The sequence below is a fragment of the Falco rusticolus genome, chromosome 9, assembly GCF_015220075.1.
Source record: "Falco rusticolus isolate bFalRus1 chromosome 9, bFalRus1.pri, whole genome shotgun sequence".
In the NCBI taxonomy this organism is placed as follows: Eukaryota; Metazoa; Chordata; class Aves; order Falconiformes; family Falconidae; genus Falco; species Falco rusticolus.
In genome coordinates this window covers 16258267-16390111 of record NC_051195.1, presented here as the reverse complement: position 1 = coordinate 16390111, position 131845 = coordinate 16258267, and the positions used below count along the sequence as shown (strand labels likewise).

Here is a 131845-nt window from a genome sequence, read left to right as displayed (position 1 = left end):
TAATACCACAGAGCTAATAGAAACAGCTATATTATCATCCTAATGTCATTATACATATATAATACACACACGCACATACACACAAACAGTGTGTGTAATTATAACAACATTATTTTGTTCACACAGCCTGAAAAATGTGATTAGATGGTGGCTCTGAAATGGCAATATTCAATCAGGTATGACTTGTATATTGGCTCAGAGCACAGTCGTCTACTTATGTAAAATTATGCCTTGTTATGTGCGGTGGTAGCGTGGACAGCTGCAAAAGAAAGAGGGAGCTGAGGCCACAGAGATCATTTCATCTCGAGTCAGAAGGGCTGAATTGTCATTTCAAAGCTGAAACACCGTCACTGTCCAGCGAGCTATCCCCAGCTATCCTTTCTTGCCTATATCACTTCAGAAAACTTGCTAAAAATAGCTGCCACCTCACAAAATCCTAAATAAAATCTCTCAACTGGAAATGATCCTAAATGCAACCAAACTATTTCCTTTTTAATCATGAAGCTTGGAAGGGGGTGTCACCTGGTAAGGCTTTAGATGGGCTTCAGTTTCCAAACGGTGTACAGGAAACACACACGCCAGCCCTTTCACAACCAGCTCCTGTCAAATAATTTACCTCAACTGTTTTTAGTGAAAATATACGTATGTGTATATATCCCTGCGTGATGGGGATAGCTGGAGCTGGAAATATCATCGTAAGAATGCCAGCCCATATTTACCCAAGTCAGTGGTCAAAGCAAGTTGCTATTCTCGGTGTGCCAGATTTAAATCGGTTTAAGTAAACAAGCTGACCTCTTTCCACTTAGCAGGTCTTAGCTATCATGGCATGCCTTTTTCCTGAGAAAAGTCTTTTTTTTAATTATTTTTTTTCTTTTTTTTTTTTTTCATAAATTTGGTGGGCCCCAGAGGAGAATAAGCAGCCATCTCGGAAGGAGCTGCCTAGGAGCAAGCTAGGGAGGGCAAGGCAGGTTTCCCAGCCAAACTCAGAATTTGCCTTTTTCAGCCCTGCCCTCATTTGAAAGCAGGGGACTTCACCTCCTCGTTGATTTTGAATGCCCTGCCCACGTCTAAGTGCTTATGGCAACTCTTGCTCTCCTGTTTTGGGATGGAGTTTTTCCATTTTCCCCGGTTTGGTTGGTGCAAGGACATTTGACCACTCAGCTATCGAGATCTTTTTTAACACCACTAGGATGAGGCAGTGACACAGAGAAAGGGCTCCTGAAGTTCCCCAAGTACCTGCAGGGCAGCTGGAGGATGCGGGGCTGGTGTGCCCACCACCATGACCTCGCTCTTCCCTTTGCATGTGGATTTTTTGCTCTGTAGGTTCTAGCAGCCACTTCTACACATTTATTCCCATGTCTTCATCCTTTATCTCAGTTACAAACCCAACAAAACAGATGAGTCAATCATCTAGCACAGTTTAACCTTTGGCTAAGCTGTCTCCAAGCCATTCCTACCTAAGCACGTACTGGAGGCAGCTCAGTGAATAATCTGCTGGGGATGGCCCCACGACTTGCCTCCTCCCCAGTATTGCCTGAAAAAGACTTTTGGCATCTGGTGTCAAGGGGCAGTAGAGGGGAAAGGAAGCAAAATAGCTCCTGGTATCTCAGCTCTATGGCCTGACAGCTGTTTCTTGCCTTGTAGGACAACCAGCTCAATAAGCAAGTGGGTCACTGCGGTCCCCAGCGCTGGCGTCAGAGGGATGGCCATTCCTGCACCTCCTGCTGAACTGACCTTACAGTTGGACTGAAATAACTGCCAACTATAAACACAAGACTTGTCTGGTAAACACTGGAAAGGACGCAGAAATCATTCCTTCTCCTCTCAATTCAGGTACACACACACGTCAAACTAAAATACTGGAAGGGAAAAAGGATTGATCTGCAAGTCCAGCTCTGCCAAACACATGGGGTTATCCAGCCGCTGTTTCCAGGGAGCGCGGATATCTGCTATACCAGAGAGCCTTTCTTCTCCTCTTTTCCAGCTCCTCCTTTTCTTGCCCAAGTGAGTGTTGGACACATTTCCAGAGTACAAGAATCTCTGAGGTCTAACCACCATGGATGCAAGCCTCTGGGGATGATAGAGTTGGTGTGTTTTGTTTTTTTTTTTTTTTAAATCCTCTTGAGAAACAGATGCTTTGGCTCATCTTCATTATACCTAGCCTGATTTATTTTAATTGCTCTGGGTATCCGGAATACTATGATTGCATAATCTCATGCACATGCCTTTAAAAGGAAGCTTTGGCTGCAGCGCCGGGAAGGCAACGTTAAATACGGAAAAAGTACTATGCAAAGTCTCATTTATTTTGGAAATCACTGGAAAGAGTTCTACTGAAAATTCACAGCAAAGCATATGCCACATTTGAATAATGATATTGAGAGGTGCTTTACCTAGCTTTGCAATAAAAAGGGCTCTGAAAATTGCAAGCCTTTAAAAATATCTCACTCCTGACTCCTGAATTTTGGTGAAATCAGAGGACAGTTAGATCCACGATGGCCACCCTAGGGTTGGCTGCCAAGGGTGAGGCAAGAGCGGGCTGCCTGGCACTGAGGAACTGGGGGGGATAGCTTCCACCCCGTACAAAAATAACCAGAAAACAGTAACCTAAGAGAAAACTCGTTCTGAGCAGAGTCATGGGAACTGCAGGCTCTGGACAGCGAGAAAGGAGGCGGCCTGCTGAGATCTGCCCTTCCTGGGTCTGGAAATACAGAGCTTCATCTCAATAAAACAAAGCAGGAATAACAGGACTGCAGAGAAATACCTGAATGTCATCCACTTGTCTTATCTGATGCAGTGCACAAGATGCCAAAAATTGTCTGCTTGGGAAAAAAGGTCTGCAGAAACCTTCTTCCAGTTAAGAAAAAAATGTCATTTAAGGTACTTTATAACTAGGCCTAGAATAAGGATTTATTTTGAAGTCACGTCAATATTACTTAGATGCTGCTTTTCTGGAGAGAGATTCATGTCTTACCAAAAGTTTATTCTTTCTCTGTATTTTTTTAGTTTATCTCACTGAACAAATTAATACCTGCCATAAATACTGTCCCTGAAGCCAGCGGGGTACTCTGGGAAAGAGTTTGACCAAGAACTCATAAAAAAACCCCCCAAACCTTGCCCTTACCTTTGGCTTATTGATATGCTTTCCCATCTTCTAAGGAAAGGAAAAGCCATGAGTTTTATAGGTTACCTACACTATATTAATTTTTTAAAAACAGGCAACTGAGATTTTGTTTTGCAGGAAACATGTTTGATTTATCCTCATCAGCCTTAGTGTCCATATACAGAAATGTGTGTGTGCGTACCCCGTGCCTCTGGATGCGCAACTGCTAGCACGGGGGATGATTAACCCAACGTGGGCCTTGCACGGTGCTGGGATAAGCCAGCCCAATAAACTTCACAGGTGAAGGAGGAGACCCATAATCATATCTTCTGATCTTGAAGAGGAACCATGAGCACTTTTCACTTGCTTTCGCTTGGTTTCATTTACCCGCGACCGAACCGACCGGATTCACTTAGGTTTGGCAACACCTATTTGCCGTGCCAGACCCCTGGAGCGCAGTCAGCACTACCCTGCCCAGCTGCGGTGCTTTGGGACTGGGTCGTATGAGGGGCTGTGAACAGGCAGCGATGTCACAATTTACAGGCTACACCTTTAAATGCCTGCAAATTTACTTCAGGTTCGCAGATGATAATGAGATTCACGTTTGGGAGAAGGAGCCCACAGAGACTATCAGGAATATTAATGTTATCACAGAAGTTTATTAGTGCCTGCATGTTGAGAAGCGGGTAAAGAAACCCTTTGGGTTTTGTTGCGCTATCAGCAATTATCACACAAGAAGATTTCTGTTCCTGGTCCTCCCTCTGATAGGGTTTGGGAAAAAAGGCTCCAAGACTGATCCTGGGAAGTGTTTGGGTTGTTAAGCAGTGCAGATGTTTTCTCCATTGCCTTCTGCAAACCTCCATTTCTCAAACAAGAGCTGAGGGCTTTCCCTGTCCGTACTTCTCCCAAGCGTTGCCATTTCTAGCTCAGTGAACCCATGTGCCTCATGCTTGCAAAATTCCTACGTGCATCTGCCATCGCACAGAATTAAAATAACCCTTCAGATGTAGGTCTGCGCGTCTGTTTTGTTCACGTCTTTCAAGCCAAGCTACAGCCCTTTGCTTCACTCTCCTCTTCCTCCCTGTGTTCCCGTCTGCTGGTGGAGAGGCACCACCAGTGTCGGGGTTACAGTGGGAGCGATGTGGTGCTGTCATTTATTCAGACACTGGGAAGTTAGCAATTGGTTTCATGAGGAACAAGCCATCCCAGTGTGAGCACAGATTCTGGAAACCTGTCCCTGACGTGCCAGAAACCTTTCCCGTCCCTCTCCTCTTTCTCTTTTAATGGGGTAAGTGCTATAAAACCTTGTGCCTCTTATCTAGGCTGGGATCTAGCACCACGATCAGTCTTTCTGAAAGGTTTGCATTCTTTTAAGCTCTTTATACATTAAAGAAAGGAAAAAAATAATAAAAAAAGGAAGAAGCACACAGTCTGGTTGACTGATTGGAGAGGAACTTCTCAGCACAATTCAGGGCTGCTGCTTGAGAGGGTGGTGGTGGCACCGCAGAAATCAATGGGCTGGTGGCAGGAGTGCTCGGGAAGAGGGATGAGTGCAGGAGGAGATCCATTTCTCCTGAAAGCTTTGTTAAGGCTCCTCCATCCAGGAGGTATGGCTAAAGACAAACAAGTCTTCTCTGCTGGGTTCCAGAGGAGTTGCAGCACGTGCATGAGGTTTCAGCCGTATTTATGTTTTGAAACAAAATACAGAACAGGCACTTGCTCCGATAGCCGCCTGCACTGGGATCAGGCCCTGCAGGCACCAGCCGCACACTCGGCAGGCGTGCCCTACTGCTGCTTTTCCAGAGGCAGAGCCAAAAAGCGCTGGCTCCTTCCTACCAGGCAGTGCAAGCCAGGCACCACTGGCCCCTGGCCGGGGGTTTTACCTAAACGCTGCTGAAGCACCCTCAGCCAGACAATGCCTTTGCTGATGGATGTGGTACCCCATTAGCATCCCCCTGGCACAGACGTACCAACAAACCTTCTGAATGACAGAGGAGCCCTTAAACTGGTCTTGGTTAAACTCCTGCTGCTCGGTCTGCTATGAGAAGCGGGGCATTTGCTGATGGAGGAGCTCCTGGCTGTTACATTTAATTAAGAATTCTGCTGAAAGTTCTGCTTAAAATCACAAAGCTTGCTGCTTAGAAAAGCGTAGGTGATTCCCCCAGAGGCCTGGCCAGCATTCCTGCTCCTATTGTACAACATTATTGATTAATCAAAACTAATGCTCACAGCTGTTGCCTGATGGATAATGTCTTTGGTGTTTGCCTGCATATAATTATTTACTACTTTATTGATGTTATTTATTTCTTCATTAAGTATTGTTGGCTGTTTAATTACGTGAAACACAACTGCAAGTGTCGCTGCTAAAAGCCATGGGAAGGGCTGCCCAGAGCTGAAATCTTTCAACCATAAACTCTAAAAATAAATCTAAAGATAAAAATATTTTAGCCAGCATTTTGAGTGAAGACCATCAAACCACAAATGCGTTACATGTCATCTGGAGGCTGATCCCGGAGCGCCACGTTCAGATAGATTTGCAATGCTGATTTGACTGTGCAAGGCAAAAGACTTTTGCAGACTTGTATGTTTTATTAGATCTCCAAAACACATAAGAAAGGTCCCTATCTTATTCTTGGTAGCTGAATGTTTGAAATAAATCAAAGGGAAACTCTGATTTCCCAAAGCTTACAGTCAGGAGCACCTCACCAAGCTCCTTTCAAAATCCAATTCTTGTGCTGAGACCCGAGGACCTCCCAGGGCAGATGCAACCCCTGTCCAACACCCCAGTGACAAACTGGGGAGTCTCTCCAGGAGCTCCTTCCAGGCTCTCTCCCCGCTGCCCCTCAGCTCTCTGCGAGTGACACAGACCCAAGGGCCCCTCGCGCTCCCTGCCCCAGCACCCCGCTGCCCTTGCCCTCCTCAGAAGCACCATGCACAGCTGCTGCAGCAGCAGGTCTATGCCTGACCTCATTGAATTAAGGAGCTGACATCTAATCCTTGATCCACGTGGGATGAGAAAGGGTGTGCTCAGCTTGCTTAGATTGTGATGTAAGACCAACCTTAACAGAACTGCTTTTCCTTGCCAAGACTAAGCTGTGGGGGTTTGGGGGCAAAATCAACATCTTAAATTCTATCTGGAAACCAAGAGGCAGTAAGGAGAAACTAGATTTAAGACACGTGGCTCTCAGCAATCTCTAGGTACTTAACATTAAAAAAACCCAGTCAGGTACGTGACTACAAATATGGTATTAAGGAACTTGGAAGGATCTTCTCGGTCTGCAAAAAAAAACCCCAGAGGATGCACAAACCCTCCCGTAGCTCACAAATCATTAATGCACCTATAACAGATCAGAAATAGCCTCTGTATCTCCTTACTCATAAAATAAAAATTCCTTCTCTGACATCCTTTCCAAACAGCCCTCATCAGGCCCTTTCCCCAGGGTGGGAGAACAAATAGCTCTGGCAGTCCTTGCTTGGCCATCAGTGCATTTGTTATTCGGTAGCTACTAGCCCGAATGTTTCTACACAGCTCCCTATAGATCTCTTGCTTACTTCTGAGCTAGTGCATTAATATGAGTGAGGCCTTAGCTACTGCTTTATGAAAAGTACATAAGATGACCGGTTGCCAAACCTCTAACTTCCCTATGGCCTCTCTCCTCAGGCAGCAGCCTCTGGTTTTTCTTCAGGAGCCCAGAGAAGGACCAGACTGATGCCTGGTGCCATTGGGTCATCTACATCCCTTCCAATGCATCCCAAACCCAGAGCATGAGCAGTAATTGACTGTGGGGCCCAAGTTCTGCCCACGCTCTCAATACACAGCGTACGCTCGCCTGTTTTTTAACTAAGACGTGTTGGGGAAAACCTGAGAGAAATAGTAAACAGAGAGGGAGAATTAAAAAAAAAAAAAAAAAAAAGATAATGGATCTAGGGAATTTGGTCTCTGTTTCCCTCTTTGTTTCCTCCTGAACCTCCACATTTTCATGCATTTCCCCTGTCTACAGCCAGTTCTTCCTCTGCCTGTTTTTTGAAATGTCACAATCTTTCCTGTATCCCTTGTGCCCACATTGTGAGGGTACCATGGGCACCTTTCCAGTAGGGATGTGCAGAGTGATGGGGAGCACAGCTAGGATTTTCAAAGGAAGCTAAGGAAATCTTTATGGAGAACTTGGTGAGAATTTAGCACTTGGCACTCTTCTGCTCTTTTGAAAGTCCCACCCTACAGGAACCATCTAAACAAATGTATGCCCCAATGCTGATAAATCCATTTGGAAAGGTATCAAAGGAAAGTTTGCTGGGTTTGGAGACCTTTGAAGAAAGGGAAATATCCTGCCAACCTGACGCTGAGATCTATCTTGTTCCACCATGTGGTCCGAATCATCGGTTCTCCATGGCTCCCCTTCCTCCTCGGGGCGTGGAGGGCAGCGCTGCCTCGCTGAAGAAAGGAATTTGGGGGCCAAGAGGACAGCATAATTTGAGGAAAATTCAAATGAAAAATTACTTAACAATGGAAGTTGTTACTGTGTCTAAAAATATCTCAGTGAGTCAGATTACTGAAAACGGCAAAGCTATGGAGCAAAACCATAGCCTCTTCTCAGCAGTCAGCTGGCTTCATTCACTAGCCTGGCATCTCCTTCCCCTTATGTTTTTAATATCATAAGAGTGGTGGTGTGTTTTTTTCAAAGTCTACAATAAGTTAATGTTTAATGGATTGCCCTGTACAGTTCTTGGTGTTTACATGTTCTCCAACTAACCAAATTTGTAGAGCAAATTAAAAGTCTGTAAGACCAGGACAAGTGAATTACAGATATTTGTTGCTCAGAAACTATTGCCTCATTCAGTCCCACATGCACCCGGCATAAACGGTTTCAATTATGTTTCCACCTTCCCCAGCAATATTAACTTCTCTTGCCGTTGCTGGCCAGGGCTACCTCTCCTTGGTCTGCAGCCGTTACGGCTTTGTGCACATACGCTCCCTGTGAATGTGCAGCCTTGCGCAGTGCCGCAGTCCCGGTGTTTGCAGGGTAACCTATTAAACCAGGCTGGCTCAGGACCAGGGGTGCTAGAGAAGCACTGGAGAAGGAAAGGTGGAGACTACAGTGTTGTTGATGCCTTTTTCGTACAATGAGATGGGTAGGTGTGTCCCCTTTGTTCCGCTGACATAAGTATAAATAGCCAGCCAGAGTTTTCCACTCCCTGATGGGTAAGTTGCTGCTGAGTGAGCCATTCCCAGCACCACGCCACAGGGGACTCGCCTGGTTTCTCCAGTTTTCACGCATGGGTGACTTTGCCATCCGTCTAAAGGTCCCAAGATCCCTCCCTCCTTCAGACCCAGCCGAGGCGGGACCCTGAGCTCTGCCCCTGTGCCTGTCCTGGGACCATCGCCCAGGCTGCTGTGAGCAAAGCCACCAAATTCCTCAAACACCCGCCGCCCCCCCCCCAGTGACACCGATGGGAGAGCAGGGCAGCCTGCAGGCACCGCCCTCCCCATGTACACTCCGAATCTGGGCATTACCCACCCTGGTGTTTTGGGTTTGTTTTCCAGACGCCCCGAGGAGTCTCTGGCAATGTGACCCGAGGCAGCCGATGTCCCAGGAGGGGCTGGGGGCACGTGGCAGTGCTGAGCCCACTGTGCCTCTGTGGGGAGCCCATCCCGCCCTGCATGGGGCAGCGGCCGTAGTAACTTGGCACAGCGGGATCTAAGGAGAAAAAAAAAATAATTGTTAGGCTTGAAACCAACAGAAAAAGGAAACAAGGTTCTCTTGTGTCATCAGTGCCAAAATTCCCACCGGTGCTGGTGGGACCAGGATCGGGTCCAGACTGTACCCCTGTGCTTTCCCAGGCTTACGAGGATTTACAGTTCTGGAATTTCAGGCAATGGTTTATTTCTGGCTGACCTGTTTGGCTTGAGCTGTTACATGTTTTCGGCTGTCGGGCTTATTTTTAATCTAGTGTATTAGTACCCAAACTTAACCAAGAACAAAACGTTAACCAACGCGAGAAGTCGTTCCTATCCCTCCATCAGCTGAACAGTTTGGATCCCCCAAACCCATCACAATCCCTCGCAGCATCTGGCTGCTCTCGGACCATCGGAGTGTTCTTTGCGCCGGGAATACCCCAGGAATACCCCAAGGGGAGGGAAGGGGCACAGGCGGCAGCATGTGGGCACAATGCGCCCCGTCCCGCACAGTGCCCCTGGGCAGAGCTAACAACCAGCATCCCTGGCACCGGGGCAGCCAGGCGGGAACCGTGGGGTGTTTCAGTCCAAGGAACTTCTCACACACGCACATTTGGGTTGGTTTTTTGTCATTTGATGTCAATGGCGGGCTGTGGTATTCCTCAACATTATTTTTTGTTTTTTTCCTCCCTGCTATTCGAAGAACGAGATTTTATCTTCCCTTCCCACCCCCCTCCCTTCACCCCATCCTGTGTCACTAAAACCTGCCTTTCGGGTCAGCGTGCTGCTAAGAGATTAATTTTACACTGCAAGAAACACTGAGCAGAGCATTTCAACTTCGACATACAAGACATCCGTTATAATATTGCAGTTTTTCTAAATTAAATATTAGGAAAAATTAAACCCAATTGTGGTTCGTATTCCCATGGAAAATATTTCTGTTCAAAACAGTCCCTCCATGCTAAATGACTTAAATAACTGAAAACACAATAAATATGCAGCAAGTTAAAAACCCAGATTATTCAGGTTTTAAGGCTTATAACTAAAAGTGGTTTAACGTTTCATGCCTAATAATAGATTACTCCTATCACATTTCTAACCTTTATTTCTACCAGCTTTGAAGTCCAGCCATATAAAGGCTGTTTGTAGAACCACACGAAAGTTAAAGCAAATATTACTCAGAGTGATTCATACGAACAAGAATTTGCAATGAAGGCAGAGGGTTTTTTGTGTCTGTATCAAAGGAAATGAAATGTTTGCAATATTTTCCAGTTGATAAATGCATTAAAACATTTTAGTTGTGTAGTATGAACATTGCTGACATAAACAGACTTTGACCTGAAACAGATTGTATTAAGCTCTGTGGGGGAGGCAGCATTAAAAGAAATAAAAATAATAAAAAAAAGAAATTCCTAGATTTCAAAATCTGCCACAAGGTCACTGCAGTCCTTAATTAGCTGAATACATTAAGAGAAGGTTAGAATGCAGATTCTGTAAAGAGAGCAAATGTATGTTTAATCCTCTGTTCTTTGCTTACAGATTACCCTTTCGGAACAAGTAACCTTATTTTCTTTTTAAATATCTATTTACCTTTTTGAGCTTTGCATAGCAAAGCAGGGTTTTCTTTTTTTTTTTTTCTTTTTTTTTTTCCTTCTCACTGTTGCAAAAGAAATTAATTTGTTGCTAGTTGCTATGCATTGGCAGGATTTCTGCATAAAGAATGTAAACCATCTATCTTTGTATTCAAGATATAGTTAATCTGGCAGTTAAAATACTTTGGAAACATTTTGATGACTTATCTGGAAAAGTAGCTTTGCATTTTCAAAGAAAACTCAGAACTGTATTGCAAGGGGAAGATAAAAGATATATGAAGTGTTTGTTCCAAGCGATACTATTCATTTAAAGATCAGAATGTAACCCCACCCAAGCAATTATTGTGGAAAAACAAGACAAAAATCCTTATACAGCTTTCTGACACAGTCTTTATTTGGGAAACAAAATAACTATATTACAGTTATAGTCTAATGGATTGCAAGCTGTTTTATTAGAGTCAGCTGAATCCTGTTTAGCATAAAAAAGAACTCTGTTTGCTATCAAGAACACATTTACATTAATATGACTTTGACAAAGTAAAATAAAATCGCATTAAGATGATGTAAGTAGATAAGACAATGAAATCTCTGTGAGATAGTTTTGGCACACCAATTAGAGTCAAGTCCCTACAGGAAAGAAACATATTTTTACACCAACTATCCATGTGTTTTTAAGCCGTAGAGTGGCCAAAATTAATTCCATGCTTCAAATATTTCCAGCAAGGGAAAAAGAGAAAGTTTATTATTATTATTATTTTTATTTTTCCCTTGAAAGGTAAAATTTCTGATAAACTACATTTTTATTTGCAATAATACAAACAAGTTTTGTTCTCCACACTAGCCTGTAATCATCCTGATTATTGCAAGGGACTTTCCAATATAGAGCAGCTGAAAACAAGGTTTTAGATTACATGGTAATTTAGGAATGCATGAAAAGCCAAGCAGTCACCATAATAGAGCACTGCATAAACTTCATGGCTTTTACAGCAAAACATAACATATGTTTTGTGATTCATTCAAATGATTTTTCAATTTTTCTGGTCAAAAAATATGTCGAGCTCTAGTATTTGTCCTATATTTAGGGAACTTTGCTCTCGAAAAACGACGACGACACCGCCGCCCCAACTTCGATGTCTCTCTTTTTAGTTTGGTCATTAAAAGAACAGCGGTGATGGATGGTGATAATGCTGCGGATTTTATGAGTAATCAGGCCTTGGCAGCCACAATATTTCTTTTGTAGTGAAACTTTAATACTCCTTTGGCCGTGTGTAGAGTTTTTCAGCTTTCGGAACTACGTTACACAAGCTACTCACTCAGCATTTACAGGGCAGTTACTACCCCAAGGTTAGCACTGGCCTTTAGCACCTGACAGGGTGAATTTCTCCCCCCCCCCTCAGATGGGTGACAGCCCCTCTGTGTTCGGGGCAGTGCTACAGCTCAGGGGAGCACGGGGGGAAGGCGGCAGGCAGGGGGCAGAGGAATTTTTTGGCCGCATGTGACCAAGCGCTCAGGGCGCCCCTGCTCTCCCCTGCCCCTTTCACGTGTTTTTAGTGAATTTGCTGCAACAAACACCAGGTGTCTCCACTTAGCTGGGCTACAGCTTCAAAAAGGGGCCTGCTACCAAAAAAAGGGGAAAAAAATAATATTAGGGTTGTTCTTCCCATTGCTTCTGATCTGCCTGTTGTAAGGCTGTGTGTGAGGAAGGGGTATGTGTACACATAGATAATCTCGTCGTGGGGTTGTATTTTATTTTGTCACTTGATATGCCTCTGTCAGGCGAGGCAGGACTTTCCAGAGTTTGAAATAATCCAAATTCAATCACTTTAAAGCTGCTACAATATGCAAGTCCTGGCAGCCGTTTTAAATTAATGGAACATCAGATGTGCTCTGATCCTCTCAATTTCCTTGGGCAAGGGAAATTCTGCTGTGGTGGTAGCAGGAGGGGAAATATAGGGCTATCAGTAAAATAAATGTCAGCTTTTGTCTGCTGATAAAAAAATGCATAAAGCAAAAAGGCACAATATTTATTGCCCTGTAATTAAAATATATTTCTGTATGCAGTAAGGATTATCTTAGCGGTTTGGACAAGCCAACGCTGTGCAGTCTGATCCACACGAAGGGACATTAAATTAAACCAAAATACAAAATTGCTTTTTATTTGGCATTTTACAAATACAGCTAAATATTACATTTGCGTGTAGATATTTATTTTTTTTTGTGCCTGCTGGCGCATTTATAAATAAAATTATTAGAATGCCTACTTTGAAAGCCCAATTCCAGGACATGGAAGAGGCTTTGGCAAGAACCGGTGGGGGATGGGGGTGGGGGTGGGGAGCGGAAATAAAAATCTCCATAGCAAGATGCCAGCCCATGCAAATGCACTTGGTTTGGGGTTTACTTAGAAACTGTAAACATTCATCAGGTTTGTCAAAAATTTGCAGACTTGAGAACCTTTTGATCAAACCTGGGCTGTGTTTTCTCAAAACTTGCACTGGAATATGGTTTTCAAGATGCAATTCAGTAGCTTTGCGTTTGAAATACAAACAAGCCCCAAAATTCAAATCAAGGCTGAATCTTTGCACAAGCTTTTATGGTGCATGGTTTTTGCTGATTGTAGGCTTACCACCCAGGGCTATGTCCTGGCTACAAGAGCCCACGTTTCATAAAGTCTTTTTCCTGAAACAAAAATACAATACAAGCTGTCAGAGTTAAATTAAAGGGTAAGGTATTTCTTTAATTCTGATTTTTCAGTTATTTGCTTTATATGAGGAGAGCCTGGCTTCTGCACTAACTGGGACTCACATTGCCAGACAGTATGTTTTAAGTTATTTTTAAAAATGCTGGGGTTTGAAGGCTCTTAAATCCTTTGATGTAAATGAAAATAAAATCATAGTCTGGAACCTAACAGAGACTTTTAATCTTGATCTTAAAAGCATGAATCATACTACAGCATAGGGTAAAACCACTTTCTGTCCTCCGCACTCACCTTCTCTACGCATACTGCTATTTGATATTTACCGGTGGCAATTAACGATCTCAGGTAGTCCCAGTGCCTCATGCCAAACTCTGTACACAGTTACGGCCTCACAGTCCACAGCTGAGATTTCTACAGCGTTGCTGTTTTTCTCATTTAAATATGGTATTTCAAGCAAGCCTGATGAAAACAAAGCAAAGCAGAACCAAAGTCTCAAATTCCAGGTGCGTAACGTTATGGCAACAAAACTTGAACTGATTACTGCGTCAAAGTAGGGAAACTAGTGGCTAGTAGGGGTATTGAAAGAAAATTACAAAAAACCTTCTCCCATAGCCACCCTGGAAAGCCCAGCCATCATTTACTGCCAGAGCTGAGGCAGAGCCCGAGCCCAGCCCCATCCCAGGGGGAAGCCTGGCTCACTGGCTACTGCCCTGGGTCTCAAAAGTGCTGTCAGTGCACTGATGCCAGGTTTCAAATCCTGGATGGACAATGACCAGCTGAAATACATTTTTTATCAGGTTTTCATACTGTAAAATTCTGACTTGATGCTAAAAGGAGACCATCCCCTCCCAAATCTGCTGGCAGAGGTGTTCCTTCCCTTTGCCTGCCTGGAGCAGGGGTTAGCAGCTGCCAGGATGCTCCCTCAGGATGGGCACTCAGCAGGGGCAGCAGGTACCAAAACCTGTTGCCTCTTTCAGTGGTCCCCAAATGAAGGTAATAGTGAAGTCTACTGAGGATGCTTTCCTCAGACAAAAGTGCTCCCCCAAGATCCTCTGCCAAGCCAACTGCCTGGCAGCTGCAAGGGTGCAGCGTGGCTGATGGCAGCCAGATACGTTGGGTCCTTCATCCCGGTGGTCATCCCGAGAGCTGCTGGGAAGCTGTACGCAGCCTGTGAGTGCCCCTGTCTGTGAGCAGACACACGCTGTGGTGGGTAGGAGTACTGGGCCCTTGAGGTGTGCCATGGATGTTGTCAGATGGCTTTTATCCTCCAGGATCCTGGCCATGGTTTTTGTCCCAGAGGAAGAGGCTGTGATCAGCAAGAAATGAATTCCAGTATTTGCTTACAAGTCAGGCAGTCTCCTCCCAGTGAGCCTGAGGACGACTCAGGCTGCTCCCCACAGTTACACCCACCACCAAACCATGACAGAAGAAACCATCAACGTGGAAGTTCGTCTTACCTATATGAACTGGGCATTGAATCCCCGTATCTGAACCCTTCTGGTTTTAAATCTCTCCATTACTTCCACTGGAGTTTTAAGGCAAAGAATTTCAAGATTTTTCCCTAAAGAAAAAACACCAAATTAATATAACAGCATGGTGGAGTTTCCATTTACTGCACACAACAGTCAAGATACTCAGACTTACGGCTCCCACTGCAATTGTAATTCAGTTTCCTTGCTCATACATAATGTTTTTTATCTACTCTGAATGGGGTTATCTTTAGTTCCTTAACAAGCCCATATAATTCAGCTGTCACCGTTTCCATAAGAACAATACCTTGGAATTTCCTGCCTTTAATTTGGACTAACTCCTGTCTATAGCTTCACATTAATGATGTTTCCAATGTGTGGGGGGAACTATGAAATCAATCATTACATACACGTTACATATATATTTATAACGTTCAAGTACGATTAGTAGAGGTAATGTCTCAGAGTAATGTAAGGTTCTCATCTTGATAAATCCAACCGCCCCAGCTGGGCTGCCTCCTCTCTCCTTCAGGCTTTGTGGCTGGGCTGTTTGCTGTGAAGGAAATTCTCCTGCCCAAGCAGGCAGAGACAACAGATGCAAACCTGTCTCAAGTCCTTTCCCTACCTTTTTTGCCATGAGGACTTTTCCTGCTTCTTGGCCACAGGAAGATGGTGGTTCTCAGGGCAGAAACGCCTCCTGGCACATGCAGCAGCATCCTACCCGCTGCAGAAGTGCATTAGGGGAGCTCACCCCGGTGCCCCATTGCACTGAGCTGTGCCCAGTCCCCCAGGGGAGATGGCTGTTGCTGTCTCTGTTTTGTAAGGAAATGAGGCAGGACGTTTAGCAGTTGAGAACTGAGCCTTCCCAATTAGCCATCCAGCAGCGGACTGGCAGATGGCTGTTTCTATTTTTGCCTCCCTTACTCCAGGCCCATTCATTCAGTGTGCTCCTTTTAATTACACAGAACCACGTGCCCAAAACCTTGTCCACTTTTTTCCTGAGTGTTCAGTTAGTCTACAGGAGATGTTGCTTTTCCCTAAAATGCCACTTTAGAGTTTCACTTTTTTTTTTTTTTTTTCCCCAGCATTGAAGAAGACCTCCAGTTTGACTGTGCTCATATTTGGCAGTTCCACCGAGCTTCAGAAGACTGACAGCTCTTCAAGGAAGAGCAAATATTACCTCTCCCTTGCCCCACAGTCCTCCCCTACATACCTGCAAACCAAGCTGGCAAGAAGGGGCACCAGGACACACCGAAAGGCAAGAAAGATTCAGCACAGGGCAATTTGTATCAGCATTAATTCAAACAAGGCAGCATCACATAAAGACCTGATAAACCTCCCTTTCTATGTCTCCTCCCTTACAAGCACAAGCCCTCAATTCAGTATATGGTGGAGCCAAAATATATGCATAGGCTAGAGCTGCCCAAGAGTGACGTGCCGTTTCATCCCTCTTCCCCAACTCCATGTCCTCTTCTCATCCTGAAATTTTTCTAAAACCTTAACTGTCTTTTCAAACCAAGGATGTCCAAATTTGCAGAACAAAGAGACCTGGGGATGAAAAATGAGATGGACTAAAGGCTGGGGTGGGTGACCTCCGGCATAGCTCTGGGGGGACCAGACTGCAAGCCACCCTCTGTAGAAAATCAAAAGTGAAAAGATCCTGGCTGAGGGGCTCAGGGCTACCTGATCAGGCCCAGCATCATGCACACGGTTTTAACATCGCTTGCTGTTTCTGCAAGGATCCCAACCTGGAACCCACCATTGTTGTGCTGCTTATAGGGAATGGCTCTCACCCATCCACCTCCTGGTCACTTCTGATCAATGGCCCCATGGAAAAATGGCATCAGTAATGAATAAGCAGCAAAAAATGTGCTCTGTCTTTCCAGCGCTGGCTATAATGAAGGCCATCAGGTAGTGCAAATTATTACACCTTAGACATGTTGATTTTTGCTAGCTGGGAATCTGGCCCAGGTTTCACCTGGTTCATGAGGGAAGTAAACCACGTAGTATCACAGCTGAGTCGACAATGCAGGTAGACCACAATTTCCACAAAATCTGGCTGGAGGGAGGGGAAGGCTATTTGTTTTCACCAGATGGCACAACCACAGTTTACCAAGTGTGGAAAAAGTATCCAGCCACAGAGAGGGTGCTGCTGGCTTGGCTGGGGCTCTGGCACCCAATCTCTGCACCAACCCAGGCTTTCTAAAGAGTCTGCAAGAAGATGCAAAGGCCCATCCAACGCTGAGCCGGTGGTGCCAGTGACACAGCAGATGCTCATGTTTCTAAGAATACTGGAGAGTGCTGGAAGCTGCTCTGCACATGCACGTGCAGCCACAGCTATCATTAGGGTTTTGCTGCTTTGGCACCTCTTCCTAATTTGCTCAATTCCTATTTATACCATTTTGTTTTTGTTTTGAGCCTTTATCAGATGCTGACATGTTTTGCACAGAGCCAAACTTTGGAAGGAGGCTTTGAAAAGAAGTAATCTAAGAGGGGCTTAAAAAAGTCAGAGCACTGAGAAGGGCCATCCCCAAGTGAGGGGTGGCCACTGTAACTGTGAAAGGGCAACTAGGCCAGTTTTCCCCAGGGCTAGGCCAGTGCTCTCCCACCTGGGGGAGGCAGGTTCCTGAGGGTCTGTGGAATGTACTGGAGAGTCTGTGAAGGCTAATGATGAAAGAACTGACCTTGTTGATGGCAGCTTTCCACACCTGGCTCAGAACCTCCATTGGAAAATGGAAGTAGAGATCTGCAAATCAAAAGAAGTTGAAAACCACAGTGTAATGTCCCAGCTCTGTCTCTGGGGTAGCCGGTAATTGTGTCCAATTGATGACTACTTCTGAAATAAACTGCTTAGTTATTGTGATCGTACTGCAAAGCACAGGCAGAGGGTGGGGGGTAACACTTCCTCTCCTTTGCCTCCACCTGTGATCCAGTGACAGGCTTGTCATGGCTTGGCTGGAGGACATACGGAGCTCCTGAGAAACAGCTCCCAGGGAAAAGCCATACATGCTGTGTCAAGAGTAGCACTGATCGACAGTTTCGGTGGTTAAAGCTCCGAAAGCTCAAATACAAGTAGCAGATGAGAAGAACACAGCTGTTGATGTTGACGTGTTGCTGGCCTTATGCAGTGATGATAAACAGCTGGAAATGCACGTGATGCACTGGGGAATAGGGATGGAGTGAAGAATTTCAGGCTCACTGGAACATCACAAATGAAAAGGCAATCAACTGAGGACACTGAATTCTTCTTTTGCAAATCATTTGTAGATCTTTTACTGCTTCATACTGCAATGGGCTTCAGTCCCCTGGCTTTGGGAAGACAGGCATGGCAAGGCCATAGGCTGCCAGGCTGGCCAGGTCCACACAGGCATCCTCAAAACCTTCCAATACAGCAAAAATATTTAAGGTGGATGAATATCTTCAGGCAGAAGAAGAGAAAAGAGAAACCCTGTTTCTCTGTTTGTGGATGACTCAGGAGAAGATGTGGAATAGGTTCACACCAGAAAATTTCTCTTCTTGGGGAAACTTTCCTTCTTTTTCTGCCCACCGCCCCCCTCCCCGAATTGCTGCACCATTAGCAAGTCCTCTGTGCCGAGCAGTCCCAGGCTTCAGAGCACGCTGCTCCCTACACGTCTCCAAGGCCAGGCACGGTACTGACAGCTGTAGGGCTTCTTGTCAAGCCATTCCCCAGGGGGATCAGCTGCTGAAGCATCAAAAGCCTTGTCCAGAGCTACCTTAAAACTGGGGAGCTTATCTCTGTATTTCAATGATGTCTGGTGTTGTACTCTGCCACAAGCTTTAATTGTTGCTGTTCTGAAGCAAGCCTTTGTTCAACACAACTCCTACTTCACAGTGACATCAGCCCAGACTGTGTAAAAAAAGCCCAGCCTGGAGTACTCAGGCGTGTGATGACGTATAAATAGCATTGACAGAACAATATTATAGACTCTGTTGGTACAGCTGAGATAAAAATAGCAAGTTGCTGATTCATATACGATATCGGCTAGAGGGATGGCATGAGGTTCAGCTACAATAAACCTTCTTGGCTAAAAAGCATATTACTTCATCATGAATCAGCTGCTCAGATCTTTCCTCCTTTTCAGAAAAGCACCTGTCTCTTTCTGCTTTGGTCCTCCATTACCGAACACTTAAAATATAGTGCCTGATTTTATTTCTGCTTCCCTTATGTTGAAATACATTGCAGTCAGAGAGCTCTCGAAGGCTTTATATACACATAGGAAAAGCAGAACCATTCCTAAAACTGCTTGCCAAGTGCTTGGTAACAGCAAGGTTTATGTTATATTGTTCACAGCTCTGTCTGTACTTTGCCTGCCTCTAGAAAAACAAACAAGGGACCAGTATTTCAATAAACCTGGAAATAAGGAACCATACTTCCAACATCTCTGAATCTGTACTGACTAGGTGATTTTATGGCTTTCAATAAGATAAATGCAAAGTCAAGTACACATCCACGTGCAATGTGCTTTTCAAATGGACAAAATGCAACCTCACACATGAAGCCTAGAAATACAACAATTAAAGGGAATAAAGAAACCAAGAGATGGGTGACTTGCTCCTTGACAGCAACCATTTCTGCTGTGCCCACAATTTATGCTTTTGTTTGATTTAACTTTTTATCTGAGACATAATATCAGCCACGTTGATGCTTCACAGGAAGACCCTGGAGGAAACTACATAAACTACAGTACAAAACCCCAGTGCTAGAACTGCAGATCCAGGGGCAGCTGCTGTTGGGGAGCAGAGTCCCACAGTGCAGACTGTCTGCGTCCAGAGCATGCGGCACGGTAACAAAAAAACGCCTGGTGTAGGATGCTGACTGACCACAGCCACAGATAAACAGGCAACTCCAGGAATCCCTCTTTTATGACAATTCTCACCCACAACGTGGCCACTGTATTTTTAGACACAATTGAAACAGGCCTAAAATGCTTAATTTTCAGTTTTTAAACACTACAGCCATATGGCAAAAAGGAGCACAGATTATTAATAAATGGTAACGTGAGCAGGAAGATGAGGAGGTTTCTCTCCCTTCATGCTGGGCAAGCTCCTCTTGCCCTACAGTACTGTAATCAGTACAACACCGCTCAGTGCGCTGACATGAGCCAACGAGTAGAGCCAGGACACTCACACTTCTTCACCTCCTGCACCACTGCTTCTCCCCCTCAACGCCTTCTGTTGTGTGTGCATTCCCTTGTGGTCACTGCATAATGATGACAACATCTCTAGAAGTGTGCAAGAAGACATGTCACCCTCTATTCATGAGCACCTTCCTGCTGGATCTCTGAATACAGTGGGTGACAGAAATGGGCTCTAATAAATGCAATTGCTTTGCAATTTATTGCTTACGATTCCACTTACTAGTAACCTATTGTTTCTGTGTGCCAGCAACTTAAGTCCACACTCGGTTCCTCAACAGCACGATCTTACACTGTGATCATCAACCACGCCAGCATCAACTACATGGACATAGGAGCCCCATTAGAGCAGCTTGCTTTGAACAAGTAGAGTGTTTCATCTACTGACTGCATCTTGGTTTGCATCAAAGCTGAGTTACTTGTTTAGTACCATTAAAATGAGCAAGGCTTATACAATTACAGAACTTTATATTAATTTTTAAAACTTGCAGATGTTGCAATCTGTACATATGGGAATGGTGCCAAATCTTATGATGACAGAAAAAAAGTTATGTTGGCTGGATAGAAATGTCTCACTCTACTACTATCAAGGCATTATGTGTATCTTGTTTTGCACACATCTTCTAGTTAGCAGCTTTACATTTCTGGTAGTGAGTTAATCAGGTAATATTTTTATGAACACCAAACCAATAAAATAGCGTGGGGACAATGACAAGAAAAAGCCATTATTTGCTTTTGATGTATTTTTATACTCAACAAATCCTTCTTGCTATGTCCAGAAAAGACCTTTATGCCATATGAGTGTCAGAAAGACACGCCAGCAGAGATCCTACATACCTGCCACTTGTGTCAGCATCCTCCTCTGGGGCAAGTGGTGCTGGGAAGAGTGTCTTTTGGGATGCCACTGTGTTGCTGTGCAGCACCTCAGGGAATTTGCAGCTGTAGTGTTATTTTGGCTGAGGTTGCAGGTCAGTCAGCATGCTGAGGTGCTTTGCAGAGAGCATTTAAGTGACGCTCTATGATCTACATAAGCAACATATGTTTTACATTATCAGCTCCTTTGTATTCCAGTTGCATGTCAGTACTGGTAGAACCTACGGATGCTAGGACCGGCTTCAGCTTTGAAGCTCAGGACAATAACAAAATAACCTGCTATTTGTTTATGTTAGTAATAAAATCTACCAGCAACTATGATTTGATCGTGGCCTTAACAAGAAGGCTAGCCAAAGGAAACCTTCTCAATAAAAAGGAGATGAAGGAAGTGGATGGGTTGTCTGTGGGTTTTCTAAATCTAGTCCAAGAAGCTGATGGTTATACTTAAAGTCTTAAATTATTTTGGACCCCAGCTTTCCAAAAGATTGCTTGGGGGACAAAGGGAAATTGTAGCATTTGCCTTTTCCTAAGAAAAAGTTTTTTGAGAGATGGAGCAGAGCCAAACACTACAATCCCTATTTTCCTGAATCCATCAGAAGCAGCCAAGGAGCAAAGGTAGATGCGCTGCCCCAGCATGGCAGGCTGTCCTAATCACTGTCTTCCCTGGGCATCCCCCCCTGCTTCTCCTCCTGCCCTGCCTCTATTCCTTCTGCCGCACAGTCAGCCATATGGACTATCCTGTGCCTTGGGGTCTGGTGGAATGGGAGCCCTTGTATTGCACTACGAAGCCACCTGGGGGACTGCAGCTGCATTATGCATAATTACCAGATAGTTTATTGAATTTTTATATATATATATATATATATATATATATATAAAACCTAGCAATGCCACTACAACTATAAGCATGCTAACAGGTTAAGTGCACCTTTTGTTTGTAATTGGTTCTTATGCATTAGTGTTACATTTCTGAGGCAGGAAAAAGCTGGTTTATAGAGCACACCTAAGCAGGCAATTTCAGCTTTTGGCATTTCTTCCCCAATACCTCCTCCACTGGCAAATGTGTGAATGTAATGTTGGTTTACCACAGCCTGGCTTGATGGATTTTACAACAGGGCATTCTGGTAACACCATAGACTTACATATGAGTAAGACTTCTAAGACAGTGGCACAATTTATTCCCCCTTCCCGCTTAATGGATTCTTTCTGATCATTTTCACAGCACTGTGCAAGGTTTTTTTTTTTTTTCCTGCTGCACAAAAGGGGAAAGCTCCTAACGTGTTCCTGAAATGCCTTGTGAAGTTAATGTGACTTATTCTCCATCATCAAGCAAATGATACTGGAATGAATGAAAGTCAATATTTTTTCTCAAAGTTTTCTAATATTCAGTTCTCATATGGCATAAGGGAGTAAACTCTCAATTACACAAAGGCAAATACAGAGAAATCTGTCAAAGTCAATAGAGTTATTCTGGACACCTGAGTAATTTGTCCCTTGGTATGATTCATTCTCCAAAATCCACTTTGAATGTCCATAATAACTGTTTGCTATTCACTTACATTTTTAGCTCTGTTATAATTCTAATTTTTTCCATGTTTCACAAATAGCTGGAGTCAGTTTCTTTCAGACGATGCTATTTCCCCAACTTGGCTTCCCTATGAATAACCTCCATCATCACTATGCTACTTTTGCTTGAATGTTTCATTTTTAACAATAAACATCTATCCCAGATGCCTTATTTTCAGCTTCATTAAATGTTTTACTAGTTCATCTCGAGTCATGTCAATATTTACCTTGGACACGGTTCTGTATCCTTTCTAATACCAGAATTCTCCAGACAAGCATATTGTTCCTGGCTTGACTTCTCCAAGTCACAACCTAAAACTTTTTTTGACATACTAAATAAGATGCAAATTCACCCAAATATTTGCTTTGCTGCGTGCTGCCAGCTATGCCTATTCCAAACATCTCTGAACTGATTCACTTCAATTTCTGTGGACACACAGGCCCCAAACCTGAACCCAGTTACACAGAGGTCATTTCAAAGTCATCTGGTAACAGCAATTTGCAGAAGAGAAAGCAGAAATCAGGTATCAACCTTTCTGGAATAGTAGCCCAACAGACCATTTCTACTGACCCTTTTGCATGCTGGAGAAAGCGTGTCAGGAAACCCAGCGGGGCTACCAGCCCCAGGACCTTTGTGTTGGTCCTCATGGCACAAATCCAGATGTTTTTCAGAGAGATGGGACCCATGTTTTTTCACTCCAGCTCTCTCCCTTGCTCCTGACCAGCAGGGCCAACTTGTGCTGAGCCGGGCACAGCACAAAGGCCATCGTGTTGCTTCTTGTGCTCACCTGTGTCCTGAGCAGGTCAGAAGGCGGCTTGTGAAATAGCCAGCAGCAGCAGGATGCTCACCAGACAGAAGGGCAGCAGCAGCGTAGAAGTTCTCCAGTAATACCAATAACATAGGTAATGGTAGTAACTAAGAAAGAAGAGAGGTGGTCTTGAGGGTTGTATTGGAGCAATACAGAGCCTAGGAGGACACAAAGGTGAGTGGAACAGGTTCTGTCCCTTCGGCAGCTGCGAAAGAGCAACGCCTGGCTTTGGCAAGAGCTTGGCTACAACCGCTGTACGGCAATGACAAGTTGTGTAAAGGCAAGCAGCCGTGGGCACGGGGAGGAGCAGCGCGGCTGTCAGGGCGATGGTGTTTTAGGTGCGGGAATGGACAGCCAGCCTGTTGGCGTGGGACCCCAGTGGGAGGGATACCCGGAGCAGCTCAGTGTGCTCATCCCCAAGCGGTCCCAAGCTGTCGCCCACCGAGCCATCCACGTCCAGCCTGCCCCTTGCTGCTGTAAGCGTACTTCCTTGAGAAAAGTTGTTCTAAGTATGTACAAGGCAATGGGGAACAAAAATTTGAGAAGTGGAATTTTCTTGACAATTTTCTCGATTTTTACACTGAGTTTACTTCAGGTCCTTTTTCAAAGCAGTAGCACAAAAAAGGTAGCGTGAGGTTTGATATATTTATATTTTATATTCATGCACTGTACTGGAATATAACATTTTGAATTTTATATTGGATATAAAAAAGCAAAGGTGTCAAGCTGGGAAAGTGCTTTGGAAATAACAAAGGACTTCATGTTGAATTGTTTGAGGTCATTTTATCTGTTGCTCCTGACAGTATTTAAATACCAGCTTTTCACTTTGAAGTGTCTTTGGCTGTCACTCACTGAAATCAGTGGTGGACACCAGCGGGGCAGCTGGGCATGCACCACAAGGGCATCCATTAGGAAAGAAGCACTCAGATTTTTGGAGATCTCCAAAGTGAATATTATACCTGTGTCATCAACCCACGTTTCTCAGGAGGTGTCAACATGGCCTAGAGAAGCAGTGAGCCACATTCTTGTGAGAGGAGAGACAGTTTCACATCATGGCAACTTCCCTGAGCAAGATGCTCCTGGGAGCAGGTCAAGGAGGTGGCTCCAGGTCTCAGCCCAGGTGTGCAACAGTTTTAAACAGAAATCCAGGGTATGAAGCTGAGTCCACAGTGCAACAATTTCAGCGACTGCCATGCATGCAGATCCACGGGGCTAGTTTTGAAATACCTTGCTTGGGTGCTTTAGCAATAGCAGCACAAGTACATTATTCGTATCGGCAGCCCACATGCCTTTGCTAACATCCCAGCAAGAGTACCTCTGCACGGCGTAATGAAGCCAGTGTTTCTGTGCACCCTAGGCCACATTGCAGCTTAAAGACTGAGCTTACAGATGGTGTAAGACCCTGTGCTTTGATCCAAAAGGGCTGGACTGTGCCAAGAGGACAACTGAGGTTTTATTTTGTTTATGAAAGAACTTGCTCACCTCTAAAGCTGAGGCGGTCATTTGCCTTGTTTGGTCTAAGCCAGAATCAGAACGAGAGATGAGTTTGAACCCGGGGTATTCAAATTCCCTCCTCTGCCCGGCGTCTGCCCGCTCCAGCGAAAACAAGCAGCTTGGCACGGGAGGGGAGATGAGACGGGGTGAGGGACCACTGCCTCCCGCAGACACATGCAGCCAGAAGATAAAAGGGAATGGGTGAATACGAGACAAAATGCAAGTTTCATGTAAATGATCGCTTTCAGAGGCCTAATAAATGATTCTGTGCAATGCAACGTCAGAGATTTTTCTCTGCCATTTTTGTTTTGCATGTGTATTTAGGAGCTTTTTCCCCTTGAAGGATAATGTTCACGTTTTAAAATTTATATTAATCTGTCACTACATTAATCTGCCACTCTGTGAAAGGGCTTCTTTTTTTATTAAAGTGTCTTTTTTCCTTTTTAATGTGTTGCTGTATCAGAATGGGATAGGCTAGGATTTAGGATAAGGCCTTTCAACAGTGGTACTGCACAGGATGGGATGACATGTAGGAAAGCTGCTTTTTATATAGCATGATTTCTTGTGACCCAAACAACTGATCAGAGTTTTAGAGGTTTTGCATTTACCCTGGCTGGGGACCAGCATGGCTCTTCACTGCCAATCTCTCTGCTCCCGAGGGCAGTCGTCATTTCCAGAGCAAAGGAGGACTCAACCAGAGACAGAGGCGTCGCTGACAGATCCCCACCACTTCTTTCAGGCAAGAGTACTGCCCCAAAAGCTCTCAGGGTAGGTGTGTTTGACTTTTATTTTTTGTCTGGGTTTTTTTGGTCTGCCCCGCACCCCCCCCCCCCCCCCCCGCATCAGGTCAGGGGTGCTACTTGAAAGAAATTAGGAAATGCTTCCTTCAGAGCAAGGGTCTTTGACAGCCTCTGCTGGGTACCATCAGATGTCCTGTGCTCCCCTGCTCTCCATCCCACCTTCCAGTTAGAGATTACCCTGGGCTGCAAGCTGCACCTTACTCACCCTCACCTCCTTGTCTGATGTGGTTGTGAAAATCCCCCTGCGAGGTTCAGCCTGTGTGTTGGCTGAGGCATAGCAATCAGCCTCGTCCTTCCACCTCCGCTTGGAATATGGACAGTGAGGGGGCAATACAGGAAGGCACTGCAAAAAAACCCCAGATTGCAGAGGATGCCCGTCAAATCCTCACATTTCTTGTTGCTGCTGTCCTACATAGCCATCTGGGCTAACTGCTTGCCCAGGGTCTCACTCAAGTCTGTACATTTGGGCCCCTGTGGCCACAGTGGGCACCTTTCTCTCACTCTGTGCTGTCTTGATGCTTCTTATTCTGAGCTTGCTCTACCTCGTGACCTAACTAAAAATGGCACCAGATCACAGTGCTGTGATCAATCACTGTGTTCACTTCCTTTCATTCACTCTTTGCCTGTGTACCTTCAATTATTTTTCCCCTCAATTGTTTTTTTTCTTCCCATCAAAATACCTGGAAGCATTCCAATGACTTTTTCCTGCTGCTAAATATGAGCATTTTATTTGCTAATGTCCGCTTGAATTTGATCTTGAGCAGCATGGTGGCTTTATACATAATATTTTGCACAAGGGCCATGATTTCAGTGCCAGCTGCAGAACAGAGACATGCTAGTCCCACCTGTCTGAGTTCTGTTTTCTCCTCAGCTCTGGGAATTTCCATTTCACTCATCTTCATTCCCACCAGCCATCCTGCGTTTGGCCATGTGATTGCTTTCTTCCTGGAACAGAGGGGACAGTCATTCAGCTGCAGGTCGTACCTGGATTATCTTTAATCACTAGGCAGCATCGCCCATAGCCATCTCATTTCTTCTTTCAGAATAAGGGAAAAAACTCTCCATGAAAAGACAGAGGGTGTGAGGGTGCTTCTGAATTAGTCACTGAAAAAAGGTCCAAGGCTTAATTCTTATTATCAGACTCTCAGTGGAAACACAGGGTGAGACCAGTAAAATCAGTGGAGCCAGAATGGTATAGCTGAGATCCAGATCAAGATAGAGGTTTTGGAATATGCTGCTCTGAGGGATATTTTTTTTATTACAGACATCTCATCTCCTGCTTTATGAGTTATTTTGAAGGTTTACTGTATCCAAGAAAGTAGAGCAGGAGTTCAGATTATGAACTTTGATTGCTCATGGTTTATTCAATATTTTTAATAAAGTTTGAAAAGGTTCCCTTCCATCAAAGAATGTCCTCTTTGATTAATCAATTTAATGTGATATTTTCTCCATGGAGAATACAAAGCAGTATACCCCTTTGCCAGTTGTTTACAGGCAGCTTTGCTGCACACAATAGAACAATTATTTTCAAAGTAAGAGAGCTGTGATCAGAAATGTTCATAAACCACTTAATAGCGTAGCATCTTTTTCTTCCTTTAAAAACCACACAATAAAGACATATCAAGACATTTTTAATATAATCTGCATACTTCCCAAATAACGTACTCAGAGAAACAGAGTAATCTTAAATGGCTGCCTTCACATTTACATCTGTAACAGCTGCAGTAGCAGCTCTGTCGGGCTTGGTTTTATTCAGTGTTGCAGGATCAACATAAAATCTAGGCTGAAAATTAAAGGGAGTACATGCCCCTCTGACAGTCAAGAGAATGATTTTGGTCCAAGAGTATTTCTGGCCACAAGTCCCTTTCAAAAGCAGCTTTGTCATTTTTGCCTGGCCAAGTCCCAGTAAGAGCTATTATGATTTGTTACATTTTCTATAGAACCAGGAGGCCATTTATTAGCCTCATGGTATTGTATTGAGCTTCAATTATGTAATAGTCATTATTCTACTGAATATCCAAAGCTTTGTAAGAAAGTTTTAGCTCTGGAAAGAAATGTACAAGGTTCTCAGATGATTTTGAGGAAGATCAAACTCCCCCTTTTTTGCTAGTTGAAAGAGGAAAGGTCCCTTCTTGATATAAATCATGAATAATTTGAACAGACTTTTTTCTAAAGAAAAATTCCTTTTTCTTTGAAAGCCATTGATAGCTTGGGATTCAAGCAGAAAAGAATAAAAGGAGAAATAATAGTTTCTTCCTAGAAGAGAACGTTGATAGGTATGCTTCCAAATTAGCCAGATTTTAATTTAATTATAACCAAGGAGTGTGTGTGCATGTGTGATTTGCCTGCTTATGAGTGAGGAATGAGGCGCTCTCCCGTACGTATGTGGAAGAGGAGGGGGGAGGTCCTCAGCGGGTGTAAGCCTCGCTAAGGCCCCCCGATGCTGCTTTTGCTGTTGACCCAAGTCGGCTCAGCATGCGCCCCGCAGCCTTGTCTGCTTGTTTAGCTGCCTTTCACGGTTCAGCAATGCAAACGCTTGATACCTAACCAAATCCCAGTGGCCTTTCTTTTCCAACTGGTAAGAGTCATCTGCATCTCCCTGACTTGTCAACAAATTAACTACCATAAAATAACTGGTTAACTAGTTACCTGACATCCATAAAACAACCGTTACCTGACTGCCATAAAATAATAATAAGTAGATACCTGACATCATCCTCTTTCTGTCATCCCTTGGTATTTGCTTACAAAAAACAACCTGGAAACATAGATTTCAAAAGCACAGACATCAAAATAAAAATTGATCTGCTCCAAGTGATTCTGCCCTTCACAAGCCATTTTACATGATTGAAGGCTTCAGCTTCCAGTTCTCAGAGGCTTCTCCAGTTCTCAGTCACGTGTGAATTTCCCCTGCGCTGTCAGCAGCTGGACATGATGGTTCCTGTAACCACCAGCCACCAGGTAAGAGTCAGTCCAGCTGCTGCTTCTGATAATTTTTTTTAAACTAATAACAAATACACCACACACACAACGCACATACAACATACAAATGCAACAGCTGCTCTGCCTTAGAGTAACAAACCCAATTACTCCTAGGTATTCTTAGGAAATGGGAAAGCAATGTTCCCAAGGCTGACAGATTTCTGAAATTATCTTTCTTTCATGTATGCTCAGTTTAACTGGTATTTTAGTGAAATAACTCTAGCTTTATGCCAGCTGAAGAGAAAGTAGAAAGTAAATCAACAAGCTTTTTTTCGGACAGACTTCAGTATCTCAAAAAATTCACAACCAATGGAAATTTGCTGCAAGGCTGCACCCCTGTTACAAAAAGAACCAATTCAAACACCGCTACTACAACTCGGTGTGACTACAGCTGTTGCACAGCAAGCATATGTATGCTTGCATGTGTGTTTTGCCCTCTGTGAGGGCAAGCAAGAATAAAGCAAGTGATAATACATTGTGACCACCACCATGTCGTCCCCGTTATTTGTGCAGTATAAATGAGTTAGAGATGGATCAGGTGCGTTTGCATCTCATTCGCTAATTCCACTCAGAGCTGCATTTTGACATCTTTTTTCACAATAACAGGAAAGAAGCTGGATACTCAGTTTATCTGTAAAGATGTGAATGGAAGTAAAATGCATTTGCAAGTTACACATTTATTGGATCAAGTGAAATAAGGCATCAAGCCAGAATCTCATCTTGTTTGCCACTATGTAAACGATGAGTAAGTCGGCTAGGGTCAACAGAGCAGCAGCAGAGTCACATGAGTCACAGCACACTGCTCTTCGGAAAGATTGCTCCATGGCTAAATATACTATTACAGTCACTTCAAGAAAAGCTCTGCATAGAGTTCTAATAAATGCTGGCAGTGATGCTGAGCTCTGAGCAGTCATAAAGCCAAAAGGATGAACAGGAATTAACAAGTGGCCTTAAAAACCTATTGAAGAGAATGGAAGTATTGTCCGCACCAGAACTGAAGAATCAGAACTTTGGTCATGAAAATCATGTCCTATTTATTCCGCCACCCACATTTAGCCACCTTTCAAATGGGTCTGGGGGAAAAAGAAGCAGAATAGAAAACAGAATTTTCTTCCGGCTCAAAGTGCAGAAAATACCGCTAAACTCAACAGACTAAGCTTGTGCAAGTTACTGCTCAACCATGTGACAACAGGGAGTTTGTTTCACTATAATTTTAACCAGGCTTGTCCCAGTAAATGATGCCTTGCTCCTCCCAGGGGAATGCCTTAAACGAACCTGCTGTTGTCAGTGAACAGGAACAGCCACGTCGACAGAAGCCAATCCAACACCCCAGCCTCGTGATCCAGCACAAAGGTAATTCCAATAAATACCCTTTACATCTCCATCTGATACACACAGTGCTGAATCTGGAAAAGTGAGAGCTCAATAAACCATAAAAGAGATGCCCTTCGGTCTTTTCTTTTTTCAGCGGGCTCATAATTTAGTGCTATTACAACAATAGTTTTAGGTAACTACAATTGCTTATCAAATGTAGGTTTGCATTCTCTATCAACAAAGTACTGAATTAGAAGAGATTTCATAATTCCTTATGAATTGCTCTCCTACCTAGTCTTTCCACTGGAAGCCTGATTAAATGAGTATTATTTCTTCTTAAGTGGTTTTACAGGTCGTTTATCTTAGATTTATGAGTATCAACCTACTTTAGAAGGTATTAGATAGCTTTAACGTTTGACACGTATTCTCTAAATCATTTACAGTGCTCTCCATTTGCACTAGACGATCAGTAATCTTCTCAATATTAGGTTTTATTGACAATGCACCATATAGAGTCCTTATTATATGGTAATGATTTAAGATAGGTGCAAGATTGGAAACTAATAAATCCAAAAGCTCATTTTTGATTGTTGACACAGAGCTGAGGAATAATGTGCATCCATCTAAATCACTCTGTTTCTTAATAACGTCACACACATACATGTTTAACCTGTTAGGAGCAGAGTGCAGAGATGTGCAAGCAGATGCCAATTCCTGCTTTGAGCCTGACGGACTCGCACTTAAAGCTGTATTTACACAGAGAAGACCATCAGTGGGTACGAGACTCCCCCATTGCATGGGAGCGCCTGCACCCACCTTGCACCGTGCAGTGGGTGCAGGTGATGGTGCAGCGGGGGCTCAGCCCAGGTCTCCTGGTTCCAGAGCGCTCATTCATGCCTCGCTCCAGCTGGCTCATCGCAGGCTGCCACTGCTGTCCAAGTCTGACAGCCTCAAGCAGCCCAAGCACGCCTCTGTTATACTTGAGTCACGCCAAGGTAAATACGCCTATTGAGATCAAGAAGCATTTTGCCTGAGCAGGGAGTTACTAAGACTGAGATTAAGGGCTTAAAAATCAGCCCCATAATTTATATTTGGGAGACGGTATCAAAAGCTGTCCTATATTACAAAGACGTACCTTCATGTAGCCCTACACAATAATAATTTCACAGAAATATTGGCATTGATAGTAATTGAATTCAGTTGAATAATTGATTCAACTACTTCAATAGAAGATCAGCCCCCATATCTGTATTACTCACAGAAAATTGGAGTAGAAGAAAAAAAAATTAAAGTGAGAGTCTTTGGTAGCAAATGAACATCTCTCCACTTTCTACAGAATTAAAGTCTCATCTGCAACCCTGTAATCCAAAGGCATGTCTTTGAAATGCAGTCAAGAGATCTGTATCAGTCCTGCTTTTATAGTACGTCATCGGAAATGGTTTCTGGGGCATCGGAGCTGCATGAACCGGCAATTTGTTAAGTTGAAATGTGACATTTCAACAAAAGGCTGGGATGATCTCAGAGTAAAACCAACACAAAATCTGAATCCTGCTTTTATCCCAACAGCCACATGGTAAGAAAACTCCTGTGAAAAACTGGTGTTAGCAGCAAAATTGTCCTGTGACAATTACACATGACTGTAATTTTGAACAGCAGGGAAGTAGAGTAAAGAGGTGGCTTTCCCTCACCTTGCTCATTCAGAAAAACAACCCCAAAATCCTTACTCAGGCTAGAGGCTTGGCAGGCTCCCTCAGCTGTCTACAAATGATTTAATAGCAGAGGAACTGGTGCTACTAAACACTGAGAACTCCAAACTCCAATCAAAATAAAACACCTCATTCAAAGCAACACAGTGAGCATCACTGTTACTTTGTCTTACTTCAGTAAGACCAGGCGCAGATTTGCTGGGGGAAGGGAGGAGGAAACAAAAAAAAGGAATTCTCCCAAGTGAGGACTCCCCAGCACCGTACACACACTTCTGTCCTTGGCAGGAGGGAGCGCCTGCAGCCCCCCACCTGATAATGCATTAGCAGGCGATTTACTAATGTGCTGTGAAATAGCAGAAATATCACAAGTTCTGTTTTTATTATTAGTGGAGCTAACTGCATCCTGCAATGCAGTATCTGTGTTTCTGTAAACTTGTTTCATTCACTCAGTTCCTAAATCAGCAAAATTTAGCAATCTTCAGCATGGCTTTGTGATGAGTGAATTTTCTTTTACTACTGTGAAGAAGGCAGGAGGTCAAGAAGGCTTGGGAAAGTTTGTTAGTATGATCTGTAATATGAATTTGGCAGAAGAGAAATTGAGAACATTTCTTTGGAAAACAATCAAAGGGCAAAGTTTTCCTGTTGGAGCTGCATGGTAATTCATGATTTATATGCTCCAAAGAAACTTGCTACTCTGACGATTAGGATAGCAAAATAGTCACTGTTTGCCTGGCAGACCAAAGATGGTCATTTTTCCTCCTTTTGTCAGTATCTTTCTGTGCAGGCAGGGCCACGCGTGTGCCCCTCGACACGCAAAGATTGAATGCTACATCTCTGCTCAGGAAGATTATAATCTAAATTAGATATGGCAAGAAATTAAATGACAACAAAGAACAGGGCAGATGGCAGAAATTTAGGCTCAGTCTTGCAGAGGATGACACACGCTTTCTTTTACCTGGATTTCAGCTGCTCCTGGTGTACATGAAAAGTCAGTGTCTTCATGGTTAATCACTTGCATCACCTCAACACACAGAAGCGACCAACAAAACTGAGGATCTTGAGACCTTCTGAGGTGAGAAATCTTGAGCGTCCTGTATCCGTTCCAGCTGGGGTTAATCAGCAACGCAAAATTAAAGCGTGGAACTTATTGCCATTGAATAGTGTGGTGGCCTGGAGTACAGCCGAGTTCAAAAAAGAGAAGATGTTCTTTAATGCCAACCCCCAGCTGGGTCTGGGCACGTACTTTGGCTCCACAAGTTTCTAAAGCACTTATCAATGGAAGGGTACGCCTTCGTGTGGCAGATCTGTCAGGGTGCCCTGTTCCTGTACTCTTCCCTAAGCATCTCCCATAGCCAATGCCAAAAGAAGGACCCTGGGACACCTGGATCCTGCTCTGTCCAGACATGACATTTCTTACATTGTAAGCAATGCAATCACAAAAACAGACTGTTTAGACAAGAAAATTGTCTTGGCTAGAGTTTAAAATATGTAAGATTCAAATTTTAAGAAAACTTTGTATAAGACATCTTCAGAAAGGGCTAAAAAGAGCTAAATGAAAACTTTGGACTATTAATATACACCAGCCTCAGTGGAGGGAGGCAAAATCCTGAGGCTGCCTTTGCTGTTACTGGAGGAACTGGCTCACCTAGAAGGTGCTTCAGAGCACCCTGCAGAGGCTCCCACCATGAATCACCATCTACATCGGCATCCTGAACTGATACAGCTCCAGGTGCCTTTTTCCAGGAACGAAGAAGTACCATACTCATTTTAGGTGAATAACTTTTATGGACCATTCTTCCTCGTAGCCTCTTCTGCCAGGTCTCCCCTTTTGCTCCCCCTACCCCACATGGCTGCGGTAACACCTTTTCCTTTTTTGTTCTTTGAATCTGCTGCATAAACATGAAAAAATATATATACAACCACCAGCAGGCCTAGGCAACACTGTGAGATCAGAATTCTGCACGAACACAAACCTCACGTTTAATGCAGTCTTTGTTGCCTCAGTGACGGCACAAGCTCTAAAGCAGCCTACTGTGGAAAAAGTCAGGTTGTTTTTATCCTGGAAATATTTTACATTCTGTTCTTCTGCAGTATTACTAATTCCAAACTCTGTTTAATGCTCTGCCTCTGAATGGGACTCTCAATTACATGAGTCACTGCAACTATCCTTTGATTTTTTTTTATTTTTTTTTTCTTTTTTTTTTTTCTTTTTTTTTTTTTTGTCACGTACGTGTAATCTGAATCCCCAACTGCTGGAGCCTGAAGCTTGCTCTGCACACTCGCAGTGTCACAACAAAATGGCCTGAAATGCTACATTCAGTTTTGAGTTGCTCGTGGCAAGCAACGCTGCCCACATGCTCTGTCACTGCTCTCCCTTCCTTGTGAACCGTGGTGGAGAAGTGGAGGTGATTTCATCTGGCACAGCCCCTCCCCAGACTGCCAGCGTACAGGAGGACGATGTGGCTGCACACTGAGGCAGGTATAACACCATCCTAGGGAGGGGAAAGAGGATGAATTTTCCACTTGCCTACAGTACCTCTTGCTGCTGGTTGACATGCCGTACTGGCTGGTGCTAAGAGTACAAACATCCTTTTCACACCCCAGTAAATCTACAGGTGTTAGTGATGATTCTTTACCAGCCTTGCTACATACGTAACGTGCGTTAAAGTTCACCTGTCACGTCCACGCTGTACCATAAATAGGTGCAAGCTGCAGATGAGGGGGTACAGCTCACGTTAGCATCCACTCTTCTGAGCAGCTCTCTTCTACACACTTCTGGGTTAGCCCAGGATCAAACCTACACTCTGGAGGCTTTTCAAGTAAGTAAAGTATACACATCTGGATTAATGTGTTTTGGTGGTCAGCTGAATCATGTGCTTAAGAACCTGATTTCAATGGACCAATGCTGACTGCACACATTTGTGGTCAGGTTGGCAGTGCAGGTTATTGAAGAAAACGTCTTCTTCTCACTTGTGAAAAGCTGAATTTGAAGCCTACGCACAGTGGCTTTTCTGGGAAAGCAAATTTTCTAGGAATGCCAGTTACAATTTTAGGAAGGAAACAATGTGGTAATTTTCAAATTCAAATCAGGTTTTGGCGCAGCAGAAGAGAAGCAAGGCTTGAGATGAAAAGGTCATGGCAAAACACTATGGAACAGGTAAAAAACTGTCTTCCCTTTTTGTCTTCCTTCCCATCTTTCTCAAGCCAGCTTCTTACTAGAAAAGCTGCTTTCCATCTCTTCTAAACTCCCATCACTTTGTCAGTATAATGCAGGAGAGCAGTGCCTGAAAATAGAGCTTTTATTTTACTAGAGGATAATTACTAGTTGTTCACTGTCTCATTATAAAATCCTAGTGAAGACCAGAGAATTTTAACATGAAGACGCTAAAAAGCATTGAAAACATACCTTATATAGGAAAACCTATACTGTTTCATCTGTCCTCTGTCCCCTGAAAACCCACCACTTCTCTGGCAGACAAGGTGGAACATAACACCTCTTTCCTTCCTTTCTGCAAGATCTGTCTGACTGAAGTTGAAAGCTCTGTAGGGTAGGAACCCATTAGGAACTACATTAAGTATGTGTACAGTAAAGAACTATGTTGCATCAACAGCGTTGCAACAACAACAACAAAAAATATCAAAGATTGTTATACCAAAGCCTCAACTGTAGGTCCCAGGAATGACAGTATAATTATTTTTAGAGATGACTATAGCAGTAACTCAACAAGACACAAGAGACCTGAGAAACAGCAAGCCTGATTTAAACCAATGGAAAAGCCAGGAACGCAGAATGGAGACTGTTCTTAATGCACCATATTGCATCTGAACATTTTGTTCCTACCCATCTATCCAAAGCATGACGTTTTGCATTTCATATTAACATTCTGAAGACATTAAAGGATTCTTCAATTTGATGTTCATATGCTGTGTCAGAACACGCACTCTGACTGCTTAGAGAGATGTTATGTCTACCTTTTACTCATCTTCCCTTCTTCAGCCTCCTAACCATCCTCCCTCCCACTCCCAAAAAAATCCCTGGGGCTATTTTTATTGGTAGCATTACTTTGTTCAGCAGGATGATAGTTACAAATTTGGTTTGTGGGATTTGAACTTCACTTTGTATTTCTGCAATACCTCAGCTGGTATGCATATGTACTAAAGGCTGAATGCTAACAAATCATTGCAGTAATACTTGATGTTCATATACAATTTCTCATCTTCAAAGCACTTTAAAATTTCCCAGAGGTTCTACAAAATCTGGGAGAGGGAGGAAGAGATATGGGCAAAACCCTTTGTTTTGCATTGGTCTTAACATAAATCATAGTTAGTCCCTTTCTGCTTAGCGCTGTAGCTAGAATGTTGTAGTCTTCAGATTTAAGCCTGAAGTGCTAAACAATGCTAAATTGCCAAGAACACATTTTCACTAGAAAATATTTCAAATACTCTTTTTTGTTTGTTTGTTTGTTTCCTACGGACAGCTCTCTTTTGAAATTCTGTTCTCACCTTTGAGTTCAAAACCAGGGAAATGGGTGACATTAGCATAATGTACTGGGAGATGAATTTATGTATCAAAATAAAGAACATTTTGATTTCATAAAGTTTTGATAACAAAAAATCATATTTCAAAGCAATAAAACAACAAAGGACATAACCAGGAATCTTAACAATTTAAAAAGATCAAAATATTTTCAAAAGATTTTTTTAAAGGTGAAACAAATAATTCTTCATTAATTCCTTCAGTGTTCAAAGCAGAACAGTTAGCTTTTAGCTGAAAGGAAGCTCTCACTTATTTGCTGGCCACCACTGGGAAAAACAATCTAGAAAACTTGGAAGTGAATCATTACAGAGCTTACTTCTCCTGATCATGTACCAGGAGAAGAATTTTTCTCAACGCAGCAGACCAAGTAAAATACTCTACCCGCTTAAATTTCAAACCACTGCTTTACCAGAGCTCCGTACCCACATCTGCCGTGCACTCTGAAGAGCACACCCAGGCTATGGGTGCCCTGATGCAGCTGCTGGACATTGTCTTTAGCTGCGGGAACGCTCCTCGCTGACGTGCAGGCAATGCCCGTGGTCACTTGTGGCTGCACGCTCAGGTCCCCGCACCAGCTGGGAGCACACCCCTGCAAGCCAGGCAGCACCAGGCAAGACCTTTTAGGAACTGTTTGAAGCTATTTTCTTTTTTACTGGGCTGAGTCTGGCTTGCAGTCTTTTTCATTATCACCATAAAAAATGGGGATGAAATGAAACAAACCCTAACTTTTTACTTAGTCGGAAACAAATATGAAAGTGTAATGAATAAAACAGTCTATTTCTCCTATATTCCACTAAACATGTAATCCAACCCAGACTTTACGCTTGACAGCATGACTTGTATTTAATGTGCTTTCTAGGGCAGAGTTCTGTAACACAACAATTAATACCGGCTCGATTTTGAAACATAGATGTTAAACCGGTTCTTCTGAGGTCATTCGTTTGGTTAGATTCCTTTTGAGTTCAAAACTTTTCTATAATGTCTGACAAAATATGGAAACTTTCTCAGATAAAAGGTTACATGCATTCCAGAAAAATCTCCCCTGAAATCTAAAGGAACTCTTCTTGGGAACACAAACTCTTCACTTATGCAATTTTAATATGGTGGAAATGAAGAAGTGTAAGATATTAAATTTGTTTTAAAGCTTAGGAAGCAATTTAAAATGAAATAACATACATATTATCAATGAATAACTGCAGTGAAAAGTGTGTAATTACATGTTAATTAAATTCTCTCCTTATTATAGCTGCAGCGCCTAAAAATTATGTTTTCTCTTTATGTATTCTCCTTCTAGCAAAATTCCCTGAAAAGAAGCATAGGTGTAAAGCAGAAACTGTTAAATATTTCACAACTGGAAAAAGGAGAGAATGAAACTACAGTGAGGTTTTTTTTTTTAATTAGTATTTCTATTCAGATATAAACTGCACTTCAACATGTTTTAATTACATATCCTTCTGTTTATAATCTTCTACTTAAGCCTGAACTAAATAACAACACTGGCAGAACACAGTAAATTTGAGGAACTGGGATGAACTATTTCTAGGTAAATGTTAGCAGAACTATATTCCTTTATACAAAAATAATTACATTCAGGCAGGGAGCCAGCCCTCTGTGCACGCCATCCCCTACTGTCCAATTTCTCTAAAATTCAATGTCACCTTTCTTATCTGGCTATTTAGGAGGTTTTAATTTTCTGTTCTGAAGGTACAAGCTTCTTCTTGCCTTTGCAGCTTTTCATTTATGTCTGCCTGTAAAGAAAATCAGAAGAAAAAAGTGGTTATGATGCAGCTATCTTAGGCTGCACATTGTCTTTGTGGTTTTGACACACTGTAGTGCAGCAAGACAGACATTATCCTATACACCTTCCTGTTTTGCAGACATAACGGTGTTTCAGCCTGTACTTACATGATAACACTTTATCATATTACTGTGCACAACTCCGATGTATGGTATGTCTGCCGTGAACAGGAAGTGATCTGGGACAGCCATTTCTCATGTAACCTTGCCTTGGGAGATAGGCTAATTTGCCTGTATTCTCAGACAGCCTTTACCAATAAACACCAAATCAGAAAAATTGCTTTGGGATTTGGTTGTTGCCACTGTTTTCCTTTGCTGCAGATGTTTGTTCTCGCGTGTAATACATTTTACTGAAACATGGATGGAATTAGAAAGCATTACTGAAAATGAACAATAAAAAGACATATTTCTGTGATGTTGCTTGTCTGTCTTAATTACAAACACAATTCTGGAAATCCAGACTGCTGTAGACATTGAGTGTTTAATTTACAATGTAACATTTGTGGAGAAGGTGCAAGCGTTGTGACATATTCTGGTGAAATACTTGGCAATCATAATGCATAGCAATCTTTAATTCTATAGCATTTGGAAATGTAGGATCACTGGAAAAAATCCCACAAATACTGGAGTTTTATGGGGAATTTATGTCTATTTCTCCACATCAGCATTCATCACTGCAAAAATGCATGAGAAATGGAAGGACTACAATGACAGTCTTTCCAAGAGTTACAAAGTTTTGTTCCAAGAACTAGAACAGGCTCAAAGGTGTTTACAGACTCTACATAAACAGTTCCAAAACTTAAAGTTACATTCTTAATGGATTTCATGTAATTTTGATAAAGTGAATGGATTTGGCCCAGAAAAGCTCTCAGTAACTTGTCATTCTAGGAACTTTTTGACATGCCAGTCCTAGAAATCCCTGCTAGTGTTATACTGTAACCTATCAATGGATAACCACAGCTAGAGTGTTTTCACAGTTCTGAGTAGCTCAGATTAGCATCAAAAAGCTGGAATTTCTATCTCATCTTTGCAGCTCTGGAGATGGCATTCACCATATTCAATCCATCCTCACATATCAACAAATATGTCCCTATCCCTTTAGATTATAGGTATACTTAGTTGCTTTGCTGCAGAACACTGATCCTCCAGGATAATCCTCTCCCAGACACCCCAGCTGCCCTTTCTTCTCAGTTTTTACATCCCTCTGTCTCTGATTCTACCTTCAGTGAAAATCAGCTGCCACCATACTTCACGATGGCTCCTGTTGTGATCACTGAGTGTCAGCACTGTGATACCAGGCTAAGTTATTTTCTAGTCTCAAGTAGAGGAACAGCTGCCTTATGCTCCCTGGAGACAAAATGCAGATTGTGAAATCACAGTTCACACATAAAAACAAAATGGTATGAGTCTGACCATGTGTCAGGTAAAAATCTAACGATAAGATTCCTTTGGAGGTCAAGAAACAGAAATTGGGTGGAAAAGATACATCGATGTAAGACTTTTAAAAACTAAAAGGAAATTATTTTCTGTGTATATAACCAGAGTTGCAAAAGAAGAAACAAAATGGGGAGGGATTTCTCTCATCCGTGCAGTTTTTGTAAAGAAAAAAAGCTCTTAGTGCTGATGCAAACGAAACCAAGGTCACGCGAAAAGCAGGCATTCCATTTTTTCAGCGGGTAGGGACAGGAATTAAGACAACATAGGCCAGGCTCCCTCCTGTTTCTAAAGACATGTTGAAATGGAATATGAAAACAAATAGGTAGATCTAATGATGGCATCGTTATTCTAATTTATATTTCCCATTCATGCATAATCCACGTAAAGCAATTTACCAATATCACACTGTTTTCACGTAACAGTAGATATTTAACAAACTGCTGCTCGGTCAACAACGTCCAGTGTGCTGTATCTAAAGTTTAAAGTGGTAATGCCACCTGGTTTTTGCAAACAACACCGAATTCCACTAGTTCCTTGGTGGAACCGAGTTCTAGCTGGTTTGCTTTCAGTAATTTCACATGCTTGAGGGAGCAGTTTACAAAATAACAATGATCTACTCTGCTGGCTTTCCACATGTTTCAATTTACAGACCTCCCTGTAGAGAAGCAGATCGCCCTACAAGAAATTTAAGTCCACTGACAATACCTTCCTTCCATTTCATGAAGCCCACAGAACCACATACTGAAAGCTGATCTGTACCATTAAGGCAGCTTTTGTCCAGTTTTGCACCTAGCAAATGAAGTCTAGAATTGGCATAAAAGTGTTATTTCTTACAAAGATTGAAGGATGTGTAATGCAGATGCATCTAACAATTTATATTAAGCACACAGTGCATATGCTCCATCACAGCAGCTGATCCCGAACCCCTGAAAAGGAATTTTATCACTGACATCACTGAGAGCAGGATTTGGCCCATGTTTGTTAACACATAGTAATGCTGAAGATATATGTTGTTATATTACTGAATATTTTTTATCATATCACATGTAAGCTGACTAAACTAGGAGTTATTTATAGAGGCTAATTCACATTTTTACAGCATATGGATGTGCTTTTTGCCAGCTTTAGCATGAATACAGTTTATATTCATTAAGGCTGAGCTAGCTAAGTAACCATACACAGAATTAGTAAATCTCTTTCTAGCAATAGTACCTCAAGGTTGCCAATAATTCCATTTGGGATTTCACCCACTGCAGACTTCTGATCTTCAGCAGTGACACCAGCCACAGCATCTGCCTCGGAGGACTCTGCCTCTGGACAGGGCTCTTCCAGGTAACCCTCTTGGTCAGACCCCTAGCAGCAACCGACCACAAGAAACATGTGAGTTAGAACATCCTCCCGCTCTCTACAAGACCAAGCAGCACCAGCCCAAAGACATGCAGCAATGCATGAAGCCTGCTTTTGAGAACTCTCGCTGTGACAGAGACTGTCAGCGTCTCTCACTGCCCAGGCCAGGCAGATCCTGAGGTTATAAAGTTGCATGGGGTGAGAGCCCAGAGGTGCTGACTCAAAGAAATGTCCTCTGCTGACTGATTAATGCATTAAAAGCAATTTCATACAATCTTAGAAGAGAACGTATGCTATATTTTTGAGAATAAATGTCATTAGTGGCTGGGCTCCAATGGGAATAAACGAGTAGGAGGCTCATAGAAAAAGAGCTTTAAAAAAACCCAAGAAAAAGAACAAATTCTATACCTTAGATTCTGCCTCTGCAGCTGTTGGTGATATTATGAATGATGAATAGATATCCGAAGGTATGCCTTCTTCCAGCAGAGCAGGGAAGGGGGGAACTGCAGGTTGGGCAAGTTCAATCACATACTGTCAGTATTTAAAAAAAAAATAAATAAAAGGAAAGAAAAAGCAAGTAATTCAGGTTTAATTATTGTTCAGAGGTTTATTGCAGATTTTTTAAAATAGAAATGAAATGGCTGGCAAACAACAAAAAACAATACCTTTTTTGTTACTATCCAGGTGCTCAGAACTGGAAAGCATACTGAAAATTATTATAGATCAGCTTTAATTTCTAGCTGCATCTCAAGGGGGCCTCTTTATAATACTTGGAAAGAACAGATGATTTTCATAATTTCATAACACTACAGCTTCTTACTCATGTGGATAATTAAGTTTAGCAAACACAGTGCTTAGGTAACATGCAGTCTTCCCAATGCAAATTTGTCACTTCTGAACAGGGATCTTGGTTGCATTTTCGAATTAGAGGGCCCAGCTGACCACTAGATATTCTATCAAAGGAGTCACGTGGGGTAAAGTTGCAGTGACACTGCATCGAATAAGGCTGTAAGAAAAATATTTTAATATGTGACTATAATTTAAGAGTCTCTAATGGCCCAAGTTTTGCTGCTTCATCAATTTGCTCCTCTTTCTCTTTCCTGTGAACATGGGAACCTCAGTGCTATTCTGCTGGCGTGTGAACTGTGGCTCCAGGAATGCTCTGACAAGGAAATGGCTTTCCCCACCCGGAGCAGCTGGATGCAGCACTTAATCCATGCTCAGGCTCTCACAAGTGATGCAGAAGACAGCCCTGTGTCCTCTAAAGGGACAAGTTTTTGTGTCTTTTTTTTAAAAAAAAATGGATGACAACATACGTGCCAAACAGGGGGACAAAAGGCGTTTTTGGACATGCAAGGAACAGGGTATAATACTAAAATGGTATGTTTGGGGCCGCTGCGATGGGAAGTGCCCGCTGAGAATACCAGGCAGATGTTCCAGTTCTGAGTCAGCTATTATAAACATGATTTTGCTTGGATGGTGTAAGTCAACTGCATTAATTCACATCAGCGTAATTGCAGCTCCTATAAATTAATTTCCTCATACCTTTGAAATCATAGCTAGCTTGATATTTGGTTTATTTAGTTACTTGCTACAGTTAAACATGCTGAAAATATTAAAGGTTCCATACTTTTGCAAAAGTGATCGCAAAAATTGAAAATGAACAGGGAAACAGAGCCATTGTACTATATTGCATTAAAAAAAAAATCTCTTTTGTAGTCCCAGAAGCTTTTCAGAAGCTATATTTGGACTTTGTCATTATCTTCAAGATTTCCTGTCATGTGTGAGCTCTCTAGAAAAGGTAGGCAGTATTAACCCATGTTTATAAGAACCCAAAAGGCTGACAGAAAGATTTCCAGAATGTCAGGAGAAATCCAGATTTTATAGATACAGATTTCCTGTATCACTTGTGGCTCAAATTTTACAGTACTACTGCACTAAAGCCTACAGACTCACAAAAGGAATAATCAGAAAGTTTAGGTTTTGCATCAAAATGAAAAAGCCTTAAGCTGAGCTAAATGTTATTCTTTCTAATACAAAAAGAAGCTTTGTTTTCCAATTCTATTTTTTTAAGCAAGAGCTCTTTTGATTTAGCAAATATTTCCATTTTCTGTGATTTCTTACTTGATATTTTCTTATTTTAAAATTAGCTGAATTGGATGCGAATTCACAATTACTTTCTGCTTCCTTAAAATAACATCTTTTGGTTAGTTGGTTAGCTATTCACTCAAAACATTTTCTTTGTTTAGATTAAATCATTATTCCATTTATTCCCTCCAGTCCAAATTAAAAAAATATGAAGTAATGTAAAAAATCTAGACCAGGTTTTTAAAAATCAATTCCTGGGTGATCAAATACATTTTTGTGTAGCATGGATAAGGTTTTCAGAGGTTTTGTTTTAGAATAATATTTTTACTTCACTGCGTACTTTTAAAGAGAGCCATTCTTTACTCATCTGTTCCATGTCTAATAATAACCCTTGGATCATTAAAAAATAACGAAATTACAGCAGAACTAGTCTCTTTAATGAGCCATAATAGTCTCAACATTCAGCCAAAAGTTTTTTTTTTTAAAAGACTGTGAAACTTCTGTGTAGAATATGAAGTATTTTGTTTAGTAATAATAAGTTTATGAGCAGTACCACAGTTTACAGCCAAAATATAGTGACCTAAAAATGCCATTCTGCATTGCTCCTTCCTATACATTGTGTCCTTAACAAGTCAGGGGAAAATTAGAACGAATGAATTGTGGCGAGAGCCTGAAGCCAACAAATGTATTTAAATGAATCCTTCTGATGCAATACTTTCCTTTAAAAAATACAATTAAGTCTTTGTATTTCCTTTGAACAAAACCTCATGTTTAATAGCACCAATGGCTCTGTAGTAAAATCTATTTAAAAACAGAGGAGACACAGTAAGTTTTATACAGTTACAGTGGCTTTAAAAAATGTTGCTAGTTTCTGAAGTCTCAGTAAATTTATGGTGAATTACTTCCACTGACCTACATTAAAAAATTCATCCTGCTTTTTTAATTCCTGAAGATTTGTCATTATGTGAGCGTTATTCACTATGACAAAGATGTATTACTCAAAATGTCCTCTTGAATCAATATAACTATCGAAATGTGAGAAACAGTTTGGCAAGATGATAATGCCTTAAAATTAATTGGCAATATTTTCCTGCACATTGCGGTCCAATGGGTCCAAGAGAATTCAAACATAAAGAAATCGTAAGGCAGTTGCACAAATGTAGATGGCATATCAGTGTCAGCTGCAGATAAAAGGATGCTCCAAAAGAGACTGGAGGGAGCAGAAGTTAAATACAATATTCTTATTAATTCCTAGGTGTGGTGGGGTGCCCAAAGGCCTCTTGAATCTGGACAGGTTAGAGCAGGCTAAAGGCTGCTCTAGCACCCAGCAGAAGTTAATGTGGTAAATATCCTTCAGTGTCACCTTTCTTTGCCACCCAGGTTGCACCAAGCCTCGGTGCAGTCACAGCTGAGGGCTGTAGCTGGTGTTCAAACATCATTCTCAACGTACAGCCCCACATCACGATCTTTCTCTAGAATTCTTTCTAGTAAAAGCGTGCATAAAGAGAGCTAAGTACAAAAAGTGTCATGTTGTTCTGTACGTAAACCCACATACTTCTTGCTGAGAGCTAGCAAATTACCTTTTTACAAATGTAGGCAGAGCAAAGACAATAAAATAGTATACAGGAAAATTTCTAAAACAGAATAATGGCAGGAAAGAAGATTGGTAAAGCATTCTAATAAATGAGTTCCACAGATGTGGTACTTATTATACAATTAGCTTTGCATAACTTACCAATATACCATTACATTTTCTCCCAGATGTTATCTGTTACTTAAATTCATTTTGCTTAAGTTACTATTATTGCAGGTTTTATCCACACTGTATTTTATTATTTAAGTTTCTGTGGCATAAAACAAGCCCTGGCTGATAGCATTACTTTTAATAATATATGTAAGAGGTTTTAGTATTATACAAATGGCTGCTGGGTATATCTTAATAGTCATAGCACAGAACGTCTGCTCTCAAAATATTATGTAGATTAAACCCAGCTATTTACTTACACCCTAATTCAAGTTATTGGAAAGATTTGCAGTATTTATGTATGTGGTATGAAGGGAAACAATCTATTCTGGGAATAAATATCAGAGTTTGTAAATTAGCAAAGCTAAGGTCAAGGTCAGTTTGGATTTACTAACATACTTGCTGAAAACTAGAATTTGTAGTTTATGCTTACTTATTTCATAAATGAGAAAAGAGACTGAGGGGGTGGTGCACGTGCCTCTTTGATACAAGGCTTTTGTATCACAGAAACATTTTAAAACCACCTTTTAGCTTAATATTGTCTGAAATTCCATACTCCTCTCCACAAAGTCCTAGCATAAATTCTCTGTGGCTAATCTTAGCAAACATAGGAAAATAATTATTTATAAGGATTGGAAATAATACCCCACATTCTGGATGGACCAATTCTAAAGCCTTGTAACATCATTCAAAGCCTTTCAATGGATATGGATTTGATTTTATATGAATGACAGATGCATTTTAAAAAAAAGTGTTCTTTGTGTTGTTCTCTATATTTGTATCTTCTGTTGGGTTTTTAATTGCATGCCACAGGACCTTATGCTACCAGAGACCTGCAAAGACTTCTTTCTCATATATATGTGAGATTTGCTATGAAACAAAATATTTAATACAGAATTTACATTAGTTTGCCATTCATGCTAAGCATGCCCAGCTGCACACCTACAAATGTGCTGAATTTCAGTTGCTGGAATAAAAGGCATTTACAAGATATGGTTTGTTAGCTGCCTGTATTTCATGTGGTTGAATTGGAATGAATAACTAATGGACAGAGATGCACTGTCTCATGCTAACTCAAACTAGCCTGCCCTTTTTTTTTCCCCCTCTGCTTTTTAACCTGCCAACATATGCAAACACAACAAATCCACCCTACCTGCCTTCTGAGGCATCACCCACCAGCATTCCCAGCTGCTGATAGCTCTACAAATATGTTTGCCATCCTATTTTGCAGCAGTGTTACACACAAGGTCTGAAGGACTGGAGGATATGATGAAGCACTCAAAAACTTAATCCAGATATATGATCTGTGCAGCGTGACTAAGATGGCAGAGCTTCCTTCTGACGCCTTCACTGTGCACATTTGTATTAATATTTAAAGTAGAATTAAGATCAATGAGGGACTAAACTTGGCCTCTGAAGTATGTTCCCCAGTTGCTAATGATGCACATGGAAATTCTGTGTGCATGTTCCCGGGCAGGAGTTTTCAAACCACTGTTTCTTAAATGAGACAAAAGTTCAGTAAGTCAAAGGTACACTTTATGCTCTTTTTCCTCATTTCAGAATTCAAGTTAATATGTTTTAAAGAGAGTTTTCCATGTTTCTGAGCTGAGATGTGAATCAACTTGGTTGACAATACGTCAGTAATTAATCTAGTCTGAAATAGCCATCTGAAGCAATTTGGTGCCTACATTGACAAAACAGGATCTACTCCTCCCCCCAGGAAGCTGTAAATCAGTCAGTGACATCTGGCCTCAAGGACATCAGAGTCATCTGAAATGTGGTAATTTATATTAATGAACATCAATATTAATTTTTAAATAAAAAGAATTTGCTACTGCCATTATGTTTACATATGGAATATTATTTATAGATCGTGTTCCTCCTTTCCTACATTTTGCCCATAAATTACTGTAAGGAAACACTGTCACAGTTATAAATATTTTTCCTTGGAGTTAAAGCTTTTACATATCCTCTTACTGTTTTCAGTAACTATATGAGGGCAACAACCAGGATTTTCTTGCTACTCCAGGAACTGCTGCCAATTTTAATGCTCGACTGAGTAGAAAAGGGTGCTTCTAAAAAAACAACCAAAGCCTTCCTCTCTAGAGATATCTTAATGCAGAGTGCCTTTAATACCTAGATTCTGTAAGAATATCCTAACATACCAGAAAAAAAATAATACTGATTTTACTGGGCTACAGTCATCTACTTCTGCTTTTATCAAGCTTCCAATTATTACTGCCAATTCACAGATTATTTAGAAAGACAAAATAAGAGACATCCAAAAAACAAAATCCCCAGTTGGCTTTCATGCTGAGGACACATCGCTAAATGATTCACCTTGGAATGGTCACTCTAAATTCACATTGTGTTTAGCATTGCCAAATCCCCTAGAGTTATGGGATTACAAGAGAATCTCAGCTTTCATTTAAAAATAAAGTTAGTGTCTAGCTCTTATGGTTGCAGAGGAAAGATTGAAAACATAAATCTTGAAAGCTCAAAAACTAGACTGCAAGCAAAATGAACCAATCAACAGTTATTTTTAAGCAGCTCTCATGATTTTTTGGGATCTGTCTCACTATTTTAAATGCTTGAGGTTAACAAAACCCTTTTAAACCAATGCATACAGATTTTGAGGAGGGGTGAAGGATTCTTTTTTAGCAGCTGAAAGTACAACCCTTGCCTGTCAGGACTCTGAAGTGCCACCCCCCCGCATTCCGCTTCAAGGGCACCCGTCAAACAAGCAAAGAGCAGGCAGCTCCTATTCTGGCTGTACAGTTATACTCAACAGGGATCCAAATCCATTAAAAAAAACCCCCAAAACACAAGAACCTTTCCCACAGTGACCACCTACCTGCATCTACAAGTACTTAAAAAAAGTAAGGCTTTTATTTAGTTAGTGATGTGATCACATTAGAAAACCGTAAAATTAGGTTCTATTGAACCCAGTGCTCAACAGGCAGCCCAATATTTTGGTGGCATTCACCTTACTATGCCAGAGCATCACATTTCCTTGTTGCACATCTCTCTTTCTAAATCATTTAATTAGGAAAGATCTGACGTGAATGCTGAAAACATGATGATAAAAATGTGAAAGCATACTCAGCCAAGTGCATTTTGGTACCTCTTTCTGGGAGGAGGCTTCATACATTTTCTAAAGACTCACTCATGTCCTCAGAAAATCAGTTTGCATGAGAGCATGTGCCTTTGGCAACGAAATGGCCTATAAGAATTAAATTGCTTAGAGGGATGGTATTCATCACACCTGCTTTAGGGGCTTAGTCAACCCCCAAAACCCCTCCTTGCAGTAAGTGCAAAGACAACTGCATCTCCTGAGAGACTGTCAGGACGAATAAGATAAACTAAGAACCTAACAATGTTGCTTAATAATATGCTTAATATACCTGCCCTGGACCACAGCGAGCAGAGCCTATTACCTCTTCCATTGACTATACAGGGAAGCTAGGAAAGCTGGGTTCCTCACTCAGGCTGCCTGGTTTGCCTGGTGCTGGGAAATATGAAATATTCCCTTTTTTATTCAAAGGACCACTGTAGAAACTCAGCGGGCACCACACGTTTCTCCTGCAGCCCTGAGCATGTACGGTAAAAGTCAGACAGCTGTTGGCACTATCCCGGGCTGTTTTTTCCAGGTGTTGCATCTGAGATGCAGCAACGTCTCACCAACTATCACTGTTCCACAGGGCTTTAGGTCAGCCCTAAGAGTGCCAACAAAATGCTAATGTAGACATGCTTATCCCCAGCATGTATGTTTATCTCTGGCATGTCTCAGGCTGTGTACACATCAGCCAGTGCAGGCACGTGCCCAGGGAGCTGTGTTTTACCCTACCAGATTTCTCTCAGTTCAGCAAGCACAGTCTTCAGGCTTTTTCTAAACATGAATACCATGTACATGCAAGAAAGGCACCAAGAAGATTCCCCCCAAAAGCTGGAAAACATTATAAGAAACTTTGGAAACAAAAAGGGTTCAAGAAGTGATTGGGAGCTTCTGCTGAGACACTCTGACAGCAGAAGAATAATGTTTTGCTGTTGATATAGTAATGTGTAACCACTGCCTCAAGTTGGACAGAGGTCCCTCCTCCTGCCTTTGTCTATTGGCACTCTTGAACAGCATTCCCTTCCCTTTTTACACATTTCCTCTGAAATCAACGTTTTTTCCATGCAGGACTGGCCACGGGAAAGCCCCTCACACAACTGCCCCATGCTCTGTACATTCCCACACCACCAAACGACAAAGGAACAAGCTCTTTCTAAACTCTTCTCAGTCATCAGGTGCATTAGATGTGAATAGGCTTGTCTATATTGATTCACCTCTAGCTGATGTTACAGAAAAAATCTGCTCTAACATTTAAAAGGTTGCATTAAAAAAAAACAAAAAACAAACCACTAAAGAATATTGATTCTGAGCTAAGAGGAAAAAAAAATTGCTCACACAATTTAAAAACTACAATATAGATTTTTTTTGGAATATGCTACATTAGAAAACTTTTCAGGATATACGGTCACATAAAAATGGGAAACTTGTGTTCTTTGTTATTAGACCTAAAACATAAAGTCTTTGCTTGAGTGTATAAGTTTCTGTTAAAACAACAATTTGTCCCGTGGACTGTAAATTCAATTACTGTTTTTATTGGAATCACATTTTGCTTTGGAAACAATCATGCAGAAAAACAACCAATAACAGACATCTTAAAAACATCTCAAAACAGGCATGGCTCTGAGAATAAATCAGTTATGGTAATTCTTCCACTGTGAACTGCAATGTTTTTAAAATCCATTTCCATATTTTTAATTAACACCTAGTTAAAAAAAAATATCTTACTGTAGGTCATTTTAATCACAAATTGGGAAAACAAATTTATTTTATCAGAAAATTGACTCAACACTGTTTTAGGGACTTATTTTTCATGTTTTTATCATCAAAATTAAGTTATTAACATACATTTCTCAATTTTGGAATGCAGAAGTAAACCAATTTTTCTCTCAAATTTCAGAGTTACAGTTTTCAGTCACCACTCCATGTAAAACTAGTCTGCTTTAACACCAGAATATTTGATCAGTACACCCAAAACCCCACATCAAAGCTATCAGTACTTCTTTACAACTGCATTTCTATATAACTTGAATCTACAATATTCTAACCATCGCCTGTTAGTCAAAAGAAACCATCACTTCCTTATGTGACACTTGAATTTCATTCCCCATTGTAAACAGGCTCTCCTTATTACAGTACATGCTCATAAATCTGTTTATACTGGATCTCAGCTTGAATGCTGGGGTTATTTTAACTCTATCTTATAATACTGTCATTCACATCAAATAAAAATGCAGTTGTGGATAGGGGCAGGGTTAGCCTGGTGAACGCAAGAGTTAAAGCTTTGTTTCAGCATAGCTTGGCTTGGTGGGTGATTTGAAATCTAGTAAGTTTCCTCTTGGTCAAGTGCCAAAGCCAACCACACCTTGGATGATGTGAGGTTGTTTTTGAGAAGGTAACATCTTAAAGATTGTCTCCTCCCACTCTGACTTGGAAGGTTTCTGAGAAGAGTCATTTCCATTTCTGTTGGGGCATGAAATGGTTTCTGGAGAAAAAGCACATGAATCTCACTCTGCTTTGACTTGTTAGGAAGCTCATGACAAATCATATAATCCAATGTGGATATTTCAAAATTTATTTTAAAAAAGCATGAGAAGAAACAAGCGCTTCTACTGAATAATTTCTCCCCAGATTAAAAAAACAACACCCAACCAACAAATCAACACTCACTTAACTCCTTATCCCTTATAAACTCTTAAGTTAACTTCATCTTTTAGAATATTACCACACACACAAGCAACAAAACCAATAAAAATCTGCCATTTTTTCAAAGAAGGCTTCCACAATCACACAGAATTTTAACACTAGTCAGAATCCAGAGCAAATGTTTCAAACTTTGAAGCGAAAATCTTCAGTCGGCTACAGAATAAGTGAATACGAAGGGTACTGGGTTGGATTGTACACTACTGGCTTTCCTCTCCTCCCCTTGTGTTTTGTCTTTTTAAGAAACAGTTCTACAAAAGTAGGCAAAGACAATGTGATCATAAAGTTTGCACAGTTTGCCTGATGAGATAAAGACAATGTGTCAGCTTTTGATGGAAAAAAACTAAAGCAATGATGTCAAGGGTTTTATCTATTTATTCCTTTTAGCAGCACCTTTTCCCTGGCAGCTTTCCTAAAGAGCAACATCATAAGTACCTAGAGGGAGCAAATGCCAAACAGCAGCACCTTCTCTTAAGAATGCACAGCTATACCCAGAAACATGACATTCCCTGCTCTGAAGCTGCTGTCTTTCGCTCTAACCCTCAGAAGAAAACACCTATCAGGAATATCAAATGTGTCTGGATTGCCAGGCAGATAAGTTGAGGAGAGGGTAGAAAAATCACTAATGGCTGGAAAGCTCAGCTGGCAATGGAAAGAAAGGCAGAGTGGAATTAAATTGGTCCTGTGGAAAGAGAGACTTGTTCAGCAGCTCGGGGAAAAGCGTGGGTCAATGTGCAGAGAAAGAGAGCAGGAGCGATGGGAAGTAGCTAAGAACAGAGTCTGATGTCTCACGTGCAGAGGAGAAGCAGTGAGGCTGAACAGATCCGTCTTCACTACGCCGGTAGCAGAACGCAGTGCTGAACTGTACGCTTAATTATTCTCATCTCAAGCTCCCCTTTGGCCCCAACTGCCAAGCACACCAGACTGCATGAAGCAGCTGAAAGTCTAGCGTGGCTCCAGCAGTATCTCTTGTCACCAAACCAAGATTTTAACTGCCTTTTCCAATAGATTCATAATCCAAAGATCATGTCAAAGATGGCACTCTAAAGACTTCTGGAGCTGGGCCCTATTCACTTCCTTATCTACGTCAGACTTTCCCTCTGATAATCCCCTTCTCCATGCAGGCAAAATATCATGTACCCTGGTCCTCCTGTCATATAAGTCTTTATTTTGATTTTAGCGTTTGGCAGAATGTGAAGCAACTGTCACCACTGCCACTGGGTTTGTGTTTTTGCATTGGCCAGAAATATTCACACAGTCTTTCTCCAGCCGACACAATCCATATATATACACACACCAATCTATACCTATGTAACTGTGAATTGCTGTTTAAGCCTAGAAGGACTAACAAATCCAAAACAAAAAAATGGCTTTTAAAGAAGGAATCAATACCAAGAGCTGAAAAGAGAAAAGACCCTACTAGAGACCCTAAAGAGAAAAGACCTTACCAAACACAATAGGCAATTTTTCAGTACAGTCCCTTTGCACACCCTACCTTCACATTTATAGGATTTACCAGTTTAAGTGTTCGTTGCAGGTGTTCTTTATATCATGTATGCACCCTAATAAATCATACTGGATGCACAGCTCCATGTAGAAGAAACAGAGTTGATAGGAGATACCTTTGAAAAACTTGGCCCCAAAACCAGAGGCAGGTTATTTCTCCATGACAACAAGTAGTTTAACAGATATATTTGTCTCTCAGTGGTAAATTAGTCTCAAAGCATCCTCCATCAGAGAAAGATCTTAAGGCGCTCTTATAATATAAGTCATTGGCAATGTGAGCACTTTAACTGCATTTTTTTACAGCCCCAAAATTATTAAAATGCTGAACTTTAAATAATTATATTTCAACCAGTGTTTTACTAGTTCTCTCCCTACCTTCTCTGATTTTAATTTTCTCACTTGTCAGCATGTCTTGGCAGTGAGAACAAGAAAGACCTCAAACCTTTGCTGATTGCTTTCCACACAATCTGATTTCTATAAATTAGAAGTTGCTGATGGGGAAGCAGACAGCAGTACCCTTTGATCAAGATACACATCTTGATCTCTTTTATCATTTTTTTTTTAAAAACAATAATATTACAACAAAAAGAAATCATCATACAAGCTTTTCGATCAAAGTGTGTCACTGTCTGCTTCCCAGTCAACATACTGCCAGTAAATTGGCAAGGTGCCCAGAAAGAGCAGGCAGCAGCTGGTGGGTTTGATTACCATCTGTATATCCACTAATGTATAAAATATTATGTCTCCATCTAGTGGGCAACGGCATTTGACAGGAAATTGGAAAACTGGTTGGAGTCTACTTCCGTGGATGGCAGAAGGAGCTGCACTAAACTCCCCGGCAGCAGAATTCAGCTCTAAAGCTGTATTACATTGGAAAGCCGTCTAAACCAAGAAAGGCTTGGAAGCCCCACTGGTGGTTCCATCCCTGTGCTGGCATTTGCCCTTGAAATCATGTTTTCTCCAGAAGCCTTCATAGAATATCTGTTTCTCTGCTCTCCCAACAAACCAGCACCCTAGAAGTCTTAATGGCCAAAATTTGAAAATGCAGAAGAGATAACAGGGAAAGAAAGGTGAGAGCAAGGATGTCATTAATGTCCAGAGCATCTGAGCTCCTGAAACAAACAGTAAGGAGATGAATATGCCAGGAAAATGTCTTGCTTTAAGAAGAATTAAACTACAGCATATTAAAGAATTATGTGCTCCCCGACCCCGACTACTTGATGACAGGACATGCAAAATACTACATTAACTTTCTCATGCGGCTTCAGATAATAGCCTTGACTGAACAGCAACAGGGGTAACATGAGATAACCAAATCTGTTTCTCAGGAAAGTGTCATGGAAACAGTCCTTGGGACATGGATTTTAGAATCCATGTGGCCACCCAAAGAAGAAACTGAGGCACAAGCCAGTGCCGTGGCAGGTCTCTCACGACAGACACAGGCCTAGAACAAACAGTTAATAAAAGACGAATGCTATCACACTTGTTATACCACCTTCTTTTTCATCGATTACCATCCTTTTTGACAACAACTCCGCTAGCAATGTACTGACTGGACATATTTTATGCACAGCCATCTAGTGTGAAAACTGCATCCTAATGAAGAACTATCAGTACAGCAAAATGAAATAAAAAACAACAACAAGATCATACTATTGATTTTTTTCCATCCACATATGGACTAGACCTAAATTCCCTTAGCTTAAGAAATCTGTTGAGATAATTCTCAACATAGCATGCTTACATTTCATTTAATGACTTCTCTGGATGCACGATAGGTCCTAAAATAGCTCTTTTTGTCTGAATATCTTTTAATAAAGTTGTTTAAGATGCACTTTGATTTGACACACTTAAACTGGTTACAGTAAAGCATTTTCTACTTTTATCATATACTCCATTGCATTAGAAGTAAGTTTATTACTCTATAAATAATTCATTCAAAGGAATTTCAGTTTAACAGCACCTAATAGACACAATCACTTAAGATAGCACACTGGCAAATTTCAGCTTTAAATCAGAAGTCAATCTGTCTTCATATAAAAAAAAAATCAACTTATCAGAAGAAAGCATCATTTTTAAGACACTCAGGCATGAGTGCCTAAAAATGAAGTCAATACACGCCAACAACTTCTGTGCTAATTTATTATATTGCTTGTTTGTACAGGAAAGGGATGAGATTTGTTTCAATCTAATCTAATTCCCTTAATTTCAACAGAAACTACAAGAATTAGAAATGAATGTTTTTCCCCCAACAATTTGCTGTGCTAGAAGCTTTATTTCTCAGGTCAGCACTCTCCATTTTTTGATTGCTCAATGGGAGTGCCACAAGGGCTAAAAAAAGAAGGCTCTGAAACTTTAGGAAATAGAAACTGCTGACTACCTGGTGAAGGGATAATGATTTATAATATATGAATAGGGGCAATAATTGGAGAGCAGGCTGTACTCAAAAAAGCCTTAATTCACAGATCTGACATCAGAAAGTCATAATCCATCGATCTAGCATCAGAATGATGGATTATGACTTTTTAAGAACATGTAGACATGTCAGCTTCACGAGCATTCCGGGAATCGTAGTCAAATTGTTTTACTGAGGTCATTTGAACAATTTCAGCTTTTTCCAATAAAGCTGATGCACTAATATTTTGACATGTAAAAGTTCTGTTGGATCTATTTTTTTTCTTTCAAAACCTAAATATCCTCCAACCAAATATCGCAGGTTGCCATAACTTGTGATTCGAGAATATATTTTTTAAATGACTTCAAGTCTGTGTCATTTTTTTACAGAGATTACAACAATTTTAAATCCTAGTTGATTTTTATGTCAAAAAAGTTCTGTATTCAAATTTCGATGCAAAAAACCCCAAGGTGCAAAGTGGGGAATTAATTACCCTGTTTTCTTTCAGGAAGCACTGAAATATACTATGCACATTTCCCCCTGGACTACTGCAAAAATATCTAATTTTTGACCTCTAGCTCTTTCCTTTTTTCAACTCTGATTAGGTTTTAAACTGTTACTGCCAAATAAAGTTATATATGAATTTAGATGGAATCATTTATGAACAGAAATAATAATCTTGCAATGTGTGAATACCTAGGGGTTGAAATATGTTTTTTTATACAGAAGATTTTGACATACTAACTCCAAAAGACATCTAGCCTTTTCAGTGAAACACTTGGAACTTCACTTTCCTCATAAAAACAAACATGGGCTAAGGTTATTGAATGAAAAATTCAGAAATGTTCCAGAGATCCTTTCACTGAGCATCACATACTTATTTATACGTAACCACAATTTCATTCCTAAGAGTCTATTACAAAATTTTCCAGTAGCATTTCCCCATTACAAATAAATGAAAACACCTATAAATTAACAACTGCTACATTAAGACTAATTCAATGGCTTAGATGGGTAAGAGTTCTTAAAAAAATGCTTTTTGCTCCAGGCAAGTGTTGAGAAAAAAAAGAAAATCCCACATTAGATATAAAATATAACTAAATATTTTCAATGTATACACATATTAAAACCATAAAAAAACTGTGACTAAAACCTCTTCCAAAGGTATAAAAACTTTAAGTGTACAAGTAACAAGGGCTAAAGGGCAAAAGAAACAAACTAAACGCCAGCTTTGCATATCTCTGTTTTTCCCGCAAACTCCTTTGTATTTTGCCTAGATAGTGGAGTTTCTCATCTAAAAGGCTGAGTTTCTCCTTCTCCGGTCTTTCTCACTCTATTTCCCTTCTTACTTGTAAAATGTTTTAAAGAGAGCTTATTAATAAAGTAGTTACTTATGTGAAGCTTTTTTTTTTTTTAAAAAAAAAAACAACCAATTTTTGTGTATGTACATAACTAAAGCCACTATGGAAAGGAGAAGTCAAAGGGCTCATTCACAATGGTTGAAATAGCTTATTTCCTTAAAAACCATGTACATCCAGCAAAGGCATCCTGGGTCCAGCCTCAGCCCAGGTTTCAAAACAATGAACCAAAGGAAGAAAAAAGTTGTGGAACAGTACCCTTTAAGGCCTCAGTAGTTCAGAGAACAAAAGGGAAAAATAATGCACTTTTTACAACAGTAGACAGAAGCAAATTACTTCATTTTGTCAACTAAATATGAAGTGGCTAATAAAAATCATGGCCATGTTGCACACACTCCTTCCTCTAAACACACCTAATTTTCTTAGAGGTCTCACATAAAGGGATCACACCACTGAAAAGCATCTGCATCTTTCGAAAAGCCTTAAACACCACCACCACACAACTGATCAAAAGAGAAAGTACCTCATTTGATTAACTTTACTGGGGAATTAACTTTGGCAGGCTGTAATTACTCATCTGGAAGGCAGTCATGAGGACACCATGGCCAACAGCTTTCTGCTTGTGATTTATACGCTTGAGGTAATGACAAGTGGTCAGGATATCAGTTTTGCAGCTTCCTTCAAAGAGCCTGCTGTGCAGTGCCCTAGCAGCATCAAACTAGGATCACTACTACTTCAGCATCAAACCATCTTCTATCTGAATTTTCCTTGGATCCTTTCCGACCTAGTATTTACCCAACTCAACTCAATCAAACTTATGACATCAAATGAGACCAAGTAGGGTGGCTACAACCTTTCTGACCTTTCCAGACTGAAGAACGAATACAGCCCTTAGGACTGCACGCAGGGGAAGACAGGAGCCTGGTAAAATTGGTATCTCCTGATTCCTCCTCTTCTTTGGACTTAGGCTTTAGTCCTACCTCTTTTCCTGTTATGAAACTGGTTGTATCCGTTCCTTGTCTCCACTGACACCACTAATTCATTTCATATATATTACGAAGCAGCAGTCAGATGTTAACTTTCTGTCTTTAATGATGTGTGCTTGAACCAATGACCTTGAAGTGAAAGGCTCTGTAGATCTTTAGCATTCCCTCGATACTCCAGGCCCCTTTATTCATCTAGTTTATAAGCAAAACCTGTGTGCAAAAGGAACGCTTACTCACAATTACTATTATGATCGTTCTGCTGTGGCAATACATTGCACTGAAAAAATATGAATGATAAAATGCATGGGTTAGTGAAGTTTAAATCAAGCAAATGTTTAATATTAAGCCATTTCATCTTTTTCCAAAGTTCGGCAAATTTATTACAAAGCATTGGAATTGCACTTCAAGCCCTAAGGCTTGCAGTGTTGGAGCCTGCCTGATTAATGTAATTAAAGAATGGCATAGCTCAAAATTTATTAAAAATTAAATATATGTGGCCTTATTGTTTACTTCCAGCTGACAGCATGATTTCTAGCTAAAAATTTGCGCTGCTTAATACCTAACAAGTAGTTAAAGCACATCCCCTTCCTCCTGCTGTCCATGTGATTAAAAGAGCAGAGGTTAGACATGGCAATAAAAAAAAAAAAATAATTGGGGAATTCTATTTTTGGTCACAGTGGTGCTTAGTTCTCCCTCCTCATTTTTACAATAAGCAGGTGCTGCTGAAGAGGTGGAAAGTCTCACGGCAGGAGGGCATCAACCTGAAGAAGGGTAGGAAAAGGTACCCTGGGACAGTCTTCCTCCCTTCCACAGTCATTAAGTATCTTGTATTGCATTTTTCCATCTAAGTCAAGACCCAGCTTGCAGGAGGAGCCAAGCTATATGAATTAGGCTACTAGATACACATAGCTTGTGAGGCCTGATCCAGAGTAATGTTCAATGGGTACAAAGCTGGCAAGTTTATGTGGTGTAAAAATACTCTCACACAGTGCTTTTGAGACACTTGCAAGTGCATGGCCAGCAAATGCTGGCTGGCTAGCGTACTGAGGGATCCCGGAGGTCCAAGAGGCAGGTTTTATGGGACAGAAACCTGAATTTCTTCACTGTGAAGCCACAGTAAAAAAGCTTACTTATTCTGCAAATGTTGCCTGCATATCTCCATTTTCTCCTGCAACAATTCTGCAATTTCCTTCAGCCAGTGTACTGATGAGCAGCCCCTCCCAGTACATGAGGAGGAAAGTGAATGAAAAAATTAAAACAAGTTGGCAAATGTACCTATATATACATATTTCATGTTAGCACAGTTATGCTTTAGAAATTATGGCAACAGCGATAGAATTCTGCTGCTGTGATCATGGATAATCAAAGCAAGTGAAAAAAAAGTCAGTGCTGAAATATTTTCAAAGGTATGAAAGTCTTTACTGTCGTGTAATTTAAATTTACTTGCCATTACTTGAAATTTCCTTTCGGCTGCGTGATTAGAATTTAAATGCTCCCAAACAATATTAACAAATATAATTCCTGTTATATTGTAGAAATACCACAGCAACCTTCCCTTAATGTTGAAAACTAACTAGGCTCCTTAATTTATTACAGAAAATACAAAGCAAAATTAGTTAAAATGTTTTGAATATGAAGTCTTACTTGTGAATGAGCCACAAGATGAACTAATACAGCACTTTCTACTCCATTTATATGTACACACACATCACAAAGTTATAGCAGTATTCTATACAACTGTAAGTATGGGATGTTTTCATTTTTGCAAGAATATATTTGAATTTAATAGTTTTCAGTTTGAGGCTCCATTTTGCTACCATTAAACACTATGGTAATGTAGTGTCTATTTGAGATAAAATCATAGTAGATCCCCTGAAATTACTTGGGTACAGTAGATGGAGATACCTGAATTGGATTGTAAATCCTAATGGCACACTCAAAATTTATACCTGACAGCAGTAAATGAAGAAGAGACATTAAAAGCTTTTTCATGGGTTATGCCATGATGAATTTGTCCAAAAGTCCCCACCTCAACAATTTCTTTAATTTTAGAATTTGAGATATCATTGATGAGTAGAAATTACTGTTCCCTGCAGATGGAGTTCAATAGAATATTAGTGTCACATTGAAGTTTTTATGCAGCCCAAGTAAACTGGGTGTTAACAAGGAACTAGTTGACAGAGTCAATCTGACCACCAGGTAAAAATGAAGCTGCAGCACCCTGCTGCACCAATGCTGTTTATTGTAGCATTGGGCAAGTTTAGTGTACTTTTAACAAGAACCTTTATTTATTCCCCCTGCCATACCGAACTTACTGGACTTGACACACAGAATCCTCTAAGTGGCACAAATCTATAAAAATGGCCTTTATACAACTGAATTCCAGAGTAGGGTTTAGTTTGTTAACATTCATGCTACCTTTTCTTTGCTCTTCATCCATTCCTCCCCAACTGATTTGGAAGGAAAAGGCAAAATAAAAATAAAACAATAAAATTCTATATTTCTGTATAGGTTGGAGTTATTGATGCCTATCTGATTGAGCAGTTAATTTTGCTTCTAAAAGTGGTAGTACATTAACAGATAAGTGTTAAGGAAGAAAACAGGTTGTCTCTTTAATTGCATTCACTACAAAGTGGAACAAGAACAATTCATGTTATAGTCTGCAAAGTGGTAAATGTATTAAAATGGTAATCAAGCACTGAAAAACTTTAGTGTCTAATTCCCAATTCCTAGAGCAACCCACAGTCCCTTGTTTAATATACCATGTCCTGTTGGCCATTTAACGCACTGTCTTCAAACTTCCCTGTTTCCTAAAGAAGCTCCCTTACTGCAGACTTCTACATTTTATTCTAATGCATATGGTTTGCTGCTTATTAGTTTGTGTAATGTTCCCACTACTATGAAAGAAAAAAAATCCACAAGTTCTCATTTTATCTTGTGCTTGTCAGATATTAAGATTCTCCTAGTCTGTCAGACTTCTAAGCTTGTCTAATGTCTGTCATTTGTATCCAAAATTAATAAAGTCTATCCATGCTGTATGATTTTTCAGTTGCTCTGATTCTGATTATACACAATAATTTGTAATTTAAATTCACAAAAAATGTGGCAGTGTAGCAATGTGTTTGCAATGTCAGTTTTTAAAGGCTTGGCCTTTATGACTCTGATACCAAAGCCCTGTTCTTTCCGCTCATTATAAAGTTCCAGTAATGCTTGGACTGACCAATTACTTCTGGTAATTTGATTATGTACCCTCTTTCTTTTATTATTTACCCATTTAACTGAGGATTGATCAGAACAAAGAGAGACAATTAAATATGCTGCAATAAAATCAGTATGAATAACAAGAGTAGGAACTGAAGTTAAACCAGCAGTAGTTAGGAAACATGGAGATAAGACTGAAATCCTGTCTTTAACTTCTCCTATTGTGTTTTGCTGTGCCATGGTTGCAAAGAAAAGGATATTATTTTTACATTCAGTAATTCAGAGAGCTATATTTCCAAGTGCAGCAAGGAAGAAGGGACAAAAGATAAAATCTCTGTCATGTCAAAATGAGCAATGTTTGGTTCCTTGCTTCCATCTTGACAATTTCTTGATTTCTCAAACAAAATGTGATTGCTAAACAGAAATGAATGGTTCAGTACTGAGTTACATACCAGCATGCATGCACTATCAATAGACTCAAGGGGTCATTCTCAAAATGGACAGAAATGTAATGACATTTTTAGAAATCCCACCGGAGGGCACCACAATGCATCACTGGTATGACTTAAAAAAAAAAAAAAAAAAAAAAAGCAAAAAAAAAGCCTCTAACCCTCACTTTCTTTTAATCTAGGCCTGCAGGGACAACAGTAATGCTCAAAATTGAAAATAGTCCCCTGCAACAAGCCTAAGTAAGGGTAAAACCTTGAAATACTTCATTTGAAATACGATCATTACCAGTAATTTAACATTTCTCCAAATGTAAATCTTCAACTACATCCTAACTGCTGAAGAATACAAAAAGCTGGCAAAGTATCTTCCTTAGAACAAAAGAAAATCATTAAGAGTCCTAAATGTATAACAGACAGAGATGAAAATGATAAATGGGTGTCATGAATACAAAATGAATGCTAAGAAAAACTCTGAGAGAATGTTAGGCAGATATTCGAAGTAGAATAAGCTCTAAGGAACATCCCTATCACTCCTCTGTTTTATTAAACAAGAGTACTACACGTTGTCAATGGTTGCAATGTATTGCAAAGCTATTCACAACACACATTCAGTGAATCTGAAGATACATACCTGAATTCCAGCCTGGTAGTGCCTGAAACTTGCCCACAGCCTTGAGCAGTCCAAAATTCCCCCTGCACTCGGCACGGCACTGGCGAGGCCGCCCCTGGAACGCTGTGTCCAGCTGTGGCCCCGCACGGCCAGAGGGACGCAGAGGGGCTGGAGCGTGTCCAGAGCCGGGCAGGGGCTGGGGAAGGGGCTGGGGCACCCGTGGGATGGGGGGCGGCTGGGGGGGCTCAGCCTGGAGAGGAGGGGGCTCAGCAGGGCCCTTATCGCTCCCTGCAGCTGCCTGACAGGGGCTGTAGGCAGGGGGGGTCGGGCTCTGCTCCCAGGAAACAAGGGACAGGACAAGAGGAAACAACCTCAAGTTACGCCAGGGGAGGTTTAGATTGGATATTAGGAAAAACTTTACTGCAAGCACGGTCAAGCATTGGAACAGGCTGCCCAGGGAGGTGGTGGAATCACCATCTCTGGAGGTGTTTAAAAAATGCATAGATGTGGTGCCTAGGGATGTGGTTTAGCGATGGACTTGGCAATGCTGGGTTAATGGTTGGACCTGATGATCTTAAAGATCTTTTCCAACCTAAATGATTCTATGAATCTATGAAAATTCAAGACTTCTCAAGCACGGGATGTTTTCGCAACTCTGAGACCATATTTGGACGGCCTTGCTATAAATGAAGCACACAACATTCATCTTTATCACTTAGAATCTATGCCATTTCCTTAGACTGTATTCACAAGCCAAATCTGATTTGCACAGTCAAACTACAGAACAACTGCACAGAAGACGTTGTTCCTTGTGTAGCATTATCTAAGTAGAACAGAGACAACAAAACTTTTACCAAGCATGTGAATTCTAACACTAAGAAAACAGTAATACATGTAGTAGCATGTAATGCATGTAAAATGTTCTGTCCTGTGAGAGCAGTAACAGCATTTTCTGCATTTTGCAATATTGTTGGATTCTTGTAGAACCAACCAAAAAGATCAGAAGGACCACTCATCATAAAAATTGGAGAGCACAATGTTAATGTGTTTCAGCTGAAAACATCTATGTTTGGGTTTTATCCTGGACACAGCACCATTTGCAATGTGACTCTGCAGAATGTATGCAGGCTCTGGCATAGGCTTTGCAGTCTGTGGCAAAGGCAAAATTTGAGGGTAGAATCAGCCAGGGGAGGGAGGGGCAAATAAAGTTCATACAAATAATCACCACCTTAGCATCTCAAGGTCAGCCAAAGATTCTGCCAATTCTTACAAGGAAGAAAAAGCAAACACTATGTATAAACAACTAAGTATTCCTCCTCAGCTGTTTTAAGCTGGTCAAGAGGGGACTCAGGATGACTTCACTACCAAATCTTCAACAGTGCAATGGCAAGCCAACCCATAAAACACTTCAGATAATAGTCTTAATCATAAAACTCCAAAAGACTCCAGCTGCTGTCTTTGCAAGCTCACCCTGAGGAGATACAGTACAATCCAGCTATTACATTCCTCTTCTGAGCATCAGAAGTGGAAATACATAATAAAGTCTTAGCTTCTATCAGCAACGCAGTGGATTTGAGGGAGACTCACAAAGTGTGAGGTTAGTTACGGCTGGTGAAAGTTACGGATAGGAACCTATTTCCCAAAACAGAAGAACAGGAGATAGTGAACCTGAGTGTACTAGAGCTGGTGGAAGCTGGCCGTCAGTGCACACTGAAACAGGGATTGGAAGAACAAAATTTTCCCCTCTGCTCTGTCACTAGCATCCTGTAAATGACTCCTGCTTCAGGATTAAATGGTGAAAGAAACAGTATAGGAACTTGTCATGGCCCCGTTCCCTCCTATCTGCATAGCTGCACATGGGCTATCTCAGCTTACCACAGGGAAAGGAGGGCACGGAGAGTGCACTAAGCCCAAGTATATGGCTCTTCTGGTATCATTTGGGAGCTTCTTCCCATATTTCTGGTGCCTCATAATATCATTGCAGTATACTCAGACTCTCATGAAAGAATCAAACATTATGCTTTGGATAAAGTCCATCCCTTTGCCAAATGTTTTCCCCATTTAAGCCCTAATAAAACCATTCTGAGTTATTACACTGAACCTAAACGGTATCAAAGTCTTCTAAAAGTCTAGCAAGCGACAAAGAACAAATAATACAAATGTTGAAGAAAACAATTGTTTTGTTAATGCTCTATTTACATAGGCATTTTATCCATCTGTATATTTAGTAAGCAAGGCAAATTAATGCAAAGTATTGCCATTTCCTAAATGGGGAAAAAACCCACCCAGTAAAATTAAAAGAAGGCTCCCCCCAGTCTGCCTTTCTCTGCTCCATTCCAGATAGACACGCACACCTCCCCCGTAGCCAGGAACCATGAAGTAACTGGAGAGGATTCTTCACAGACAGATGTAATTTATAACAAAGACAGGAAAAGGCAACCCTAACTCAGAGCTTGCTGCCCTTCCTATAAAGTTCACCTCCTTACCAAGAAAAAGCAGAGAATAATTTGTTTGCTTTCTGTACTCAACTCCTTTTTCTTTTATTGTGAAAAGTTTCCATTGTCCTTTTATGTTTTGATTATTGAGTAAGTTTAAAGACTTGCCAAATAGCCCTAGATTGTTAACAGACCACCACTATTTAATTTTGAATGCTTTAACAAAATAAAGGCACAGTTCACATTAATATTCTATGCCCTCATTTTATTTATTATCTTTTCTTTGAAATTTAAACAATTTTCCTAGCTAAGGTTTATTAAACGTAAGCCTAAGTAGCAATATAAGTTACCTCACATACCAACCAGAGATCCTATAAAACTCAGGTTTCTAATTAGTAACACCACATTTTGCTGAGCTTAGCATATTTATAGGAAATCAAAATAACGTTTTATGAATTAAATATCCAAATACATCAGATTCAATGTTCAGTAAAAACACTTTATGTTGTATCTTATGACAAGTCATAAAATTCAAGGTGAAATTAGAAAACATACACTCTTACTGGTGCATTTTTAGAAGAGACTTTAAAGGATTGCAAAACTTGTCTGTTATTTAGACTTTGGATACATTTGTCCGTACAACACCAACAAAAAGGATGAAAAATTATAAAAAAATATATTGATTTATAAATCATCACAGTAAAAATGTGCCATGCTGTTTATTTATATGAATAAGGTCAACATGTTATTCATAACATAAGGTCACAAGATGTATGAATTTGATACATAAATATTTACCCATGGGGATACATTCCCATGAAATATCACATCACTTGTCCATTCCACAGATAGTTTTATGAATATAATCTAATCTTCATGATGATGAGAAGCTGCAGATAAGGTAGGGAGTACAAAAACATTTGTATACTGTAGTGTAAGTTCATGGATTTCTGCCTGCCAATTAAAAAAAATGATGCTGGAAATATTTGAAATAGAGCAATTGTTCTGGCAAACCACTCTTCACTAAGTCACACCAGACCAGCAACTGGCAGACAATTTAAAAAAAAAAAAAAAAAAAAAAAAGCAGCTGAATTTGAACTAGCAAAATATAAATGAAACACAGTACCTTCTTTAATAACTCCTCAATCCATGCTATGTTAATGGAAGAATTTAACACTGAAAATAGTATTGTTGTGCAGCAGACATAATGCATTAGGTTCATTGAAGTAAAATGTGTCATTTTTTTGGGCAGATTCCTTACAAATGTTATTCTTTGACTTACCTACCTACAAAATTAGGATGGACTTTGCACAAATTACTTTCTGCCAACATGCCAGCAGCAGCCTACCTGGTTCTCACCAGCTTATATACAAAGCTCATTCAACACAGTTTGCCAGATTGGCTGACCTAGCAACCTATATTCCTGGCTCTCTAACAGCATGCCTTATGGACAGCTGAGGGCACACTGCAGACCCCAGGATCACGTGGACCTTGCTCTGGCAGAGCCAGCTACACTGTATGGCACCAGGATGGAGCTTGGGCTCTGAAACAGTCTTCAACAGCACTGCTTTGGTGTGAGGGAGTTTAAAGAGAGATGCAAGAATAGCAATTCTGTTAAAAGTGTTTATTTTTTGTTTTAAACTGGAATTAAATCAAACTGCAAAAATCTCAGAATCATCTATGAAACAAAATTACCAATCTTTGCTCAGCTCCAATTATTTTGTTTTATGCTGGTCAAGTAAAACAAGAACTCCCATAGGGCATCAACAAGAGTACATTATTCAGGAATACTAAAAAAAATAAAACAAAATTCATACCCTAATAGTCTACCTTTGGGTACTTTGGTAAGCCATTTTAAAATTTCCCCAAGTCAATACATTTCTGCCAATCTTATTGTCTTCCATGATAATTTACATATTGATTGATAAATACTTTTAAACATGTACTATAGTTTTCTGATATAGCATTGAGTCATCTGGATCTTACAATATACCAATGAACAGCAGAAACATGCTGTCATTAATATGCTGTCTGCCCTTTCAGTCAAAGCCTACAATTCCTAGTTGACCTGCATTCCAGCAAGTAAATAAGCCATCACTGCTGTTATCAGAACTATGTATGTTTACGTACATACACACACACAGAGAAATCAAGCCACTTTCTAAATGAATAATTAAAATCTCAGAGAACACATCTGTGTATATATTAATTCCTGCAGAGTTCCAGAAATGTTTTACTGCTAATAATTCAATTTTTTTCCTCTGTCTCTTATTTAACACCATACAGTCAGAAAATGTGATGCTTTGTCTACTGTACAACTGAAATAAAAAGTTATCAGCTTCATTTTTTTTTCCTCTAGTGTCTTTAGCTTTTCATCTTCTAGACTGCTGTGAGCAATGCAACCCCAGTCACTTCTCAGTTTAACTCTGTGTATGTGAATAGGTCCATTGAAATAAAAGTTCCCAAGTGCTTAAAAGGAGGCACTTGTTTAAATGCTGGCTGGGTCAGAACCATAGCATTCAGCATACGGAAGGCATAGCCTATGTCAGCTATTTGGCATTTTTCCTGCCTGAATGTTTACTTTCATGACTTCATGCATGTTACTGAATTAAAAAGCAGGTTTGTTTTATATTTGATGTTTCCTAAGAAAATAATTTAAAACCCATCTTGTCAGTCATTCTCTAAAGCAAGATTTGTAAAAGTACCCAGCACCAGCTTACAAATTCTACTCTCTGAAGCTCTCACTGGCTTTCAGGACATCACAATTCAGCTACCAAAACTCAGGAATGTTAAAATTGCTGTAGAAGACCACCAGCATGCGGCTGACAAGAAAACCTAACTGTTAAAAGGTCAGTGTATCTCCACTACTGGCAACTGAGTATACCAAAGACAATCTTAGAAAAACAAGGATGGTTTCTGCTGTGCAAGGTGTGCTTAAAATATTTCAAGTAACACTGCATACAATTCCAACAGACTCCACTATTCATTCAGATTAATCACAAGTCCTTCAGGATCTCTCTGGTTATAGCCAAAGCAAGATTCAAGATCAAAGGTCTGAATATCAGTGATTTTTGTCACAAAACCCACTGGCTCTCCAGCTTCTTACCTCAGTAATCTGGTCTTGGGTACTACACAGTTCTGTAACGGACATCAAAAATTTCCCCTCAGACATCAAAAGACCAAGTACCAGTTTGCTAGTTTAAAACATTCATAATTGTAAAATACTGAAGCTGTAGTTTTGATATTCATAGCAGTAAAGGCTTGAGGAACATGTTTTGAAGAAAAAAAATAAATAAGGACGTGGAAATTAAAGAAAAATGGGATACAACATAACATCAGTTTATCAAAGATACACGATGGCAGACTATTTTCATAGTTTATTTAATAAGATAACTAATTTTCTAGACAAATGTGAGAGACATGATCAGTTCATGACAGGGCAGGAATATCATATGGATGGGACTGAATAACCTTGAAAACTATTCACTCTTGTATTCAATGACAAATTATGAGGTGACATTGTAGGGACATAATTTTTTTAAAACCTACTGTGCACTAGGAGTACCTCAGCTGGAAAATACAGTAATAAAGGAGAACCAGAATAGCAGACCTAGGATGAGACAGGCACATGATACAGGTATAAAATGTGATTCTAGGACCTATCGTGTAGGCTGTTCCCAGTAGATAAAAAAAGGCACTATTGATATTGTACAAGGCCTTGCTTTTATCTCAGCAACAATTTTATGTCAGTTTGGTCACTTAGGTTCAAACAAAACTGATTTAAAGTGGAACAATTATAGAAAAAGGCCAACAGGATGACTAGAGGCTGGTACGTATGTAAGAACGCATGTATCGAAAGCCTACCTTAAAAGCAAAGATTAGAGAAGGCTGGCTTTTCTACTTTAGCTAAATGAAGGCTGACAATAAGATTGCTGCCTCATTATACACTAGAAAAATAAACACCGGGGATGGAACAAGAACTGAAGGTCAATACGGGCACAAATTGGCACAAGGACAAATGCACGTAAGCTTGTCATGAATACGCTTAGACTGAAAATCAGAAGTTTTATGACCATTACAGAAACCAGGCACCAGGGCAGCTTTCTAACTGGAAGAGCAAAGACAAAAAAGTTAACTTTTTGAGACAGACTTTGACAAGTTTCTGAAGAGGATTTTATGTTTTTCTATGAGAAAGTGACTCTATAGCTGACAAGTGAAGACGTCCCTTCTAGTCCTGTGTCCTATGTTCCTTCCAAGCAGACTTGATGTCTTTGCCATGGTGATATTTACAAAACAACGCTACAGAAAATCAACTCCGTGGTTTTCAAGCATTACAAATATCTGAAACCTCCAAGCTTTGAAAAGCATGCACTCCATTAGCTGGGGAATGAATCTCTCTAGTGTGAACTGATATGCTTATGGAAATGTTCTGGTTTCATAAATCTTTAAGTGCAGTTCTCAAGAAATCATTGAGCAAATTTGTTTAAACAATGATTGACTAACCAATCTAAATATGCAACACCTAATGAGGATTACATATCAAAGTCCCAGACTTTGGGTCTTTTGCCATCAGAAAAAAAGGCTTTATTAGCTTTCAAATAGTATATTCTTCCTATCCACCCTCTTAAATTCAAACACAGAAGGGATTTTGTTCAAACTTTCAAAAAAAACCCAACCCACAACTACATAAAGACCAGACATAGTCCAAAAGCTTAATGTTTCAGAAAGTAAGGAGTAAATGGAAAGCAGGCATTAATGGAAACTGTTTTGGAACTCTAAGTACAGAGGATGATATCTAGTGACTGCTATAATACTGAATCTGCACTGCCATTAAACTTAATCTTCGATATTTTTATTGCAACCTGACCCACTATGACATCTCTAAAGAAAATTACATTGTACACTACTATTTCAAGAAGTCAAACTTAGCTAGTCATCTGGGCCATAAAATAGCAGATTACTCCATCAGGCTGGCTAAAGCAACTAGGAATAAAACTAGATTTACCAACCACATTATTTTTATTAGGAAATGTTTCAAAGCAGACATAATCCCAAAAGACCTTAGCCTCATTCCATCCAAAAATACACAACAGAGAGCAGCAAAAACATGAACTGCAGTATAAGGGTACAATTTGTAAATGTGAGCAAAAAATACTAGATATGCTGTAATATATCATCCTATCAAAGAAAAATAAATTAACTGAACACAGAAATAGAAAAGAATAAAAACTTCTACACAATTTTTGTATGAACAATTTAAACCTTTGTTACAAGATCTGACGTGTCAATACAAATTGCTCCATTGATTCCCTGCACATCAAGATACAGTCTGTACTCCTTTTGGTTTCTTTGAAATTGCAGGCTAATATAGGTATACTAAATGACAGCTAGAGAGTAAAACCTCCAGAATGGGCAAAAGGATAAAACAGTATCTTTAACAATATTCCTGAAGAACTCTGGTATGTTAGCACTACAAGCATTTTATTTTGGATCATAGCCACAGAACAGCTGAAGCACTGCTTCTTCTGTAATCATTCTAAATGTGGGGGACGGCTCATAATAGTAACAGAAAAAAAGCAACAAATCTATTTGGCAATCTTAACACTTCTCAGTAATTCCTTGTACCGTCATGTTTTCTAACAGGTATTCATGCATACATAATGTATAGGTCTTTGTAGATCTGGAATCAAGGAGAAGCAAGGGATTTGATAGCTGGAAAGGCAAGCTTTAAATTTTAAATACTGCCAATGTAGGTTAGATGCGTGATGTGTGTTTTACCATCTAACCAAGCATTCCCATCTTTCAGTTTTAACCTTTTTTTTTTCTAGGCAATCTGATCACCTCAGGCAGTTTGGTTTAAAGGCTTCAGCCAATGTAAAAATATATTTAAATTAGCCTGGCACTTGTTACCTTTTTTTTTTTAAGACTATAATACTGTCTGCATTTTACAAAGGTGGTTCTATTATGCTAACTGCATCAAATGCAGAATATTAATCAGACTGTGAAGCTCCACTAATTATATGCCACATTTAGATAACTTAAATTTTGTTAAGTGGCATAGCCACAGATATTGTATGCATAATCTGAGTTTTGAGTCATTTCCCTTTTCTTGTCTGATTTTATTCTACACAGGAAATGACAGGGTCATTTGGAAATAACTGCAGTGAAAGATCAAAAAGGAAACCTGATTGAGAACACTGTGTAATTGCCTGTGCTAGAGAAAAAATAAAATCCAATGAGTTTACAATCCATCGCTACAAGATTTCTCTGGAGAACACATACTGCGGTTTCTCTTAAAGGATATCCATTACAACACTAAGTACTGCTTTTATTTGTTGTAGCTCCATCTCTTTGAAAGAAGAGGTCTTCTCGTTAGGCTATTGGTCTTTTATTCAGTAGGTAATACTTTCAGCACATGTGGAGCACAAATTTACTCACTGAACTAAAGCAAGCTATTTCAGCTGAAGCAAGTAATTTCACTGACTTGTCTCAAAGTCTTCATTTGCAAAAAGAGATAATATTGTAATTAAGCTCTTGGAGCATCATAGTTCTTGTTATTTGGGTAAATCTGGCCATTACAATTTACAGTCTCCCATTCCAAAAGAACACACTTTTATTGCTGGAGCTAAAAGAAAACTTTTAGACATTAGCAGTGCTCAGCTTAGAGTAAGGATCATATCCAGCTGTGGGCTGTGGTGTGTCTATATGTTTGGGGGTCTTTGGTTTGGTTTTGGTTTTGTTTTTTTGGTGTTTTTTTTGGCAAGACATTGATCTAAATAGCAGGACAGCAGTCAGCCTTTCAGCATAGATTTATCATCTACTTTCAGCACGCAGATATCTCAGTCCATCTCCTGCCCCCTTCTGTCCCCTAAGCAGGTGCACTGCAGAGCACATGACTCCAGGCATGCTCCTGCCATACTCATACACACCAAACCCCATCAGCCCTACTAACTTGTCAGGGTTTGAGCTGCGCATCTAAGGGACTGCAAAAATAGAAAATAATGTTCTCCTTTATGGATAAGCATTTCTAAATACAACAAAGTTGTAGCAAAAGAACTTGAAGTCTGGGTTGGGTTCACCTCTCATCACATTTTAACACACAAAGCAAGTGCAAACAATGCCATAAATTTGTACGTGTAGCTTCAGTACCTTAAATTGTTACTTACTGAAGACCAGTGTGTCACCCTATCAAAATAAACTCTGCAGGAATGTAAGTATTGATTTTCTTGGGGATTGCAGTTTGGTTGGACAAATAAAAGACTCTCTGCCATGGAACTCAGAGTACAAAATAGATGGGTTAAACTGAACTGGCGCATAGGTAAGAAATGGCCATAAAAGAGTTATGGCTAAAAATTGTCATGAAGGTTTTTGTGACAGTTATAATTGTAGATTACACTTGTTCCTTTGATGGATCATCACTGAAGTAATTCATAGAAACACATTTCTGTCATTCCCTAGTGGAGGTGGTACCTTCAGCAGAAGCAGCAGTCCCCAGCAGGCAGACTGTGCACAACTACTCTTCTGTGGCTGGGACAGTGTACACTGATCTCAGCCACCCAGAAATGGGTTTTAAAAAACCACAAAGATATTACTTTTAAGCTAGTCTACAATTGATAAGATACATTACCCAAATTTACACAAGAAATTACTTAATCAAAGCCTCATTAAAAATAATTTTACCAATTAGAAAGTGCTAACCAGCCGCTGATCTGATTAGCTAATATAAAAAAACAACCCTAACACAGTAACACTGAAATCCTGCTCTACTTATGTAATGACAGTTCTATCACTGATTTCATTATAGTTGGAATTTCAACCCACCTAACAAATGATGAGAATAATTCCCAAATATTTGCATCCATGACAAGAAAAGTCCTTCTTTTTTAAAATATGGCAACAGCCATATAGCAAATAAAAGCAACACAGAAAGAAATTATCCCACATCATTTACAGAGTCAAACCACCAGCTTAAAGTGTAAAGAAAATCTTCCAGAGCATTAATTTTAACTTCACTAAAATATAAGTGCCATCAAAAAATTCTACTACCATGCCTCTCTGAGCAACCAGTTGTCTCCTAATATATATTATCAATGTAAATTCTTTCCCATGTTTTGTATCATATATCCTCAAAACACACAGTCAGGCTAAAGGAAGGTTTATTTGATGAATTCAATCTGTCCATTTGATTAAAGGCCACATCCTGCATCAATGCATTCTCCTATGTATTTCTGCACATATAAGTTAGAATACATGGCAAAGTTTACAGTCAAGCCAGTTCACTATTATTAACAGAATGCTTTCAAAATGCTGAATTTCTAGCTAGCTTGTTTCTTTACAGTCAGTATACTTAACTGTTGGTGGCAACAGTAGAAAAAAACCTCTACATACACATGCATACATAAATATCAGGACTGTGGTCAGTCTAGGCTTGGTGCACAACCTTTTCTGATTTTGATTGCTGATTTTAAAGTAGTCAGGCTCATGCATTGCTAATTCAAGTTACATGCATCAACTTATAAATACATACACAAAAGTATTCCCAATTTAACACAACTAACATCTTAACCAAGCAATACATTTACACTTTTTTGAAATCCAAAATTAGTTTTGAATATAAGGATCAAAACATCTAACTTGTATTCTTTAATCAGCCATTTTACATTAGTAATGCAGTAATGTTGACATGAAGTTGCTTTGAGCAATATAAAACATATGCCATGGTGCATTCATTAAATAACTCTACATAATGAGTTCCATCTCTATAAATGACTTACCTCGTTACTTATCACCAGTTTTTCTCTAGGACTGTGGAAGAGGTATTCATATAGTTTATGGTGTCTAAATAAGCTGGAAAACAAGAGAACATAGTACTATTACAGCTGTAAGTCTTTGGAAAGGTAACAATATTAAAAATTCTGTTAAAGAGTTGCTCTGCAGCATAGTAATATTCCAAATTTTAAAAAGAGACCATTGTTTAACTTTAGCTACAAAGTGCAGAATATTTAATTTACAGGATTAACTATCAGATGGCCATAGAAAATACAGTATGATACTTAAAAATACAACCACTTTGTCCTTATGAAATTGAACTCTGAGAAGACAAAGTTCTACTCTGAAAAAAGCAATTCCTGAAACACTTATCACCAGGATACTTATGCCTTTAGTATCAGCAATCATGGACAAGAAGGAAACAAAGCCAAATCAGCGTTCATATTCTGGGATGGGCTACCAGTCCAGGGAGCGAGTTTGATCTTGGAACATCAAAATAATGGAGAATGGAAGCATTTATTCTCTCACGGTCATGTTACAAAATCAGCATAGTATTCCCTCAAAAAAACCCTAAAAAATTAGATTGACACATGGGAATTTTGTGTATTACAGAAAAAGTAACTTTAAGTAGACTTTCTCAATGGCCTAAAATATTTATCTTCCTTAAAATATATACAGCTTTCCTTTTCACATGTTTTAAATATTTTTCTTCCTTCTTTTTCCTAATAATGAATGATATGGCATTTGTTTAATCAGAGGTTTGGTTTGTCACAGTCCATCTGTAATAATTACTTACTCTCTTAAAATCGCAGTAGAGAACTGGCTTCTGTCATGTCATTTTGACATAGGATTTAAGAATGTGATTTCACAGCAACTCCAGGTTGAAGAATGACTCCAAGAGTTTATCACACTCATGCCTGATATAGCCACAAAAGATAAGAGTAATATTTGCAGGCAGCATTTCTAACTGGTTCCTGTGCTTTCTGGCTAAGGACAGGAAACAGGTTCTCAAGCGAACCATCAACTGGGACAGCAATGCCTCTCGGCTTGGCACTTGGCAAGGCCACACCTGGAATATTGAGGCCTGCTGTGAGAAGGGCTTTGGACTAGATGGCTTCCAGAAGTCCCCCTTCCAACCTCAGTTTTCCCACAGGTCTGTGAAGGTAACCACGACACCCAACATATGCAATTATCTAGCTAATGCTAAAGACCCTGCTGCTAGCTGGTGGATACCATGCTAATGCTATGAAAGCGTGTTTACAATGCCAGTGCCTGGCCACACAGCCCAGCACGGGCTGCTCTTCGACACCTGGTGCTCTTCGAGGCTCTCAGAGAGCCAGTCCCCAAGGTGCCGCCCTGGCTGGCTCTCCCACAGCCCTGGGGCTCCAGCCTCAGCAGCCTCGCATCCCAGCAGAAGGGCTCCACCTGCAAAGCGAGAGGCGGCTACAGTGGGACACAGGTCTCCGGGAGGTAGCAGAGAAGCTGGCTGTGGGAGTCAATGCTCGGTACCACCGTACTTTAGCTGACCATCCTTCCCTGAATCACCACTGGTACCTACACGCAGCCACAGGTTCCACAAAATACTACAGACCAGAGACAATTTGCTATAATTTTAGCAGTGCTGAAGTGCTGACTAACATACAGTAGTGGTTCTTCCAGCCCATAAAAGCAGCTCAGAATTAGGAGAATAAATCGGTGGCACGGCCTGCCTCTCTTGCAGGACAATGGTACATCTCCCAGCAGTTAGCCAAATGCATCTGTGAAACTTTCAAATACATTTTTACCCAAATGGGCGCTGACGTCTTTGAACATATGTACAGATGCATTTTCTAATTTGGTGAGAAGTATTATGGCAGCCTCATTGAACATTTGGCTCTTTAAGTGCCGCATAAAAGTTTTATTCTACAGTTACATTTAATTCAGTCATTCAATTACCATTAGTTAAAAAACATATTTGTTTACCAACTTGCATAAGAAATTTGGCTACCATAAACTACAAGTTCCCTTCCCCCAAACCCAAAGCACATAGGCAATTGATTAAGTTGTTACAATATTTGCCATTTCATTTGCAGTACATTTTTATTGCAGTTCTTCATCAAAGAATTCCTGCCGTATTTCAGTGGAGATACAGGAATTATGTTTAAGCAGACCTCAGGACTTAATTTGGAAATGACTCCCACCAATTTTTGAAAATATATATCCCCTCACATACACACCTTTTATTTGGTAAAATTCTAACAGGGATTTTTTGAAAAAAGATAAAAAATATTTTATGAACATCACAGATCCACAAGAAATAGCATATATATCTTTCACACTGCACTGTCAGAACTTAACATTTCAAACTTTTTTCTTTCATTTATTCCAGTTCCTTGGAAATAAACCAGATTTACCGCACCTGAAAAAGAGTTCTTCCCCTGCCCCTCTAAATATGTTATGATATTCTTTATGGACTATGTTACAGGTATAGATAATTTATAATATTCCCCAAAATATAAGTAATTACTTTTGATATTTCTGATTTTTGTTTATTTTTTTTTAATCAGAACTCTGTCCAACCTGGCGCCCTTAATCCTGTATCAAAGAAAAAATTCCTCCTTTTAATGGTCTTTAAATCCAACCATTTAAATCATACATCAGTATTTATTTTGAAACAGCAGTGTAGTTTTCTTCCTTCTATCAGGCATTATATAAAATGCTTTTTTGTTTGCATCTGTTGTTAGACAAAAAATTCCATACCAATGTTTTTAGCAATTACACAAAAATTATGTTACTTACGAAAGTAAGATTGTTAAGAATAGATCCTCTTATGATGTCATATGAGAATCTGAAGGTGATTAACAATGACATATTTCCCTAGCTCCACTGCTTCCTAAAAGAAAATGTCAAGAGCTATGTTGATGTGTGTTTGCCCAAGGAGATAAGATAAAAAGATGATAACTGTCACCTTCCACCAAACCTGAAGGTGTCATTATAGTTGCTGCACAGTTTGTGTCAACGTGGTTAAGCATTTGTCCGCATTTCCATTATAAATCCCATGGGTTTATAGCTCATCTGTAAAAATGTGATCTGAACTAAAACATGTCATACTATCTTGAGTAGAAAAAAAAGCTATAGGCCTATCATTTAAAATTAAACAAAAGAAGTGAAGAACAAGAAAAAATGTTGAAGTAATACATTAATTTGAATTGTAATAAAACTCAGTCAACCTATTTCTGAGTTCATGAAGTTCAAAATACACTGACATAAGTGTGCTGATTCAGTTCTTGCTTAGAAAAAAAATATTCAAATTACTGAAATAATGGACTGTATAAACTGGATGCATATGACACATTTCAGTGTATGTGTGTATATCCATGATGTTGCAACAATACAGACTTGTAATAAATTGAGCAATTTGAACATACAGTCAGACATTTGGTTACCAAAATACCATTCTTCTGCAAAAGTCTTGTGGCTTGATTGTATTCCCTCACAGTTAATACCTCAGTGGTAGCAGAATGGAGCACCTAATCTCTTGGATGAAATTCTCGTGACTGTGAAGGAATTACTTCACGGACAAGATACTTCTCAACGGGTAATTTATACAAGAGCTATAGACGTGCTACGTGAAAAGAACATTTGTTCCAAATAAATATACAAAAGGCACAGACAGGAAGGGAGAAGTAAAAGAAGTGGAGTGAGACATCTTAAATGCCAAGTTTCCTTTTAGTTTAGGGCTAATACTTGGCAGGACATTGATTTGCCTTGACTAGAGAAATTTGAGATTTAAAGACATGTTCTTATTTCATATGGGAAGAACCTGATTTTTTTTATATTTTCCATGAAAAAGAAACAAAAGAAAAAAATCAGAGAGCAGAGATATCTCTTGTCAAAGAGATAAACTTTATAGCCCAATTGTAAGAGAGATCACCTGTGATGGGTTAAATCCCCAGTCTGAATCTGAGTACCCTAAACTGGAAGGCTATCAGCAATCCTAGTATTTTTGTCTGTCTTCAAGAGGAAATACTTTTCTGCATCCAGGAAAACACTCTAAAAACACCTCTTTGATGCGTTAAACTTTTCCTAGCAAAAGACTTAAAGCAGTTCTGGGGAGAAAGACTTGAAAGTGTTGGTTGACAAGAAGCTCAGCATGACCTGGCAATGTGCACTTGCAGCCCAGAAAGCCAACCATACCCTGGGCTGCATCAAAAGAAGCGTGGCCAGCAGGCTGGGGGAGGCAATTCTCCCCCTCTACTCCATTCTAGTGAGACCACACCCAGAGTCCTGCGTCCAGCTCTGTGGCCTCCAACACAAGAAGGACATGGACCCTTTTGGAGTAAGTCCAGAGGAGGGCCACAAAAATGATCAGAGGGCTGGAGCACCTCTCCTATGAAGACAGGCTGAGAGAGTTGAGGTTGTTCAGCCTGGAGAAGAGAAGGCTCTGGGGACACCTTATTGCACCATACCAGTACTTAAAGGGGGCTTCTAAGAAAGACAGGGACAGACTTTTTAGTAGGGCCTGTAGCAACAGGACAAGGGGTAATGGTTTTAAAGCAAAAGAGGGTAGATTTAGACTAGATATTAGAAAGAAACTTTTTATTGTGAGGGTGGTGAGACACTGCAACAGGTTGCCCAGAGAAGTGACAGATACCCTGTTCCTGGAAGAGTTCAAGGCCAGGTTGGATGGGGCTTAGAGCAACCTGGTCTAGGGGAAGGTCCCTGCACATGGCAGGGAGCTTGGAGCTAGGTGATCCTTAATGTCCCTTCCAATCTAAACCATTCTATGATTCTAATAGAACAGTCAGAAAATTCCCAACAATTCTGTGTATGGATCAGTCATGACCTTACTTACTTCTTATGCCTATCTACCACAAAATCTCTCCATTTAACCACCATTCAGGTCAGAAAACAAGCTGAAGGGCCACAGATGTAGTACAGTGTCTGAGCATACATTGCAGTAGTACCTTCTCCATTTTCCATCTCCTTGCCCCTGACATTCATGGGTGACATAACAGCTTGAGAACTATTCTGTCCATCATGTATTGGAAACAACGGTATACGAGTACAGCCACTGTCTTAACTACAGCATTTCAGTGGAGAAAGGTTTGTATACATTATAGTTAAGGCTTTACCTGGAGAGGTGTGATTGGGTGCTATCAGACCCTTAATTTTTTTCTTAGATAAATAATTTAATTATTGCTCTTTTTATCTCTTTCTGTGTCTCTGTTTAAAAGCTGAGAGCTGTCATGAAACCTTTTCATTTCTGATATGGAACTTTTGATAACTTTGAAATGCATAATTTTGTGACTCATGCCTGACCATAGCCTTAATTCTGTAAAGTGCGTAACTAAACCAACCTAAAAAGTCCACTACAGCTGTCAAGACCAGACAAATATTTAAAGTTATAGGCAAGACCTAGGAATTTTTTTAGGTAGAATCTAAAAGTAGAATGTTTTAAAAGCAAACCAAGAATATTCTCTATACACCACTCTCCCTTTTTTGTTTTTATCACCCAAAACAAAACTCAGAAGGAAGTTTTATCAAAATGTAAGATTATGCTGAAAACTTCCAGGCTATTACTTTCCTGGGCTTTGACATCTGAGGCCAGATCTTTACTGCTACTCGCAAATTCTCTCTTCTTTTTGATGTTTTAAAGTAAGGACATACCCAGTTAGACAATTTTAGCTTATTTTATCAGCCAATTTCCCATCATGTTAAATTATTCAAATAAGAAATAACAGATCCGGTAGAAATAAATACCTGTCAGTCAAGTAATCAATGACTGCTTTGGCTTGCTCAATGCTGAAGAAATTCAAGTCACCACTTCTTTCTGAATCAGTTTTTCCTATTCCAGCCATTGCTCTTCCAAGTTCTTTTAAATTCTCTCCTAAGGTCACACGTTTGTCTGCAAAGTAATCCCAAAGAACAAAAAATACTTATAAATGTGACAGTGTGAGGTGGTGGGGTTTTTTGGCCCATTTTAATTATAAGACTTCTTGAAGTTTAAGAAGTGAGGGGCCATGTAGAAACTTAGAAAGTGACAGCAGCCTAACATTTTTGTCTGTTGCCATTGTTCTTATCAATAAGATGTGCATTAAAATTCCATCACAAAAGCACTGATCCACCTTCACAACATAAGGATCACAATAATGGGTGTTTCAGATACTACAGCTTGGCCTCTTATGCAGAGATAAGTACAGGCAGAATACTATGTAAATTTGAGATGTTTATCTTCAAAATAAATTTATTGTCGTTTATGTAATGTACAAAAACGTGCTTCTGACCATGCCGCTTGCAACATAAACCATTAATACATGAACAGATAATAAAAAGGATAACCATTTAAGTGCTTACAGTCATAATTGGTTAAACATTAATATGCACAATATTCTGCCTGTATCATCAAACTTGGAGACATTTATGCACCCCTCCACCCCCCTATCCCCCTGCCAAAATTAGATAATTTTTACATTTTTATCCTGGAAATCAAAAACAAATGCCAAAACAAATTTGAAATAAAATTTAAATTATTTTTGTTAACTGTCTTGTCAAAGAGGAAAATCTGAAATATACCAGTGTCTGCTGAACCTTTAAAAAGAAAGGATTCATCTTTCTGACTTGCATACAGTGTGCGCCACCACTAGAACCATGGTGATGTTAAATAAAAAAGTTTTGAACACAGTTTACTTGTTCTTTCTAAGTCTAAAAAATTTAGAGTAGAAAATGGGGAAATATCCACCACTGGTGAAATAGATTTATTTTCCTTATTGTTTTAATTCTCTACTGATCCACTCCTTGGTTCTTAGTACAGAAAACAAATTAAAAGACTTACAAGATTCTGGTCTTTATAGTTTTGCCCTTTAGTAGTACAGCAATCATAACCCTAAAAAATTCACCTCGGTTTTCAGTATCAGAGGCAGCACAATATAAATAACCATAATGGAAGAAACAAGAAAGAAATATAGAGAACGTGGAGGAAATAGAAGCCATGGGAAATGAGAAACAGTAATAGAATCAGAAATATCACAGTTAGTAGGGAAGCGAAGCCACATAACAAGTTCATAATAAGTCACAACAGCCAGGCCCAGGTTTGCCACCAGCTAATCCAAATTTTCTCTTTCCTCTGCACATCTGATTGTCAGCCCATACAGCCTTTCTCAGGAAGGCTCTCGCAGTACTTCTGTGAAGTAAGGAGCACTTTACCCTCAATGTATAGAAGATGAATCAAATAATGTAATTAATTCATTCTGGCTTCCGAGCAACCAAAGTCTTCAGATTCCAAACCTCATTTTTTTTTTCTCACTACTTTACCAGCCTTAAATGAGTTTACAATACCCTCCCTTCTCTAAATCCATTCCTCTCGCTCCATGCTACTCTTGCCTTTATGGTTAAACCAGTTTAACTCTCCAGGCTGCTTGGGTCCGGTGTAGGGAAGGGAAAGCAAATGGTCATTAATATAGAAGACATTAGCGTTTTGCTCTTGGTTGAAATGTTTGGTTTTGGAACTTGCACTAGCTGAGAACAGTAATTACAACGAAATTCATCTCAGCCCTGGGCTACAGCATACTTTTAGATGGATTATTTGGGGAACTTAGCTGTGAAGAAAATACAAGAAGTCTCCTGTGAGCATTTACAAACTGCATTTTCTTTCCCTAAAATCCATGTATCTTAGCCAAATCTGAATAGATTTTCACAGGACAGCAAAAAGTTCACAACGCTTGCTTGCCAAACCTTATGTCTTTACCTCAAAGCATAGCGGTATTAGAGCTGTTAAAAAAAATTAAAAAGGCACAAAATCATACTTTTTATTTCCACAGCCTCTGTCTGCAAGCCCACTGAACTGTTTTAGCTGTAATTTTATATATAAAAATTAATCAGAGGCAGAGACTACCATGGAAAATTTCAGCTTAAAGAGTTAAAGTTTGGCAAAGCTTCATGCAGCTAAGCTCACATTCCTGAAAAATGTCAGTCAGCTTTAACAATCGGTTGTGCTACCAGCCTGTCCAGTACACACACATTACATACTGTCTCATAAAACTGATTTCTGACATGTTTCCATTCTTCTCCATTGTTATATTAATACCGTTAGCATATGTTAAGATACTTTCTCATTGGAGACAGGAAGGACAACTGGAATTCCAATGATCATAAAGCACGTACATATTCTGCCAAAAATCCAAGTCAGAAAGGCCCTTGAATTAAATTACAATGAAAGAGTATAATAACTATTATGAGGTTGATTTTAAATATTCATCTTTTTGAATGGAACTTCTGAGTCCTGTTGCTCTTCCTCTGGGATGGACTTTTCTCAACATAATCACCTTCAAAGTGAATATTAAGTAAGCATTGTGATCTCTGAAAAATGGGTTTTAGAGGATGTTGCTACCATTTTTTCTGGCTTTTTGTCTCACTAGACCCAAGCCACATGCTTTGTTGCAAATTTCCTCATAGCCACAAGAGCTACAGTACTTTCATTGTCAATTTTTCATCTTCGGCAGTGATGCCAGTTTACTTCCCTCACCAGTCTTTAGTTAACTGATATATTTTGTGCCAGAAGTGCAGCATTTCCCACATAGAAAGCTGCCTGAGAGTTGACCTCCAAGGATAAAATAAATGCAATTCACCTGCTATAATGCTACAGGATGTACTGAATACCTCAAACAGCAGAGAAATGTGCCCAAGGCTACAGTGAGTCAGTCACTGAGGCAGCTGGAATTGGAATTTAGGAGCTCCTTGCTCTCCCTCTACTGTAATTATTATTTATTTTACCATAGCAAAGACGAGGTCTTTTCAGGACCTGGCCCTTTTGTACCACATACTGTACAAACAAAGACTGAGGGATACTCTGTTAAAAAGACTACAGTTGTCCCTAACAAAAGTTTAATGTCTGTGGACAAGAATTATTTTTAGGTACAAGCCAACATTCAAAAGGAAAATATATTGTTTTACCATTACTTGCAATTAAATATTACTTTATTAAAATGATTGGAAAATATTATTGTCTTCCACTTCAGATATTTCTTTTACAATTTTAAATTATACTTACCACTGAGGTTCTCCAACAGGAAATTTAATAGATCCATGAATCCTGAGAGCTGTATAAGACTGAAGTTCATTTCTTTAGCCCACCAAAATCCCGCAGTATAATAATCTAGCAAAACAGCTTCTTTCAAAGATGTCTTCAATTGTTTAAAATTCAGAAATTCTTCCAGCTTTCTAGAAGAAATCGCAGAGTAAAATAACAAAATGAAAAAATAAATTACAGATTCCAAAGTTTATGTTAGTCTGTAAATTATCAATAATTATATCTATACTATTTACTACTACTATCTTTTATATATATTTACATGTCTTCCTGGTACTTAGCTATATTCATTTCTAGGTACAAACATTTATGATCAGAGGACGTATTAACTGAAAAAAAGTAAACAAACACCTACAGGTTTCAACAGACACTATTTAACTATTAAAATACAATTAATGAAACAAAAAAAAAATAAGAACATTACAAACTTCAAAGAGTAATACACTGAAAATCCCAGAGAAAAATCTGTGTTTGTTCAAGAAAGGGTTTGTAGGTTGAAATGGAACAATTAGTCTCTGCTTTTCTACTACCTCTCTTTCACTCTGATTGAGACAGTTTTGCAGTACTAAAAAGATCTTCCTTCCCTTTCAAGGTTATTTTTCATGTAGCCTCTGAAGAAAAATTACATTTGAAAAATAATGTAAATACTATAATATAAAATTATTGAAAGTACCTAAAATATTTAGAAGTTTAAATTCCACTTGCAAAATGGCCAAGATATTTAAGAAGAGTGTCGTCCTATTTTACTGGCACACTGTAGAAATTTTTCCACTTTCTTTAGCTTGAATAATTAATGAAAAAAATACACTCACTTGTAGGAGACCATGCGGTTGCTGACACATTTATGTCTACTCTATCTAAACACGGAATTAGTTATGTCTTTTACAATAATCGTGCACATTTTTCTACGTGAAGAGAAGGAATGAGGGTTAGGACTTCAGTCTGCAGTCCTTGCCGTATAACTTCAGCCATTTCTCAGGTAGTTAAGTTTTACATTAAAGCAATCCTTGGCTTCTTAACTATACCTGACAATACAGGTGCTGCTTGCGATCACAGTTTCTGGTCCCCTGTAAAACAGCAAAGTCTTTTTTTTCCCCATCCTGCTTCTTATTCCTTCCCCAAAAGGGCATTAATCTCAGACCTAATGATAGGCAACCATTAGTTTTTCAGGGTTTTCAGAAAGCCAGTAGAGATACCCGGTCAAATGAGTTGAGTTTTCATTTTTTTAATTAAAGCCTCAATAGCTAACAAAGTAAAGCATATAATCCAATCAGTTTTGTTTAAAACATGTATTCCTTTGTTCTGCATGACAAATTTGTATGGCTGCACACATGCAAGTCGGTTAAAAACACTTAACTGTGTACTGAAATAGAAGTGGAATGTGGCCAGCTGAACTTTCCAAGGTTTGAAACAGTCCATATCCTCTCTTTCTGAAGCTTCTGCCAACTCTGTGTTTTCATAATCAGATTCTCAGGGATTTAGATTTTCTCTGATGCTGCTAACAATGCCAGTACTCATCTTTCCAATATTCTGTAAGGGATGTAATTGACAATAGTATCTATAAATGATTGGGAAGTGATGGGGCATTTAGACTTTCTGGTTATCCAGAATGCTACTTCTTCCTTCACAGAAGGTGCTCAAGTCCTACAGAGATGGACAGAAGTATAAAACTCCATGATAGGTGGGAATGCAGGACATCAAAATTCTCATACTGAATCAGGTCTATTCTGATTTTCTAGCCTTAGCTGTTTGTGTACAGACATGATGCACTGTGGTAAATAACAGAATTCCAATGCTGCTGCTAAACTGCTTAGAGTGCATAAAATACCCTGTAACTATCCTCTTTTCAAAGGCAGTATATATGTTACATTCCACTTGTACAATATATATATGTATAGATAAAAATACCTAGGTGATCAGCTAAGACTAAGAAGAAAAGTATGATCTTTCAATGCTTTTTAATCTTAATACGGAAGTTTCACTATGAATTGCATCATTAAGCACATTTTATTCTCCACTGAGTTGTACACTTAAGTCTCCTCTAAAATAAGAGGCCTATGGTATAAGAGAAAATGGTATTTATTTATTTATTTTAATTTATAATTTTTATTATTTGATGGGAATAAATTTTCTTTCCAGGTTTCTTAAAAAAATAAATATATATATCCTAGAAAGAACTTTATTTTTTTTCTCAGAACAGTCACAAATAAGAGGAACAGAATATATTTCAGGCATAATATTCTAATCTCTATGAAATGGTTTATTTATTTGGTGGGACAAGGTTGGATATTTTTATTTCCCTCCCACAACCTAGTCGAATGGACCAGCCCTTTGGCTTTCAATTCACTAAGAATTTGCTAGTGCTCCTAAATAATCTGGGCATTTCTGAAAAATGCCACCCTTAAAATACAAGCCTAGAGTCTCCGGTTGAACTCCTGGCCTCCTAAATTTAGCTGCTATTAAGCACTAATAAGAAGGGAGAGTGTTGCTACAGAAAAGACAAGATGGTCTTACATCAGAAGTCTTTGGCTGCCTCCTATTTCCCCAGTGCACCATAATGGCTACCTACTAATACCTTCTTAAGCTTTCCATCCCTTTCTGAACTTTTAAGACCTTTCTGATTTTTCAGTAACTCATGTTACAGTACAGAATTTTAAATGTTTGAACAAAAAAAAGTTACCAAGTGAGATTTATAAAACAAGCTCAGTATTGGCTTGTTCTTATTTATATCTTAGTATTTCATTTTCAGCATATTTAACACTATTGTAAACTCAGAAACCATATCAGTGCGAAATATGAGGGGGGGAGGGGAAGAGTCAAAGGAAAATCAAGAGATATAGGAAATACAGTAAAACAAATTGGGTCTGAGATCAGCAGTATTTCTTCTTATCTTTCATGATTAATTTTAAATATAAATGATTTAACAACTAAAGACTAGTAACGTAACCATCACAGAAGAAATCTAACAAATAATCTATAAAATGTATTTCATTATTATATTGGTTCTAGCATTGTTATCTTTGGCTCTTACTTTTGAACTCCTTCTACATTTTGTTCTGACAAAGCGGTAATTTGGGAAAGGGAAAGAAACGTCCGACTAATAACCTTCTTTCCACCTATGGCATCCTGATTCTGGTCTTCTTCCTACAATCACATATGTATATAGGAATATAGTTTTAACAGGTTTGTTTTATTATGTCAGAAACTTATCTAAATAACATTCTTATTTTGAGGATGTATGCAAGGGATTAATTCAACGAATGCCAGAAATGTAACACAGCTATAATTACATAGCAGCAACACAATACCCTAACACATTTTCACCAGAGAAAAGCTAGGCAGACACATGGAAAATAGCATTTTTATCTCAAATTCATGTGGGAACATAGTGACATATTATGTGCTGCACAAGATTAAATTAGCTTGCAAGTAAAAACAATAGAAATATAATGGTGAAAAAAAATCCATGAAGCTAGATTTGACCAACATGATACTAGACTGCACAGTAATTAAATTTTAAAATCAGCTTCTGCTTAAGATATTATAAGTATACATACACATTACCGTGCTATTTGCTCTCCACCCTGTACTTGATTGCATTTCCAAATTTACTGTCTACACTGACTCCTTCCCTAACCAAAAAAAAGTCCAAGATGTTTGCTGCAACACTATGATACACATCAAGGACCTGACACTACTGTTTCAGGAAAGTCAGTTTATTTGTAATACAGAAGGCAGTTCCTTATAGGAAATACAAAGACATATTATATGTTAAGAGGATAACAAACTGAGCATGAATCAACAATGCAATGGTCCTACAAAAAATTGGAACGTTTGATGATATTTTATTTAGTGTCTGTCTCTGACCAAAAACATTTGACCAGAGACTTCAGTAAGAAAACAATGAAATAAATAAAACCCTGTTTTACAATAGAATATGTAGGCGACAAAGAGAGGTGTCAAAGCACATTATAAAATGTAAGATAAGGCAGACTATAGAGATGCCAGGCAGGGGAACAAGGGACAATGCTCACAGAACATAGTATTTCAGTTGGAAAGGACCTACAATACATTAGCATGGGACAGCGTAAGGCAAAATATTTCAGTATGAAGATAATTAAGGATTGAGACAGGTTACCCAGAAAGGTGCAAGAATCTCCATCCTTGCAGGTTTTCAGGACTGAACTGGACAGAGCCATGGTCTGCATTCAGTGCTGGCCCAGCTCTGAGCAGGTAGCTGAACCAGTTTATGTCCCAAAGATCCCTTCCAGCCTCATGACTGTGAGTTTAATTGGCCTGACCTGCTTCTGCATCAGGACACAAAAACCTGAACTTAATTTACTCGTAGCAGGTACACTTCTACATCCGTGGCACGTGGGCTTTACAGAAGTGCTGCAAAGCAAAGCTTGCAGAATAATGTTTCTAGCTCACCTAGAGAGAGAGAAGTGGAAGATTTCCTAACATGAGCTGATTTTTGAGCCTGAACAGCATTGTTCTGGGCTAATAATCAACAAACTCCAGCATTGGTCGAGGAGAGCCCCCAGATAAAGCTACACTACTCCCCCTGCTGCTGCCAAACTGCAAGATAAACTTAAAACTTGGACTAGCTGAATTACAATATTCAAGACTGATGAAACAAGCCTGAGAGCAGCAACAAAGAGCATTTAGTAGACAGACTAGTTCTTTTCCTCTAATTAAGTACTAGAGGACTTTCACATGCACTTTAATATGAAAAATTATTGTTCCCAACTGCAAAGTTAGTCTCAGATACAATGCCTCATCAGAACAATAGGAATGAAGTAAACAAAGGCTCCCATCATGTGGTTAGGAACATGACATTAGTTTGCGTTTGTTTTATTAGCAATAATTCCTGCAGTATAAAAAGAAGTACTTGTACAGTCACTAATGTCAATATAATTGAAGCTGCATGCAGTAGTTAGGGGAAAAAAAAAAGAATAGCTCAACATGCTAATATTATGCAGTTATTGAAAGGTATTTCTGAATAATTAGGAAAAATATGAATGCTTTCCTGAAGTGACCAGTGGTGTTTGAAACCTGTTGAACAAGAGATTTTTTAGAAGTAGTGAGAGCTGAATTAAAAGTATAACTGATATTGATGTTTTGGAAACTGAATTAACACCCAGTTATGTCTCTCACTCAGGATGTTCAATACATAGGATAATTTAGTATGCATTTTTGCATCGGTATATAAATGGCATATTACCAATCAGTCAGTCAACACCTTACTGACCATACTTCCTAATAAGGCAAAATGTTAACATTTTACAGATATCACCTGAGATGGACTTTATCAGTATGGCATGAGAAATTTAACACTGTATCAGAAAGAAAAGCATAAGGAAGTTCAAGGCACGGTGGTTTTGTTCTCATCAAGCTATTTTCCAGCTTCTCCACTGTGGTTACAGGCCAGGTATGAGTAAGAACAAAGACTCTCCTGTAACACTCTCAACTACCTGCACGACACTCCTCCACCATTCAAGATCACAGCAGTAGCCCTGTAAATAGAGATGCATCAAAGGTCTTTTTCCTCCCACCACTTACATCTCGAGCTGTAAGGAACAGGTTTGTAGGCAAAAAGTTGAATATTCTGGAAAGCAACTTTTTACCTGCACTCCTAAGAATCTTATCCAAACTAATTCTTTGCTGCTTCTTGAAAGGTATCAGGCAACATCCATCATGTCAGAAAAAGCTTGTCCAAAAGGGAATTTTCTCCTGCCTCCAGTATGTAGCTGGCTTATTACAGTGTGAAGCTTTCTAACCTACATCGTATCGACAGGCCCAGCACGCTTCACATGCTGATGCTAAGGCTCGTCTCATTCTCTGAATTGCAAACAGCAAGAAAGACCTCTGGGAAAATTTGCTGAAGTCTTAGTACATAGTGTTGTATTACAGCAATATATAAACAATATAAGATTACAAAAATTAATTTAAAAACAACTCCAGGTGCCTTGCACTCAGTCACCTATAATCTCTTTCAACACATTTAAAGGTCCCCGAGTATTAGAAACATATTCTTTGACCAACTAAAGTTTGCAGTTTCAACTTAAGAAATATTCAAAGTCTTGTAACTCAGTATTGCAGCTAAGGCTCTGTAATCTGCACATCAAAATCCAACAGTTTACAAGGCAAGGTGAACGCTTCCCGTTTCACCATTTCATCACCTATTGTCTGTAGTGATATTCCCAGCAGCAAAAATCCCCACCAATCCATTAATATCTTTGTTACTGCTCAAGGTAAGGATGGATTTATTGTATCACTGTCCACTACAAGCTCAGGTATCAGATAAGAAGAAATACTGTTCAAAATGACTGATGAGAAACTATGGGATAGAAAGTACATAATTAAGAAAATTAATTTTTAGAACTATCAATGTTTCTGCAATTTAAAAAAGTAGTGAAAGTCCATGAATGATCTGAATGACCCCGTATTTGTGGGAAGTTTCTGTTTGGGTAGAACCTCCACACACACGTGTCTAAAAGCTTATAATTGATTGAATACTGTTTTGTCTTTTGATTGCTGTCTTTAACCGCCACTGAAAATTCAAAGAGAAGTTATTTTATACATGTGTCCACCGGTCTCAAGGACTTTACTGCTCATTTTACTGTTAACTGTAGTGACTGACAGAAATAAACCAAGGAGAGTTAGTTCTGGTAACACTATCCTCATGTGTTGGGGGAAAAAAACCCAACCCAAACCAATCCTACCAATACACACTGTCAGCAGTAGATTTAGTAGACTTAACCCTTTTAAATATAGACTACTACTAGAGAATTGTTTGTTACTGTTTTATTTCTTTCAAAGATTTTTTTAGCTGTTCTGAATGTATAATATGTTTCTGGCTATTCAATACATTACTCCAAATGCTTTGGGCACCCCTTGTCAACAATATCAGGTCAAAATACATAATCAGATATTCTAAAACAAAATAATAAGATCATCTTTGAATCTCTCGGCCAATATCCATAAACACCTGTGGTGGGTTGACCCTGGCCTGGATGCCAGGTCCCCACCAAAACCACTCTATCACTCCATTCTCAACTGGACAGGGGAGAGAAAAATAGAATAAAAGGCTCGTAGGTCTACAGATCTGCCATAAGGACAGGGAGATCACTCACCACTTACTGTCACAGACAGACAGACTCAACTTGTGGAAATTAGTTTAATTTATCACCATTCAAATCAGAAAAAACCACCTTCCCCCTACCCCTCCTTTCTTTCCAGGCTTAATCTCACTCCCGATTTCTCTACCTCCTCCCCACCAGCAGCACAGGGGAACAGGGAATGGGGGCTGTGGTCAGTCTATCACACCCCGTCTCTGCCACTCCTTCCTCCTCAGCGGGAGGGCTCCTCACACTCCTCCCCTGCTCCAGCATGGGGTCCCTCCCACAGGAGACAGTTCTCCATGGATTTCTCCAGCATGACTCCTTCCCAAGAGCTACAGTTCTTCATAAACCGCTCCAGCGTGGGTCCCTTTCACAGAGTACAGTCCTTCAGGAACAGCCTGTTCCAGCATGGTCCCCCACAGGGTCACAAGCCCGGCCAGCAACCCTCTCCAGCCCAGGCTCCTCTCTCCACAGGACCACAAGTCCTGCCAGGAGCTGCTCAGCGCGGGCTGCCCACAGGGTCACAGCCTCCTTTGGACACCCACCTGCCCTGGTGTGGGGTCCTCCATGGGCGGCAGGTGGAGATCTGCTCCACCATTAACCTCCATGGGCTGAGGGGCACAGTAGGCTCCACCATGGGCTTCAGGGGAATCTCCGCTCCAGCACCTGGAGCACCTCCTGCCCTCCTTCTGCATGGACCTGAGAGTCTGCAGGGTTGTTGCTCTCACATAGTCTCACTCCTCTTCTGCTGACACAGATATTAGCCCCTCCCCCCCCCCCTCCCTTTTTAATATGCTATCCCAGAGGTGCTACCACCATCGCTGATGGGCTTGGGGTTGGCCAGCGGTGGGTCCATCTGTGAGCTGTCTGTCATTGGCTCCATCAGACATGGGGGAAGCTTCTGGCATCTTCTCGCAGAAATCACCCCTGTAGCCCCCCCCCTGCTACCAGAACCTTGCCACACAAACCCACTACACCACCATAAAGCAGAAAATATGAGCAGAAAAATTATATAGTTAAATAGCAGATTGCAAAAAAGCTCTGTGTTTGGGGGAGTGGGGAAGAACTCTCTCTCAAAATCCCAAATGCTGAGTGAGTCATCCCTGTCTAGAAAAAATGCTCCACTACCTGTAATTTTATTGGGGGCCTTTCCAGAGTGGCAAAACCTTTAAACACAGCAATGGAAATTAGCACCAGTGCTCCTGAATGAAAATAAGCTTGTTCCTTGGGATGAACCCTCTGCATTTGTTTGACAATACAACATACTTTGTAAATTATGATTTTCAAAAATGTATTCATAGAATCATGGAATGGTTTTGGTTGGAAGGGACTTTAAAGATCATCTAGTTCCATGCCTCCTGCCATGGGCAGGGACACCTTCCACTACAGCAGGTTCTTCAAAACCCTGTCCAACTTGGCCTTAAACACTTCCAGGGATGGGGCACCCACAGCTTCTCTGGGCAACATGTCCAGAGCCCCACCACCCTCGGAGTGAAGAATTTCAGTCTACCCTCTCACAGTTTAAAGCCATTCCCCCTTATCCTATCACTATGTGCGCTTGTAAACAATCACAAAGGAATAGCTTACCAGCTCTTGTAATTGCAGCAAATACCCAAAGTGCCAGAAACCCCAAATCCTCCTGTCCTCACTCCATCAGGGAAATTAGACTGGACTAAACTCTGCTGCCACAGCTAGATAGTTTCCACTATCTGAGCTAGTTCATTTAAAGCTAGCTCAGCTACCTCTGTCTGAGCGATACTGCTGACAGCAGTACAGATGTCCCTGAAAGAGTGTTGCATATCAGTTACAACTTTAATCAAAATGGGAATAAAAAAAACCCAACCAAAACAACAAACCAAAAAACCCCACTACACCAGCAACACAGGCTGTTATTTGTATTATACACATTTTGTTATCAAGCTGTCAAATACTTCAGCAGCAGCAGAAAATCTTGAATCTACATAAATAGTTAAAAGGCAGAAACAGAAATCCATTCCCTGTTCCTGTTTGTTTTAAAAAGGCCCCACTTGTCCCCTCCCACTATGGGAAGTTAAAATCAATAGTTGCTATTTTTAGTCATAATATTTATTTTGTTGTCAAGCAAATGAAGAAATAAAAATAGTAACACTAATTTCAACTACATTCAAAAGAGAAATCTGCAGCTATGTCAAATGCAAAAGATAAAACCTGTATGGAAGGAAAGCTTTCAGAGAACCATTGTAAACAACAGACGCTGATAGTGTCCGTTTAATAACAACATAGGTTTGAAAAATCTCACACAGTCCAAATGTCAAGATTTATGCATGAAAAAATGTATTATGACATTAAACGTTACTGATGTTTTCACAGCTGCAGACTACTTATTGGAAAAAATGTTGTTAAAATAAAGCAGCAGCAAGACTTGCTGAGACCGGGATTCAGATTTTCTAATATAATTTCTGATGAAAGTAATTACAAATCAGAAAAATTATAAAAACATCTAATTTAAATCAAAAGGAATTGTCCAAGAAACAATATAAAAAAAATAGTGGCAGAATATGGTGTTCCCTACAGCTTCACTATAGACCATGCAAAGCTAGCTTCAGCCAAAACTGAAGACTATATATTTAATTTATAAAAATGCACAATTCCACAGAATTTGCAATAAAACCAAGTCATAAAGGATAATAGGAACTATCACAAAGGTAAGCTATCATGTATAGAACAAACTTCAATACATAAGGAACAGAAAATATGTGGAAAAAAAAATAATCACTGAATCCCTCCAAAGATGGCTTTTATACAGCCACAAAGTAAAAATGACAAAAATTTCAGTGGTACGTTTCAAATGAATGTACAATATATTTTTGACAAGCTGTCGTTTCCCATACAGTACACCTTGTATGCTTTTACTATGATCTAACTGACTGCATTACCCCAGTGTTACGCTGTTCCAAATGCCAAAACATGTACAGAGAACACTAACAGGGAATACTGTGAAAGATGCGTATATTTTCCATAAATCATTTAGAATACATAATAATACATTTCACATGGAAGAGGATTTATTTATTGAAGGAAACCTAAACATTAAGCTTTTGTACCCACAATCGCTAGGGCAGCTTTGTGCCAACAGATGCAACCATCACACTGGCTGAAAGCGGTTAATCACTTCCACAACAGTCACAGTAACTTCTTGGCCATGTAAGACAACAACGCAGTTAGTGGCTTGAGGGAGAAATTCTGAGCTGATGCAACACCTCATACGTTCTTGGGAGGAATAACTTGTATTCTTATATTTCTCTTGACATGCAGCAAGAGATGAGTTGCCTGACTGTCAGAAATCACACCGCTGTCACCAGCTCAAAAATTGCAATGCATAAAAAAAAAAAAAAAAAAAAAAGAGGCCAAAACGAACAAAAATCCCAACAAAAACCCCACCAAGATCAAGGAGAGTAATGTGAGTTTGCAAGATCCTCTAGAGCACTCTGGCTACCAAAAGCAGCGAAAGGTGATAAATTCAGCCATGATTTTGCTAGAAGCAAGGTGTGAGCTTGCTTCCACCCCTCAGTGGTCTTGGAAGGCAAACTGTATGCCTCTCCATCAACAATTAAAAATTAGGATATTTCCACCACCATGAATAAGCCAAGTGTGGTGGCTTGACCCTGGCCTGGATGCGAGGTGCCCACCACAGCCACCCTATCACTCTCCTCCTCAGCTGGGCAGGGGAGAGATAAGGTAATTAATTTCTTTAATTAATGTAATGTAATTTCATTAAAGGCTCATGGGTCAAGATAAAGACAGAGACATCACTTACCAATTACTGTCACAGGCAAAACAGACTCAGCTTGGGGAAATTCGCTCAATTTATAACCAATCAAATCAGAGCAGGGTAATAAGAAATAAAAATTAAATCTTGTGACACCTTCTTCCCACTCCTCCCTTCTTCCTGGGCTCAACTTTACACCCAAATACTCTACCTCCTCCCCACCAGCAGCACAGAGGAACAGGGAATGGGGGCTGCGGTCACTTCATCACATGTTAGTGCCGCTCCTTCCTCCTCAGCGGGAGGGCTCCTCACACTCCTCCCCTGCTCCAGCATGGGGTCCCTCCCACAGGAGACAGTTCTCCATGGATTTCTCCAGCATGACTCCTTCCCAAGAGCTACAGTTCTTCATAAACCGCTCCAGCGTGGGTCCCTTTCACAGAGTACAGTCCTTCAGGAACAGCCTGTTCCAGCATGGTCCCCCACGGGGTCACAAGCCCGGCCAGCAACCCTCTCCAGCCCAGGCTCCTCTCTCCACAGGACCACAAGTCCTGCCAGGAGCTGCTCCAGCGCGGGCTGCCCACGGGGTCACAGCCTCCTTTGGACACCCACCTGCCCTGGTGTGGGGTCCTCCATGGGCGGCAGGTGGAGATCTGCTCCACCATTAACCTCCATGGGCTGAGGGGCACAGTAGGCTCCACCATGGGCTTCAGGGGAATCTCCGCTCCAGCACCTGGAGCACCTCCTGCCCTCCTTCTGCATGGACCTGAGAGTCTGCAGGGTTGTTGCTCTCACATAATCTCACTCAATCACTTCTCACTTCTGTTGATGTTGTGTGGGTTTTTCCCCCCATCTTAAATATGCTATCCCAGAGGTGAGGCCACCATCACTGACAGGCTCGGCCTTGGCCAGCGGTGGGTCCATCTGTGAGCTGGCTGGCGTTGGCACCATCGGGCATGGGGGAAGCTTCTGGCAGCTTCTCACAGAAGCCACCCCTGTAGCCACCGGCTACTAAAACCTCACCACGCAAACCTGATACACCAAGAAACAGCCAAACACTTAAAAACGAGCCCCTGTACCCAACGGAAAGCGGCGAGCACGGCGGGAGCACAGCAGGCGGGTGTGCGGCGGTGGGTGCAGAGCCTGGCCAGCGAGGCGAGGGGCGGCCGTGCCAGCCCAGCCCCCCGTGCCCAGCGGGGGCCTCTCCCGTAAACCCCTTGGGGACGAAGTTTACACAGGTGCGCACACCCTCGCTGCATTTCTAACACCGCACCCTTTTCACTTCTCGGAAACTTAGCGAAGGCATCTAAAACACATCATACAAATAACAGAGGGGTGCGAAGGCAGGCCCCGCCGAGGCGAGGCGGCGGGCAGGGCCGCCCCGCACCACCGCGGCGACCCCTCACGCCGCCCCCGCTGCGGCTGGACAAGCCGGCGGCGGGGAAAGCACGGAGGGCGCCGGGAAGCCCGGCCGCCGCGGACGGTAGTACCTGCCCCGGCGCCGCCATGCTGCCCGCTGCCCGGCGTCGCCGTCGCTGAGGGAACGGGGGCGGGGCGCGGAGCTCCTCCTCCCGCCGCCCGCTCGCCTGCTCTCTCTGGCCGGGCGCCATCTTGGCTGAGTGGCGCAGTCGCCCTGGTGCTCCCTCCCGGGCGGGCTGTGGCTGGTCTTCCCCCTCCGCGGGCAGCCCGTGTGCGGCACAGCCACAGCGGCGGGCGCTCGGGAGCGGGAGGTTGGCGGGCCCTTGTGGAGGATGCCTTGAGTGTAGCCGAGCATCGCCCATGGGGCTTTGGGCAGGCGGGGCAGAGTTGACCAGCCTTCATGGCCCTTGCCTGGAACATAGCTGTGGGTCCCTGGGGTGCCTGGCAGCATGACACCCAGCAGGGAGCCCGCCTGAGAGGGAGCCGCCAGCCCGCTGGCTCCACCTGATCCTCTCAGTTCTTTGCAGTATGCCCAGCCAGTCAGTGGCACACCAGCATGGGTGAACTGCACAGCTGGCAGAGCAAACATCATGGGTGGTGTTTGTAGGGAGGGCACAGGAGCGCAGGGACACGCCGTACTTACATATGGTTCCATGGGGCCTGGGGGGCGACCAGCCCAAGTGAGAAGGCGGCAGAGGAGGTCTGAGGCACCCCTGTGCCACCTCAGTGCCCGTGCCCGTGTCTGCCTTCCCGAGCCACTGACCGCTGCCTCCAGGCCTATGTGGAGAACATCATCTCAGGAACATTACACACCATGAAGCAATGTTTCTGTGCCCTTTTGTTCAGCTCTTAACCATCTTCCTAATCCAAATAGTTGTAGTAACTACTGTAAGCATTGTCTGAATCACAATTGTAAGGATAGCATCATGCAGTTATCCCTGCAGTTACCCTAATGACATCCTAACGTTTTCAGCTTCTTGAAAATCATCGTCAAACTAAATACCTAAATGTATATACATCCCAAGAATATCAACAACAATTACTAAAGCTCAGATGTCGGCAGGTGTAAATCAGTACATCTGTTGGGACTGATGGAGGGATACAGTCACTCCAGCTAAGAATCTGGACTTAAATGTCCGTATTTTATGGAGTAGTTAGAAATATTTTACAAACTATACTGAGTGAAAGAAGACTTGGAGAGTAAACTGCATTTTCATTACGATATACATCAGTATTTCGTATTTCTTTATCCTATTTTTTCAGGGGTTTTGTTGTGTGTTTTTTGGGTTTTTTTGTTTGTGGTTTTTTTTTAACTTGGAAGACTAATAAACTAAGTTATGCTGAAACATTTTCTCTGTCAGCTTTGTTACATGCAGACTCACAGAAGCAGCAACAGTTCAGAATAATAGCACTTACCTACAAGATCAAATAAAATGCAAGCATTTGGTGGATGAACGGTAATGAGAACAAAGAAAAAGCTAACGTATTTTGCAAAGTTTATTGATGTTCTAGGGAAGCTGGTATGACAAAACAATTTCTTTGCAGTGTCCCACAAAGCAAGGACCTCCTGGGATTTCTGCAGCTGTTTCAAGGTCTGCTACTGTTTCTGAGCAGTTTGCCACTTTCTGAAGTTTATCATCAGTTTCTTAAAAAGTGCAAACCACTAAGTACAGTACCTGTGTCTTAGCTGGGTCACAACAAATGAGAACCTGCCCATTACCCACTAAGATTCTGATTTATAGTGTGAGATTCAACATGTACATAAGTCCTCTTCCTGCTCAAACACCCTGACCCTCACTGACACACATACACCAATCGCGCTTCCAAAAGGATTCAGAAATCTGTTTGAATGAGGTTCAGAGAGCTGGATCCTGCAGTGTTTTGTAGAATTATTCATAGTATTTTAAACAATTGCTTAGCTCTGTGTAGAGCCCACACTGTGAATTCCTACAATTTGTGCCGAGCTCTGAAGCTGACAGCAGTACAGCTGCAGTTACTTCCCCTTTTACTGTGTGTATAAATCTAACCAAATAAGAACATTATTCAGAGCTGCAAGCACTGCACACAGTGAGGTGTAAAAATTGGGGAATAACGTGATATTTGGATGCAATATAAGATAGTGTACGTTCATTCTGATGTTATCTAATCAGTAACAGGTAGATTTTGGACTTAACCCTGCATTCCTCTGGTACTGAAAAATGTCCAGTGACTTCCATGAACATTTTCAGTGTAAAAGAGATGGAGGCTCAAAGCCCTTAAAGAAGCTAATTCCATTTTTCTTACTCAATATTAAAGGACTTCTTCCTTTATAAGGAAAGTATTCTTCCTTACACAAAACCTGCACTGAGCAGGTTGTTTGAAGCTGAGCACTGATTGAAGCTCAGCCCACATCTCCAGTAGTGAGCTCCTAAACTTCCTACTTTTTAATTTAAATTTTTAGATAGTGTTGCAGAGGTTAGATATAAAAAAAGACACCAACAAAAAAGAATCAGCAGTGGCACTAAGCCATTCCTTCTAATTTCGTGCGGATCCTTCATGTTTACATTTGTATGTGCCTGTGAGTACTTAAGGCCGCTTTTTAATTTCCTTCAAACGCAGGACTTGCAAGTGCAACGCAAGTAGTGATCTTAAAACTCTGGTCTAGCCCTTTCCTACTACAGGTAACCACGGTAGATTTTCCGTGATTGCTAATGGTCACAGACACTCCAGGTCTGAAGAGAACAACAGCTGGTGTAGCTGTGTTAGGTGTAAAGGTTCCCTGAAAGTGCCTGTTGCAGCATGTGTAATTTAAACAGAACGTATTTGAAAATCTGGCTTTATGCAGTGTTACACAGTAAGTGCTCTTCTGCTTACCTGAGAAGCAACCAGAGCTCAGCTGTCTGAGATGTTTTGCTAAGGCCAGTATCACCCAGCACATGAGTGTCTCGGAGGGAACACTTTCCTTCTCCCTTTTCTGACTGATTAAAGCTTGTTGTCTTGTGGCGCCTGGGCTACCTCTAGCCTATAAAAGAACCACGTGGCCCACTTCCACTCAGCCCTGGCACGGGCTGGGTGAAGAGCTGGTTGCTCTCTTCAATTTTCATCAGGTCTTCAGATTTTCATGTTGCTAATGCTGCAGCAAAGCAACATGAGTACAGCAATTCCAGGCTGCTTCATGCATAATGAAGTACACTGCTGTCTTCCTAGAAATACTTTCCTCTTCCTCACAATACAGAATCATAGAATCGTTTAGGTTGGAGAAGACCTTTAAGATCATTGAGTCCAACTGTTAACCCACCACTGCCAAATCCACCACTTAACCATGTCCCTAGGCACCACATCTACACATCTTTTAAACAGCTCCAGGGATGGTGACTCTACCACTTCCCTGGGCAGCCTGTTCCAATGTCTGACAGTCCTTTGGTGAATCAATCACATCTTCTGGGGAGGAAGCAGGCTCTCCTGCATCACACAAATCCATGTCGGAAGGGGAAAAAAGGTCATAGCTGCATGTGAATCTTTACAGGACTTTGATGGCGCAGGCATCCTGCAATTGGAACAAAAACCAGCAGAGCTCCAAAATATTCCACTGAATCCTCCAAAGTCCTACCACAGTGACTAAGTCTGATTTTGTAACTCATTTGCAGAGGTCCTTGCTTTTCAGCAGCAGATGAAGTTTATGAGTTCAAGGGAAGGAATGAATTTTCAGAAGCCTTCTTTTTAAAAGCAAAGTTTTTGTAAACTCCAAGCCTATTCACACATCCTCTTCTTGATAGAGATCCTATGAAAACATTTAATTGCAAACACAGTTCCATTCACCTTTAAGTTAAGCATCACCAACATAGGCAAATTCAGAACGAAAAGTAGATGGAAAATCCTAGTAGAGCCTTGCTTGTTAGAACAACATCAGATGGACATATAGCTCCCCCAACTGCCAGCCCTCACAACAAATGGCTTATATTCTTGCCCTGTGGGACAAGTATCAAGAAAATATGGGCATGTATGGAGATCTTGCAGACAGTGTTTGCGTTTGAACCTCTTAGTAACAAACGGGCGATTGTGAAAGCAGCAGTACATTAGCGCTACATGGCTCTCAATAAGGAGTCACGCGTTATTGGACGTAGGTGCATTAACATAGTAATTAATCATCCTCTCCTGGCTCTTTTATAACATTCACCGCAGATACTCTATCCAGGGAATAGTATTCCCTCTAGGTAGTGTTCTTCTGTTTTACATATCATACATCTTCAGAAAAAAAAAATCAGGGTATGATTATGTACTAGAAAAAGAAACACATAAATCCCACGTTGTCAGAGAAACTTGTTTTTAAAACAAAAAGATAGTTCTGCCATTTCTCAGGCAATAGCCAATTAAATAAGATACAAACGCAAGAGGATAACTGCTTCAGTGTATCAGCAGCAGGATAGACAGAGTCCTGAGTTATTTAGGGAAAGATGCTGTTTCTTTGAGCTCACCATTCTTCAATACAATCTAGAATCTCTCCCCGTCTATTTAATTAATAAGTAGGCAAAATTTCCATGTGATTTGGCAGTGATTTTGTGAGACCTGTAACGTTAGTACTTGGCCCGACAAAAAGAAAGCACAAGTTAAATTTAGCAAATCATAAATTTTCAATTATTCAAAACAATACGCATACAGACTGAAGGAAGTAAAACATGTACTCTATCAATGATTCCATTATCCTCTCCCCATAAAGAGAAGTGGCTCAATGGAGGATAAAAGCAAATATTAGATTGATTCTATTCTTGATCTTAGCTGAAAGACTGCTTGCTATATCTAGTGCCAAAAATTGATTTGAGGTTCATAGAAATCCTAAAAATTAGATAGAAAAGACTTAAAAGGACATGTAGTCCATCTCCAGGGGACCTGTACTTTTTCTTGCCAGCAAGAAATTCAAGAAGAAATATGAATGTATTTAACCCAATAGTTCAAGACTGTCCCTCGCTATGTATTACATTGTAGAAGTAATGTAAATGTGCATATAACAGTGCAGTACATAATCAATATAAACTAAGAAAACTTAAGATTTTCACCCCTCTAAGTACCTTTTAGTTCAAGAATCTAAACTGTGAGACCTAATGCATAAGATAAAGCAATATGGATAAAGTGCAGCTATTTCAGACTACCTACCCCAAGGTCACTAATTGCTAAAACAAACCCAAAATCTCCGTAGATCACAGTCAATGTTCAGACCAAGACAATCTGCTAAGAACTCTCACATTCAAGATGAGACAAAAAGAACAGCGCTGACCATTGAGTGACTCTAAGCCCTTCAGGACAGGGATTGACTTTCTAAGTCTTATACAGGTGTGAATACACTGGTGACAACAAACAGTCAAATAATTTAGCAGAAACTTAATGTAAGTCTTTGGGATTATTGAGAGTGCATAGGAAAGCATCGTTGCACTGAATGAGAGCTATATTCTTCAGGGGAACAAGCTCTTCATTATGGAACATGCAAATTAATGTAGTAAGAAAAATTACCAGCAGGAAATAACCCAAATGAAACAACAGAATATACTGTAATGGCAGACAGAGATAAAAATTGTTGAATACAATTTTACATATATTATATTAAAATATGAAGTAAACATATATATGCAAATATTGTTTTTATATAACACATATGTATATATTCTTTTTTCAGAGTACCTTTTGAGCTCAGATTCCAATCTCCTCTATGTCTTTCCTAAAGGTATAAACTACCATTAATCTTGACAAGTTTGCATGAACTGAAATATTAAACTCCATGGAAAAGATGAGACATTCGTCTTTTGGGCAAACCATCTTCAAATTTCATTTTGATAGTCAAAACTTGACTTTTCAGTTTGAACTATTATTTCATTCTGTTGGCAGACCAAAGAAGATATAAAGGCACAACTGTGTAAAATAAAAGCCTGAAACTATTATTACACATAATAACATAGCAAAGCCTACGAAAAAATATAAATTCACTGATTCCATTGTCCTTGCCCTTTTGCCCCCAAATGGGAACATCATTTCTTTCAGAGATTTCGTATTTTACTTCTTTCATGTCTTTGTTGTGAAGCTCTCTTGATTTTTTGCCACCTTCTCCATATGATGTTAACCAGCTTTTAGAATAACGTATAACAATTTAGGGCAGTAAGTGAAAAAATACATCCAGCTGAAATTAGAGTGGGATTTTCAATAGAGAGACCATAATTACCTAAGACGCAAGTTGGCTTGTACACTGGAGCTTACGAAATCATCTTTAGAAAGAAAATGCCCTGTGACTTTTATGCCAGCCTGGGTCTGTGTGCAACTTTAAGCTTGTCGATATTTCCAGTTTAAATTGACCGTATTTTTTAGTGTGTACATTTGTGTGCTTGTTGGACTACACAAACGGCTTTCAAGGTGTCTCAGAATTTCTTTACTTAATATGGACTGGCAAGCCTGAATTATTGGGACCTAACATAATGTTTAAGTGATGTCTTGGAGCAGGATCTGCACTATAGCAGCAATACCTGGAGAGTCAGCATGGCAAACATACCTCCACTTTACAATCCTAAGTGTCCAAACCACCAGAAACAAGTAATAAACTTGGGGTAGATGGCACACGTGTCTTCTCCTTGTGTACTTGGAATCACAGAGTACAAATCCCAATGAGTGGATGAGCACGCTCAGGAAGAATGTGTCCATGTAGTCTCCTTAAATATCTAAGCATAAAGGTTATTCTGTGATCACTAGGCAATATGGTTAAAATTACGATGAAGCTGTTTGTTATTGCCCTTCCCCTTTTCTTCCCTGACTCATTTGAGGTTATGGACTCATCTTGGCAGAGTACATTAAAATAAAAGGGTATGTAACTCAGTAATCAGTCCTGGGAGCACTTTCCTTCCTGGATTCTGGATTTGAAATATCTGCTGTGCGAGCAGATGTTTATGGAGAGCTGCAAGGAGGAGTTAATGTCCATATTCACTCCAAAAAGTTTATGTAGTTGCATGTAAAAAATGAATTTGCAGAGCTCTAGAGAGCTTAAGCATATTATTCCTAGTAAAAATAAAACTCATTGAGCAGAGGACCTGAGGCCAGCACATATATTTGTGCTAAGAATATCAGTTTAACTGCATACCATCTCTGCCTGTGATGTCATAAGGAACATTCATGGATTTCTGCTAGAACTGAGGTCAGATGCTTCCGTAACGTATTTATTAAAGTAATTAATTGGTTTAGTTGAGGCAGAATCTAAAATTAGCCTCTTGGAGAGTAAGTGCCTAATTAGTCTGACCCATTCTTGAGTTCTTCAGTGTCATGGAACTCAAAATGAAAAGGATTTTGTGGCACAGCTCACCTCAACCAGTCTTCCCCTCAGCTGGAGCACCCAGCCATGCTCTGTTGATCCTTGTGACTGATGGGTTATGAAGAACAATAGCATATTTTGGTCCACAGGTAGCAGAGTTGCCCATGTGCTTATCTTAGGTTTTCATTCTGTTTCTAAATTTCCTCGGTGCACTGTTTGAAATGTTCCTTGAACATGAGCCTCTGCTTTTCTCATTTAGTTGAAGAGAAATTTGAAGGAAGATGATTGAAGTTAATGGAGTTTCATTATGGTAAAGCAACGTAAATGAATCATCCTCCTCATTTTAACATCTGCAAACAGTCTTCCTCGCAAATGAAACTTATGAGATTCCGCTCTAGTTTTAATGCTATTTGGCATCTGTGCATATACTGCCAGGGACATGCAGAACCATTTACATTAACAGCAAATATTATTTTTACTCTAAAGAAGGGAACATATCCTTGTTGATATTCAGCAAGAGGTGCACTGTTGCAACCAAGATATAATCTACTCACTTGTCTAACTGGATTACATTACTTCATGCATTTTGTATTTTCATCTGTGAAAAATCGAACTTTGGTTCTACTGTTGTCATTTCCCATAATTCTTTAAAAACAATCTGTGGCAAAGGAGAAAAAATAGCTCCAATAGAAACTGCTTCTGGGGATGGCATTTGAAAGGAAATTATTTAGAATTAATGAATTAGACTAAGAAGTTTGTCATATTCTTTACACGAGCCATGAGTCAGACTTTGTATACAAGTATTTATTCCATTTGTGTACTTTGTAAAGGCCACGATTTCCTTTGTTCCCTGAGAACCCTGCAGTGGCAGCATTTGTCTTCAGAAGTACGTGGCTTTGTTAGGCTGCGTGAGTAATATTTTCAGTTGTTCTCCTCAACCTTTGGGTTTGCTCAGAACCAGCACGGCACCCGAGCAGTGACATCCCTAGTCAGGGCTCCCTTAGGTCGGCGTTGTAGCCACCCCAGCAGGACAGCAGCTCAGCAATTTACAGCAAAAGCCCCAGAGGAGTTCAGCCTACACAAGGATGGTAGGGCTGAGACATTACTTATCTACAAAATTAGCAATTAGAACTTGAATGCAGTAAAAATGAAAAGTCCCAAAAATGGAGGATCAGGGATACTCTTTCAAAGGTGATTTCTTCCTCTTTACCTCCTCTGATGTAAATTTTGAAACTGCCTTTGATGAAAAGAGGATCAAGCTCCAAACCCAGATTTAGCTTCAAAAGATGATTATAGGCTTTCCTACAGAAAATTGACTTAAAGTTTTATCTCCTGGGTCTATCAAGCACAATCTAGTTTGTCTTCTACCTCTTGCTTTTATGCTATCACATGTATCATGTATTACTCTTTGGTAACTACCTTTTGCACGTTACCCAAACCAACAAAGACATTACTCGTGATAAATGACTATTTAAATTTTAACTGCCTCTGCAGCATTTTAAAATATAAACTGTAACTTGCTGTTTTATATATAGAGAAGAGAAATGTTTTTTCTCATAGCCACAGTGAAAAGTTATTTTGTTGAAAATACAGAGAAATTGAATGCAATCCAAATAAAGCATTTTTTTAAGTTGAACTCAGCCATGTAAATTTTTGATGCCAAATGAGAAATAAAAATCAGAGGCTGCAAGTAGAGGATTATAATGGAAACCATTTTTCCAGTCTTACCTACACCTTTTTCTGCTATTCATGAATCCCATTATCACTCATGTAATAATGATAATCATAATTATTTCTGTATCAGTCCCAAAAAAGTTCTCTATATGATTTCAACTGATGTTAATAAAATGTAAATCATTATACTAAGTTGATAGTATTTGTCTGGTTATGGAAAAAATGGACTCAATCTTCTTTTTCCTCACCCTATATAATTAAAAAAAAAATAATCAGAAACCAATTTTTAGCCACGCATTCATCAGAGTACATATTGTTAACAGGTGTTGTGTATTTCATTTCCCATGCACACAGTATTGGAATGTAAAACTGTAATACTGCTCCTAGGAACAAGTAGCATAATTAAAATTCTTTGCGAGTTTGATTTCCTGGGTATTTTCTTCCTTTAAAATAACTACATTGTAAACAAGAGCCAATTTCTTAGATTTGATCTATGGGTTGTACAGCTTATACTTCAGGTTCAAAATGGTGATTTAGACAATAATGCATAACAGCTGAATAGTTATTTATAATAGCACAGCACCTGCGGCAGATTGTCAGCTGGAAAAGCAAATCTAAATGCTTTCAAATTCTCTTGTGTATTATAATAGGAGTAGTAGTGGCCACTATAGATACAATAGTTAGGCATGTAATGTAACTTTTGTTTTTGATTGCTTGCCATTTTCTCAATTTTATTCCTTTAAGACTGAAAATGATCATACTTAGTGTCAGTCCATATGCATTTTAAAAAGTTCAGGCACAATTTAGCTTTTTGTTAATTATGGGGGGGTGTCAATGAAATTAAATATTAAATAGAACATCAAACTCTCTTCTCATAATTTCAAGATTTTGCACATTTCCTGGACTTCTGTACATGCATAATTAACACAACTTTGGTTGTTTTTTTTTAATCTTGATTAATGTTGCTGAGCTCTCTGAAAAAAATGGATCTGAAATTTTAAAACTGTAACGACATTTTTGTCACCTAAGTATGTAGCAGGATTTTCCTATGAGCCTTTTAGCCGCAACTCACGTTTCACATTTTGAAATTGCACATATGCGCTTTCCTTTTGTATTTGGCTCCCTCCTGGATTCAAAAGTGCACTGATCATTTGTGTGATGATGTGATAATTCTGCAGTGATCTGAAATATGTTAGGAAGAAATGTAACAGCTTATTGCCACAGACCCAGGGCTGCACGCAAACCGCTAGTGTGCTGATGTAACCTCCACCCACAATGCAAAGTCCTTTTAGATGCACAGTCCACCAAGCAATGGTCAGATTTCCACCAGAAAGAACAACTGGTATGTGAATGTACAAGGACCATTCCCAACATTCACGCACTCTAAACCCATTGCAATTTTCAAGGCAAGACAGAGTTTTAACTTCTTGTTTATTTAATATCTATAAAAGTACCTATTTACCTTCTGAGTGTTATGAGGCATAAGATTGGTAATATGCTTCAAGATCTTCAGTTGCAAGATGACGGGCAGTTTAAGTACAATGGTACACTTCTATCAGAACAAGCAAAGTCCTACTAGCTTCTAGTATCACTGAAAACATAAGCAGAAGTAGAAGCTGTCTCCAGACAAAAGGAAAAACGCTTTTTCAAGGAGCTAGTTGCTTTAGAATACAACCAACAGAAAAAGAAAAGAAACAGAGAGAGATAGCTGTGATGGAGGCTAGAAGCAATCCACTTGCTCTGGGATGATGCCATTGCCAATTAGCACAAGTACTTTGTTTTATAACGTCCATCTATTCAATGTATGACCTATTTTACTGTACAGCTACAAAATCATCTTTGGAATGCTTCCACTGGAGCCAAGGGAGTTACTCCAGGAATTAGCTTGGCCAGTGAAATAGTTCATACGTGATAGAAATACTTAGAGAAACTTAGTCAGAAAAAAGGGTAATAGAGAGAGATTCATTCTTGCCATAAATCATCTCAGCTTTGTGCTAATGTTATTTATCCACTCAAGATAGGGAGGACGTTATGTAACATATGCATATCGTGTAATATGGAATAGTGGCTTTGTAATGTAAACTGTCCATTAGTAATGCAAAGCAACTTATTTTCATCTGCTAGATCATTACTGCCAATTTTTCTCCTGGGTTTTGACATGTTACATATCTTGATGAAGTCAACATTTGTTCTCTTTTCTCTTTATCCTTTACTTACATTTGATTCATACTAAACACACTGTAAGACCACTGAGCTTTATGTGAGTTCAGTAGGACACCATTTCCACTACTAGGAGGTAGCTAATACCCCACCTCAGTCTGCCAGTCTAGCTGGGAGAGACTGAATGCTCCTCTAAGCATCCCTCACTCCATGGTGCCTGTACTACCATAAGACACAAAGGTTTTAAATGGGCTGAAGCACAGCTTAAGAAAGCCAAAAGGAGCTGTGGTAGAGCGGCCCTACAGCCACCCACTAGCAGGGTGCCAGGGAGCAAGGTGTAATGGCTTCTTCAGTATCCCCCCTCTCCAGCAGTGACCAGTGTCCTTCTAGAGTGGTGGTATCCACTTCTCAAGTGCATTGGCAGTAATACATGATAAAGCAGCTTCTGGCTGTTTGGAGGATAGCTGACTCAGGGACTGACTCACATTTCGTTCAGCCTCCCATCCTTCAGCTGCGTGAGCACTTCTTGGCATTGCTTTTGTAAATGGAACAGGAAACAATTGCTAGCAGTACATTCTGCCCCTCGCCCGCTGATGACGCCAAACCAAATGTGACCACTTCTGCCAACTCACAGAACTGACATCTCAACCAAGTTGACATATGATAAGTTTGTAGATGCAGGTTCACCTGGATTTATTTCATATGGTCACAATATTTATTTCACATACTCTCTGTTTGCCAATAACGTAAAGGCGGAATGAAAGAAGTGGTAGGCTGCTTCTCGCTCTGGAATGACTTCAGGTTTGGTGAGAATACTTGGGCTTATTATTAAGCCTTTGCCTATAATGCCTATACAGTGCAGAAAGTCATACTTATCTGGGCTCCTGCCTTGGCCAGCTGCTTTTCGTTAGTAAACCTGTCTTGCCTTAGTGCAGCAGCATCTACATTGTTGAACCCAACTCCCTACCCCTAGAAGAGCAATGCTACACCAAGGGAGTAGCATTGCATTCCCATGCCAGGATTATTTGCACGATCTGTATTATTCTGACTACCTTCTAAGATAACAATGCTGAAAGAAATAAATGGGCTTGTAGAGCACCTGTCCTATTCCACTTCCCACTGAAGATGTGAGAATACAGCAACAGCCATGGACAACTCTTCCATGCTATTATGCTTCCTCTGTAGTTTAATGTTTTATTTATCTAGCTGTCGCTGTAGCCTCCACCACCGAACATTCAAAGCAGGTGAATGAGAGCACAAGCTTGCTGCTGCAGTTGGCACTTCAGCTTACTTAGTTACTAACAGAAGATCACAGGGTCCAGGGATGCCTGTGCCTGGTGTCTCATCGTCACTCACAGATCTTATGACACAATTTCACTGAATATTCAAAGCTGAACATACTGGCATCTCAGGACAGTTAGGTGGGTAACGTTTGTGTATCTCTGGAGTCAAGAAAGCTAAACAAAATCACTCCAGCACACACACAGGTTAATTATGGAATAATGGTCTTAAAAATGAAAATAAGGACTTTCATTTCCAGCTCTTAACTTTGCCTCTCATTCATTTTTGTGGTTTTGGTCAAGCCACTAACAGAGTTTTAACAAGTGATTTCAATATAAAAATAGGCACCTAAGATTTTCAAAAGCATCAAGGCATTAATGTAACTTAGACCTGAAAGTGGTTTTAAACACCAAAGGTGTGTATCTGAACCTTTCATGCAAACTTAAATTTTCTTTCAAGATTTGTCTCCGCTTCCTTCAAATTCTTGATTTCATTATGCAGTAATTACATACACTTTCTAGATATCTTCTAAGTTTACAAGGATCTACTAAAAAATATTTCATTAATATTTATAAACCACAAGTAAAGCTATAAAGTTTTTTTTCCCCTACGATAAGAATTACTCTTTTAGCGTTGCACATACAGATTTGTAGGAGGTATTTATTGGATTTAATAATCGCTGCTGTGTGGGAAGCCCACAAAAATTAAGATTTAGCTGACATTCATTTCTCCAGGAAATCCTGATTAGTGGAATCTTACATAAGAAATAGAGAAAAGTAATGCAGTTTTGTATTCTTTTAAGGAATAGGCTCTGGGGATGTGTATCTGCCCTCTTTAGGCAAGCACCTCCAGGGAATTTCAGCCCAGGAATTAGAAACTTTGCTTCTTTCATTCTCTTTCATGCCCATAAGCCATCTCCAGTCTTTGAAGACTACCAAAGAGCTGGCAAGGTGATGTCCTTTATTTTTAAGTAGTTCTTAGCTCTTTAAACACTTCACTGACTAATAGTTACAGGTTAATAAGATAAAAGCATTAAGCACACTTTCTGCATGCTTTTCACCTGAGATGAATTCCCAGACACCTCACATCATACACGAGTACAGCAATTTGCCAGATAAACAAATCTAGAGTCATTGGTAAGACAGCTGACTTCCCCTTTGCAGTTAGCAAGGTTTACGGAAGCTTGTATATGTATTCCAGCAATGTTTGTGTGTTACAACACATTTCAAAATTAATGTCAGGGTTCAGCCTGTGGTCCAGTTTTGTCCACACGAGCTTCCAGACAGCCGCAGCAGAGCTGCCTTGGGTGCATGAGTATCACTGCCTTAAACAATGACTTCCCTCTCCTGCAGGAAGGATGCTGCCTTGCTCCTTGTTGCAAACACATGGACATTGAGCAGTCACTTTTTTATGCTTTTCTAGTTATCAGCACCACTCCTTTTTGGCAGGAGCAAGCAATACACCAAAGCAGAACCGTCAGCAGCCATGACCAGTTGCCAAGCCTTCCATGTAGCTAACAAAAATGTAATTTTTGGCTTCAGGCTACAGATGATGTTAAACCTGCCCCTTTGCATCTTCCCCCTCACTCTGGTAAGCAGGAAATGCCTTTCCTCTGCCACATCTGTTAGGGAAGGTTTGATGAATGAGGACCCTGCACTATCTTGTATTTACATCAAAGTGGCAGAATCCTTGACTTGTTATCCCATACCATTTGATGGTAGTCACTGCGCCACTGAATCCCCTATCTTATGTGACCGTTTTGAGCTTGACAAGCTGCCTGACAGCAAACTGACACCAAACTTTCTGAAAGCCGTATTCACTTTATATAGAGTAAAGCAATATAAGCCCGTAGGTTATATTTGACTATTGGAGATAAATAGTTTGTTAGCAATAATCCATCATATTTCAAACTATTTGGCAACAGGCAGAGAAACTCTTAAAAGATGCTACAATTATAAGGCTGAGTAATTTCTTTATATTTATTTTAATGGTATGTATTTTAAAGTGCCCTCTGGGAGCAAAAAGATGTTTGTAGAGATAAAGCTGTAGGGAGTAATACATTCATGCCAACACGTGTAGCTGAACCACCAATTTTGTTTTATTAATTTAGTTGCTGGATATGTTCCTGATATCTACAGCTGTATTATCCCCTCAAAGAGGTGGATGAGTGGGTGGAATGAGGTTGATTACAATTGATTTAGTAACCAAAGAGTAATTTTTTCCATTGTTTGTTCAGCACATTACTAAACATGTGGCTTAATTACAGTTGCCTTGTGTTCTTTTCAGTCTGGTATTGCTTATTTTACTGAGACACTGATTTATGCAAAATATTAATTGAAATAGAAAACAGACTTACTATGAGAGCTGACATCCGTGAAAACATTAGTTACTCATATTTTGCACTGAGCCTATTGGACTTCTCAGGGGAATTGGTGTTTACGGTTTGCTTTGGAACAACACGGGCTCCCTCCTTCCAGCAGCAGTGGTAGTGCACGTACCGCATACTGGAGAACGGGCCAGAACTTTACTTTTTCCAGCAGCTGCAAAGGGAAATCCTCAGAGTTCTTCAGTCAAAGTCTCAAGAATGTGCTGGGGTAGCTGTTCCATTTCAGTGTGATTGCAATAATTGTATGCAAATGTATCATTAAAAGTAATTCAACTTTATATAGCTATAAATAAGCTACTATGCTGTTGTAATGTGTTTCTAGGCCATTAAGTAGTATAATAAAGATTAATGGATTCTCAATAGATTAGGTAATCAAAAGACCCACCACTGCACCCAAAATCGAGTAACTATACATTGAGAAATCTTGTTTTGTCTTCAGAGTCATCTTTGTAATTAATCTGTTTGGAATAAATAATTCACTAAATATAGATAGAAAATAGTATTCAGTCACATAATTCATAACTCAGTATATCCAGGAGGGATGTTTCTATATCTTATTTCCTATTCAGGATTTTAATTCAATCCATTGAATTTTGCTCTCTCTTTTTTGTAAACCAAATCTAATATACAATCAACTTTATAACCAGACAGTCAGAATGCAGAATTAAATGGTTTTGCAGAGACACACATAAAATCCTTCCAAATATTTTTAGGAGATGGTATGAGAATTTTGTAACCTTCACTACCCACTAATAGGATTCAGATATCCACTGTGAAATGATCCAAATATTTCCTGGGTAACAGCCTTTGCAATTATAATATTAATGTTTTTTAAAAATACTCTAAAAAAATACATAGCTACTGCACATCTGTGCACTGCAATACAGAGATAGTCATAGAAACCAAGACTAGACAATGAGGGGAAAGGAAAAGCAAGCCACAATATCAAAGTCAGAAGAAATGGCAGAGAGAAGGGTGCAGATACCACCACCAAGACCTCATCCAAGACTCTGGCAAGAATACAAAACACAGAGCAAATCCAAAAGTGAATCTAAAGTTTGGCTTGTGAGCAGGTGGGGTCAAGGTACACAATTTCTCAGTGATGTCATTAGGCAACTAAAACGTGTGTACACGGAGGTGCACACTGTAGGCACGTTATTAGCTCCTGCATTCCCCTCCACCCGGACTATGCTTCACCGAGAAAGTTTTGTTTTGCTTCGTACTTAAAGCTGAGGAAAATCAACAGATTTCCTAATAATACTAGACACTGTTGTGCGACCATAAAGGGTGTTAAAATGGATGCATGGTACATTTTGGGCTTAGTTTAACCTCCAAAGATTTTCAAGGATTCAGAAACAGGAGAGGAAGTACAGCTAGACTCAAAGGAGAAAAAGAGGAGAAGGAGAGCAAGAAGAAGGAGAATTGAATTTTCAGTGACTTTTTAACTTTAGTAACAAAGGTCGGACAAGATGATATTACAAGGTTGTGGGGACATCAGGAGAAAAAAAAGAAGAGAGGCAGGGAAGGCACGGAAGGTACAGTTATCCGCACTGAAGTTGGCTAGATCAGGAAGCGGTGACAGCGCAAGGTACTATGAGACGCATGGTTACTCTTAAGTGGCAACCACTGTGCATACTGTCTAGTTTGCTTCTGCCAGCCTTCAGTCCCAAGCTGTCATGGAAACAAACCAGACAACTGTTTCAAAACCTGAATGCTTTAAGTGGCAATTTCAGGAGGCATAATAATGATACCGGATCCCTGCAGTAGTGTCTGTAGATGGGCACAGTGCAGGTTGTAAAATGAAGCAGTTATCCTGGTAGCAGCAAAAGCAGCTGCCACAGCCCCTAACTCACCTGTTTCCACTCTGGATCAGCCTCTACAGATTCCCAAACTCTTCCCTTCCATGTCCAGCCCACAGTAGAACTATATTTTCCCCATACTTCTGAGAAACCTGGAAGCCTGTATTAGAGCATATCAGTGCTTGCCTTCACTGTGAAGGGCTGACTGCAGCTGCAGTGTTTGCACAGCTCACAACTCAGGGTTGTACTCTGGAAAGGGAGGAGAAAGAAGGGCATGGAGTTGCAGAGCTTCTTAAGAGTAGTCAGCTCTGAACAGATGCCAGGCACAGGGGGACAAGCCACCAGGTCTCCAGACAAGGCCTCTTCTCCTCCGTGAGGAGCTTCTAAGCCAAGGAACTAAACCTGAGCAATTCCTGGTCTGGGCAGCTCCTAATGGAGTTCGCAGGCAACAGGCAGCACTGACGAGCAGGGTCTGGTTTTGTAAACCTTTGCATACTGGTTTCAGAAACTCTTTAGCTATTGGAAACCTCCCTGCATTAGTGTTTTGCATCCTCCAAAGGTTTGTAGCAGCCTATTAAACATAGTCTTAGTATGATACACCCCTAAACCTTTCTTCCTCTTGGATTGGAAACACAGCATGAAGCAAGATGTGATTCAGTGATACAGAATGCACAGTGACTATTTTCCAGAATGCAATTATAGGAGAAAAAAAATCCAAACCCATCAGAGCCACCCTCACATAGCAGCTTGGAAATCTGAACCAACACAAGAAAAATAAACCAACAGAGAAAGAAAAAGAAATAAACAACTCCAAAATGTTAATTCAAGATTGCAATATAACCTGTATAAAATATTTAAGCTGTTTTTCTATTTATTCCTGAACTTATAGTGATTAAAATGCAACCCTAATACACTGTGTTGCTCTTTTTTTAATCACAAATGCAATTTTAAGCAAGTAGACAAACTCTAGGAAATTAAAGTGAATATTTATGTCCATATAAACTTCTTAATGGCAACATTCTTGCTGTGAGCACAGCAGCTGAAGAGGGTGGATTAAATTATTTTGGCCAGATCCTGTTACTATTGTTTTCATTGGCAAAATTCCCACTGACTTAATGGGAGCTGGATTAGATCCTGACTTGAATAAAGTACAATTCTCAGATGCATATATAACATAATCACCGATATTTCATGCATATACTCCAGTTTGCATGTCCGTTTTCCCTCTGTGCGTGTTACTAATGCTCTAAAAACACTAACCAGGTAAACTATATATCAGTGATTAAAGGTGTGCAGTCTTGTGTCTCCAGGATTTGGGAAAACTTGTGTTTTACTCATATTTGGACTCAGAAACCACAGTCTGAATGATAGCCAGCCTCTTGAGTACAGAGCTTCAAATCTTGGTATGTTTAGTTCCTCCACTCGCAGGCTTTGCAGTGCATATGAATAGCATTTATTTCAAAGGATAGGGAATTACAATGCATTTGGCAGTCAGCAGATGCTGTTGGTATGATATTTTTTCTCTCTCTCCCTACCATTTCCATCATTCCGGAATATTCAGAGCATCCTGGATAAGCTAGGAAGCTCTTAATTTCTTCTGTCTTGATCAATGGTCTCATACAGAAGAAAGCAAGGCTATTCTCTGAGTCTCCAGAAATTTTAAGAGGACACATTAATGTACAAAGGACACTGCTTCATCAAAGGTCTTGTATTAGAAGTAGCAATTCCATCTCCCTAGACAGTGTGCTTCAGTAACTGCAGTTCTTCAGGCAGATACTGCTCGGCTTCCTGTCGAATTTGGGATGGCTGTCACACCGGCAGTTCCACTTGAGAGAGACCTTGCCCTGCCGCGTGCATCTGACTCTGCTGTTCTCAGCAAACCACTTCTAAAGATCGTTGGTGCTCTGTAACAGTTTGCATGGACCAGATGTGAAGTCTCACACCTAGCTACCTGACTCCAGATGCACATAGAGCTTCAAGAAAGACAGAACAGCCCTGGAAGGAGGCTCAGACAGAACACCAAAGTTAAAGCTGTACTTTAAGAGATCTTGTTTCTAGAAAAAACCCTAAGCTGAAGTGGTGAGCCCAAGAGGTTTCCTGGGCCACCAGAGCTAATGGGAATTAGTAGTTGTGTACTCCATATGCTCTGAATCAGGCTCTGGTTTTGCACGCGCAGAAGGGAGTGAGTTTTCTAAAAAAGTACTCCAACTCTGGAGATTTATCTGTAATTACAAGTGACCGGCCTTTGTTTCAATTTGGGAAACCAGCGTTACTCTAAAGTGACTGTGTAACTTCCTATGCAGAGGCTGTTTCTCTGTATGACTCATCTATGTATTGTATTCCAAGATATAAGTATGACTCACAGATAATTGATAGAAAAATGCAAATGAATCAATTTTTTATATATATATATATATATGCTTTAAACAGAGTAACTTCTTTTTTTTTTCTGTCTTGACTGTGAAACTTTCCGGAACTAAATTTGATCAAATCCAATTGAGAAACCTTTGCATGATATAAAGCCACAGGGTTATTTTTTTGTTTCAGTGGGATTCGGGATGTGGGGGTGGTTGTCGTTGCAGGCTTTTTTTGTTCTTTTGCACTATGTGTACAGCTGAAGCTTTATGGCAAGTATCATTAGCAGCAATGTGTTAGCTTTTTCTTGTTTGTTTTAAATGTAAGAAAAGGGACAAAAAGTTATTTTTATTAAAAATAATTAAATAATAATTTTTTTAAAAGTTATTATTAGGTATTAGAGCAATGGGCTGTAGGTAAGAATCTAAAAAACAGTAATTCCAGGGTTAATACCAGGCATCTAATAAGTACACATTTGAGAAATTCACTGCAGAGAATTTTAGAGTGATAATCCTGCTGTAGCAAGTTAACCCTATAGCATTAAGGAGTAATTTAGTTATAAGAATGAAGAAATCACTTATGGTGGGGAACCTTTCGGACTGTGAGCACCAGCAACACTGAGCCAGTTCTCAGGCGCCAAGTGTGAGCATGAGCCCGCCAAGCCTGAGGTGTTCCCTGCCTGATGCCGTTACTGACAGTGCCTGGAGTCCCACAGGGAGAGAAGCCAGGGGACCCACTGCCGTGCAACACGTCTTGGGACCATCTCTTCAGTCTCTAGGGATGCTTGCGAGAAAGAGGGTGGTCATACCTAAAGCAGGACATGTGGCATGGCTAGGACAATTAAGCTAACCCGCTGATATCTCTCCTGGACTGAGCCACCTCTTCCACAGAAGGAAGATGTGTAATTCCAAAACCTGCCATATATCTATGATTGAGGTAGTTTGGTATCTGAATCTGTTTAGTCTCTGCACTGTCATTTGGTCTTAAGCTATGACACCAGCATCGATTATTCGATTTGAACTGCTTTGAACTTTAGGGAGTGCTGAACCAAACCTGTGGGTCTAATAAAAGCTGCCAGATTAATAATAGTAGATGCAGAAACAAAGACCTAATTTCCAGTGCTGGAATTTTACCACCATAGTTTTTATCTTGTCTCAGAGCTTTCGTCCATTACAGGGAACCCAAATTAAAGTGTAGGGGTTTTTTGCTATATTATTTTCTGTACGCTGCTGCTTTTCCTATTTTAAGACTGTAACACTGATTCAGAAGAAAAGAGACTATTATGCCTGGCATAATGACCAAACCTCAAAATACCTTTTCCTGGAGTCCCTGGGGCAACAGGACATTTATTCCTTTGATGAAATTAAACTGACAATGTCAGCTTAATATTCTTCTGTAAAGAGATTAGGATAGCTTGTATTTAACTGTATTTTGGGATTCAGTAAATGTCTACCTGTCCAAACCTCTGCTTTCTGGAAGGACTACTACTAGATCTGATTCCTTGTAAGTAGAGGAATGTTATAAGGTAACTGCCTAAGTAAGAAAACATAAAAATGCCACGCTAGCTCTAATATTTACTTAATGCTTTTTAAGACGACATGTCCTGAAGTGAAAAAAAACCCGTAAGATTCATAAATCTCAAAATCTATAATTAAGAACAACACCTGACAAGATTATTTTTTCCAGCTGACAAATAAATGTCACTTTTAAAGGAATCTTCCACAGAATGATAACAACAAGCAAAGGGGTAAAAATTGTTCCGTCTTCATTGGTGGAAAACATGGAGGGGTTTTTGATAAGTACTTACAATGACTGCACTGTTGACTTAGCATACACATCAAAAGACTGACAGACTTGATTCATGTTTCTGTGCAATACAAACAATGACACAGAGGCCAGATCTGAGCAGCTCTCAGCAAGTAATTGAAGGTAGCGCAAACAGATTCTAAAGAACAAGCAGTGCCGTTAATAAATAGAATTGCAAGCTAGACGTGCACATTGCTATTTCATGTTCTTCAGTTATTTATTTAATTTTTAAAAGTCCTTCTTGCCTTGGGTCAGGGACTTTCAGAGGCTAACCAATACAGTTACTCTGTAAAAAACCCACCAATTTCTTGTAGCTGGTTGGACATTTTTGCATTAACTGCTGTCAGTTTACACAGGTGATCTACCTCCTGTTGCTACAGAAATGAAGATGCCTTTGCAAATGAATACATGTTGACCCTGTGCACTTAAAAGCAACAGAATTGGAGTGTGTCTTGCTTGATTTGATGTAGCTGCAGTGGTTCTCCTTAGTCATTTCTGGTTTTGGAGTACTGTTCTAAATAATATAGTACGAGCAGTTCTGTTTTTAAATACAAAACTCTTTTCACTGGTACCAAGGCAAATGAATAGGGAATTACTAGCATCGTAGCAAATTACGCTAGGTCAATACATAATGCTTTCATTTTCCAGATGTCTGAATTCAAGTCATTTCCTCTAAAGACATTCATATGTATTCCAAATTAATAATGCATTTTCTTGTTACATCTTATGGAAAACTATGCCATCCATATATATCATCCATATACACCATCAGTGTATCATCCATACTGAAGTCAGAGGCAATACACGTTTAAAAGCCAAGAAACTCAGCAGCACATACATGGGGGGGGATGGGGACAGGGATGACAATGACGGACAGTGGGGGATGGTGTGTGACAGCAATCTAAATATTTTTTTTTAATTCAAAATTCTTTGCTTTGCTCAGTAAAGCATGATTAGTTCTGTTCACCTCCAACATGCCCAGTCTTACTTGTTTAGGTCAACTATTGTCTGCAGACACTTGGGGAAGGTTCAGGGAAAAGGGAGTCTTACTTGAAACAAGATACTTGGAAAGTTAAATGCTCTGAATACAGCACTGATTAGGAATATAAAATTCTAGCTTCCTTGAGGTTCAACATACCTTAAAGTAGGCATTGAAGTAATTTTTAAATTGAAAGAAGAAAGAAATCAAAGGCTTATAAAAATGTGCTGTTTAAGTTGTCTTTTCATTATAAAGGTGTGAGTTTTTGCTGAACATACTAAACGTCATAGAAAAGTTTCCCTTGACTAGAAAATGCAGCCCAGGGCTGCATTTAAAAAGAATGAGGCTACTAGCTTACATCATCATTTAAAGCCAAGATAATTTAGTTTCAAAATTTTTATTGAAATGAAATTTTGTCCAGGTGTTTTCTGTTCCTTTAGGATTTTTCATGTTCATTTTCACTGAAGGTTAGTTTAAGCAAGTCCCTGTTTTAAGAGCTCCACCATTTTAATGTGTGAAGAACTCACTCAGATAGCCCATCCAGGAAAGAAAAGCAATAATCACATCTGGAGGCAAACAAAGCATAAATCACTGTACTGGCAACCAGCCAAGACAGTAGGGGACAAGTGTAAAAATATTACTGAAATGGCAGTACAATATTCTAACCACATGCTGTTAACAAGACAAAACAAGGTTGAACATTATTTCTATTGTCACAGATCATTGCACATGAGAAGGAAAGAAGAGTGGGGACTTGCAAACAGGCTCAGATTCAGTTGTGGAGTAACAGGGAACAAGTCCTTTAAGAGACAACAGAAGAATAGCACTTCTTTACGCCAAAACCACACTTAACCCACAGGTATTCCCGTTGGGAACGGTTAAGTGTTTAGAAGTTGGTATTTCCAATTCATGCTTTAATATTATATTCCTGATTTAAAAATACAATGACACGAGTTCGAAGCAGATCAGGCTGGAATGGTAGAGGGCACTTGAAATGCTATACACACTGCTGACAGTTTAGTTTGTCATCAGAAAGCAAATAAAACTGCATGAGATGAATGCCAAAGCACTTCATTATTTAAAGATTTACATGATACATAAAATTATTATCAACTAATTTTTAAATATAAGCAAGACATGCCAGCCCAGCTCAAGGATCCATTATTTTAGACATTGCTTGGAAATAAAAGGGGTAACCTTTGCCACAAGAAGTTTTAAGAAATATATTTTTAAAAATAATAATTAGGTCACCACGCAGTAAAATTCCCCAATGATAAACATGCAATCTGCAATAGCAAATGCAATCTGACATGATATCCACTACTACCCTCATATTTAAAAAAAAAAAAAAAAAAAAAAGTCCCTATGATTGCAAGCAGACAGAAAAAGCTGACTTTCTGAAAGGGATGGGACCTCAAGTACATGACACAGAAGACAAGCAAGAAATTATAAACTACTTCCAAACATTGGGTGCCAATGTATTATAGGTCTTGCAAGATTCATTCTCCACGTTTCAACCCTGATGAAACAAAGCTGAATTTTTGCTTAGAACCTAATTACAAGGTTCTAAACTATTTCAGACGCATCCACTAAACACAGCAAATGGAAATCAGTAATTTGAAAAGCTTTTCACTTAGGGATGGAATTCTGAGAGAATTTACGACTGACACCAGCTGCAATAAACTCAGATTGCAAGTAAATACTGAAATTATGTTTCAAGAGCAGCCACTATTTCTTTAGATTCCTGTGAAAGCCAAGTGAGCCAGGAATTCAAATTCAGCAGAAATGGATACCTTTGATACATGATTAAAAAGAAAAACAGTTTCGTGTAAAAGCCAAGAAAATAGTTAGGCAGCATGCAATGTCAGAAAGAATATGGTGACTTGAAATACCATTGTATGAATAATATTTGCTATCAAAATGGCCTATTTCCATCATAGACCAACTGTAAGACCATGTAAAGGTAAATCTATGGAAAGAGGCAGTCCTGGTTGCACTTCAAGCCAGCTGGATGTAAGCCAGTGCTAGGCAGCGGTGCCAGCTTGGGATCAGGGCCGTGGAGAGGAATCCCATCTATGATTTCCAGATTGGCATTCGCTTGGGCATCGGCTTGGGCGGTGGGGAGAGCACATGCTGGGCTACCGATACTTGGCCATTTTGATACATTCTGAGATGACCAGCAGACAGATTCCCACATGTGTACCCCACCTTAGAGAAACCCCAATTATAGCACATTTCTGTGAAGGTGATAAACCTGAAGATGAGAATCCTGGAGTTCAGAGAAGCAGAAAGGGCAGGCTTACAGACAGCATTAAACAACCAACTAAAGCAAATGCCAGGCCTTGAGATACAATGGCTGCCTCCTGATATCACAAAACAGATCTAAATCAATTAGCATAAATAGATCCAGATTAGAAGGAGAATAATTTTGCGTCATTACCTTACCACCGAAAGTCTCAGAACTACTTGAATGATACTAGTTTCCTGAAAAGTATCCTTTACTTAGGGTTCATGCATGCTTTTGCTATTTCTTGCCAGGGCAAATAATCTGTTTGGAAAGTCTTCTGTCTGTAAAGCAAGAAAGCACTACTATGTGATAGCTTTCAGTTCGGTGACCCCCTTGATCTCAATACCACACTTTGAACAATAGCACACAATACAGAAAGTGAATAGATTTCCTTTTTCCTTTGCATAGAAAGCATATGCTGATACCCAAGGGCTAATAGTCACTGTAAAGCAGATCCCCCTATGCTATAAATCCCATAAATCTAGTGTCTGTAGAAGGAAACCACCACACACCACATTCTTAGGAGGAGGTCTAAGAGGAAGAGATAGAAGATTCAGAAACAAATCAGAAATCCAGGGGAAAAAAAGCTTAAGAACTTTGATGAAACAGGATGAAAGCCTGATTGATGAGACACATTACTTCTATTCCTGTCAGCTTAAAGAAATTTGCTGAAGCACAAAGTACATCTAGTTGGCAAAGGAAGCATGCAGTTAACTGCCTGATGAGAAAGGGAGGCAGAGCATTCATCCTTTCTTCTGTTAGCCAATAGTTAGCAGTGGTGAGACTTATTTAATCTTGTGTTTTCTCTGAGAGCAGATAAAACTGAATAGAATTATATTCTGTGCTGCTACTCTGCGCTTGTGGGGCAGCACTAATAGGGTACTGTCACGGCTTGGGGCAGCTAACTTTCTGCGCTCGTGCTGAGGGGCTAGTCCCTCTGGGCTGCTTACAGTATTCCAGCAAGTAGGAGAGAAGACATAATAAATTGCTCTGAACCGGGGTGTGTGTGTGTGTGTATTTCTGATTTTGGCTTTAGCAACACAAAATAGCTCTATATAGCAGACCATACAAATTCTCCTCTAGAAATCAACCTTCTCCCAACCATTTCTATTCCTGCCCTTTTTCTCTGAATTGCAGCAGAATGCTACAAGCATATTTTTTGTGTGACACAAACCCAAAACACAGTCTTAAAACAGTCTTATTACCAACAACCTCTTCAAAGATTGTTTTGGAAATACATTTTGATTTTCCAGTACTTTGTCGCTTCCTAATTCTGTCGTATTCTGCTTTTCCTACCACAGCTTTTTGAGTCTGCTCACACTCACTTTAATTCTTTGTCTTGCATCCAGTGTTTGTCCGTGATGTAGAGGATAAGGGATTATTCACCAGAACACAGCAGCCCTCACCTGTATCTTTGGACCAAGTTAATAAAGATATTAAGAAGCTGCTATCCCTTAACACGCAGTCACAGTTTAGAGTGAAAAATAAAAACTGCCTATAAACCAAAAGAACTGTTTAGAAAAACGTAATGTGGAAGGCTGGCTGGAAAGCACATTTTCTTGTTTGCAGGCTTTATTTACTTGTTTATTTATTTTAACTCAGCTGGGAATGAAACTCATACACGTGAGGACTTCCTCCCACTGGGGGAGGCTCAGCAAAGCAGATACTAGTGTCGGTTCTATAACTGCTGATAGCGGCAGGAAGCTGCCATGCCTTTTTTCTAGTCCAAACAGCACACCCAGAACCTGACAGATGGCTCTGCCAACAGCCTGTGCACCTCCAGCCTGGAGGCATGAGCATATTGGGCTGCAGTGCTTGCAGAGCGCTCCAGAGCTTGGGATCTGGGTCGGTCTCAAAGCCAGGCAATCCTGGTTTGGTGAACACCCATACACCATCGGTGGAAACCATTGCTGAGGAGCCTTCAGCAAGACGAGGAGCACAGCAGGCTCGAGTCGTCTTCCTTCTGTGCCCAGCTTACCTCCCAAATATCCCTGAGAATAGGTAAGCACCGATTTTCTCTCACCAAGATCCTGTACAACAGGAGGAATCCGTGCCTACCCTCCCCTCTTGCTTTGTATGTCTAGAATAGCCTTCTAGATGTTTCACCTGGTGGAATATCCAGCCATGCTGCCAACGTTTGAGTATGTTCATCAATCATAAAAAATAAACCTGGTTACAAACTCAGCTACATGTGACAATAATGCCAAGCTAATTAGATACTTGATAGAGATTTGCCATATTCTATCGCTTTGCTTTGCTTTCGATACCCGATTCTGATCTTCTGCCAGTTTTGCACTGGCACAACTAGTTTGACTTCAGTGGAGGTAATGCTGATTTGCAGCAGCAGGCAATCAGAATAAGGCTCTTTTTTTTCCTTGGCAATGTGTCCCCGGGGAAAGCTTGTCCATCTCCAGCAGCTGTTGCTTTGCTACATCTGTCTAACTTTCCTTTTTAATGTCCATTTTTTCAAGTTTTTTTTATGTCAATCAGTGTGAGATAACATCATTCAGTTTTCCCTCCTGCAATCAAATCTTAGCAATCACAGCCAGATGTTGTTTTCATTACAACCCCAACCCCTTTTCAATAAAGTTTCAATGTTTAACTATCAAAAGTACTCTTTCCTTTCAATTGCCAGATCTTAATGCTTTCATAATCTATTTCACCCTGACATCCTGTCTGTCTACAAATATGGCATGTTTGATCACCCCTGAATGTTTGCCTTTGTGTTCTTTTCACTTTCTTTTCCTGTTTCTTCTGCAGAGTGTACTTTATCCTCAAACCAGGTCAGTCCAAAATACTACAATGCATTTTTCTGTCTAAAGATATTTAGAGATCATTAGATAGCAGGTGGGGGAGGGCAGGTGGAGACAGATGAAAATTTATCGATTTCAGGATCTGAACTTTAAAGAACTGCTTGATCCTTTTCTTTCAAAATTCTCCACATATTGAGGAGAGAGACAGTTCATATATTCAGCATTATATTCTGTGTCTATAGGGATAAGTTTCTTCACAACCCAACCTGCATTTGATTTTTATGTTATAAAATACAGACAGTTTGGCATCTAAGGAAATGTTTCTGTAAGGGATGAAAAAATAAAATATTTTAGACAAAATCACCACCTCCGCATTGTACATTGCTCAGGGGCTCTTATGTGGCTACATAGTTGTGCTAACAAGAGGATATAATCTTACTCATGGAGGAAAGCTAGAACAGAAGGTTAAATTCCTCACTGCGGAATAAGGGGTTTCACACGCACAGCCAAGGTGCCGTCAGGAATTCAAGTAAGCCTCGAGCAGGCACGGTGAACGAGTAAGCAGAATGAAATTTATCTGAACGATTCCATGAACTCTGTAATCGTTTCTGTCTTGAGTGCAGGCCAGGTTTGCTCTCACCAGTTCTGAAGCAAGGAAAGAAGGAGCCACGGCCAAGCCTTTACCATGGTATGTTTGCCAGCTGATAGCAACCGAACAATGACTACGCTTTCCTGAAGGAGCCGCATGGCTCTTAGAAATGTAGGTTAGTGTAATGTGCGTCAGATACAAGAAAGGGGTTTCAGAGCTAATCCTGGATTCAATTTGATTGCAAGATTAATTTCCAAATGGTGCCATATATGAGCAGATCATGGTATGACATTTCCTCAGCAGAATACAGGGGTTCTTATTTAGGCTCCGATCTTGCAATCCAATCAACAGTGGCAGTTCTTATATCCAAGAGGATAGGCACCCAGTTTCAATGAACTAATGGTACAGGCTACATCCACGTACATAAGATCAAAGGACCAGACTTATTCTGAAGGAAATTTATATTCCTTAAAAATAAACCTGAAAAGGATTGAGAATTAGACTTTAATCAGCACTGGGTTTACTCTGTGGTGGTTTCAAGAATCTGGCGTATGAAATCAATAGGAAACGAGGCAATGAAGGTATTTGTCATCATGCACCTCGCCATTACCCACATTATGCCATCTGCTGCCAAAAGGAGCGGAGGGTGGTGTACAGCTGCTAAACAAAGAGCAGGCAAGTGTAGAATTCCCTGGTTTATATAAAAGATTTCTCCTAATCTTCTACTGCAGAAAGAAAACCCAACTTGTTAAATGAAAACATAGCTCATGAGTACATCAGTGAACATGATTGAACAGCTAAGTAAATTACTCAACTCTCCTTTTCAAAATTCCATTTCCATTTCAACTTCTGCAGTTTCTTTGCTAAGAGCAATGACATTTAACAAGATTCTTCAGATCACTTCTGCAATGCAATGTCCTAATTACAGTAAATGCTCTCTGTATTTTACCAGTAGCTTGATAAAATTGATTTGATTTTTCTTTTCATTAGCAAAGGAAACAAAAAAATTAAAGCCATGGTTACAGACAGGTTAGAAAACAGAGGTGCTTTATGCTTAGGAACTGCTACGAAGAAAAAAGAAAATTGAAGGGAAAACGAGGCCTAAAGACATCAGGTATTTGTTGTTAGCCTAATGGAAACATGTATAACCCACTTATAATACATTTTAGATACATATTATACTTTAGAGCTTTCAGGAAAAATATATAAAAGTGCTTAATTGCAGCTATTTGGTGCTGAGTACTCACATTTTTATACAGAAAAGACACAATATAAAAACACTGGCTGGCTGTACAGTCAAACATTCTCAGTCCACCGGCTGCAAGGAGTAACTCTAGTTGGTGATCCACCTCTGATCGTGGTTTGTTTAAAATGGTAACATGAGGGCTGCTGGCCAGATTCTTTGCTTTGAAAGATAAAAGGAGCTCAGCAACAATTTCAATAGCACGCAGAACACATTCCACTTGTGCTGTTTCATTTCTGCAGATGTGTCCTTGGGTGCAACGTCTACATCAGCATTTTGTCTAAGAGTGACTGGGACATGCACCTGGGTTCTATGCACTTCCATGTGGCCAGGACAAGATGCCTCGCTTGCTCTCATGTTTACGATGGTGGTTGCTAAACCACCAGGTAAGGTTTCTGATGTAGAGTCTAAGATATGTGTTTAATGTAATGGGCAAACTAAAAAGTCAGAAGAAAAATACTGGCCAGCAGGTGCTGCCGAGAGGGAAGAAAGGGCTTGAGCTACATGTCTTTTGCCTTAGCTCCTGTTCACTACCTGATTACAACACTAAACCTGGTTAAACTGGAATGTTCCCGGTTTCAATGTGAGCCTCAAAAGCCAGATATTTGACAGCCCTGTTTGCCCATACCATCACCAGGCTCAATATTCACTTTTTCAAGTAATGATGATGAACTGGTGGCTTTGTGTTCCCTGTCCCTGATAGCCCCCCACATACCGCAAAGAAAGGAAAGATCCTCCTGGCATTCATGAAAATCACAGACGAGGGAAGGAAAGACTGGCTTCTCAGCAACAGGTAGCTGAGAAAAACAAGCAAGGCACTTCATTTCCTCTCTCTCCCTCTTCCCCACCTATTTAGCAGGGTTGAAAACTTTCTCAGCTCAGGGTGCTGCTATTGTGAAAATAAAGTCAATTTATGGTTATGAAGCATTCAGTCACTGCAGTCATGGTGGCCATGTGTTAGATAAGTTCTTTCTGTGAGAAAGTATTATTTTTTTTTTAAATTGTGGAGCCCAAACAACTACTGAGCTGGGAATAAAGAAACAGGATAAGATAATTTCTCCTCTATCACATTTTTGAGTGTTATATTAAGGAGGAAAAAACCCTCGCTGAAGTCTAACATATTTGACAAATACGTATTACCCAATTATCTCTATAAGCATTTTCCATTTGGCTTATTTGCTTTCCCTTTTAAGATTCAAACTTGCAGACTTTTCTCAAGCACGGCTTGCTCTACAGGGTTACTGTATTTTGTTGGGGAAAAGATTTCAGGTCCTGGTCATATGAGTTCAAGATAAGAAACAGAGCAAGTCTTATATTCCATTCCAGCTTATGATTTGCTATTCACTTAAGCAGGACCAGGTCAAGACTAGTATTTAAAGCTGATATTAATTTCTAATGCAGAAAGATTATTCTAAGGTGGAAATGAAAAAAATACTGAAGTTGGTGTTTTCCTCCTATTTCCGCATTATTGTCTATTGATTAGTCAGAACGAACATGAATTTCATTCGTGTATCCAAAGATGTCCAAAATTGTCACAAGTTTACCTGATGTCTATGTCCCCGACAGATACATGATGTACTTTTATTTCTGATGACATTGAAGATGCAACCAGAAAAGCCCTATTGGCCAAACATCTGAGGAGAGTCAGAAGGGTAACCTACCCAGCTAAGCATAGAAGTAATTTATGAAGGCTTGTGGGTTTTTTGGTTGTGTTTTATTGTTGTTGGAGTGTGGCAAGTGAACTGGCTGCTGAAAGCTCCCTAAAGACAAAAAAAAATCTCAGTGTTGGAGTAATCCACACTAAAGATGTGGGGCATAGAACTTGACCAAGGCAACATCACTGCCACTGGGGTCATAAACTTCTGTAAGAGCAGCAATGTGTGGCATGGTGCAAGGCACCGAAATACTGTCTGTTCTCATCCACCGCAGCAGAGCTCTCTTCCCAGCCCACCCTCCTAAAGCTGGTGCCTGGACTGCAGCATTGGGATCCAGGGCGAGCCTCCACTGCTAAAAACAAGAAGTGAGCTCTTGCTTCTTATTCAGCAAGAACACTCTTGCTTCCCCCACTTTCCTCCCTGCGCCACCCCCCCCCCCCACCCCCCCCAATACTGCAGCAAGTAAGCCTGCAAGCAGAAAGGGCATCTCAAAGGGCTTTTGCCCTCTCCATCCTATGCAGAAGCATAAGTGTAAAGCAAGGCAACAGGGATTCAGGGATACAGTTTTTTAAGATGAAAACCTTTGGAGACTGCTGCTGTACTGTCTCTGGGGATCTGTTCCTCTTGCTATAGAGAGGAGATAAATATGACCTCATTTCCTATTGAAGCACACAAAATATAAAATAAATATTGCCATATATGCAGAGGATTTCATTTCCTGTAACAGCATCCAGACACCCTCACCAATGTTTACCTCACTCCACCAACTCATTTTTATTCTTGAGTAATGGAGTCAGGTCATCAATTTTACAAGATATTCTCTCAATGAGCTGTCAGATATATGCCAGGATTTCAGGTGGTGTTACTGAGCAATTTGCTGGCCTGCCTAAGCTGCAGTGCATGAAACACACGTTTAGGATAACTAGTTCAGCATGGTGTTCCCTATCCAACGATAGACTGCATTGAACCAAAAGTTTTGGGGTAAGTGAATAAATGTCACATTTCCATGAGCTGTTTTATGTGCTATTGATGACCTTGAGACAAAGGTCATTACAGAAACTTTAGCATACATTCTTATCCTGCACATACACAGCCCCAGTTTTACTTTACACATTTGGGAGGACTTGGTATCTTACTGCTTGTTTCACTGTCCAGAAGGCTCTGCCTGACCTCCCACAGCAGCCCCCATCCCTCCTCATCTTCCTTCCAAAGGTACAGGACTGAAACGGCCCCACAGAGTTTGGAGAGAACAGAATTCGAGCAATTGCTTGCACAATTAAAGACTTCAAGGGAAATTGACTGCTTAGTAGTATCCTTACCCCTAGCCCTGCTGCCTAGTTCCTGTTAAAAGATCAAAGGTGAGGGAGCAAGCAGCAGCTTTTGCTGGATCTTGAGGTGAAATGGCAGGCCACAGACCTGAACCGCTGCTGCTCTTATCTTCTGTAATCATTCAGCTACTTTGCACCTGCCCTGCCTCTCTGAAAAAATCAAGGAATGTAAAGGAGTGCATTTGGTCCTAAGCTATTACTTTGCTTTAATCCCTTTCCCAAAGAAAATTTGCTTTAACAGTTTGATATGAATACATTTTTTTTTTTTAAAGAATAGATATTAGTAGCTGCCTCCCACAGATAAGACTTCTGAGTTTTAAAGCTCCCTGTTTTCATTCCAATACTTTGATTAAAGGTTTCAAGAGATTCATTTTGGTCATTTTAACTTCTTTTCTCTGGAAAGTGGTAAAGGCTAGAGTGAAGGGGAAAAAAAAAAAAAAAAAGCAAAAGGGTCCTGAAGCAGGACTTCCATTCCACTTTCCTGTGTTATATACATTTAAATTTCAGTCTCCAGAACAAGCTGGGATGGTAGCACACTAGGCAACCCACATCCATCCTGTTTGAGTCTTGAGAGACACAGCCTGAGCATGGGAGATACAAGTCAGTTGAAATTGGTGGAACTGCACTGGTTCAAATCAGGAATGGCCAAGAAGTGGTGGACCTATACAGCAGCTTTTGTCAGACTCGAACTGTTGGTAGGACAACATCACCAACACCACCACAAAACCCAAAGCCCCCAAAAAACATAAACAGGAGCTATCACTCTGTAGGGACAGATTCAGCACCTTGTCAGGGTAGGGAGAGGAAATAGCAGGTTACTGGGTCAGATGCTGGGATGTGCAAAGGCACAGTGTGTCCAGGCCTGCATTACCTGCACAGGAACTGAAGACATCTCTAAGTGTGCAAAAAATTGGTGATTCTTGCCATAAATCTACAGAGAGCCCAACTGACAGAATTTTACATATGTTTTTTTTTGCTTCTATTCACAGGCTTGAGGGTCAGGTGGCACCTCCCAGTTTTATCTCATTTTTGTGGTATTAGACTTATTTCTGATAATAATCAATTGCGTTTTGCATGTATGTGAGTACATGCTTGAAAGCTTGTCATTAGTAGTGCTGTTTTTAGCAAAGTCAGCCTTCCTACACCAACATAAAAACATATCTTAACAAAAATTGCTATAGAGGAAAAAGCACCTTATTGGAATGAAACTATTTGTTAAAAGTGTTGGAAGTTTTTTTTGCTTAAAGTAATGTAAGTTGATCTATAAATGTTATTTCACATCTTGTGAATAATAGCTAATATATCATGCTCCCCACTAGTGTTGCATTGAGAAATAATAGTTGAAATATTGTTTGTTTGAATTGGATTTAAAGAGTCAATAACAGCAGTTACTACTAAGTTTAATACAAGTGTGGTTTTCCTTTCCTTGATCACAATGTTTGCTTCTTGCAATGAAAAACAGCTTATCATCTAGTTTCACATCAAGTAAATATATAAATAAACCCTGTCCCCAAATGGACATCCGCTGTGAAACTTCAAAATTTTGATGCATTTTTTAATTTTTAAAATTCCACAACAAAAGTTTTTCAGACCTGAAATTTTAAAGGAATTGCTTTTTGAGAAATTCAAATGCCACTGCTATACAAAACAAAAACTTATTTTGAGAAGCCTATTATATATAAATTTCTTCTATAACTTCTATCAGTATTTTTTCTTTAACCTCGTGACATATATGACAAGTTAAAAGGGCTCAAAAGCTGCTCTTTCCTTCCACAGCAAACAAGTTTGTTACCTAATGGATGGCAAGATAGCCACTACAAATTCATGTCCGCTATTGTATATAGAACACCGGAGGACTTGCATTTAACCTGAAAACCTACTGTAATCACTGCCATTCAAATAGTACCTGAAAAGGTGTCCCTTCATCTGGGAAATGATAAATGTGTATATTAGTTTTCTGCCTCAACTGCCGTGATTCACTGTTCCCTCACATGACAGACATGGTGCCTTTGGCCCAGAGTGTCTCCTGCATCAGTATGCTGCTTTTCTCTTTCGAGAAAGCAAACACAGTACTACAGTAATAATTGCCATTCGTGTGGCTGCTGAGGACTGCCACTTCCTTCCAAACACAAAGTTACGGCAGAAAATAAAGATAAAGGCAAAAGGACTGAACAAGGTTAATAGAATTTGTTTGGGGAATGTTTCCATTTAAGCTGGTACGGTACACATCACACAGACACTTTCTTTCCCTCTCTCCCCACCACTGCCTACCTCCCTTTCAAGATGTTTCCATTTCAGGTCCTGTTGTTTATGTTTTATATCATTTGCATGATATTGGAACTAAGTCTTTCATTATGTTCTGACTTTGCTGCTGTCACCAGCAGCTGCATAACTCACTGTTTGTTTCATATGTGTAATCAAGTTTTTCACCTCTCTGGTTGCTCTTTTCCTTCCTTCTTCTCAATAAGGATTGTGAGATTTCTTAGTCCAGCAGGGAAAGCAGAATCCATCAGAGCAGAAGGAAAAGGTTAAGGTATTAGGCAAAGCTGCCACCTTAAGCCTGAGGAATTACAGTTCTCCACTGGCAACAGGGCTAACTTTCTTTTGTTAGTGTAACATTGTATTTAGTATTCAATTGAGTCTTTAAATTGGCTTAGCAATAAATACTCCCCATCTACATTTTTATGATGCAAGAGCTATATGATCATCAGAAGGTTTTGATTTTTATCCTGCTAACTTTATAAGGGATTTTTTTCTGCTTTAAATGCTTTCTCTTCATTTTCTCTTAACACTTTTCACTGCTAGAGTTTTCCTGGATGTTTTGGTTTAAATAAGCATTTTGTGTGTTAAGTCTTGATGTCTGTTTATTTGATTGTTTCCTCTTATGTTGAGTACTGTTTCCAAATGATATTCAGATATTCCAAGGCCTGCATATTTCAGTTTTAGGGCACAGACGCAAACCTGTTTTCATTTTGTTTGTTTTGGGTTTTGAAAACTATGTTAAGACTTAGTTTTTTCATGATGGCTTTGTTGTTTTGTGGTGTGTTTTTTGTTTTTGTTTTTTTTTTTAAATATCACAGAAGTCCATAAAACTATACCCTAGATGCATGGCACAGAACTTTGGGAAACAGTTTATTGTCTTTTGAACCCTATATCACAACAAATAAAAAGCTCAAGTCCACGAACGTACCCATATACCTCAAATTTTCCTTGTGGGCAAGTGACTGCAGGACCTTAGTTATCTTCCTTGCTCTTATCTCCAAACCAGTCTGTCTCACGTTTTTCCTTGTTTATTTTTCCCCAGCGGTCTCTGGAAGTTGCTGACTGTCCACAGCATGGCTGAGCCAGCCATCATGACCAGGGTCACCAGGGGCTTGCAAGGGAACAGCTGGGGTGCTACAGGCCTGCTTTGAGGTTGCCTTCCTCACACAGCAGCCTAACACCGAGGCAGGCAACGATGGCCTGGAGCTCAAGAGCCATTTGGGCAAACGCAGCAGGGCACAGCTAGAGAACAGCAGCAGCAATCAGGCTTGGAGTTGCCTTTTGTTGAGGAGGCAACAACTAGAATTACTGCCCAAGCACATTGTAGGCTGGTGCTGGAATCCCTGTGTATCAGTATGCCCTCCTTCATTGCTCCCTTCTCAGTAACATACCGTTGGGACAGATCCCATTGGTTTGACTTGTAGATCTCACACATATCTAAACTTGCAAGATGTGCTTTTCTACAGTTCAAACTACTGTTCTTAGTCAAGACCTCAAAAACTGCTACTAGCGAAGACCTGGCTGCTAGCGAAGACCATTGCTCCGGTCTGCACACCGATGCCCTCTCTGCACTGTTCTTTTTCCCACTGTTTCTCTACAAGACCCCATGATTTTGCTCTTTCTTCATAAAGACAGCATAGTTTGTTTCTCAGATTGGAGCTTGTCTGCCAAAACATTCATCCACTGATTTTCTCTGAGAAAACTAACAGCATTTTTATTCCCATCAGAACTGGTCACTCAGTTGATTATGCTGCATAATGAGTGATAGACTGAACCGCACGTCGTAACTCGCATTCCCCGGTGACTCAACATAAAGTCTTTCAGTCTCTTTTCAAAGCTTATAGAAAAAACAACCCTAAAAGCTCCACTCCATCAAGGGTCCCTTTAGGCCAAGATGAAAAGCAGATTCACATTTATCAATCCTTGAACAAGAAAACTATCAATCACTGAAAATACTTAATGCAAAACAGTGAAGAATGTTTGCTAAAGGCAAACAGTACTGAGCACAGAGTTACTCAGGAATACAGGGTAAAGTCAAATACTGATTGTCTCTGCAGATATGCGCAACCTAGACATGACACAAAGACACACTGCCCTTTGCCTAAACAAATCAAGATCTATAAATCATGCTGACACTCACCACAGTTTTAACTCTCTCACCTGAGAAATCACAGCATTCTTGCTGTTTATGACTTGCAGGGGTACAGTGGAATAGAGTTTGTCCTTGTGAAATTTAACCATTTCCAGGATGTTTGCAGAGGTCTGTAATGTCAGCAAGCCTTACCATGTTGCTGTAAGGAGTGATGACATATTGCTGCATGGTATGCAGTATATGTTATTGCTGGAACAGAGTACGTGCAATTTTTGCCTCGCCAGCCAGCAAAAGGTAGATATAAGACTGCCTGTTTACATGCAGGAACATATTTTTCTAAAAGAGTTTGCCATATTAACTCTCACTAGCTAATTTTAATGAGACCAATTTGTACTGAAAAATGGATTAATGATATAAGGCAATTACTTAGCACTGCATGTATGCAAGTAAAACAACTTTTTCAGGAAGGAAATAGAGTCAGTCACCTCTAACAAGGCCTGGGCACATAACACCATCTCGTTTGTTCTGTGGGGTTCCTAAGATGTCTATTATAATGATATCCAATTTTGGATTTCAGTTACTTTCTGTGTTCAAAGAAACCAGCCTTTTATCAACTACAGTGATCTCTCAGAACAGAAAACACAGTATATTGCTAAAACTACAGCCCACAGACAATTAGCATGAGCTACATTTACTCATTGAGTCATGTACTTCAGTCTCTGCAGTGCCATGGAAGTCTTTGAAATGTGACCTAAGCAACTACAACAGTGTTTCAAAGACCCCCTCAAATTCCCACAAATTTGGCCATAGCGTTCCTGAGCAATTGACAATCTGTAAGAAACTTTCTGTAAAAAATAACTTTTTGATAAATTATCACAGGAAAAAATTGTGAAACAGATTTATTCAGCCCCAAGAAACACTAGCAGGGTAACAAACTGATTTCTTTAAGATTAGTGTGTTGCAATTGATGGACTTCAGTATCTGGGAAGGTATAGGCAAACTTTGGTTGCATCTATTACTACTTTTCTGTGACTTTCCCTGATATCTAACAAGTGACATGACAGCTTTTCTCCTGGTTGGTGAAACATGTGAAAACTTAATGGAACGATGGAAGTCAGAGATCATCAACTTTGGTGAGAATGGGCTAACAGTTATTTGGTAGAGAACAATAAAAAAACCCAGACTTGTTTGTGTAGGTCTAAAACTGATCCAAATACCACTGCAATTTTTGAAATAATTCCAAAGGTTATATTCACAAACTGTTAACATATATATGAATGCTGTCGTATACACAATTGCTTGCAAAGCTATCAGGAACATTCCCCACAAATCATTGGAGTACAACATTTTTTCCTTCATACTCACATGCTCTCTGACCAGGCAGAGGAGTTTGCTGTCAGCCCATAATGGTTTGGATCAATCCATCTCAGCAGATTGGGTTGGAGCAGTCTAACATACAGATGGGGCTGTTCTAACATACGCCAACTAGCTCCAGTCTGAATGTACAGCCAGCTAGCTGAGGACCATAACTACCTCTGATCATGATTACATTCCTATCATGACTTGAAACGGAGGTGCTGGTGTAGTGTCAAGAGAGGCGAGCCCTTTGTCTGCTGGGAAAATACAAGAACACTCTGATCACCACTTGCTGCAAGGTCAGCAGAAACAGAACTGAACAAGAGCAGCATTGGCACGTGAAGTTGATTTCTGAGTATGTGCCCACCAACACTGATGTTGCTTTTTCCCCTGCATAAATCACACACACGAAGAAGGGGAAAACAAAACAAAACAAAAAAAAATGCAAAGCACAGCTTTCATTCTAGTACTGCATTTTGAGGCCGGCTTTCAACTACAATTTATTCAATTTCAAATGAGCTATGAGCATAACTCAAATGCAGCTACATGGCAGCACAGTTTAAATATGAGAAGCCTATAGTAGTCAGAATGTGGGGAATTAGCTTAGTAAAGTGAGAACAGCTGCATTCTTTGGTCTAAGAACTAAAGCAAAGTGAACGTGCATTACAATTGTTGGGGAAATACTTGTTAAGATATTTATTTGTTCTTGCGCTGATTTTGATGAAGTATCTCATGGCAATATTACAAGAATAGCTTTTGTAGCAGCACTTTCAACCAAGTCCTAACGGAGAAATGCTGAAACTCTTCTCATAAATATGAGAAATATCTACTTTTGTGACACTTTCTGCCTTGTGTTTATAAGAGAAGGGACTGAACAAGTATCTAGAATGACTAAAACTAAATATTTGATGATTTGTGTAAATATACAGAAGCAGAAAGAGTGCTACACAGTGGTCACTTGAATACTTGAATCACTTTATTTTTCCTCATTATTTGCTCCCAACTAGGCCAACAAAATTGCCAAAGGGAATGCCTAGCAGAAGCATTTGAAACATAAGCTCCCTGGTGACCTATATATCCTTATGTGGTTATATGCTCAACTCATGTCAACCACTGCAGCTTCTTTAAAATCAGTGGTGCTACGTTCAACATCTGTCCCAGGGATTTCAGATTTTTTCTTCTTTTGAGCAGAGCCAGTAGCACCCATTTCTTTCATTACGGTGTGGTAGTAGCTTTAGGTGAGTAAGAGTTACGGTGAGAGTCACCTGTCATGACCAAAGTTATTTATTACTTGCAGCATTGTGCAAATATGAGTGGGATCCAGATCAAAGTAACCAAGGAGATTCTTCTAGGGCTTCAGCGCTGTATCGTACACAAACCAGCTTCATTTTCTAAAGCTGTGCAGTGACAGAGTGAGGTCAATACAGGGAGGGAAAGGCAGAAAACAAGTTTACAGACCCTGAGGGAACTGAAAAGGAAAGGGCAGGCACACAACCACCTTGTACAAACAGCTCATTTAA

At 40.1% G+C, this 131845-nt stretch overlaps 1 protein-coding gene and 1 long non-coding RNA gene across 3 annotated transcripts; both read right to left on the bottom strand.

Moving 5' to 3' along the window:
- Nucleotides 1–8622: 8622 nt before the first annotated feature.
- On the bottom strand, nucleotides 8623–14729 carry LOC119153856. 2 transcript variants are annotated; one of them, XR_005106245.1, is made up of 3 exons: nucleotides 14519–14729; nucleotides 13385–13520; nucleotides 8623–8796 (listed from the first exon to the last, which is right to left on the bottom strand). It is a non-coding gene; the product is annotated as an uncharacterized LOC119153856 (long non-coding RNA). The 2 variants fall into 2 exon arrangements; XR_005106244.1 differs by lacking the exon at nucleotides 8623–8796 and adding an exon at nucleotides 12437–13042.
- Nucleotides 14730–36454: 21725 nt separating this feature from the next.
- Nucleotides 36455–93250, bottom strand: CABCOCO1 (ciliary associated calcium binding coiled-coil 1). Its single transcript, XM_037400070.1, has 8 exons — nucleotides 93131–93250; nucleotides 83803–83915; nucleotides 80733–80902; nucleotides 77447–77591; nucleotides 71710–71782; nucleotides 40757–40879; nucleotides 40214–40354; nucleotides 36455–37515 (listed from the first exon to the last, which is right to left on the bottom strand). Exons 1-8 carry the CDS (start codon nucleotides 93248–93250, stop codon nucleotides 37453–37455), a joined length of 948 nt encoding a protein of 315 aa, XP_037255967.1. The 3' UTR covers nucleotides 36455–37452.
- Nucleotides 93251–131845: the final 38595 nt, after the last annotated feature.

Coding starts and splice junctions, on each gene's coding strand:
- CABCOCO1 (XM_037400070.1), bottom strand. CDS start 93,250: ATGGCGCCCGGCCAGAGAGAGCAGGCGAGCGGGCGGCGGGAGGAGGAG. Junction 83,916..93,130: donor GCATGGCGGCGCCGGGGCAG/GTACTACCGTCC, acceptor ATGTGATTGTAG/GAAGAAGACCAGAATCAGGA. Junction 71,783..77,446: donor ATTGATTACTTGACTGACAG/GTATTTATTTCT, acceptor CTTGTTTTCCAG/CTTATTTAGACACCATAAAC.